The 129121-nt window shown below is 34.6% G+C and overlaps 3 protein-coding genes across 17 annotated transcripts; 2 read left to right on the top strand and 1 right to left on the bottom strand.

Annotated features, from left to right (window-relative positions):
• Positions 1-8012: 8012 nt before the first annotated feature.
• Positions 8013-78432, top strand: eml1 (EMAP like 1). Of its 10 annotated transcripts, XM_051132834.1 has the most exons (26): positions 8026-8177; positions 10632-10699; positions 46447-46629; positions 46911-46964; positions 53211-53337; positions 54871-54912; positions 56798-56929; positions 57054-57082; positions 60197-60223; positions 64871-65000; positions 65541-65690; positions 67918-67987; positions 68208-68318; positions 68788-68883; positions 68975-69109; positions 70915-71014; positions 71344-71495; positions 71614-71739; positions 73519-73650; positions 73848-73915; positions 74202-74290; positions 74420-74517; positions 74817-74904; positions 76463-76558; positions 77032-77162; positions 77262-78430. In XM_051132834.1, exons 3-26 carry the CDS (start codon positions 46473-46475, stop codon positions 77385-77387), a joined length of 2466 nt encoding a protein of 821 aa, XP_050988791.1. In that variant the 5' UTR covers positions 8026-8177; positions 10632-10699; positions 46447-46472; the 3' UTR covers positions 77388-78430. The 10 variants fall into 10 exon arrangements, with proteins under 10 accessions (XP_050988787.1, XP_050988791.1, XP_050988784.1 ...); XM_051132830.1 differs by lacking the exon at positions 10632-10699 and having other exon boundaries at positions 8013-8177; positions 77262-78431; XM_051132827.1 differs by lacking the exons at positions 8026-8177; positions 10632-10699 and adding an exon at positions 23003-23447 and having other exon boundaries at positions 68211-68318; positions 77262-78431.
• Positions 78433-78844: 412 nt separating this feature from the next.
• On the top strand, positions 78845-121311 carry evla (Enah/Vasp-like a). Of its 6 annotated transcripts, none has more exons than XM_051132839.1 (14): positions 78845-79230; positions 102434-102602; positions 102891-103068; positions 111709-111766; positions 112812-112873; positions 114642-115439; positions 117693-117937; positions 118055-118158; positions 118260-118296; positions 118404-118452; positions 119489-119549; positions 120065-120125; positions 120234-120291; positions 120367-121311. In XM_051132839.1, exons 1-14 carry the CDS (start codon positions 79226-79228, stop codon positions 120402-120404), a joined length of 1923 nt encoding a protein of 640 aa, XP_050988796.1. In that variant the 5' UTR covers positions 78845-79225; the 3' UTR covers positions 120405-121311. The 6 variants fall into 6 exon arrangements, with proteins under 6 accessions (XP_050988796.1, XP_050988794.1, XP_050988798.1 ...); XM_051132837.1 differs by lacking the exon at positions 78845-79230 and adding an exon at positions 84764-85023; XM_051132838.1 differs by lacking the exon at positions 78845-79230 and adding an exon at positions 99909-100003.
• Positions 121312-121400: 89 nt separating this feature from the next.
• On the bottom strand, positions 121401-128592 carry degs2 (delta(4)-desaturase, sphingolipid 2). The gene is made up of 3 exons (XM_051132619.1): positions 128342-128592; positions 123952-124694; positions 121401-122158 (listed from the first exon to the last, which is right to left on the bottom strand). The coding sequence occupies exons 1-3, from the start codon at positions 128421-128423 to the stop codon at positions 122015-122017; spliced, it is 969 nt and encodes a 322-aa protein (XP_050988576.1). The 5' UTR covers positions 128424-128592; the 3' UTR covers positions 121401-122014.
• Between the last annotated feature and the right edge of the window lie 529 nt (positions 128593-129121).

Below are 129121 nucleotides of genomic sequence, written 5' to 3'. Positions count from 1 at the left end.
CCTGCTCTTTCCCTGCCATTTTGTTTCCTTAGTTTCCTGTTTCACTCAACTTATTTCTATCACTCTTATTCATGACCTCCATCTGGAAATGATATGTAGCCCAAAAGCAAGCCAGAGCTTGTGGTTTAGAAATATGTTGCATTTGTGTACGTAAAGCCGTAAGGAACTTCAAGAGATTTCTGTGGAGGATTCAGTTCTCTCCTCTGACTTGTGTTTAGATTGACACTGCTAATACAGGATAAGCTTCAGCAGTCCTAGTTTTGAGAGCATAATCAAAGTCCTTTTAAAACAGTTCCCTCCACCATTTCGGTTCTGCCTCCAGGCAGCTATTTTCTAGGTAATAGGTATACAAGTACAGCTCCTGTCGAAGAGGAAAGTCTGAATGGTCAAAACCATGTTTTAATAACATTTGAATCTGAAATAAATGAATGGTATCATTCAGCTTTTTTACGCTTGTAAAAAAACACACACACTTCAATGTGCTCTTGTGTACTTCAAAATCCTAATAGTTAATTTTTTAAACTGTACTTGCAGACAGTGTAATATTAAAAAAAAAAATTCCATGAAACATTTAAGTACACTTTTAATAATACATTTTTTGCTGTTTTTTGAAAAAACTATTTTGATGTGTTGACAAAAGCACATGTTGACGCAGCTTGTAGTTTCTGAATTTGTTTATTCAGCTTAACATTTTAAGTTTTCACTGTCTCAACTAGTTTGTACGTTGACTGAACTAGAGTATTTGCCCTGTCAACATAAAAACAAATGTGTTGAATCTGTTCAATAACAATATTGCCTTCTCAACATAACTTATCGCTATGATTCGTGAAGACCATTGCAGACAGTCAAGTCCACTGTTTTACCACAGAATTGGGCTGCTTCAACACTGTTGCTGCGGGTTGTTTTATGTACTCAGGTTGAAGTGAACCCAATAATGTGATATTTAGATCCTGGAATGCAAATTTTACCAGGGTAACCCTGCCAAACATGTGTATTTTACGATTTTTACCGGGAGACTCCTCCGGAGCAATTCGGCTACTTTTGAGCAGCAATTGACCCTTCGCGAAAACCCACCCTCCTTAGTTACTGCTGCTATGTCTGACAAACAGTGCCACTCTCACACTAGACATCATGCAGTGAAAATTACATCATGGAACAAAGACAAAACTGACAACACACCAACAGACAAGACAGAGCGGGTTACTTCTGGTATAAAACAAGTCTCAGCTTCAAAATGTTGTCATTTTTTAAGAAATTCAAAGGATAAATTCCGCTTTAATGTATCGTGACAGATCACAGTATTAGCTTATTAGAATGACAATCGTATTTTCTTTTTCACTTAAAGCACAAAATAAACATGAATGGATATCAGAATGTATTTTATTTAAACTGCGAAAAGACATCAATACATTTTCAAGTTTAAGTCCACTGAAGTGAATCTACTCTCCTGTCTGATATGTTTGTCGGACATAATGGCGGATTCTGCATTGTGATTGGTCAGATCGCCTGCCAATCAAGCTGTTTGCGAAGGGCAATTAAGCGGGTTTGGTTGTGAAAACCTAGCAACCCTGCCAAAAAGACATTCGTCAGGCATCTTGATGAGCGTCTCCACAAGGTTTGTGTTGAAGTTTATTTACTTCATAATTTAAATGTAACTTTTTAGGTATGTTATAACAAATTATATGTAGTTGAGTAAACTTAAATTTTAAAGTTTACCTCAGTATTTAATCTAAAATGAACAGCAAAACAACATTAGATTAACAAATAATCTTTAATTCATAGAACAAAATATTAGTTGAAACAAGAAAATCACTATCTTTGTAATAACTGAAATGCTTGGTTTCAATGAATAAAAAAATTAAAGGCAACCTACAAATCATTTTTACAGTGTTCTTTACTTCAACTGCACTGTAAAAAAATAAAAAACACAATTTGTTGAGTCAGCTTAAAATAATTTGTTACCCTGCTGCCTTAAAATTTAAGTTCAGTCAACTAAAATAAGTCAACTTGAAATGTTAAGTTGTACTAAGTAACAACTTAGAGATTTGTGTTTGCTAAACTTAACAGATGGGTAAGTAACCCAGCTGCCTTAACATTTTAAGTTGATTCAACTCAAATATCTAAGTTGTCACTTAGTATAATTTAATATTTCAAGCTGAATAAACTCTTTTTGAGTTGACTGAATTTAAAATTTTAAGGCAGCCAGGTTACAAATTATTTTAAGTTGATTCAACAAATTGTTTTTTTACAGTGTAATTGCATTTAATATACATTTAAACTAAAATGCATTTTCTTTTAATCGGAAATAGCATGCAATGTCTTAAAAGTATTATTAAGTATATTCTATTAAAGTATATGATTTCTATCATAAGTACGTTTTTCATGCTGTTTAGGTTAGTGTACCACCATATTAACCGCTTCAAATTCTTGGCATTTATAGCTGTTTCCTCAATGAGATGATCTCATCTGAAGGTCACACAGTGTCATAAAAGCATTCACTGACAGAAAATTCATTCTATACACTGCTAACAGGTAAACCCACTCTCATTCTTATAGTTTGCACCCTCGAGTTTAAGATTTATGTGTTTCAAATTCAGAAACACAGCACAGTCTTGAGATATCTGCTTGTACTCCCACATGAAGCGCTCCATGGGCTTTGTGTTTGAAGTTATAACGCCCCCTCCTCCTCCTCTCTGTCCTCCTCTAATGCCTTTAAGTCGCGCCACAGTTAAGGGTCATCCATCATAGTGGGTCCACCAGGTCTTCTTTCCGCTGTTGTGGACTGACACATAGCTTCTGTAAATCATTCTCGGCCTGGCTGGCCTAAACGCTCTGGGCTGGAGATGCAGACAGAGAGCTGGAGGCTGTGATTCTGGTGCTGGGCCAGCTGGGGAGAAATCAAGGCTTGTAAGCCTTTTGTTTCTGAGGGCCTTCTAACCTTGTGCCTGTTTTACAGTTTCTAGAACATTGTTACTTGATGTCTTTGACATCTACAGAGATTTATTGAAGATAAATCATGTAGAGCTGCTTTTAGTTTAATCTGAGAAAACTACTATTTTACATTTTATAACTAGTATTTATTGATTATTGTTTATTATTATTGGCACTTGTGTAGTTTCTTCAGTCTTACTTCAGACTTACAATCAAAATGTAACTTTTCAAGTTCAATAACAGCTATGACAAAATAAAGATTACATTTTAATAAAGTATTTTAATAAAGGTTTATAAGTTTTACGTAAATCAAAAAGTAGCAGTAGCAGACAATTTTTTTTTTGTCAAATCTTGGTAACACTATAATATGGTTCATTAGTTAATGTTAGTTAATGTGTTAATGTGAATGAACAAACAAGAACACATTTATTACTGTGTTTATTAATGTTTGTTAATGAACAGTCATTCACAATAAGTTCTTGTAAATTCACAATGCATTATCTAATGTTAACAAGCACTACTTTAGTAAATGTTAAAATTAACATTAAGTAAGATTAATAAATGCTAGAAGTATCATTCATTCTAAGTTCATGTTAATTAATGGACCTTATTATAAATGTATATACCAAAATCTTCTATTAAAGTTTAATGAAGTTTTAACCAAATCAAACAGTTTGGTAGCAGCTATGGCAAAAAAATAAATAAAATAAAATAAAATAAAATAAAATAAAATAAAATAAAATAAAATTCAGATGCAGCCATGACAAAATAAATTTCCCGTTCAATAAACTTTTTTAAAGATACATTGATTTTTAACCAAATCAGAAAGTTCAGTGAGAAAATAAAGATTAATTTAAAATATTTTAATTAAATTAAAGTAATTACATTTTTTAATAAATATTAAGTTTTAGCCAAAGCAGAACGAAAAAAAAAATAAAAATAAAATGTAAAATAAAGAAAAAATGTTTATAAAATATTTTAATAAAGATTAATAAAGCTTTAACAAAATAGGTCAATAACAGCCATGACAAAATGAAGATTAATTATTTATAAACACTTTCAGTGAAGATTAATAATGAATTAGATAGCAGAACAAAATAAATATGATTTTTGCTTTATAATAAAGATTAACAAAACTTTAACAGAATTCAAAAGTTCATCAGCCATGCCAAAATAAAAGGAAAAATTCAATTAAATATATGAATTCATATTTACATTTATTTATAAATCACTTCATATATTCCAGCTCTGCGTTATCAAATTGTCACGGATTTACATCTAGCTGTCAAATCAAATACAAGAACTGTTGTTTATTTTAATAAGTAAAAAGTATAAGTAAAACAGTTCAGAAAATCCCAGGTAGTTTATTCAATAATCTCTTTATCACAATTTGCATAAAAAACTTTCAGACACCGATACAATACTGTAATTAGCAGATTGCCCCAATATCCATAAAACAGTTAAGGAATCAGTCAGGAGACTGTTAAACCTGGCATTAGGAGTTCATTAGTCAGAATCATTACAATAGAGCCAGTAAATGTCTTTCAGGAATATTAATTAAATGCAAATCACAGCCAAATGGACTAAAGAGACATTATACTGGCTTTCTGTCATTCCTGTTAGAGAGGTTCTGGCACGCCCTCCAGTTTAAGGCTCAGCTGAGATGAAATGTCCACCTTCTTTTTAAATTACACTTAATATGTAAAGACACGTAGTCTTTGGTGTTGTAAAATCTGTCATGTGTACAAGGGCCTCTTTAAACACTATTTAGCGTGACTCTCAGACTTTTAACGATCAATTTGTGATAATGGGCACCAATTTTGTGTGTTTCAGGAGTACATTAGAGCAATAAAAGTAATTTTCAGCGATTACTCTGAGAAAACAACCAGGACTGATCCCAACTCTGTGGGACTAGATGGGTTGCTGTTGGAAGTGGGGGTTGAGGTTATGTTTGGAGGTTGCTTTTGACATGGGGGTGAAGTTACGTTTGGAGAGAGTGAGCCCCCCACGCTCTTTTGCAAATAGAGATTCAACCATGTGGAGGTCTCAAAGGGTCTCAAGAAGTCCAGCAGAGAATGGGGACAGAGCCAAAGACAACTGATTCAGAGCCATGTGAATGACTTTCTCATGTAGGTTCTTGACATTATATCCTAAACAATACAGAAATACCTTAGAAGTAATCTGGCAACCCTAAAAAGCCCAGTTGAAAACTTACCAAGGTGTTGATGGGGACCTAAGATTGACCTTCAGTGTTTTCAGAGAGACTCCCCCAAAGCAAACATATTTTTGAAAGTCAAACACTTGGCATAGTTTACTGTAACCTGTCGTGAACTCTCTAAAATGCAAAATACACGTGATGTTGATCAGTTAGAGGCAAATCTAAAAATATCAAAACACCTATTAAAAGATTCCAAATGGTAGATTCAAAATGGCATTAAATGTCAATTAATTCAGTGGTTTCTAAACAGGGGTTCATACACACCAGCAGGGACTAAAGCAGGTTCCAAGACGTATTTGGAAAGTACTTTGCTTTGTTAAACTTGTAAAACAGAAACACAGTAGTTTTAAGGAGAGAAAAATTATGTGCAATGGGTGCAAGTTATATATACTACCAGTCAAAAGTTTTTGAACAGTAAGATTTTTAATGTTTTATAAAGAAGTCTTTTCTGCTCTCCAAGCCTGCATTTATTTGATACAACATACAGCAAAAGCATGTAATATTGTGAAATATTTTTACCTTTTAACATAATTGCTTTCTATTTGAAGATTATTTTAAAATGTAATTTATTCCTGTGATCAAAGCTCCTTTAGAAATCATTCTAATATGCTGATTTGCTGTTCACATTTATTATTATTATTATTATTATTAATACTTAAAACAGATGAGTACATTTTTTTCAGGTTTGTTTGATGAATAGAAAGATCCAAAGATTAGCATTTATCTGAAATAAAAAGCTTTCATAACATTATACACTACCATGCAAAAGCTTGGAGTCAGTATATTTTTATTTTTATTTATTTATTGGACAGAAATGAAAGAAAATAATATTTTTATTTAGCAAGGATGCCTAAAAATAAAGACATTTATAATGTTACAAAAGATTTCTATTTCAGATAAATGCTGTTCTTCTGAACTTTCTATTCATCAAAGAAACCTGGAAACAATCTACTTAGCTGTTTTCAACGTAATAATAATAATACATGTTTTTTAGGCAGCAAATCAGAATATTAAAATGATTTCTGAAGGATCATGTGACCGGAGTAATGATGCTGAAAATACAGCTTTGAAATCACAGGAATAAATATCATTTTACAATATATTCCAAGAGTAAACAGTTATTTTTAATACTAAAAATATATTTTAAATGTTTTTAAATGTTAAATGTTTTTGTTGTACTTTGAATTAAATAAATGCAGGCTTGGTGAGTAGAAGTTGGTGAGTTATGTTTTTTTAGTTGACATTAATGCTAATGCTAATGATGTCAGTGTGCTTTTTATGTTAATTAGAAGGTACAGAATAGCCTATTAGTTCTCAGTGTGTTTTCAATTTCAAGCAAAAATCCAGAGCTCAAATGTAATTTTGCTACAACAGTGCCACCTGCTGGTGTGCTTGTAAAGTGTCCCATTACACCCACTTGTATAAATAGGCCACCATAATTTGTCTTATGCAAACAACTAAATCTGTCAAATAAGATTTCTTTATTTCTTATTAAAAAAAAATTTAATTTAAAAATGAATATTCAAAAAACTATTGGTTACCCAGCAGTTGACGGTGGCAATTGACTTCCATAGTATTTTTTTCCATACTATGGAAACTCAATGGATACCGTCAGCTGTTTGGTTACCAGCATTACTTAAAATATGTTCTTTTGTGCTCAACAGAAGTAGGCTAAATGGTCAGAAATGAAAGAACTACTTTTACTTTTTTACATATCTGACTGGTGAATACCACAAGTTACCACAACTTAATTGTAATAATAAAAGTAACTTGTTAATTATTTTGAGTCATGGAGCACATTTTGAATAAATCCTATGTTGAGTTTTACAGTATGTTAAAAAAAAGGAAAGTGGCAGCTAACGTAATAATAATAATAATAATAATAATAAACAGCAACAACGACGATGATGATGCTGGTAGTAAGTCTGTCACACCAGAGAAAAATATGTCATTTACCACATGAAAAAAATAAATAAATAAATAAAAAAACTACCAAGTAAATTAGGTTTTAAAATTTTTGAAAAAAAAAAGAAAAAAAAAGCAGTATTATCTGCTGGGGGCGTATCCACTGGTGATAAGAACAAACACAAATGTTGCCAAGATTCTTGCCCTGGAATTCCTGGTTTAGTTTGGCCAACAACAAACGCTTTTTGTTCCTCAGACCCCTTTTTTTGCACTCTTCTCCTTGATTTGTTCTAACTTTTGAAAGTCTATAGTACTACAAATGTTTTTCCCAGTCCAACCAATTAGTACATCCCAAAACATGACAATAATTGACCATTTTCAGCCTCAATAATCAGCAAAATATGCAAGTTTTGCTAGGTTCAGTGGCTTTGTTTACGCTCAGTGCCACCGATATGAATTGATGATGCTTCGTGAAAACACTCTATTCAGTACTACACAGTTCACAGTCTTTGTAACGTGTTTTCAGTAATACATTTCTAACATTTAGAATGTGTTTAGAAATTTTTACACAGGTTTTAAGTCACAGCTGAAATTCAACAATTCCAACAATATTCACACAATGAAATATTCCCATATAACAGTAGTACACATGTGACATTGATGCAGCAACACAGGCATTACATAAACAATTCTCTTTTGTCTTTGTTTCTATTTTAGAACAAGAAACTAAACTTCAAATAGCTGTCAGTCGTTTGTAGCCACTGGTAAATTTAGGGTTCATCTGGCTTCAAAATAGCTAGAGTGACAGCATTTGTATCCGGTAATGGAGCCTCTCAGTGTAGCAGGCCGGTCAGATTAAATGGATTGCCTCCAGAGGAAAGAGGGAGGGTGTAAACATATTTATCGTCCAATAAGTGGCCGGGGCCATGAGTGCTTGATATGCATTCTTTGCATCCCATGGTTCTCAGCTGGCCAGCGAGGGCAGAAGCAGAGAGGTCGGATGGTGTACGCAATCTCAAAGAGCCGTTTGTTTCATCGTCAGAGTTTTGTTTTGGACACTATCCATTCAGAGAGAGTTTTCCACTTTACTCCATAATGTCAGACTGTGAGGGGCTTCCAATGGGTGAGTATCCGGTGTCAAGGAATTTTGGATTTATCCTGTTTTGGCCTGGCTCCATGCTGACAACTCATCCTGCAAATATGTTCTCATATTCTGCTTGATGAGAGTGCAAAGGTTTTAGCCATATATGGCTGCTCTCAGGCCGACCATCTCTGTCATAGGACATCTTAAGAGAGAGACTATCATTTTACAAAATGTGTTTCAGTGCTCTGGGTGTATCTGTTGCAATGTGTTATAGCCTCCACAAATAATTTATCTGGATCATGCATCACGGCTGAACACCCCTGCTGCTGTTATTTATAACAGTGCTGTGTTGATATGCGCTTTCCGCACGGGTGTCTTCATGGCAATGCATTTATAATATATATAAACATAAAACATGCTTGAAAGGATCATTTCCCTCACATAGACTGGAGTCTAGGAAACTCTGAACATTGGCTGGCTGTCTGCACAGTGAGAATAATCAGATATAAATAGACCTTCTCTCTCCTGGCGTGAGGAACAATACTGTTTACCAGGCATTTTACCTGCTCAAGCATTGTACTAGCCCAGTTAACATTGTTGTCTAAAGAAAAAATGGCTTTATTCTGTTCTGTTATATAGTAAAATCACATTTAAAAAGCATATTAATGCTATTTTGTCAGTGAATTGCAATGAAGTGGTTTGTGACCTTCTATATTGCCATGAATGTCTCCAAGTCTGAAGATTAAGCCATAACAGAATGTTTAACATTTTTGGATTTTTTTATTAGAATGAAGTCAGTGCATTCTCTTCCAAATTTATGTGGGTGTTATCAGTAGTCACATGTAATAACTCAATGCTTTGCCAAGGCCAGCTCTATCTGTTGTTAGGAATCTGGCGTGCATTGATATACACATACATCAGAGTTTGAAAACATAGGTTAAAGAAGTGAGGGTGCCTACAACATTTTTGTATTTAAGTCAATCAATGATTTGATTTCTGTAAAGCTGTTTCTGAGCCATTTGTGTCTTGCTATGTATGTTACATTGCTTGGGAAATTAAGATGAGCGAGTTAATGTCATATTATAACAATAACTTCACTATAAACTAGTCTGTGCTTCTCAGTTTTGTTTTTGAATCTCATGAGAAAAGTTGTGTGGTAATTCCCAGTCATGAGACAGCATATAAACAGATAACCTTGAGCTGTTCACAGAACTAATTAATTAGGCTGCACTTTGGAATCCCTTTCATAATTGTGAAGAACTTCTTTGTTTAATGAAGCTCAGAGTTTAATGAACCCACTTTGTATGATTATTGGGCCTCTGTGTAACAGGGGGCTGTTTGTTTTCCAGTGACTGAATCTTAAAATGTCCCATATTAACTGCAGGCTTTGCATTAAATAAATAATCTGACTGTGAAACGCACACAGTGTGATTGTTATTTCTCAGTCATAATTAAAAGCTGTGTAGTCCAATATGGTATTTCAAACTTGAAAATTAGCACATTTAAAATTAAGTCTCTAAACAAGAGAAAAAAAAAATGTTAAAAAACTATTTATTTAAGTTAAAAAATAATAATAAAAATACACTACTAGTCAAAAGATTATGAACAGTAAGATTTTTAATGTTTTTTTTTTTAAAGAAGTCTCTTTTGCTCACCAAGTTTGCATTTATTTGATCCAAAGTACAGCAAAAACAGTAAAATTAAAAAAAATATTTTTACTGTTTAAAATAACTGCTTTCTATTTGAATATATTTTAAAATGTAAGTATTTATTTCAACTTTCTGAATTTTGCTGAACGCTGAATGCTGAGTTGATTTTGTTTCGATAAATAGAAAGTTTAGAAGAACAGCTTTTATCCGAAATGTAACATTATAAATGTCATCACTTTTGATCAATTTAAAGCATCCTTGCTAAATAAAAGTATTAATTCCTGTAATTAAAAATATACAACATTATTCTGACTCCAGCCTTTTGAATGGTATAGGGTATAATGTTACAAAAGCTTTTTATTTCAGATAAATGCAGATTTTTGGATCTTTCTATTCATCAAAGAATCCTGAAAGAAAATGTACTCTGAAAGAAAATGTATAATAATTAGTGCTGGCGAACGATTAATCGCGATTAATCGTTCGACAGCCCTAATAATAATGGAATAGCAAATTAGCATTGTTTCTGATCATGTGACACTGAAACTCCAGTAATGATGCTGAAAATTTAGTTTTGATCACAGGGATAAATTACATTTTAAAATATATTCAAATAGAAAACAGTTAATTTAAATAGTTAAAAAATAATTAAAGATTTTACTATTTTGCTGTACTTCGGCTCAAATAAATGCAGGCTTGGTGAGCAGATGTGAAAAAAAAAATTAAAAATCTTACTGTTCAAAACTTTTGACTGGTAGTGTAAATACGACTGCCCCTAGTTTTTGCGTAATTTCTACACCCACCTCAAAGTATTTTTCTGTTTGTTTTTTTGTTTTTCCCTCAAAAGCGTCACTGAAGAGCACACTTGAGATAAAACATGACACGGCATATGCAAAAATACGAAGAACAATCAAGGTAAATATTTGTTTTATTTTATTATGTGTCATTTCCAGCCAATGAGCAATTTTGTTCAGTTACACTCTATTAATATTTTTAACTTTACGTACTGTATTTATTTCGGATAAATAAAATGATAGCTATGATATTAGTCTAGCAAGACAGACAACGTGGTCGGTTCATTTTGTTTATAATGTCATTTCCACCACATAATGCTGTCAAACATATAACGAGGTGGAAATGTTGATGGCGTATGCGAAAGGACAGAATTTCTCTGTGAGACCGTATATTCACTGATGCTCATTTTAGTAAACCACCCTGGTGAAAAAAACAGCATATGCTGGTAGGTATGTTTTGATGCTGGTTTAAGCTGGTCCTTTGCTGGTTTTTGCTGGTCATGTTTCTGGTCAAGGACCAGCTTAAACCAGCATCAAAACATACCTACCAGCATATGCTGTTTTTTTCACCAGGGAAACAAGTTAACTAAACGGGGGAAATGCCTGAACGTGCCTGCTCTAAGTAAACCACAAGGTGTCACTGTACAGCCATTTTAAATAGCTATAGTACACAAAGTTACGCCCACCTACTAAAAGGTCAGATCATTCAAAAAAAGAGAGAATTGTATATTGTGGCAGAATGACATTCAGTTCTTTTTATTTTAACTGCATGTCGTGCTAATGCATGACATATACTGTAAGTACCCTCTATGAAGGACACGACTATGGTTTGTGGTCATCTGATCTCATTGGGTGAGTAAGGCTTAGGCCTTAAGAGGACATTTACACTATTTGTGATGTATAATGTCCTTCATGAGTGCTGACAGTTGTGAAGGTGTGACAAACAGCCAGCAGGCTTCATTTATTTATATTTTGGCAGATGAGTGAATAAGCATTTTCCATTGTTTTACTCCCCATCCCTGGCTGTTACAAGGAATAAGAAAAAACAAAACAATCATCTCAGGCATGGACAGTTTCCTAGTAGTGCAGCTTGTGCAGTTATAATTTACATTGCAAACTTCTGTCATGGCATCGTCTGTGTTCGTCTTTGCTGCCTTGTGTTTTGTATTGTTTGAAAAGCATGCTGTATTTTCCATTGCAAGGGTATTTTTATATAATGACTTCACTCATTTGGTCTGGTCTGGGGAGGAGCATCTCCATCCGTAATGCAATTTCAGCCTCTTAGCTGGTGGGCAGAGTTATTCAAGATAGTATATTGATCGACCAAAGTAATCCTGGCAATCAGATTGTTAATGTAAAGTCCTAGTAAATGCAAGTGGTATGTTCACACTGTGGAAAAAAAAACACTCATACTTTTGGTCTATCCCATTAAGATCCCATTAGAGCAATGTGATGGATGAGCCCTGTATTTTGAATGGCCCACTAATTGCTTTGACGAGTGAACTAGTCATGTTATTAGATTTAGAGATTCTGTAACATTATATAACTAAGGTACATAACTCTATAAAATTGTCAGAATAAAGCCTCTTTTCAAAATAACATGACATACACTACCAGTCAAAAGTTTTTAATGTTTTTTTTTATATATATAAAGAAGTCTCTTCTGCTCACCAAGCCTGCATTTATTTGATGCAAAGTCAAAGAGCAAAAGCAGTAAAAGCAGTAATATTGTAAAATATTTTTACTGTTTAGAATAATGTTTCTATTTGAATATATTTTAATGTCATATTTTTAGCAACATTATTCCAGTCTTCCTGAATTGCTGTTCAATTTTTTTTTATTATTATTATTATCAATATTTAAAACAGTTGAGTACATTTTTTTCAGGATTCTTTAATGAATAGAAAGATCCAAAGAAGATCTAAAGATCAGCATTTATCTGAAATAAAAACTTTTGTAACATTATACACAAATTATACAAGAATTTATAGAAATTAAAACCTTTATCTAGCAAGGATGCGTTAAATTGATCAAAAGTGATGATAAAGACATTTATAATGTTACAAAAAATTTCGATGTCAGATAGATGCTGTTCTTCTGAACTTTCTATTCATCAAAGAAACCTGAAAAAACTACTCCGCTGTTTTCAACATAATAATAATAAATGTTTTTGAGCAGCAAATCATAATATTAGAATGATTTCTGATGGATCATGTGACTGGAGTAAAGATGATAAAAATTCAGCTTTGAAACCACAGGAATAAATTACATTTTAAAATGTATTCAAATAGAAAACAGTTATTTTAAATAATAAAAATATTTCAAAATTTTACTGTTTTGCTGTACTTTGGATCAAAAAAATGCAGTCTTGGTGAGCAAAAGAGACTTTTTAAAAAAAACATTAAAAATCTTACTGTTCAAATACTTTTGACTGTTAGTGTATCATAGTATATTGTTACTGTTTATGGGCTATTTGGTCATTTTTTATTTAAAACATAATCCAGTATGTATTGAATATTTATTAGTGCATGCACATTTAGCAGAATTTCCTACCTTTGCAATCATCTAATGCTGATTTTAAGTTAAATCTTAAAACACTCAAAACAAATATATTCATTTTTTTATTTATTATAATGCTGTGATTGCTAAATTTAGCTTGTAGCATTTAAAAATGATTTTAGCTTTTAGTGTTTTTAAAATGTATTAAAATATTTTATTAAAAATTATTAAAATATTTTATTTTATCTTTAAAATAAAATCTAATAGATATAATTAGCAGATTATTATATCTGCCAGACTTTTAATATCAGTTAATTCCTGAAAATAACCTAAAATGTACTTCATGTAGTAACATCTAAAAAAAAAGGTGAAATAATAGTAAAACCATTTGAAGGTCATTTTTAAAGGTCAGACAGGTAGAAAATAGATCCTAAAGGTAACAACTGAACAGTTTTACCTTTTTATAGTGCAGAAGTTATTAATAATGACCTGAAACTAACTGTCTACTACTTTTCAAAGCTTGTCTGGAGCTCATAATTGAGGATATATGTGAAATAAATAAGCTCTGTGTTGTTGTGTAGGTGTATGTAGAGCATTATGTATGTTTTTCCTTATATAGTAACTGGGGGATGGGGGTTTCCATGTATCCAGCAGCAGAAGTCAGATATGATTAATGTTTTCCCTGCTTCACAGGATACAGAGCTGTGCAAGCAGGAGAACATACTCTTATATAATCATCACAGATAAAAAAAAACAAAAACATTTGAATCTCATGTGTCATACAATAATAAGAACAACATCCACATTATCTGTATATATGTAGTTAATTTATAGATGTTTACTTCGTGGCTGGAATATTTGATTCTGTTCGGCCATTCAGCATGAGATATTTCATATTCGGGGGTTGCAGATCATTTGGTGCATTTTAACCATGCTGGCTGGATGCTTGAGTGAGTTTATGAGCACTGATGTAAGATTTAATGACATCATCATCTGAATGGGAACAGTAGGGGGTGTTAGTCAGATGCACTCACGTTCCTGTGTCCATGCTCCCTCTTTCCATTCGCCTGCACGTTGGTCCGTCTTCCCTGGTTAAGATCCACTCTGCAGGGGCCACGGAAGCAGGGGTCGGACCAGGTGGTGGTCCGGGGTTTCTGGAGAATAATGCCTCAGGGGAGACGGCATGGCTGGTTGCCCAGGTCCCCACCCACACCAGCTGTGTCACGGACCTACACGGCCCGGAAGTGTATGGAAAGCTTGTAGAAATTCAGATCACGCCATTGAATGTCGATCGCCTGGCCTTGTGTTTGTTTGTTGCGAGTATGTGGATTTGTGACAGTTATATATGCCAAATAGGCTTTGATTGTAATGGTGCTGGGAAGCTGATTTTATCTGATAAAACAAAACTTTCCTTTTTGCTAATTCTGCTGATCTTTTTCTTTCCACTAATCCGGTACTCTTTCATTGGACAAATTAACTGCAGTTGTGTATGATGTCATTTAAATGATGTCACCGTGGCTTGACCAACATTGTTGGACTCATAATGTTAACTGATTAGATTTAGAGCAGTGGTGATTTGCACTCATATCAAACACACTGTCTGTCTGCAGTTCTGTAATTTGATGTCTGGATTCTCAGTTAATTCTGGATCTGTTTTCACAACCCAGAGGATCATGAGTGCTATTTCAATCTCAAAAGCAGAGGATCTCTGTTCAGGGGCAGATAACTGTAGGATAGAAAGAATGAATGTGAGACAGAATTATGAATCTGAGAGGGAAATGACAGGAGAATTATACATTTGATAGGATAAACAAGAATTACATACCTGTAGTGGTGATATATATATATGAAGAGTTCAGATGCAAAAGCCACTAAATCCATCTGACGTATTTCTTTAAAATGAGCATTTCTTTCTGGCTACTTTGTATAGGTTTCTATGTAAGTACTGGTACTTCTGATTGGGCTGAGGCTGGAATTTAGCAAGTTTGAAGTAAAAGTATTTGATGGACGTATAGTATGTGTCAGGAGCATTCAAGACTTTTTAAAAAAAAAATACATAAAAAACAGTAATATTGTGAAATATTAATTCAATTCAAAATAATGGTTTTCTATTTTAATATACTCTCAAATATAATTTATTTCTGTGATGCAAAGCTGAATTTTCATCAGCCATTACTCCATTCTTCAGTGTCACATGATCCTTCAGAAATCATTCTAATATGCTGAATTATTATCAATTTTGGAAACCGTTGTGCAGCTTAATATTTTTTTGGAACCTGTGATTCTTTTTTCTGAATTCTTTGATTCATTCAAAATAGAAATCTTCTTTACTAGTCTTTACTATCACTTTTATCAATTTAACACTAACTGGAAATATTAAAAAGAAAAAAATTACAGATCCTGAACTTTGAATAGTAGTGTATATTGTTACAAAAGATTTCTATTTTAAATAAATGATGTTCTTTTTAATGTTTTATTCATCAAAGAATCCTGAAAAAAAAATCACACAAAAAAAAAAAACAAACAAAAAAAAACAAACATTAAGCAGCACAACTGATTTCCACACTGATAATAAATCAGCATATCAGAATGATCATGTGACACTGAAGACTGGAGTAATAATGCTGAAAATTCAGCTTTGCATCACAGGAATAATTTCTATTTGAAAGTATTTCAAAATAGAAAACCACTATTTTAAATAGCAATAATATTTCACAACATTACTGTTTTTTCTGTATTTTTAATCAAATAAATGCAGCCTTGTTGAGCAGAAAAGACTTCTTTAAAAACATTACAAATCTTACTGGGTACAAACTTTTGAACCACAGTGTAAATACTGTATATTCACCAAGGTTGCACTTAAATGATACCAAATACAGTAAAAACACTAATATTGTGAAATAACAGTACAAATTAAAAGTCACTTATACATTTTAAAATACAGTTTATTCCTGTGACTGCAAAGCTGAATTTTCAATATAATAATAATACTTAAAATCTCAATATCTCTTCTTTAAATATGGCTAGACCCTTTTTTTTTTTAAACTGAGGGGTATTTTGGTGCCAGTCAAGCTAACTAATGATCTGTTACACATTATAGTGTAAAAAAGTTGGTTAACACAAGTTATTATAAATCATTATCTAATTTTACTGCATGTTATATAACATTTAATAACAGAAGTATGTCTATTTTTGGTGTTAAATGTTCAGACTGATGGCTGTGGGGCCGGTGCTGTTGCTGGGTGGTGACAGTCATAATAAACATGGCTAGCCTAACATGAGATTATATCCACCATCCAAAAGTAGCACAGCTCAGGGTTTTGTTTCAAACAGTAAGAATAGAATTTAGAAATTTTGTAGAGATTTAGAAATTTTAGAGATTTTGATTTTTTTTTTCAATTGTCCTGTGCTTTCATTGTCACTAGGGATTATGTCATCCCTTCATAAAGACTCATTATTCATTCACAGTATGTATGATAATAAATTGTAATATAATAATAAGAAGCTTGCACATGTAAAATCTTTTAACGAGCTGCTTGAGTCTGCGCTTCATGTGAATCTTAATTCACTAATAGGCACTGGAGCAGAGATAGGTGCAGATGCTATTTTAGTCTAAACTTCAGGCACTGGCATGGTCTATTACCCTGAGATTATCAACACAACCTCCTGACATTGCTTATGACATGCCATTAGTGCAGCTGTAGTTCTAGAGGAGGAAAAAATGTCAGCTGATTGCAAACATTAATGCCATTTTTCATCTACAGTAGGCAGATTGTTGTGTATCATTATTATAATATTATTTAACAATAGCTAGCTTGAACTAAATGCCAAAAAAGATGCATATGTAGATCTGCAAGGCCATAGTTTTGTATTTGTAGATTACATAGCAAGTTATTTTCAGGATTTCAGCAAAAAAACATTAAAAAAGTTTGTGTTTTGACTCACTAGTTTAGATGCAATGCTTCCTTAGTTATAAAGTGCTGTGAATATAAGCTTATGTAGACATGCAGGAATGTTAATGTAGTCTTTGGATTATCCTGTATAATTTCTCTTACGAAAGACCAGTGGAATTCTGTTAGGTGCCGACTATAATTGATCTCCAACATGCTCCTTTATTGTGTATGTTTGTGTGTCATTTTGTGTTTGTGTAAGTGTGTGCATATGTGTTTGTGTGAGAAAGGTGCAGGCAGCATAATTGGAGAACAATGGGAGGGTGTAGCACTGTACGGCTGCCACCCGAGGGATCCCTAGACTTACACGGAGATGATGAAGTGCTTCTGCCAGCCTTTCTCCCTTCCCCCAGCTGGTGTCTCTCTCCAGGGGTCTGTGCACTCTCTAATCTCACAGCACCACCACTGGACTATATTTGCCTCTGTTTGCCCTGGGCCTCGATTAACACGCAGGCAGTTAACGCCAAAAATCATCAAAAAGTGCTTGTGCTGTTATATACTATAATGATATAATGGCACCGATAAAAGTCATATTATGGAAGGGAATTTTTAGATTCTCAAAATTTGAGAATCATAGAGTCTCAGTATGAATAGATTTAGTTTCACATTTTTTCCCTGTATTGCTAATGTTTTCTTTATTACTTTTAAATGTTAAGTACATTAGTGCAACATACAATTTTTTCATTGTATCTTTCATTTTTACATTTTTTTTTTCATCATTTTTTTCATGCATGGATGCATCTGATGATTTGATGTTTCATGTGATCACCATATCAGTAGCAGCTGCGACAGCTCAGAATATAAATCACTATTATAGGCAGTTTTATTTTATTTTATTTTATTTTATTTTATTTTATTTTATTTTATTTTATTTTATTTTATTTTATTTTATTTTATTTTATTTTATGCTGTTTTGCACTTGAATAAAAACATGTTTATTATATGAAGCAATTTTTTAGGCAAAATCAAATTAAATCACTGAGTTGGAATTACTTAAGACATGACAATTTTATTATTTTATACATGAGTAAAAACATGTTTACTATTTGAAGCAAACTTTTAGGAATAAATTGATCTTATTATTTTATTTTATTATTTTATTTTATGCTGTTTTGTAATTAAATAAAAACTTGTTTACTATATGAAGCAATTTTTTAGGCAAAACAAAATAAAACAGTCACTGTGAGTTGGAAATGACTGAAGGTAAATAACAAATTCATTTCATTTCATTATTTTATTCTGTTTTGTACTTCAATAAAAACACGTTTACTATATGAAGAAAATGTTTAGCCAGTATAAAATAAATTAAGTTTATTTTTAATGCTGTTTTGTACTTAAATAAAAATTGACTATACAAAGCCATTTTTAGGCAAAATAAAATAACTGAGATGAAAATGACTTAAGGTGAATGACACATTTATTTTATTTTACTTTATTTTATGCTGTTTTGTACTTGAATAAAACATGTTTACTATATGAAGCAAATTTTGCGGCATAATGAAATAAAATTAATTTTATTATTTGATTTTGTATTTTATTTTATGCTGTTTTATACTTAACATGTTTACTATATAAAGCAGTTTTTAGGCAAAATAAATATATTTAGGCAAAATAAATAAATAAAATAAAACAAAATCACTGTGAGTTAAGGTGCATGACAAATTTATTTTATTTTATTTTATTTTATATTTTATTTTATGTTGTATTGTAAACATGTTTACTATATGAAGCATTATTTTTTGGTAAAATAAAATAAAGCACTATTTTTTTGGCAAAATGAAATAATAAAATAAAATAAAACCACTTAGTTGGAAATGACTTAAGGTGAATGACAATTTTATTTTATTTTATTTTATTTTATTTTATTGTATTTTATTTTGTTTTTTGAATGAAAACATGTTTTCTATATGAAGCACATTTTAGGCAACATAACATAGAATAGAATAAAATAAAATATAACCACTGAATTGGAAATGACTTAAGGGGAATGACAAATTTATTTTATTTTATTTTATTTATGCTGTTCTGTTATATAATAAAAATAAAAACCTGTTTTCTATATGAAGCTTGTTTTAGGCAACATAAACTAAACAGAACTAAACTAAACTAAACTAAACTAAAAAAAATAAAATCATTGAGTTGGAAATGACTTAAGATGAATAACAAAAGCTTGAAAGTTCTCCAACAAGGCAGCTAATAAATGTAAACCATTATTGTAGGTTTACCATCATGATTGCACTTTATATTTTTATGCATTGGCTTGTTTCTAACAAAAAATGTAATCAGAAATCCTTCATGAATGTGCTAAACAGTGCCTGTATTTATTACGTTAAAAAATAAAAACTGTGCAAACGGCATTAAAATTGCAAACTGAATATGAAAACAATTAGTTCACATGATCAAAGGTCTCTTTAATACTGATTTCAGAGGAAGAGACATCATGTAAAAAATGCAGGGGAAAAAATGGATGGTTGCCTTCTGGGGCTAATCCTTGATTTGATCTTTAGCAGGACAGACAGAAGTGTCAGTGTCAGCACTGTTAAGGGGCCTAAGAATAAACACTATAGGCTCTCTGATGCCAGATTCAAGTAGCACTGCTGGCCTCGGGACAAGAGAGAGACACCAGTGGGACATGAAAATGTCTCATCATCCACCTCCTGGATCGTTTAATGTTTTTTAGGCTTCTGAGGCAAAGCCATGGCCAAATTGGACACAGAAACCCCAGAAATCCAATTTAACACACAGCTCTCTTCCACTTGCCACCATTTGACGGTGGGGGATGGGGTCAGGAGAATAATCTTTAAAGAGGCTCTTGCAGCCTTTCTGTCCTATTTTTTCATTTGACTGTGTTTTGTCTGTTTGAAGATGTGTAAATATAGGCCACGCCGTCATTCTTATGCATATTCTACCGTATGCGCCTGCCTCCTGAATAATTTAAAGAGGTTTTCCCCTGTGACGACCCACAGTCAAAACTGAGATGCACTCTCATTCTCTTTCTGCCAACCTTGGTTTCTCTTTGATGGTCGTCCAGACTGCTTTGTCTGTCTGGAGGCTGATAAGGGTTGAATAGTCAGTGTTTAGCTCTGATTTTTACTCTAAAAGCCTGTTTGGATTATGGAATAAAGGGTGGAAAGTGAGGTCATGTATTGTGTCTCATATGTAGAAAAGTCCCCAAAAGCCTTCCTCTTCATGTGGGATGCACTGCTTTATTTCTTTACTGTCTGCAATGTTGGGGTAACTTACAAAAAGTTTGAAGTATAGCGTGACAGCAGGTTTTTGAAACAGTGTAGCTGTCTTTTTCCGATTACTTGTGGTGTAGCGTGACAAATCTCTAGAGTATGTCACTATTTTTGTTGCGTTGCATTTGCAGTTGAGTGAACTGGGAAAATAATCCAAAAAATCCACTGAACTCATTTCATATGAAGCATTTGGAAATTGGATTTATGAATTTGTTTAATTAGGTCAATCATTTAAATGAACTGATTAGAAAAAAGATTCCTGTGCTGCATTTTGATGTAGTGAAATATTTTATTTAAATATTGCCATTAATCACTTTGTTCTCACTGTGTTATATAAATTGTGTGTGTTCTTTTTGAACTTTATTGGTTCTTTTAGTGTTCATGTACCTGTTTAAAGGGATAGTTAAATGACTCACCCTCAAGCCATCCTAGGTGTATGTGACTTTCTTCTTTCAGATAAATACAATCAGAGTTATATAAAAAAAATGTCCTGGCTCTTCCAAGCTTTATAATGGCAGTGAATGGGTGTTGAGATTTTGAAGTCCAATAAAGTGCATGCATCCATCATCCATCATCCGCTGGAACACCACTCTTTCATGAACATGTGTCGACAGTTAGCAGTTTTTCTTACACAAACGCACCAATTCACTTCAGAAGGCCTTTATTAATCCCCTGGAGCCGTGTGGAGTACTTTTCATGATGGATGGATGCACTTTATTGGACTTCAAAATCTCAACACCCATTAACTGCCATTATAAGGCTTGAAAGAGCCAGGACATTTTTAATATAACTCTGATTGTATTCATCTGAAATAAGAAAGTAACATACATAGGATGGCTTGAGGGTGAGTAAATCATGGGGTAATTTTCATTTTTGGGTGAACTATCCCTTAAAGGCAGTCATTTTTAGTGGGTTTTTGTACCAGTAAATATAGCTCTGATTGCAAATAAAAAATAATACATCATTTTTTTTTATATACTTCTATATAGCTTCATGTAGTATTTAGATACATTTTGTTAGTAGCTTGTGTGGTTTAAAATATTAATGTTTTTGTGCCTTTTATGTGGTACATGTCTACCTTTGGGGTCATCTATATGCTAATATACTCAAAATTCACTTTACATAATGTACAGTTGAAGTCAAAAGTTTACATACACCTTGTATAATGTGCAAAATGTTAATTATTTTACCAAAATAAGAGGCATCGTACAAAATGCATGTTATTGTTTATTTAGTACTGATCTGAATAATATATTTCACATAAAAGATGTTTACACACAGTCCTCAAGTGAAAATTATAGTTGAATTCATAAAAATTACCCCGTTCAAAAGTGTACATACACTTAATTCTTAATACTGTGTTGTTACCTGAATGATCCACAGCTTTTTTTTGTTGTTGTTGTTGTTTAGTGATAGTTGTTCATGAGTCCCTTGTTTGTCCTGAACAGTTAAACTGCCCGCTGTTTTTTGGAAAAATCCTTCAGGTCTCAAATTCTTTGGTTTTTCAGCATTTTTGTGTATTTGAACCCTTTCCACCAATGACTGTATGATTTTGAGATCCATCTTTTCACACTGAGAGACTCACATGCAACTATTAAAGAAGGTTCAAATGCTCACTGATGCTTCAGAAGGAAACACAATGCATCAAGAGCCAGGGGGTGAAAACTTTTGGAATTTGAAGATCAGGGTAAATTTATCTTATTTTGTCTTCTGAGAAACATGTAAGTATCTTCTGTAGCCTCTGAAGAGCAGTACTAAATGAAAAAAAATATATTTAGGCAAAATAAGAAAAATGTAGACGTCTTTATTTTGTTAAAAAGTTTTCACCCCCTGGTTCTTAATGCATCGTTTTTCCTTCTGAAGCATCAGTGAGTGTTTGAACCTTCTGTAATAGTTGCATATGAATACCTCAATTGTCCTCATTGTGAAAAGATGGATCTCAAAATCATACAGTCATTGATGGAAAGAGTTCAAATACAAAAAATGCTGAAAAACCAAAGAATTTGTGGGACCTGAAGGGTTTTTCTGAAGAACAGCAAACAGTTTAACTGTTCAGAACAAACAAGGGACTCATGAACAACTATCACCAAAAAAAAAAAACACAGCTGTGGATCATTCAGCTAACAACACAGTTGTTATAAATGCTAAAAGTGAATTTTGAGTACACATACACTACAATACAATTTAATATTCATATAAATAACAGTAATTTTAAATGGTAATTATATTTTATAACACTACTATTTTTACTGTATTTTGATCAAATAAATGCATAAGTATAAGAGGCTTATTTCAAAAACATTTTAAAAATCTTACTGACCTCAAACTTTTCAGTAGTAGTGTAGATATGATTGTATTTCATAGTACAGAGTCTTTCCTGCTTCCATGAAACATGGAAGCTTAGATTCAGCCTCACCCACAAACAACACAGTCATAATCCTCTTTACTACACTGGGTGATTTAAGTACAACTACATTTCTGAGTAAAAAACATACACAATTACTCCTAATCAATAGTAGCCAACTCTAAATATCGATTCACAACACCTTGTTTCTATTTTAGGACAACCCTAATGCAGCAAAGTCATCTTTTCTTGCTTAATTTCTCCAGCACTCTTTCCAACAGCATCAGAGTGGAGTCTCAGTCAGCTGGAGGGGGAGGGGTTATGTTTTGAGAGAGGCTCCACCCCCTGCGTTCTGATTGGTCAGTTCCCCACTGTCATACCGGGACTCAGCGGAGAGTCCTCGACATTACACAAACACTCACACACTCCCAACACTCGCACACACTCCTCTGAGAGCTCAAGCCCTGTTCTGGCTTATTTTTCTTCTGGAGATCTCACACAGGCAAAGAACCGGGGAAGAAAAAAAGTGCACAAGAAGACTCGCATTTTATAACTTCAGAAGTATTTTCACTTTCTTTTTTGGAGTCCTATTCAAGGAGAGCGTCTGAGTTAGCGTGACTCGAGCGTTGGGTGAATGGGTTGTCATGGTGACTGACACTGGCAGGCTGACCCTAGAAGAAGACTGGATGTTGAATGGACAGAGAGCTGCAGTGGCCAGCCAGCGAAAGTAACAGGGAGTTATCGGAGAAAGGGAAGAAGGGAGGAAGAGAATGGAGGACGGCTTCTCCAGCTACAGCAGTCTCTATGACACCTCCTCACTGCTGCAGTTCTGCAACGGTAAACTCATCACTTGTTTTCTATCTTTTAGTCTGAGAACTTGTCCGTCTACATCTCCTCACGTTCAGGTAAACATGTTGCCTCAGCTGGACGGTGGTACCTCAGGTCCTGCACTTAACCTTTGTGACCTTCTTCAGTCCATCAACTTTGGCAAAGTTTTTCATTCCTCTTGTTTGTGATGGGTCATTTTGATAGTAGTTCTTACAGGATATACTCCTTAAGCAAGTGTTTCTAGAAGGAAATCCCTCCGATGTCATGTTTTTCAGGTTCTTAAAGCGTTTAGGTGAAGCATATTTGTCATTCCTGAGATTGAATGATGTTGTCTGGTGTTGTTTCCAGACTGACGTGTTCGTTTTGAACGAAACAATGCAGAGAAAAATCTCTTACCCCTTATTACATCAGACCGTTCTCCGCGGAAAATGAAACTCAGGACCTTTCCAACAAGCTAAAGAATGAGGATGTCGTTTTTGATTTGTTGGGTTGTTTGAGGCTGTTTTTGTTGTTCTGCCATCCTGATTGCGATCTGTAGTCATGTGTATGTATGCTGGCTGGCGCTTCAAGGCTTTTGGGTGAGGGCTGATGATAAAAGAGGAAAAGAAGAGAAGAGGTTGGGGTGGTTAGTGAGGGATTTCCTTGTTCCAGGATGAATAGAAGTGCGTGTCGCTGTTCTGTCAAACACCATTAATCTCTCGCATTAAGAAACCTCATATGACATCACAGCGCCAAAGAAAGCCGTCTGAAGTTCTCTCTGCTCTTATGTACACTGGGATGTTGTGCTGTTGCATGAGTTTATACATTATGTGTTTTATTATTCATTACGTGTTATATTGGTGAGGGTTTGTTTCAATCTACACTGAATAAAAAGGTGTAAAAACAGTTTTCACTCAGAAATCGCTAGTAAATTTCACAAAGAAATGGCGAGTAACACAATAACTTTAATATAAAATTTAATAGTAGAAAGACTGAAATAGTATTTTCTTATAAAATATACTCTAATAATCTTTGATTTATGACTTAACAAACTATTTTTATAGTGTACTCAAATTTCTTATTTGCAAAAGTCTACCCTTCTTTTACTGTAAATCAACATTATCTCTTATAATTCTGTTTGTTCTAGACATGCACAATATATTCATATCATATTATAATGGTATCAATTAGAGATTTTATTATTTATCAATGGATGCAGTACAGATTTCTGCTGAAACTGAATTTGATATTTATTTTATGCATGCTTATATCTTTAAAATCACTAATAACTTAAAAACATTTTTAAATGAATAATATTTTAATTTAATGTAATATTTGCATTTAATAATAATAATTATTATTATTGTTCAATGTTAATTTTAAAATAATAATGTAATATTTAGAAAATCATAAAATGAATGCCCATGTTTCACTTGGATAGTTAATGTGCATTTTTAAAATCACTAATAATTTAAAAACATTTTATAATGAATAATAATTGAATGTAATAATATTATTATTTAAATTAATTTTAAAATAATAATGTAATATTTTAAAAATCATAAAATGAGTGTCCATGTTTCAATTGGATACTTAATATGCATTTTTAAAATCACTTATAATTTAAAAACATTTTATAATGAATAATAATTTAATGTAATATTTGCAATATAAATAATATTTTCATTATTATTATTAATAATGATGATGATGATTATTATTAATTATTATTATTATTGTTGTTGTTCAATATTAATTTTATAATAATAATATGATATTTAGAAAATCTTAAAATGAATGTCAGTGTTTCAATTGGATACTTAAAGTGCATGCTTATATACGCTTATATATTAAAATTACTAATAATTCAAAAACATAATATAATGAATAATATTTTTATGTAATTTTGCATTTAATAAAAAATAAATAATATTATTATTTTAATTATTATTATTATATTTGTTGCTGTTCAAGATTCATTTTATAATAATAATGTAATGTTTAGCAAATCTTAACATGAATGTCTATGTTTATGTACATTTTAATGTTATGATGCCTGAATTCACTTTAAAATGCATTTAAAGCATTTAAAATGACTGGTTTCACTTTTTAGTATTTTGTTTTTGTTTATTTTCACAAAATAGTATTTAATATTTAAAATTTTTTAATTTTGACCATTTATCAGTTATCAGCCATAACATGAAAATAACTCAGCTTATCAGTATTGACCAGAATTTTAATACTGGTGTATCCCTAGAGTGTTTACTCCATATTCTCCTTTAAAGTTCATTTTAAAAAATCCAATATTAGAGTGATATTTGTGTCTGGGGTCATGTGGCATAGCTGCATATCTACCATGTGAGCACTTGGGTGGCTAATGAGATCATCATAGGTTACTGACTTTATGATATGATTGTGGGGTTGTGGAGACTCCTTAGAGCATCATGCGATCTTCTCTTTCATCATCTTGGCAGGCATGTAAACTTTAAGAGGTCTTCCATTCAGCATCTAAGAGCCCTCTACTATAGGCCTCATTCACCAATTACACATGTAAACATCTTGTTTTACAAGTTCTTAAATGAAAAAGGACAATCTCTCAGCTTTTCTGCATTCACTGTCTGGTCGGTTGAGTGAGATTGAGAGCTGCTGTGATGGCTGGCCTGTATGCTGCCTTGTCAGGCCAGCGTAGGACTGTGGGTAATTGAATGAGGGTGTGCTGGAGAGCGCTGCGGTGAGGTCATCCGGCAGTACAGTGCTCAGCCAAAGCACTGGATCTGGTATGAAGTCATTTGTTCTTAAATGCTTCACGAGTTACTGATCAGCCGACCACGCTATTGTAGCGATACTGGGTCAGCAAATTAATTTCCCCGGCAGATTTTAGGTATTATACATTCATTTAAAGAGTTGCCAATCTCAGACACATCTGTTTATAGTTTTGTGAGAAGAGAATAGACACATAAAGGGATAGTTCAGCCAAAACTTAGTATCGTAAATACATGAGGTAATTTTGCCTCAATAATCCTTCAGGAAACAACCAAAATCATGATGATCACATTTTGAATGAAATAAGAACAGTTAAAATGAAAATAAAAACAGACTGAATGAAAACAGTCATTTGAAGTCAATTATATATAGATAGATTCTTTAAAAATATAACATATTTTGATAAATGCAAAAGGTTATTTAAAATAAAAGATATCTCAGTATGTCTCAGCAAATGTCAGTAGGGTTGTAGATTGTTTTGCCTCTCTTTGACATTGTATTGACAAAAACTGTTGACATATTCAGAATATCTTGTTTTATGCATTAGTTTATCTATTTTGGATAAACCTTAAAATGAGAGTTTTCATTCAGCCATACATTACCATCATCTTAGTTATTTCCTCAAGGATTCTGGAAAATAACCTCATGTCCCTTCTCAGATTAGGACTTTCTTCTGTGAAACAAACAATAATGATGCGCTGCCATATTGGCGATACTCGGATGCAAACAACAGCATGATTTCATGGTTTATGTTCTGCTGAATACGTTGTTCTGCTAATTTATGCTGTCTAAACCACGGAAACGTGTGGAAGATGCTAAATCAAATAGAGAAGGACTTAGTAAGCAGGAAAATATACAACATTTTGACAAACTAAAGTCAATTGGTGGGAAAGATACGTACAAGTAGTATTAATTATAATATTAGGCTAATATTTCACCTACCTAACAGGAAATGATAAGAACAAACAGGACTGTTGTCAAGATTCTTGCTCTGGAAATCCTGGTTCAGTTTGGCCAACCATAAATGGCTGTTTTTTTTTTTACTCTTCTCCTTAATTTGTTTTTGGCAGTCTATAGTAAAATGTTTTTCCCAGTCCGACAGATTAGTATAGCCCAAAACATGACAATAATTGACCATTTTCAGCAGCCATAATCAGCAAAATATGCAAGTTTGGTTAGTTTCAGAGGCATTGTTTACATTCAGTGCCATCAAAATGACTGATTGAATTTGGAAAGGCATAGAAAAGGAATAACGTGTTTTACGGAACTACTAAAAGAACACGGTTAGCCGCTTGTTAGCGGTAGACTGTTATATCACAGACAGTACGTAAAATTTCACTTACCACATAAACAGAGTAAGGACAGATGACTGATAGGACGATGGCGAATGATTTGCAGATCCTGAGCACCACTGACAAACATCTAATCCTGTAAAATGTGTGGTAAGTACTGCCGCTCCATGCTATAGGCTACACAGAGTCGTGTGAACGCTAATCTCGAAAGTGAAAGTAAAAAGTGACGCTCATTTAAAAGCGATTTCAATGCACCGCATATTAATAGTGGCTTTCTTATGCACACAATTTATATACAGTATAATTACCCAACGATATAAGTGCGAGAGAAAGCACTGAAATATCTTTTTCCTTCAATCTGTTATTTAGGGATTCCATAGTACATGTCATTTCCTTTCCAAACACGGTATTTGGATTCAGGCACATCCCTAGACCCATGACTTCCATTGTATTGGCAAAATCTGTTGAAACATTCGAAACTGCCTTTGTGACTCAGTGATGTCATAAGTTTAATTTTTAAATGAACTAATCCTTTACAGTCGACCTTTACTTGATTGTTTTCATTCAGCCAAAACGTGACCATCATCTTGCTTATTTCCTGAAGGACTCTGAAGAGAAAATAACCTCATGTCCTTAGTCAAATTAAACATTGGCAGTGAGTTCTGGCAAAGGGAGTAATGGGATATCTGGTGTTCTGGCATCTAAACGTCTACCAGACGTCTCAGTCTTTTTGACTGCTGTTGTCTCATTCAGCCACTGCTGCCAGAGAAGTGTTCTTGGCACTCGGCTCTCTCTTCTTATTGGCTGTCCTTTGAGCCACTGATGGATGCATGTGCAACAGGATTAGGATTAAAGACCTGCTTGTGTTACCGACCGAACTAGACAAGAAAACTGAGAGTGAGTAAGAATGAATGTCATGAACAATAGCTTCCACTTGCCTCTACACTTGACCTCTCCACAACCTTAGCAGCAAAAGGTTGAAATTCTAATGCAGTTCGTAAGATCCACAGGTTGAAGACATCATTTATTCATCATTTCTCGTTGACCTTACAAGGCTGTCACTTGAATTTGGAGGTAAATATTGATATACAGGAAATAACTCTTCCAGGGCTGCCAATTCGTTCAAAGCTAGACATCGATTTCCTTTAGTATTATGGCTCTTGTGCTGTTATTTATTGAGCTGTGCTCTCATAAAAAATGCCGACTGAGGGATAAAACTCGTCTTCCTCTAAATGGGTGATATTGACATGGCCGTTGTTTGTCTGTTATGTGGCAGACCCCAGATGACTTGCATTGGCTCTTTATCTGGCACTCTCTTCCATTACGTTACTGATAACAATTCTGAAACCATCAACTGCACTGGCCTTCTATCTGAAAAAGACTGAAGCCATTAGTGCCACTCTCTCTCACATTCTCTCTCTTTCTTTTTTAACATTTAGTTTACATCACGATTGCTTTTTACATTTTCTACTCTGAGGCAGGAACTTGCTTTCATAATTTCCAGACCAATACTCATGAAACTTCATTGTGACTTACCATAAGGTGTTTTTCTGGACATGCTGTGTTTTGCTTTTTATCCATAAGCTGTGCAGCGTTCAAGGTGTCGGTGACATATCTGAAGCACATATGTCCCGCTGAAGGCGTGGTATTGTGCTATTTTTGTACATTAATGCGGTTTTTGGAATATTCCACTCGCTCTTTCACTCTCGAGGGCTTCCAAAACAAAGAGGCCTTTGTGGGGGTGTCAAGCAGACAGGATTATTCAAATTTTGCTTCAAAATATGCTAATGCTTTGCCATGGCAAAACATGGTGCATGTCTTTGATATCTATATATATGTGTTGTGTGGACTGGACCAAAAGGCTTATTGGGATTTTCTACTTGAATTTTTTGGGATTTATTGTTTGAGCGTCCATTATCCAGTGGAAATTGTAGAACTGTAAGCGTACCACTGGGAAATCACAAGTGAGAGTCATGGCAGGCTTTTCCCTTTGTACTTTTGTTCAGAATAGATTATGCATGCAGGCAGAAGCTTGTAAATATCAGGTAAATATTTACATTTTAGTGTTATTGTAGTATTTTTATATACTTTTATAGTATTTATTAATATTTTGAATGAGCTTTTATGTATTTTATTAGATTTTCAGTTTAGTTTTGGTAAGTGCTAGTTTGGTATGTGCTTGTCATTTTATTTATAGTTTTTATTCATTTTAATTTATTAATATATTATTTTTATATTTTCAGTTTTCTTTTCAGTTTAGGTTTTTGTCATTTTGTCATTTTTATTAGTTTTGTTTTTATATTTCTGTTTAGCTTTATTTTATTTAAATTTTAGTTTTAGAAAATGTAATACTTAAACCACAACAACATTCTAATTTTTAGGTTATTTTTTAAGTTTTTCATTTCATTCAATTATTTGCCACTACAACACTTTTTTATTTTAACTTTTTCACCTAATTTTATTTAATTTCATCATTTTTTCAATTAAGGAAAAAGATTTTATGGTTTTTATGTACTACATGTAGTTTTTATTAATATTTTGAATTAATCTATATTTTTATATTTTCAGTTTTTTTATTAGTTTAAGTTTTAGTAATTTTGTTAATGTTATTAGTTTTTGTTTTTTATATTTCTGTCTAGCTTTATTTTATTTCAGTTTTAGTTTTAGAAATGTTAATACTTCAACCACAACAAGAAGTTTTTCATCTAAAATGTGTTTTATTTCATTTCATATTTCAATTAAGGAAACAAAAGATTGTAGTATTTTTTATGTACTACAAGTAGTGTATTAATATTTTGAATTAATCTGTATTTTTATATTTTCAGTTTTTCTAATTGTTTAAGTTTTAGTAATTTAGTAATTTTGTTTTTTTTTATGCATATTTCTATTTAGCTTTATTTTATTTCAGTTTTAGTTTTGGAAATTTTAATACGTCAACCACAACAACATTTCTAATTTCATTAATAAAAAAGGATTTTAGTAGTTTTTTTATGTACTATACTGTAGTTTTTGTTAATATGTAATTAATTTATATTTGTATGTTTTCAGTTGAAGTTTTAGTAAATTTGTTATAATTTTTTAGATTTTGTTTTTAACATTTATATTTAGCTTTATTTTATTTTAGTTTTAGAAATTTTCCACTTGTACTTTTCATTTAGTTGCTAATGCAAACTTTAAATTTTTTAGTTCTAATTTAAGGTTGAAGAAAAATTTTATTTCAGCTTTATTTTAATTACGGAAAAAGATTTAATAGTTTAGTAATTGTTTTAGTAAACAATAGTATCATTGACACACTTTCTCATTCATCAGCTCAGATGTGCTGCGCAGGGGCTTGACATATGATTTTCCGCATGTAACATCCATTTTCATTACTGCACAGCATCCGCAAACCCACCCAAAGAACAACAGCTGAGTTTATTTAAACCACCCACCCACCCACTGTTCTGGGCTGTTTGTTATGTGCGCACAATGCCCTGGGTTCTGAAGGAGAAGAAAGCCCAGGCTTTCACACAGGCTGAAAAGAGCATTGTGTCAGAAGCGGGAAAGCAGAGCCAGCCATGAGTTAATGCTGCCCTACTTTTCTCCTGCTCTGTGACTCAGACCCTCTGCGACTCCTTCAAAATCCTTAGTCTCCTCTCCTGCTTCCCTGCCTCGCTTGCCACCAGAGCTCCCCGCCGTTTGTGCCATTTCTCAGGAGAGCATGAGTCAGCACAACCCGCAGTTTCTGCTCTACTCCAGCGTGCCTTTTCCAGGTCGGTTTTGTCTTCTCATCTCTATGGTGACTGTGCTGGAGTGAGAGGGTCTGCCACTGGGTGGGTCCCATGAACAGAGGCCCTGGCTGATTAAACATGGGGACAGATAAGTGGTTTGTTGTTTGGAGACTTGTGTGTGCTGTTCCTTGCTGCGGTTGACAGTAAGGTCACCTGTGACTGAGCGAGTGGGCTTTTTTCATTGATTAGTCTGTCGAGATGTAGTTCAAGGAGGATGTGGGTGGGGTAAGGAGCATGATATGATGTGTAGCTTCACTTTTGCAGCACTGAGTCCTTTAGAGTGTTCTTTATATTGTCTATAAGTGCGTTTTGTTGTCTGGAAAGGTGTTTAGATGCCATTTAAAGCACTTTTATAAATGATAACTTGTGTCCTTAGTTTACCATTTTTATGCTTTTACCATAAATTATTAAAGGAATAATTTACCACATCTCTGGCCATGTTTAAGTAATATCATTATTTAATCATCCTTGTGTCTTTACAAACTTGTATGATTATTTTATTTAGGGGTTCAAGTGCATAGCACTGAAACGCCAGTGTAATTATTAAGATTTTCAGAGCTCACCATTCGGACCTAAAAGTGATCAGGCAGGCCAAACCGTAAGGTGTAGAAGACCTGAAACTTTGAGGGATAGCAGAACCTCCCCATCTACAACGTCACCAAGGCTCGTCCCGACCGGCCTGACAGGATCAATATAGCCATCAAAAGTATAAAACTGCTCATACCTCCTAAAGCGGGAGTTATGTGAAACTTTGGGTCAAGATGAACAAAACACACATGGTGCATTCGATCACCACCTAGGCTAAAGTTTTGGCCATTTTGGATTTTTTGAAAAACCTACTTTTGCAAACTAGTCCTATGTTTTTTGCTCACCAGTGGAAAAAAAAGTTTTCTGGAGAGTGAATAATTATCAAAAAAAGTTGAGTTTTTGTCTCAGAATCACTAGAGACCAAAACGCTTGAAAGAGACGGGCCACTTTTCCTAAAATGACTATAACTTTTCAACAAAATTAAATATTTTAATAATATACACCAAACTCGATACGTCATATGAGAAAAATTGTGAAATCTGTAGGGCTGTAATAGGACAAAAACTTAAAATTGGCTACATCTATGCACATATGCATGTATCTCGAAAAACATTGCCTAATGAAGCTGACCACCAATTAGACGGGGTTAAAGGAGTCCGATCGGCACAAAATTTGGTGGGCCTGTTCAAGTTATGGCCCTAAAGGTCTTTGAGAAATTTAAAAGAAATCGGCCACTTTGTAAACAGTTGTATATTGTGCAATTTTTCACACGTACACAAGATATTCATATGATTGATCTCATTCTAAACAACTTTGCCTGAGGAACCACAGCTGTCAATCAAATAATTTATTATTCAAGATTACAAAAAAAGTACTTTGCAAACTAGTCCAATTGTTTTTTGCTTCACCTCAAGAAATCCACTGCAGTACAATCCTTTGAACTCTCTAGGTCAATAATTATCAAAAAATGTTGAGTTTTCGACTCACCGTTGCAAAGGGACACCAAAACGCTTGAAAGAGATGGGCCACTTTTTCTTAAAACAGCTATAACTTTTTCAATACGCATATATAAAGCTGCCTTCGTGCCATGTCGTAATTCTGAGATGACAACACGTGACGTTCTAATCTAAATTATGTGTTTTTATGGCAACACTATCAACGTGAACGCCCTCACGTGCTTCTGAACTGGTAATTACAACTTGTAAACTTGTAACTGAGAGTGACGACTTAGACCAGTGACAGCTGTATCACGTGACCGCCACAAGGTTTATTTTGGCTCTACTTAGGCGCTACCTCTGAGTCAGACAACATGAAAAGCTATGAGTAAAATGTCACGTGTGTCATCTTGTGAAGGCAGCATATGACCTCAATCTGAGGTCACACGAGAAAAATTGTGGCCACTGTGTGGCACTATAATAGGACAAAAACATAAAAATGGCTATAACGGTGCATCCGTTAGTCCGAATGACTTGAAAATTCACGTGTCTATGTCTAAAAGTGCCAACTGTCTATGAGCATGTTTGTGTATCTTGAAAAACATGGCCAACCACGGCCAATGACGTTTGGTTAGATATTAGGTTTAGAAAATGAGCCAGGCTAAATATACCCAAAAGCCTATAAATCCTAAACTAAAACTCAAAACTTCATGAAAGTGGGTGAGCACATGCGACAGATGATTCTAAAGAAGCATGCCAACTTTTATAGAGATCAGACTTTAGGTGGCGCTATTACAGTTTTACAGGTAAAAAACAAAACAAAACCAAAAAAAAAAATCTGTCATATTTATAAAGTAAATTACCTGGAATTTAGAAAATTGCTCTTTTTACCGATTAATTTTGTTGATTAGAAGCAATTGCGGGCTTGCTAAATAATACTTAATATCTTTTTTCATATTTGCTTAAATGCCTTAAAGCACCTGAACCCTGGTAATCACTGCTCACAGCTATTTTATATTTATTTTTGCTTCTGTGGGACATAAATGCAGACATTTCGAAGAATGCTCCTGCTGCTCTTGAAAGTTAGTGGTGACCCAGGGAATGTTAAGCTCGAAAAATGACTGATGCCATACAGTAAATGTCAGGGTGAATTGTCCTTTTAATACAAATGTAAAATAAAGTGCAATAATTCAGCACAGATGTATTTTATTTAGTTTAGTTTAGCAACACTACTATTTTCATCATTTATATTGACAAAAATGATTTCTGAAGGATCATGTGATACAGATGACTGGAGTAGTGTCTGCAAAAAATTGAACTTTGCCATCACAGAAATAAATGACATTTTAAAATATATTAAAATAAAACAGTTATTTAGGATTGGAACAAAATTTCACAATATTACTGCATTGTTGGTCAAATACATGCAATGGTGAGCGGAAGAGACCCCCAAAAAAACACATTTGAACAGCAATATATATTAGACTGTGAAAATAATTGATGCATTCATGAAATTTAAATATAAATAATTTATTCTGAGTGAAAGACCAATATCTCGACTAGTCTGATTTTATTAATCAGTCGATGTTTGTCCATGTTCAGTTGACTTATTAATTAAAATGTTTATCTCCTCATGTCATCATTTTCAAATCCTACTGACAGCTTTGGTTAATGACCTTTTTTTTTTTTTTACATTTTGAGTATTTTTGTGTTTTGCTCATTTCTCTTGAATAATGCACAAAAACAGCTATTTAAACTGCTAAACCACTTCTTTTGCCAGAAGTTCATTTGTAGGACAGCAACATTTGGCTGTTTTGATCCCAAAACAACACACAGGCTCTGTTTTCAATAGTCTCATGCACCCATACATCAGAGCGTGTTAAGCCTGTGCACTTTCTCCTGGAGCGTAGGGATAACCACTGATCAGGATCGGCTCAGTATCCCTTTAATCCTCTCTTAGCCCCACCACTTCCTGCATCCCAACAGCGAGGCTTGGGGCTAGAGCACCATCGTTCCTAATATACCCCCCTTGTTGGTTTCTTGCCAGTGAGCGGGGTGGTAGCGGGTGGAGGAAAACACCCTGCCTCTGCGGTTCACACAAAGTTGTTTTCTCTGCCTCCCTGGCTGCCTGGAGGAGATTAACAGGGAACAAAACTGCGGGCATCTCCGCATCACTTGTCACTGACTCGGTCCTGTCTGGAGTCTCTCTGTGGGGATGAAGGCTGGTGTGATTAATGAACACACACGTAAACGCACATATAGCTTCTGCCGCCTGACTTACACGTGTTGGTAAGGTGCTGGCAGCATGCTAACAGCTTTTTTAGTAAGCAGTTTGTGAGAGATAAGGAGAAAGATGCAGATGTGCACTAAAATCCAATCAAGCCATTTGGCGAACCATCTCCTCTATGTCCTCATTTTATAATTCCCAACATATTCTCATTAGTGGTGCCTGCTAGGGGGCTGTTCACATAGGACTCGTTCTTGGATCAGTCTGCATTGTTTTTCAGTTTAAAGTCACAATGTGATTGAAATGGCAACATTGTGGAAGGTCATTATAAGATCAAGTTTCAATGCAAAATAGGGCTGTTACAACTCAATTAAAAAAAAAAAAAATCTGCCTACTTGATTACATTTTGCCGTGTCACGTAACCGGCAAAATCCCGGAATTGGCACATTCCATGGGCGAGAATTCAAAATGCAATAATTAGACTGTTTTCCAAAGCTGCATGATTTATTAAAATGAAGCATGAATTCACAAATGCTATGGTTCATTTAAATAAATATATGTGATTACGTATGTGCGTCCCAGAGATGCTCTTTTCACAGTAAATGCTGCTCCAGACAACACAGTTGTAATTTACATGTGTAGGGCATCTCAAACCCCATCTCTGCATATTGCTGTGAATTTGGGTTTATTGTAAAGCTGCAAAATGATTAGTCGCAATTAATCGATTCAAAATAAAAGTTTATGTTTGCATACTATGTGTGTGTGTACTGTGTATATTTATTATGTATATATAAATACACACACATACATGTACATATTTAAGAAAAATATATTAGTTTATATGTAAAATATTTGTTTATATATAATATAAATTATATACAAGTGTTTACATACAAACACATACAATACACACAAATATTTTTTTTAATATATCCATGCATGTGTGTGTATTTATATACACATAATAAATATACACAGTACACACACATATAGAATGCAAACAAACTTTGAATCAGTTAATCACGAATAATTATTTCGCAGCTTTAGTTTATTGTAATGTTCATCTGGGAACACAATGTGCACCATTTCAGCAGATTTGTAACATAAAAAATGTATAAACCTACGCAAACACAGGAAAATACATTTAATATCTTTCTCAATATGCTAACTGTTCATCACAATTTCAAAATAAAAGCATGTTTTGAAAGAGTTTACACGTTTTGATGTCCAAATATTCAAGTAATTTTTATTGCTGTAGCATTTCTGTCGTAAAGAAATAGCTAAACATTAAAGATTAAGTGGACATTTGAATTAAATGTTGTTTAATATTGATTAAACAAGGATAAGATCTCACTGTAAAATGTAAAAACAGTCGTCAGGCCGTTGCCGCCCTCTTCAGTCATTTGTGATAATTAGCTCTGTTGTTTATAGTACAGTATAGCATTGTAGTATTTTCACAGTTTTGTTCAATAAAACCATATGATTACATGCTTTTGATACTTTATTTGAAGGAATTATTATTGCCTTATTAATATTATATATGTATTTTAAGTCATTTTAAAGGCTATAATTTTTTTATATTTTTATTACTACCAAGAAATGTATTATAATTATCTGATTACTTGATTAATCATCAGATTTAGCAACTGATTAGCGATTACCAGAATAATTGTTAGAGACAGCCCTAATTCAAAATTACATCAAAAACCAAAACAAAAAGAAACATATGCATGGATAAATACTTCACAATAAGATCCAAAACATTCATTAGATAGGCTGAATTTTTTATTTTATGCCATTAAATATGCATATAGATAGACGTCTTGTGACATGTCTTAGTTTTTACCGTCTTGTGCCATTAGTGATATGTTTTTAAATTGGCCATTGGATGCCCATTTTCCACAAGTTGTTATGATTGTTTAGGGTCTTCATAAAATGTGTGCAACATACTTTATTTAAAATTCCTCAATGATCATGTAAAACAACACCGTTTTTACCTTGTCAAAAACAGCTCTGTTCACAGCGACCCATTTTGGTGCATGTCCCTTTAAATGATAGCCCTTCTCTTTCATTTTTTGTGTATTCGATCGTGCCTCAGTGGCTCTGATGTCGGAAGTAAATGAAGACTCGTATTCGCTTTTATATCCAACTACAAAACACCTGCATTGCTTACAAGACATTGTTGTCACTTCAGCTGCTCGAGCATGGAAAAGATGGCGGAGAGTGTACAACTGGCTGAGGGCGGAAATATGTTAATAAGAGACAGTCCGTTCAAACACTGCTAAGACACATTTATATACAAACACCATGTAAACATGAATTTTGGATCCGATGTCCCCTTTAGGATGTTGTCTCAAGTTAAAAGTTTAAAATCTTGATATACTTAAAGCCTATTGTGCTGTGTCTGAATGTTTTTGCCTGTTATGCTGTGTCTAGATGTCTTACGTATATCGGCCCATAGAAACAGCCACTAATAGGGCATCTACCTATACATATTTATGATCTTAGCAACTATAATCTTAAGCAGCCACATAGCTTCTTGCTGGCAACCACCTGCAACACTCTAAATTCATGTTGATAAGGCGAAGCGGCTAAGCTCTAGATACTTACTATTCAGAAAATGTAAGAATCTAATCAATACTGTTAACTCATAAACATTAATCCTCAATTATAAAACCCTAACAAGGGATTTAAAATCAGAATGGAAGAAGACATTGGCTTTAATAGGTTGATTACAGCTTGACCTGAAGGTGGATTTTGCTGATGTAAGGTGGATTGAAACTCTCTCATGGGGACAGGTTGGCTCTGCTCTTCACTTCTTCCCTGCTTTCTCTGTTTCTCCTGTTCTTTCAATGCCAGAGGTCACGGGTAAGTTCTCTGGGATGATCTCATGTGTCTATTTTTACCTCCTAAGTCATATTTACTGAAGGCCATCTTTTTTCTCATTATGTACCTGTAATTTAGCAAATAGCTTGGCAGCACACTGTTCTCTTGCTACAATTGGGACTTTGCTGGATTATATAACAGCCCAGCCACCCTCTCTGAATCAATGACACCTCTAGACAGTCACTGTTTTACTCTCGCCAGAGTTTCCAGATGGGTCCTCAGTGAACTGACCTTGGAGCTGTGACCTTAGGTTGCAAAAACAAAGTGGTTGGAAAAGCAGGCGGTTGTAATCCTCTTAAAGCACACACAAACCTTTTACTCACTTTCTCTCAGAGATCCTCCCTGTGTCTCTCAGCGTGAACTCTTTATGTAAGAGGCCAATCTCAAAGGCCAATTGGTTGACGAGAATTGCTTGTGAAAAGCTCTGGGAGGATTCACTTTGATACTCACTGAGACCAGATGCATTTTGTTTACACAATAGCGGTGTTGCAAAAACTGGTGAACTGCCCCATATGTGTATGTGTATATGTGTATATTTTTTTATTTAAATGTATTTCCACAAACACAATATAGCTACAATATGCAGTGTCATTTTTATTTTATTTACCTCATAATTTTGGCCTAGATTTATTTTGTCCATTTTTTAAAAAAATTCCTATTGAAATTACTGGATTTTCTGCAATGGAATATCTGCCCTCACCTTTAGAAATGTGCAATGTAATTTGCATTGTATGGCAGCTCTATTAAGCATGATATGGGATAGTCTAGATTTGCTATCATTTTATGGGTAGACAAGCCTCTAAAGTGAAGGAACATGATCACATTCACTGTCAGCGTAATGATAATCCTTACAAATCTTAGCGTCCTGCTGCTTTGAGATTCATTTATGGGCAGATACAGGGGTTTGAGTGAGTCAGCTCGTAGGCTCAGACTCTACGAGAGAGACCAGAGATGCATTATTAATCAGCCCCAGCGCTTTGAGGGAGACATTAAAGAGAGTCCGTTTTGCTTTGATAATCCACCAACACTTCCTACCCTGCCCTTGTCTTTTTATGTAGTTTTTATGCTAGCTCATTTTTCAAGGATTTAAAGCATTATTGAGTACAGATATTGTTTTTAAATGTACATTTTTAGTGTAATTTTTAGGTTCTATATTCAGTTTTTATATATTTATTTTTTTAATCAAAATGTTGTTAATTAAACATTAATTAAAACATTTCTGAAACTGTAAAATGTATGCATTTAACGCAATTGCTTAATGTGACAATTTCTTGTTTAATAATTCAATAATTCCAGCATCCTAGGTGTATATGCATTCCTTCTTTCAAATGAACGCAATCGGAGTTATATTAAAAATTGTTCTGGCTCCTTCAAGCTTTATAATGCAGTGGGCGGGTGTTTCTCTTCATCAGTCCAAAACAAGTCCAATAAAGCACATCCATGCATAACAAAATGTGCTCCACGTGGCTCCAGGGGGGTGAATAAAGGCCTCCCCTAGTGAATCGATGCATTTTTGTAAGAAAAATATCCACATTTAAAATGGAAGAATCTAGCTTGCACTAACAGTTGTACATGCAAGCAGCTCCGGGTGGATGATGTGGGACATCAACGTCTCTAAGTCGCATAAAAAACCAACATTTGTTTACAGGAGCAAAGGAAATCCTCTGACCGTTGTTTTACTTTGCTCTCTCTACTTGCACGTTTGCGATTGTCACTTCTGAGTGGCGCATGCGCAACGTTGACGTCCTACGTTATCCGCCCAGAGTTGCTTCCGTGTACAACTCTTAGTGCAAGCTACAGAAAAGTGATTATTGCTTTTTAAATATGGAGATTTTTCTTAGAAAAATGCATTGATTTGCTACAGGAGGCGTTTATTCACCCCCCGGAGCCGTGTGAAGCACTTTTTATTATGGATGGATGCACTTTATTGGACTTGTTTTGGACCGATGAAGAGAAACACCCGCCTATTGCATAATACATTTTGAAGAAGCCAGAACAATTTTTAATATAACTCCAATTGCATTTGTCTGAAAGAACAAAGTCATATACACCTAGGATGCCTTGAGGGTGAGTAAATAATGGGCTAATTTTCTTTGTCTTATTGTTTTATACATATTTTGGTCTATGTGGGGCTCCATTATTTTGATGACGTGAATTGGTTGCATCCGGTGAGCTAATGGCGCAACATTTTTACAGCAACACAACTCAGAAAATAAAATACTGTTACGATGCCACATTGTGCGGCTTTTGGTTGTAGTTTTTAGTCAAAGGGCAACAAGAGAAAGCCCCCAATGTTTTTTTAGCAATAAGAAGAGGAGAAAATAATGGGAATATGCCTGTGGACGAATAAAGCTTCCTAAAGACCCACGTCTTTGTTCTCTCCCCTCCAGCCCTGATGCCTTTGAGACATTTAGTAGACCACTGCTACTGAAAGAGCTTACAAATGACAGAGACAAGAAACGTTAGATGCCATCCTGCCAGGATGTAAACATGCCGACTCCTGTCATAACGCCACAGCCACTGAAGGAGTTTCTCAACAAAGATTTCACTCGATATCCTGGGGGCGTTAACGCCGTACCATCGAATTTTAGGCGAAAATCGATGGTACGGCATTTGGTTGAAGTCTGCGCTTAAGTAGCTGTGGTCGTTGTATCAACATTTTATTTTCAGAGTTGTGATGAAAATAGCAACAGGTAGCGCAGGTACCTCACCGAGTGCAACCATATGACGTCATAGTCATAGCCCCCCCCCCCCCCCCCCATAGTCCAAAATATGTCTAAAATTATGTGGATTTTTTAAAAATAACATATCTTTTATGGGTTTTCTTCTGCATAGGAGACATCATTTATGTTATATTGAGCCATACGAGTGTTAATACCCAGGGTTTTCCTTTAAAACAGCGAATGAATGTCTGGGCTTAGTCAGGCCAGTAGGTCAGGAATTGGACTTCAGTTTCAATCTCATTTTGTGTGCAGTAAGAGCACAGTCTGACTTTTGGTGGCCATGTCTGTCTGTGTGAGATCAGTTCTTTCTCTTTCTTAGGGGAATGGAAAAAACATTCAGTGTTATTAAGATGGACAGGTATTTGACTTCAGTTCAGGCACCGAGGGGCCTAAAGCAGAATGAGATTGAGTCTTTCCTAGTCTTTTCCTAAAACTAACCACTAGATCATCTCCGACTGCACAATCTTGTGCTGCTATTAACACCTTTGAGCCTAAACAATGTTCCTAAAGCCACTTTTTTCTAATACAAATAAAATTTTCAGATTGATTTTGTTGGCTGGATCAACTGATTAATTGAAAATGAATAATCTCTGACATCTCTGTTTTACTCCACTAGGGCAGGTGTGAAGATTCGTTTTTTTTTTGGTGCAATCTTCTGTCTAAACACCAGATAATAGATATGAAAGAGCTGCTCAGTGTTGAGAAGTTCACTAACAGAAGCGAGAAGATCTAGTTAGGATAGCGATTCGCTATCTAACAAACAATAATTTCCAGAGGAACATAAAGCTAGGAAGGGCCGACATCCAGTTCAATCACAATGAAACAGAATGAGATTGAATTCAGAGGAAGTGGGAGAAAGACTGAGATAGAGATAGAGAAAGACAATGGCTAGGGAAGTGCATCCTCAGTCTGAGCAGTTCATTTGATTTCTAAACCACATTAGAAGATATGGACGGCTGCCAATCCTTCTGTTTTAACACTGCGAACAGCGACAAGAATTGCAATTTGTGTCCGTTCATGCTGCACTGATATATTCCCGCTAATGGTTTTTAATGTGGTCGAAGCGCACATTCCCTGATGCTCACCTGCAGTCATGCGTAGCTGAGAAGTTCAATGGAGAGCATTAGCGTTTTAGAAGGAATATAATTAAATGTGTGTTTAAGCGTGTGTTTACATGCTCTATCGCTGACCGTTCAGGTGCGCTTTTGTAGAGTGCGCTACTATTTTGTGCATTTGTCAAATGAACGGGAAGCGCTTTTAGGTTATTGAGCAGATGTGACAGTCATTTATTGTGCTGGTTATTAGCATTATGCCACCAGCGGCTTCAGAACGCTTGAAACTGGGTTTGTGTTTGGAGAAAAGACAGAATAATCTCCCCATGGAGCTTTTGAAAAGATGAATCCGTGGGAAGGCTTCAATCAATGATTAATTTCATCCATCAAAGAGGCAATTTCTATGCAAACAGCATGATTTGCGGTTCTAATTATTAGTAGTCATTTTTTATTAGGTTTGGGTTATGGATGAAGTGTGTGTGTGTGTGTGTGCAGGGATTCACATTGTATGTTCCTTTGTTCATAATGCACTTTGTGGAGTGATTAACAAAGCTTTCAGTGAAACCTTTTGAATGTTGGGATACTGGTTTTCCCAAAACAGGGCTGAGGCCGGTCTGTGCAGGTAAGTATAAATCTAAGGGTTATCTGAACATCCTGACGGGGTGAAATAGTGTTGCATAAAAAGGCTTATCTTCAGGAGGCAATTAATCACCACTGAACATTAATGACTATGATCGTTTTTGCAGGGCGAGCAACTGAATTTTAAGTGGAATGGCTGGAGGCCATTAAATGCGCTGAGTTGATGTGTGTGTGTGTGTGTGTGAGGGTATAATTATACAGCTCAGCTGGGGTAAGGAAACATTGAGTGATTGAATGTTTGCAGTGGAAGGTACTTATCTAAATTTCACTTTCAAAACTATCCATTTTTTATTTTGCCTGAAGCGTCCCATCTGCCAATTATTCAAGCTGATAGGACTCATAGTTGGCATTTTTAGAATTCAGGTCACGCTTGCTATGAATTCATATTTTAAATGGTATTACTGGATGTCAATTTATAAGTAAGAGTTTTTAGTGTAAATTGTTACTAATCAAATACTGGGAACACTTTACAGTAGGGTTCAATTTGTTATCATTAGTTAATGCATTAGATACTAAGAAATTAACAAAGAAAAAACAGTTGCATGTTAATATCTAGATATCTAGATTAATGTTAATTTACAAATGTTGCATTGCTAATTTCAGTTTGTTCAATATGGAAAGCTGTTTTCACCACAGAAAAAAAATTAACAATGTAATTAAGACGTTTTGTCTCACATTTCTGAATTTTTTCTTACAGAAAACAGAATTGCAAAGTATAAACTATAAATTCTGAATTTTCTCCAGCGCAGAGTTTTCATCTAGCAATTCTGACTTTTCTCTGAATTCTGTCTCGTACTGAATAAAAAATAAGGTAATTGCAACTTTTTATCCCACAAGTTTTTCTCACATTTGTTTATATTTCACTATTCAGAATTTTATTTTCAGAATTGTGAGTTTATGTCTTGCAAATGTCTTGTAATTATGTAAAGAAGTAAAAAATAAATTAATAAAAAATAAATCACAATTACTTTATTTATGTTTTATTCCATGGTGGAAACAGGCCTCTGTAGTTCATTATACATTATGGTTAATGTAAAAAAAAATAACATTAACCTAGATTAATAAATAAGAAATGTTCATTGTTAGTTCATAAAATGTAATAACTAATATTAATGAAATGAAAATGAAAGTATTTACATATTTCATGATACCAATCTGACCTAAAACTATACTTTTGAAGTGAGGTTGAAAAAGCCTAGCCTGAAAGTGTTTTTAAAAAAAGTGTTTTAGCATGATTAGCATGGTGCTAGCATGTTTCTGACATGATTACCATGTTGCTACCATGTTGCTAGCATGTTTATGACATAATCAGCACATTTTTAGTATGATTAACATGTTGCTAGCATGTTGTTAATGAGATTAGCATGTTTTTAACATGTTGCTGCCATGTTGCTAGCATGTTATTAACGTGATTTAGCATATTGCTAACATGAATGAAAAAAATCAAGTAAAACCAGCTGATTGAGTAAAAAAAAACAGCTTAAAACCAACAGATTTAGTGAAAACAGCTATAAACCAGCTAAAACCAGCTGATTCAGTAAAATAAAAACAGCTTAAAACCAAAAAATTTGTGAAAAACAGCTAAAACCAGTTAAAACAAGCTAAAACCAACTGATTTACCAAAGAACTAGTTAAAACCAGCTAAAACCAGTTGCTTCAGTACAAAAAGAAAACAGCTGGTTGTCTAATCTTAGCTAGTTTAGGCTGGGTTGGTCTTTTAGCAGGTTTCCTAGCTTAACCAGCTAAGAACGGCCTGACCAGCTAAAAAACACTTTTGGCCACTTTCTGAAGCTAACTTAATAATGTGCAGTGAATAAGATCCCAACAGATGTAACAGAGTAATTTTTACAAAAAAAAAAAAAATAAAAATCTTTAATGACAGACCCAGCTAATTGAATGGCGTCCTTATAAATCTTATTAAAAATGCAGTACCATGTTTTAACCATGTTTTTTTTTATTGCTTTAATTACCAGCTGCTTCCTCTCAGTGTATAATTAATGAAGATGTTATTCTCGGGGAAGGGTTGAAAGCACTAGTTTTCATTAATGTTTCATACCACTGATTTTACAAAGCCGTCTGATCACCTAGCAAACAGTTAACTGCTCTTTTAAATGTGTGTGGGTTGTGCGCTTGAGTGAAAGAGGGAGTAACAGGGTTTCTCTGGGTCAGCAGCTGTTAGGGAAGGGTGCTGCAAAAACCATCAGCATGTTTATATGTGATGAAGAGGGACATGTAAGGCCGTCCCTCACTGACTCTTTCAACAGCACCCTGCTGGATGAGGCTTTTGGCTTACATTTGATTGTCATCTCGGGTGGAAATAAACTAGAATGGACTGGATTATTAAGTGGGATGTGTATCAGGGATCTGCTTTGCTTGACAATTTTAGCTTTTCTTTGACATTCAGACTCGATATGCCAGATTAGCCTGATATGCCATTTGAGAACCTTTTTACTGAATTTGACATAATTACTTTTTATTCTGATTTCTAGAGACTGCAGTATAAAAAAATGTACAGTAAAAACCTGGAAGCTGCAAAATATAATTCCATAAGAAATGTACATATTTCCTAAGAAATATGGTTTATATTTCATTAACTGATATAATGTTAATACACCAAATTACTGAAGTATTAAATCTGTTTTCTGTATAATATACAAGCCACAAGTAATCAAAGCACAAGTAGCTGAAGTAAATACTAATATATAGAAAGCGTGCACAGTGTCATGCACACAAATTCTAAACAGCATCATGTTAATAAACATTGACACTAAAAAATAAATAAACAATAATTAAACAACATAAGGTGTTACATAATCCTTTAATGTACATTACTGATAATAGAAATCTAAGAAGACACATAATTACTTAAATGAAAATCCATGATGAGAATTACTGCAATTGTTTACTGCAAAAGTCTATTAACAGTGATAGATTTATGGTTTATTTTAGATGTATACATCTAACATTAATTTAAATACAACGTAATAGAAATATTTTTAAAATGCGGCTTCAAACAATCCCAAATGCGGTTGTAAATGATCCTAGTCAAAGAGGAAGGGTCTTATCTAGTGAAACGATTGGTTATTTTCTTTAAAAAATACAATTTAAATACTTTTTAATTTCAAACACTCATCTTGTTTTGCTCTGCCTAAACTCTGTGTATTCTGGTTCAAGACAGTTAGGGTATGTCGAAAAACTTCAATCGTATTTTCTCCCTCAACTTCAAAAATCATTTCAAAATCATCCTACATCGCTGCAGAAGTACCGACCCAGTCTTTGCAAAGTAAACATGCAAAAAAGATCAAACACCCTCAACAAAAAAGGTAAAACAACGATATAGGACGATTTCGAAGTTGAGGGAGAACATGAGATGGGAGTTTTTTGACATACACTAACTGTCACGAACCGGAACAAAAACAGTCCAAGCAGAGTAAGACAAGACGAGCATTTGGCATTAAAAAGTATATAAATTGTATTGTTTTTATTAAAATAACCGATCGTTACACTAAATAAGACCCTTCCTTCTTGGCTGGGATCGTTTACAACCACATTTGGGATCATTTGAAGCCGCATTTAAACTGCATTTTGGAAGTTTAAAATCGGGGCACCATAGCAGTCCATTATATGGAGAAAAATGCTAAAACTTTTTCCTCAAAGAACATAATTTGTTTACGAATGAAGAAAGAAAGACACGAACATCTTGAATGACAAGTGGGTGAGTGCTACATCTAAATCTTCGTTTTGACTTCTCCTTTAAGTGATCAGCTGTTAATCTACTGAATGCCAGTGGGCGGGGCTTATGGTGAGAAGATGACTATTCGTCAATGTGTTACTCAGGGGGCAGTGGATGCAAATGTTTGTCCCTGGGTGATGTCACCTTGCACCTCAGAACCAAACAAGCCATTTATGGACTTTGAATAAATAAATGCTTTGTTTGTAATGAGGAGGACGTTTTAAGCCTGCAGGATGTTTTAATGGTACAAAGATCTCTTATATGCCAAAAAATCAAGGCAACTTTGATTTCTCATGTCATGACACCTTTAATAATGGTTCTTTGAGGCACCTATGGTGAACACTTTTGAATAACCCTATTTTGGTACTCAGATTGGTACTAAAACTGTTATGAATTTGGTAGATACACCAAATGAAAAATTTTCCAGTATTATTTACGCATTAGTTTTCCATATACTTGAGCATTTTTTTGTGTCTTATAGATGACAGTGCCTCGGCGGCGAGCAGTATGGAGGTGACGGACCGGATCGCCTCTCTGGAGCAGCGGGTTCAGATGCAGGAGGATGAGATTCAGCTGCTCAAGTCGGCGCTGGCTGACGTGGTGAGGAGACTGAACATCTCAGAAGAGCAGCAGGCCATGCTCAGCAGGAAAGGACCAACCAAAGGTACCACACAGACCCTCTGTCACCTCATCTGCTTTCCACATAGCACTGTTTATTTATTTCAGCTTTGCGTTCGATCTCAGCTGCTTTGCTACAAGTTCAGCATTTTCTTTGAGCCTCACTGAAAAACAAATCTCTACAGAACCACCTGTGTGCCATTTCTTATTTTTCATCTCCATCCAATCCACGCTCCAACCGCAGTTTTCTCTCCTATTGCTATTCATTTCCTTTCTTCTCTACTTTCCTGTCGTCCTCTTGTTCTCTCATACTGTGAGGGTGTTTAGAAGCAGCAATGAGGAGAGACTCTCCCTGCTCTGACAGCGGTGTTGGGAAGCCAGGTAGGCAGTGGGGCTCATGTCTCACTTGTCAGGAGTTACTAACACAAAGAGGACAGTTTAGTCACTTCACTGGAAATGTGTTGTGCCCCATGCATCAGAAATGCATGAACACTGAGGACTGAGATTTATTTGAGTTATGTGTCACTTAGGGATGCACTGATATAGAAATGTTGGCTGATATTTATAATCCATGATCAGTAGGCTTAATTTTAAATGTTAATCAGATTTGGTATTTGCTTGTAACTTGAGCATGTTGATATATTGAGTGTTTATTCATATGCAATTTAATATTAGATTTTAATGCAATGTGTATTTTAGTGCTGTCAAAATTCGCGTTAATGGAGGTGATTAATTTAGAATGTTAAAAATATTTAATGCAGTTAACACAGGGGCGGGGTTAGGGTTGGCCACCCCACACACAAATGCCGCTTCTGTCTTTTTTTAGTGTGTTTATTTAGTCGCAGAATGTCTTTAGTAGTCAAAAACGGAAAAGTTTTTCCCTTTGTGTTTTAATAAGTTTCACGTATACACAACAACATTTTCAAAATGATCCTTTGTCTTTGGAGTGTTACACGCTGTTTTTGCATATATAAGATCTTTAAAAAGCTAGATTAAAGTCCCAGACCCACAGAGATATTTTTTATAAAAGTTAAGACTCAGCCACGCCTTCCTAAAACAGCTCATTCAAATTCAACATGTCGACGCCACAGTGTGGGAAAGTTTGCATAACACAGCCCGAATTTATACTCAAAGAAAGAGGGCGTAACTTTTATTCTCGCTGTAGTATTGTTTAAGCCACCTCCATGTTGTGAAGATGCCGTAGAGTATTGGCCTTCCAAATGAGGACACAACTAAGAAACAGTGGTTAAGTTATATGTACAACAATGTTCCAGAACAGTACAATGCAAATATTCGAGTGTGTGCAGCGCATTTTATTGAGGACTGTTTCCTGGACCTGGGAGAGTAGCCTACAATGCCAGCTGTACACAAAGGCTGTTATAAAGTGGGGCAATTCCAAATTTGCGAGGACAGTCTGGTGCTTCTGACTCACAGCCTGTAAGTACGTTTTTATATTTAAAGGAGAAGTCCACTTCCAGAACAACAATATGCCAATAATTTACTCACCCCCTTGTCATCAACGATGTTCATGTCTTTCATGATGTTCATGGACTGATATGGTACTCCGATTTTGAATTTCCAAAATGCAGTTTAAATGCGGCTTCAAGTGATGCCAAATTCGGTTGTAAACGATCCCAGCCAAGGAAGAAGGGTCTTATCTAGCGTAACGATCGGTTATTTTAATAAAAATAATACAATTGATATACTTTTTAATGCCAAATGCTCGTCTTGTCTTACTCTGCCTGGTCTGTTTTTGTTCCAGTTCATGACAGTTAGGGTATGTCGAAAAACTCCCATCTCATGTTTTCCCTCAACTTCAAAATTGTCCTATATCGCTGTTTTACCTTTTTTGTTAAGGGTGTTTGATCTTTTTTGCATGTTCACTTTGCAAAGACTGGGAGGGAATTTCTGCAGTGATTTAGGATGATTTTGAAATGATTTTTGAAGTTGAGGGAGAAAATACGGTCAATACGGAGTTTTTCGACATACCCTAATACACAGAGTTCAAGGACTGCAAGACAAGACGAGAGTTTGAGATTAAAAAGTATTTCAATTGTATTTTTTTTAATGTAAATAACTGATCGTTTTGCTAGATAAGACCCTTCTTCCTCAGCTGGGATCATTTACAACCGCATTTGGGATTGTTTGAAGCCGTATTTAAACGGCATTTTGGAAGTTCAAAAACAGGGCACCATATCAGTCCATTATATCGGGAAAAATGCAGAAACGTTTTCTTCAAAAAACATAATTTCTTTACGACTGAAGAAAGAAAGACATGAACATTGTGAATGACAAGGGGGTGAGTAAATTATTTGTAAATTGTTGTTCTGGAAGTAGACTTCTCCTTTAAAGAATTTGCTACTGACTATTCAAATGCGAGTTTTGAGCAGCGTAGAGTAGTGCTTGTTTGTTGTTTCTACGATCACAAATGCAGACATAGTGTTATGTTTACGCAGCGCAGCACAATGCAACGCGTAAAAAGAAGTCATTATAATCCATAATTATGTCCTCATTTATAAATGCAACAAATGCCTCATTTATAATGGGTTTTATTGTTTTCCGGGACACGGCATCACAACATGGTAAGGGGCATTACATTTCTGTCACATGCTTGAGGTATTCGGCCAATCACAACGCACCAGATAGCTGGCTAATCAGAGCACACCGCGCTTTTCAGAACGATGAGCTTCTGAAAAGCATTTCAGAAAGGCGGGGCAGAGAGGAGCAACAATAATGTACAGTATGTGGAAATTAATGTGTTTTTTTTAACCACAAACTGTGTAAACACATTGCATTACACCAAATACACAAAATAATGTTCTTTTTAGCAACATCATATGAAGAAAAAAAACGATTTAGAGACATCACCAATATTGGTATCAGTGATACTTACCTTCAAAAATGAACAAATATTAAAAATATACTGTCTTTATGTTGTTTCCACATTAACAAGATTGAATGTGAAATTATTGCAATATATAAGTATATTTAAAAACGTTGATAAATCGTAATTCATTTCTGAAAAAATGTTTGATTAATTAGTTAATTTTTTTAAATCCATTGACAGCAATAGTTTATTTATGTGCTGTTATATAGATGCAGGTATTTAAGCGACTCCGTTTGTTATTAAACGTTCAGCATCGCTAGCATAAATCATGAGTTACGTAACAGGAAATCTGTAAAGAGGTTAATGCTTAATCTACTAGATTTAATTTAGAGAAGCTTAGTTTATCTTATACAAAACTCTTTTCAAATTAGTTCAAATAAAACAATGAATTATTTAATTACTTTAATTTTAATTAACATACTATTTTTTCTGTTATGACTTATAACCAATTTAATGATTATGGTTTACATTTTTATTTTATAATTTAAGGGTTTTTTAAAGACAGCATTCATTTAAAGAGATTCCAAAAAATGTCACCTAATCAAACAGATAAAAAAATGTATACAAATATGCTTTTATGATCATTGATATATTGTGCATCCCTGATTTCATTCGTGTAGTTTTGTCTCACATATGTCTGGTTCTTTTGAGTTTGGTGAGATTAACACTATAAGATGCTTGTTAGTGTGCTTAACAAACACTCTAGTCCTAATTACATTTAATGCTAGACTGACAAGCTCCGTATTGTAATATCTCTCAAAAATGAGAGACCATGAAAAAACTCAAGAATGAGGTTCATTTTGGTCTAACAAACATTGAAAGTACTTTGTCGCCTTAAATATCTAGATTTTTTGTGATTGCTTAACAAAGCTTTGCTAAATCCACACAATCCTTTGAACTGTAGGATAATTAGAGTCGCTTCCTGCTTTCATGTCAGACGCTAATTAGCCAGACTGCATGGATTTGTGCTACCAAATGTCAACCTGGGGTCCAAGAAACATAAAACCAATAAAGAAAGGTTTATTTCATTGTAGTTCAGCTAGCTCATGTTCACTTCATCCGTTCCTCCGCCTGTTTGAAGTGTGTGCGAGATGAGTCATGCTTTACTTCTGCATAATCCTTGACGCTCTGTGCAGGCTGATCTCTTTGAAACAAAAAAAATCCTCTTCTATTTCTCACTTGCGCTTTCGCCTCATTCTTTCTTTTATTTTTTTCTACTGTATTTCTGTCCCGCTGCCTACGCAGTCATAACACATTCAGGCAGCTCTGCTGTGATGAATATTTAATAATGCAGACGCATAGGGTAATGTAAATAAAGAATCTCAAAAATCTTTTCCATCAGCAGTTAGACTGCAGGTGTGGATGCACTATTAAGTACTTGAATTGCACAAAGGGATATTCACATTCCTAGACTTCTGTGAACCACAATTGCATTTTAATGGAGTCCATTCGTGGCTCAACCTATTGCAGGACTGTCGGAGGAAGCAGAAAATCCTGCTCTGGAATTCTGTGGTCACTGCTCTGTTCTAGTTCTTCCTCTTGATTGAATTTGACATCTGGAAATGTTTACTATGCGATGCATTAAATATATACACTACTGTTCATAGGTTTGGGGTCAGTAATATAGCCATAAATGTTGTCAAAAATCACTTTTGTCAGATACACTACCAGTCAAAAGTTTTTGAACAGTAAGATTTTTAATGTTTTTTAAAGAAGTCTCTTCTGCTCACCAAACCTGCATTTATTTGATCCAAAGTACAGCAAAAACAGTAAAAATTTAAAATGTGTTTACTATTTAAAATAACTGTTTTCTATTTGAATATATTTTAAAATGTAATTTATTCCTGTGATTTCAAAGCTGAATTTTGCAGCATTACTCCAGTCACATGGTCCTTCAAAAATCATTCTAATATTCTGATTTGCTGCTCAAAAACATGTTCATTATTATGTTGAAAACAGCTGAGTAGAAATTTTTCAGGTTTCTTTGATGAATAGAAAGTTCAGAATAACAGCATTTATCTGAAATAGAAATCTTTTGTGACATTATAAATGTCTTTATCATCACTTTTGATCAATTTAAAGCATCCTTGCTAACTGAAAGTATTAATTTCTATAATTTCTCAAACAAAAACAAAACAAGTGGTATAGTGTATAATGTTACAAAAGCTTTTTATTTCACATAAATGCTGATTTTAGATCTTTCTATTCATTAAAGAATCCTGAATAAAATGTACACAACTGTTTTAAATGTTGATAATAATAGAAAAATGTTTCTTGAACAGCAAATCAGCATATTAGAATGATTTTTGAAGGATCATGTGACACTGAAGACTGGAGTAATGATGCTGAAAATGTAGCTTTGATCACAGGAATAAATTACATTTTAACATACACTACCGTTCAAACGTTTGGGGTCAGTACATTTTTATTGTTTTTTTTTTTAAGAAATTAATACTTTTATTCACCAAGGATGTATTAAGTTAATAATTAAAAGTTTATTAAAAGTTAATAATAAATAATTTACATTGTTATAAAATATTTATATTTTAAATAAACACTGTACTTTTTAAACTTGTTATTCATGAAAGAATCCTGAAAAAAAAAAAATCACAGGTTCCAAAAAATATTTGGCAGCACAACTGTTGATATTATCCAACATTGATCATTCTAATAATAAATCTGCATATTAGAATGATTTCTGAAGGATCATGTGACACTTAAAACTGGAGTAACAGCTGATATTTTATATTTTATATTGTAAAAACATTTTGCAATATTACTGTTTTTTTTCTATATTTTTTAATCAAATAAATGCAGCCTTGATGGGCATAAGAGACTTCTTTAAAGACTATTACAAGTCTTACTGACCCCAAACTTTTGAACGGTAGTGTATATTCAAATAGAAAACAGTTATTTTAATTTGTAAAAATATTTTAAAATTTTGCTGTATTTTGGATCAAATAAATGCAGGTTTGGTGATCAGAAGAAAGCTCTTTAAAAACATCTTACTGTTCAAAAACTTTTGACTGGTAGTGTATCATGTTACAAACGATTTCTGTTTCTAATGATGTTCTTTTGAGCTTTCTATTCATTCTATTAATTCTGTAAATTTTTTTACAATCAGTTCTACAAATATATTAAGCAGCACAACTGTTTTCAGCATTATAATAAGAAGAAATGTTTTTTTAAATCATAAAGTAAAAAAAAAATTATATGACCCCAACCTTTTGATAGTGTACTTAAAATTAAAATGAGAGTTTTGTGGCTTTTGTCTGTGTGTGTTAGCTTTGAATTCATCTAATTGTTAATATACCCATTAACAAAATAAATTCAGTTTTATCAGATATATGCATTTACAATTTGCTCTTTTTGGACAATGACACAAGAATATTAATGACTCATCCTGCACTACACAGATTTTTGTCCAATCAGATGATCGCTAGAATTACAATGTCTCTCCCCTAAAACCACATTCCACAAAGTATTAAATGATTGTTTTTGACAATGATGTAACAGGCTTTTGGCCATTTAAAAAACAGGGATGAGTTTTAATAGGTAATACATCAAAATATGAAAAAACTGTGCTTGTTAAGTGATTTCATTGAGCCTTAGAGAACGTAAAGCTTGACATAAAGTAGAGCTAGTTTACAAAAAGAACAAAAAGAATGGAAAGAACAGAAAATAAATGTCTGATAGCAGCGCTGTGTGTAATTCTCCCCATGTGTCCTTCCATCTTTCAGCTAGACCGATGATTGCAGCCCTGCCCCTGAGACCCACGGTCAATAACGGTACTGTCCTGCCTAAGAAGGGCGGCACACTGCCATCCCCCTCCAGCTCCAAGAAAGACAACTCACCAGCAACCAAAAGGTAATAGACTAAAGGCTGATTCCACAAAAAAAGCGTGATGTATGATGAGAACAGGCAACGTTTTTAGCTTCAGACTTTGATTTCATCTAGTCTGAGGATATAAAACATTTTGATTTTACAATATGTTTGCATTTGTCATGTCTCTCATATATTTTTGTGAGTTTGTTGTGTTCAAAACGAGTCACAGCTAAGTATGTTAGTGTGTGAGCCTCAGTCGTTTAGTGTATAAAAGTCATGTAGTGTATCCATAATTGACGTAAGTCTTAGTCCTTTTTGTTTTGTAATTAGATTAAATGTTAAAATCATTCTCAGTCAGTCCACTTTAGTAAAGATGAAATTGTGTGCATTCTGTGCTGTGCTGAATCATCTTTCGGTATAATAGATTTCCATCCAGTGCAGGAACACACACAAGATAACAGTGCAAGGTTTTGTCTCATAAAGGTCAGCACACGTCTTTATCAATTCATGATAAGCAACACTAAACCTGAAAGACAGAGGTTCTTAAGTGAGCTGTGTCAGATGTGACGTGGGAAGCAATGCAGTACGCCTAGGTTTTAGATAACTGAGAATAAGCTTTTTGAATTAGGTGGCAGATAAACTTTATTTTCCACAGTGTGGGTTAATTTCTTATAATTGCACCCTAATTTTTCACAATTGACCATGAAGGTTTGGGGTTGTTAAGATTTACATTTTTTTTTAAGAAATCTCTTATGCTCACCAAGACTGCATTTATTCTAGTAAAATATTAAGTAAAAAGTAAAATATTGTGAAATATTGTTATGATTTTAAATAGCTGTTTTCTATTTTAATATATTTTAAAATATGTATTTACTCCAGTCTTCAGTGTCACATGATCCTTCAGAAACCATTTTAATATGCTGTTTTCATGCTTTTTTAAAAAAAGTGATACATTTTCCCTCATGATTCTGTCATTAATAGAAAACTCGAAAGAACAGCATTTATTTGAAATAAAGAATTAAATTTGAAAAAAAGTTTTGTCAGAATATTAGTTATTATTGTCCGCAGTAAAAAATAATTTAATAGATCCTTGCTGAATATAAGTTTTAATTTTATTTAAAAAAAAAGTCTTACTGACCCAAAACGTTTGAGGGGTGGTGCATCTCACTGTGTGACTTTATGCTGTATGTCACATTGCAACTTTATGCTATATTTTCCAGAAATATGTTTTTCTTTAATGTAAAATCTTTATAATGACAGCGGGAAGCCATGAAAATGCTTCTGCAGTTTTATTTTCGTGTCACTATGAAAATCAATGAGAAAAAGCAATGAGGAAAAACAGTCACTCTCATGAATCCTCCAGCTGCGAAGCACCGTGTCTTTGTTTAATAAATGGCCACATCATGCAAATTAATGAATAAACAGAGGTTTATGATTACGAGACACAAACCCATCCGGCATCCCCTGCTTTCCCCTAAGTGTCTTTGTTTGTAAGTGTCAACTGTCTGTCTGTATTTGTGATCCTGTGAGACCTCTCTGTCCCCTTCTCTTCTTCCTATCTGTTACATGTTCTAGTCTGTCTCTTCTGCCCAGGTTTCTTCTAAGGCCACCTTACAGGTGAGAATATTTTTTGCCTACAGGATCTGCAATCTTCTAAAAGTGCTGTGGGCTACTGGTATTTCTAGAGTAAAAATGCTTTAAGGGTCTGTTTTCAAACCATTATTCAACAGCTTAACAGCTGCAGTTTGTTCCATATTCTGTGGAGGCTGTTTGGAGATCTCACAGGAAGTACCACTGCAATGGGAGATAAGCTTTGCTTTGATTCTTGTGAAACTGGGCACTCTTTAGCTTGGACATTTGGGTTTTTTTTTTAGCTTCTCTTCAGGCACTCTTTCATTACAGCCTGTAAAGCTTCTTTTCCCATCATGCCTTGAAGCGAGAGTCTATAGACTAACTCTATACCCGCTTGCTTGTATGCCTGAAGTGCCATTATTGACAAAAAGCCTCACAAAGCATGAAGATCCTGCAGCCTATTTAACACGGGATAACACCATCCGCCAATGCCTGGGCCAAATGAACTTTAGCCCTGCAGTCTGGATTAGACTTGAGCCTGGCAACCAGTGGACTGCTGATGGGGTCTTTTCTTTTGTTGACAAGTTTTAAAGGGCACCCAGTCTCAATTCACCCCTTTCTAGTGCACAGCAAATCAGGGCATGAACATGTCACAGAGAAAATATGCACAAAAAACACATTTCTTCTGGAATATGTAATGGTTGTTTGCTGTGTCTCTTTGGGGAAGGCCAGTGCTGAATGTCTGTTATAATTGGCTGTCACCAGTATTATCTCTACATTGCCATTTCCTTTTTTTCTGTGTGAATGTTTACATTTATGCTTCCTGTTTGAGGATCAGTCTATTGTAGGAAAATTAGGCTGTATGAAAGTTAACTTATATTTGGAGACAGATGCAAGCTGATGCAAATACACAAATGTTTTGTCACTCAGTTCAACTATATACATAAATACTGCAGCTTTAATGTTTTTTTAAAGGGAACTCTGGGTATTAAGACTTGTATGGCTTAATATAACATAAATGATGTCTCTTACTGAAATATGTAGTAGAAAACCCATGAAAGTTTTACGTTATTTAAAAAATCCAGATCGTTTTATACATATTTTGGACTATGGGTGGCGCCATTATTTCAATGACGTGCTATGGTTGCATTTGGTGAGATACTGGCACTACCTGTTGCTGTTTTTTTTTTTTAACACAACACAACTGATGAAATACTGATACGATGCCACATTGTCTGGCTTTTGGTTGTAATTTTCAGTCTCAGGGCAACAACAGAAGCGATGTAAATCTTCGCTGCTTTCCTAGCGATAAGAAGAGAAGAAAAGAATGAGAATGTCTGTGGATGAATAAAACTTCCTAAAGACCTGCGTCTTTGTTCTCTAGACTTTAGCCCTCATGCCTTTGAGGCTTTTAGTAGACCACAGCTACTAAAAGAGCTTACAAACGGCAGAGACAAGAAACGCTAGATGCCATCCTGACTGGATGTAAACATGCAGATGCTTGTCATGAGTTTCTCAGCATGGATTTCACGTTTAGACTCCTTGTGGGGAAAAATCGATGGTACGGCATTTAGTTTAAGCCTATGCTTATATCTATTGCCACCTGTAAGGTCTTTCAGTAGCTGTGATTATCATATCAATATTTTATTTTCCGAATTGTGTTGCAGTAAAAATAGCAACAGGTAGCGCCAGTAGCTCACCAAGTGCAGACATTTCTCGTCATCAAAATAATGTTGCCCCCTGTAGTCCAAAATATGTATAAAACGATGTGAATTTTTAAAATATTGCTAATCTTTGATAGGTTTTCTACTATGTATTTTAGTAAGAAACATCATTTACATTAATTTAAGCCATACAAAGGAAATGAATTACATTGATCAAAAGTGACAGTAAAGACACATATTAATGTCTTGCCTTTTATCATTAATAGCACTGTGAAGAGAACAAGTTCATCCGAGCAAGTCGGCCCCAACAACAGAAAAGACAGTGGTGACTCCAGAAGCAATCGCACACGCGCCGGTTCCACAGGGAGCAACTCCAGTGGCAAGAAAGCCACAGAAAAGTATGTGAATTAATATGTATATATGCTTTTATGCCCATGTGATTGACTGAATAAGAGCAACTCATACACTCGCACGTTACACAAGCACATTTAGATGACTTTCTTCCTTTCTCACCTCCTGCAGCAAACAGAGGGAGCCTGTTTTCAGCGCAGGTAAGAGTCAGGTGTCCTGTCCCCATGTGTTACAGTATGTGTCTCTGAACCAAGACTGGCTCATTCACAAGCAGTAATTATACTATTACTGTTCTTTTTGACCAGACTTTACAGAAAGTACAGACTCTGCTAACTCTTGCCAAATACATGTCCTCAAAATAAATGGCTGACCACCCAGACGTCCTTTTGTTTAGCAGCAGTGCAGCTCAATTAGAGTGTGGACAGATGTTACAATGGGACTGTGGTGAATTAAAGGGGAAGTCCACTTCCAGAACAACAATTCACAAATAATTTACTCACCCCCTTGTCATCCAAGATGTTCATGTCTTTCTGTCTTCAGTCGTAAAGAAATTATGGTTTTTGAGGAAAACATTTCAGGATTTTTCTTCATATAATTGGACTTGATTGGACTTCCAAAATGTAGTTTAAATGCGGCTTCAAAGGGCTCTAAATGATCCCAGCCAAGGAAGAAGTGTCTTATCTAGCGAAACGATCATCATTTGTTTCGGAAAATAAAAATTTGTATACTTTTGTAAGCACAAAAGCTTGTGTAGCACAGGCTCTGGGATGCGCGTTCACGTACTATTGAATCATGTCGAAAGGTCACTCCAGAACTCTGTAGTGTTTACACAGTGAACGCGCAAAGACTACGAAAGTGCAAGTAAGTCAAACGCTATTTACAAACAAAAAGTTACAACAATGTCGGATGATTCTGAAGTTGTAGGAGAAAATAAAAAAGTTTTTCGCCATACTCTACCTTTTTTAGCTGGAGTACACAGACGATGAACTTAGACGTGATTCGTAATAGTGATGGGAAGTTCGGATCATTTTACCGACTTGGACCTTTGAGTCTCGTTCAGCAATATGAATGAATCTCTTTTCGAATCATTTCGTTCATTTCGTTTATTTTAGCAAAATAGAATTAAAATGTTATGCGTTACTTCCCTAACACATCTACTGCTTACACAAACGTTGATCACACTACAAACAAGACAAAACTGTAATGCTATAAAAAACAGAAAAGATTAATTCATTGTTTACCTGGGTCTTTAGTCTATGATTAGCTCACCTCACCTCTTATTTGACAAGTTTTCGGGTTTGAGTTGTTTGTTCATCACGTGACAGCCCCATAAGATGAACGAATGACTCGAAAAACCCAAAGACTCAAAACAGGTGAACTAATTCCAGTACAGAACCTAATAGGATGTTGTGCATGTGCGACTGAAGGAATCACTCCCCGAGACGACTCGTTCTTCCCGAGTCACATTAAAGATCCGTTCAAAATGAAAGAATCGTTCAAGAACGACCCATTACTAATTCATAGCATCGTGAACACGCATCCCAGAGCCTGTGCTACACAAGCTTTTGTGCTTAAAAAGTATACAAACTTTTATTTTTTGAAAAAAAATGACAATCATTTCGCTAGATAAGACACTTCTTCCTCGGCTGGGATCATTTAGAGCCCTTTGAAGCTGCATTTAAATTGCATTTTGGAAGTTCAAAATCGGGGCACCAATCAAGTCCATTATATGAAGAAAAATCCTGAAATGCTTTCCTCAAAAATGCTTTCTTTACGACTGAGAACAGAAAGACATTAACATCTTGGATGACAAGGGGGTGAGTAAATTATTTGTAAATTGTTGTTCTGGAAGTGGACTTCTCCTTTAAGGGAAAGTCATTTAAAGGGATAGTTTACTCAAAAATTAAAATTCTGTCATTATTTTCTCACCCTCACATCATTCCAAACTCACAAGCCCTTTGTTTATATTCAGAACACAAATTAAGATATTTTTGATGAAATCCGAGAGCTTTATGACCCTTCATAGATGGCAACACAACTGACACGTTCAAGGCCTAGAAATGTAATAAGGACATTGTTGAAATAGTCCATGTAACAGATTTTGAATGCATGTTAAAGACTGGCATGGAGGAGAAGAAATTGTTGAAAAAAGTAATAATTTTTGTTTTCTTTGTGCACAAAAAGTATTCTAGTAGCTTCATAAAGTTGTGGTTGAACCACTAATGTCATATGTATTTTTTTAATGTCCTTGCTACCTTTCTGGGCCTTAAATGTGATAGTTGCATTGCTATTTATGCAGCTCTTGGATTTCATCAAAATTATCTTAGGTCAAAAATAACAAAGGTCTTATGGGTTTGGAATGACATGAGGTTGAGTAATTAATGACAGAATTTTCATTTTTGGGTAAACTGTCCCTTTAAGAATATTTCAGAGATTCCTGCTTGTGTGATTTCCAGTCATGGCTCATGGAGGTCATTTTCACTGCATTGGTCTACTGTATATTGTACTGTACAATCTGTTTCAGTTAATTTTACCATTCAGTTATCTGCTATTCTTTTTGTCAGTAACACATCATCTCTTACCAGAAACATTTCCTTTTTTATTTATGAGTTTTTATTTCATTTTACTTATATTCTGTTTAAATGTATAATTTATGCATTTGGTCACAAAGCAAATAAGTTCTGGTAGTATAAAAAAATGAGAATTAATATTTACTATTATTTAAGTATAGTTATTATGCATAGAAAGTCTTTGAAGAATTATGTTAATTACTCTCCCAGTGCAGAAAGCAAGATCTTTCAAAGAAAAAAAGCTTGAAATTTTCAAGGTCCAACAGGCATTTATAGTCATTGTGCATCGGTTCTGGTCAGAAGCTGTGCAGCGCGTTTTATTGAAAGAGATACAAAGGAATTCAGCAGCACGTTGGGAACGTCAGAACAAATTTGATTTGGTGTCAGTGTAAAAGCAGAGCATTCAGTGTGTGCAGCCATATGAGGCGGAATAAAACAAGCTGTTCTGCCTGAAGGCGACATTTGCATGTTTCTTACTGTATGTGACCCAGTTACTGTATTTAACTCTGTGCAAACTCTGATTAATTGAGGTCATCAAACAGCTATTCCAGATGTTAAATATACAGTACACCAAATTAACCAGTGTAGATTTGTAAAATAGAGCACTTGGCGAATGTAACGACTATCCCGGGGGAGCTCGTAGAGTAATTACCCAGACATGGTGAGCTGGGATCTTATGAATAGGGATCTGTCTTTCCATCAGCTGTCTTACGTGATTGTCTTTGTCTCTGTACGTTCACAAAGGGATGCGACGTGTGACGCACTGCAAAGGTAGGCACTGTTTGTCAACTGCCCTTTGCGTGAGCAGCTCTGTGGACACAACTTGATTCCCGAAGCCAGAGGGAAGTCAACAATTACAGATTGAGGACAATTATGACTCCTTGCTTAAAAATGCAAAGAGTTGGGAATTGTAGAGTAGAGTTGGGAATTGTTATTTATAAACTGCCAGATACTGTATGAAGCCTCATTCAATCACCTATTAAAAAGAATTTATTTTTGATTTATTTTAGTATTTGGGACATATTTGATATTACAGGGAAATTACATCATAGAGGGGACACCTGCAGACTCTCATGATTGTGAGTCAAGGCTAAAAATATCAAATAATTTGACCTTTACATGATAAGGCAAGATTAGCGCTGGATGTAAAAAGTTATGTTGTTCACCTCTATTAAAAAATATGGCATTTATTAATTATTAATTGGTAAAAAAAAAAAAAAAAAAAAAAAAGACAAAAACACAACAGGGTTAGTATAGTTAACTGAAGCTAAAACTAAAACCATAAAAAATTTACTTGAAATAAAATAAACATTAACTAAACACACACACACACACACACACACATATATATATATATATATATTTATATATATATATAAATATATATATATATATATATATGTGTGTGTGTGTGTGTGTATGTGTATGTATACATATAAACATTTTCATTAAGTTTAACTTATTTGAACAACTGAATTTGAAAAAACTGAAATAAAATAATATAGTGTACACACACTATATTTCTATTTATATGTATAAATGACAAAAACATACAACAATAATAATAATTAAAAAATAAATTAATCTTAAACTAGAATTAAATTAAAAACAGAAACTAATTCAAAATATTCATAAAACTATAATTTGCACTAAAATAATGCTGTATTATAAACAAATTATGTTATATAAACAAAAAACTATAATATATGCGGTAAACTGCATATATATATATATACAGTGTACCGCATATAATATAGTAAACACATATTATTATACATACACACATATTTATATATATGTATATAAATTACAAAAACAATAATAATAAACAAAAAAATAAAGCTTACACTACAATTAAAATATTAAAATGAAAACAGAAACCTCAAAATATTTATTAATGCTGTTATATACAGTGTAAGGAAAATATTGCTTTTATATATTTTATTACTGTTCGTATTTCAAACTTTTAGTTACTGTAAATATAAACATTTTTTAAAATAATATAGATGTTATTAAAACAAAACATTGGCGTCTGTGTTTTTTTAACTAGACTTTTAAATGATTTTTGCCACCAAACTTTGATTTTATTGGGTCTTAAGGGTTTTCTTACTTCTTTTTTATTATAGTTGCTTCCGCAGTAAGAATCATATAATGTCCCTTTATACAGCTATTCTAGTGATTCCAGATGGGACAGTAATCTAGCAGACTTTGACAGCTCTGGCTTCATATTATGGCAGAATCAGCACACACAGAACTGTCTTGCGTAAGGGTTCGGGTTGATTAGACAAATGCGTGTGTGATAGAAGTTCCCACCCTTCCTCCAGAAATGCCACCCTTCCCAATAAACTAATGCGCACTCTCTGTAACACCCTTCTGAGTGATGCCAACCTGTGGTTGAGATTGCAGTGGTGCTAAAACACAGGCTGTTAACTCTTGAGTGATGCTGTTCTGACAGCTCCTGGGTGTTTTGCTCACTGCTCATGGCACTTGTTTTTCACATGCACCATGGGAACCCAACACTCTCCTGCAGTCACACAGCAGCTCACTGAATGGCTTTTATTCCAGTAGTTTATTGCTGCTTTTTGCTCCACGTTACACGTATTGTTCTTTCAGTCCCGTAAAGGGCATTTATCATCCAGCTTTTCTGTTTTTTGTCTGAAACTGGAATTTGGTGTTTATCAGAAATCTGAAGTTAAATGTCACGCTGGTTTGTGTGCAGTGTGTCACAGTTAGTGGAAGTTATTTCCCCTAAAATGTTGATGCAACAGACGGTGAATGACTCACTATGCCCACTGTGTTTTATAGTCACAAAATCATTGTAAACCAAATAACTAAAAAAAAAACCAAACATCACTTGGGAGGTTGGAGTAATGTTTTGTTCTGAATGCATTTTATTAGTTTATTTCCATTATTCCTGGTTTTCCTCGGTCAGGATAACTTTCAGATTTCCACGTGCCTCCCCTACCCATCAGCACTGCAAAATCTTTTTCATAAGCAGCATTTTTGGCTTTCCAGAAACAATAATAAAATACACTACCAGTCAAAAGTTTTTGAACAGTAAGATTTTTGATGTTTTTCTGCTGTTTTTCTGCTCACCAAGCCTGCATTTATTTGATCCAAAGTACAGCACGCAAACAAGCAACAGTAAAATTTTAAAACATTTCTATTATTAAAATAACTGTTTTCTATTTGAATATAAAATGTAATTTATTCCTGTGATTTCAAAGCTGAATTTTTAGCATCAATCATCCAGTCACATGATCCTTCAGAAATCATTCTAAAAGTCTGATTTGCTGGTCAATTATTGTAATTATTATGTTGAAAACAGATAGATGTTTTTTCAGGTTTCTTTGATGAATAAAAAGTTCAGAAGAACAGCATTTATTTGAAATCTTTTGTAACAGTGTCTTTTGACTGGTAGTGTATATTTAAAACCAGATTTAAAAAAAATATATATTTTATTATTTCTTTGGAAATGATATTGATTCTTACTTCTTATGCATTTTTTTAAAATTCATGTTATTTCTCATTTTAAGCATAAATGTCTCTAATAATAAATATGTTTTTGCTTAAAACTTGAAGAAGGGGAAAAACAAACAAACTGTTTGCCAGAATAGTAAGAAACACAATTTATTTCAAGATATAAATATGTTTCTACACGTATTTTCATCTCAAGTAAATTGCTGTTGCTTTAAAGGGATAGCTCACCCAAAAGTATAAACTCTGTCAGTAATTACACACCCTATTTCAAACCGGTAAGATCTTTATTTTTATAGAAAATACTTTTTGATGAATGTCTTGTCCTTACTACCTTTCTGGGCCTTGAACATGTCAGTTGTATTGTTGTCTATGCAGGCTCAGAAAGCACTCGGATTTCATCAAAAATATCTTAATTTGTGTTCCAAAGTGAACAAAGGTCTTACGGATTTGAAAAAACATGAGGGTGAGTAATTAAAGACAGAATTTTCATTTTTGGGCAAACTATCCCTTTAAAGATATTTTACTGCAAAACAAAAAATACACTACTTGAGAAAAAGATTATTTTGCAGTGTAGTTTCTTAGTCTTGTGGATGCCTTGTCTTCTTGTGATTATGGTGGTATCTAAAGCTATTGGACACTGTCTGATCATGAATATACTTCATCCCACGTCTCCACCCTCTCCCGCACCCATCCTGTCCAATTTGACCACTTTACCTAGTAACCGTGCAGATCTATCTGCACCGACCATCAAAAGGGACCGGATCCACTGAGCACCCCAAATCCACATCAGCCGTGCCCTCGCAGTCCACCAACACCCCGTCAGAGGCCAAGGTTCTGTCTGACAGAGCGGCCCGGCTCGGAAGCCGAAAGGTCCCTCCGTTTACCCTTCCTCTGAGGAAGTGTACTTCTCAGTTAGTCCACTCGCCCCTAGACATGCCGTCTTACAGGAGTCCAATCAAATCTCCCAGCCAGTATTTTCAAATCTGTTACTAGGCTGTAATCTTAAACATAGTCAGGTGGTTTTAGGAATTCTTATGAGTCTTGTTTTGATTGTGTTACTTTGAGTTAGTTTTGTGTGTATGTTAATCTGCATGTTCACACTTTGTCTTCTTGCTTTTGTTTTGTTAAAGTGTATTTTTTCCATTGTGTTTGCATGCATGCCTATATGTGATTTTATTTTGTGTCTATTACTAATTTATCCAACCATGAAACTGCTGCATTCACATGCTTCTGCATTTGATTTTGCTTTGTTTGTTTTGATTTTAAATTGAATGTGTTTCAAATACAGTACTAATAAAATGCATTAAAGCATTTCCTTTAAATCTCACTGACCTGTTGAATTATTTTCAGAACATTTTCTAAACATGGTTGCAATTCCTTCTAATCCTCCTTTTGGAATATCATCATTTCATTTTGTTTTGGATTAACATTTAATCACATCTTAAAACATACTAACATTCATTGGGCTCAGTAGGATTATTTAATGTTATACTGTTCTTATGCATTTAATAAAAAATACAGTGAATATATTATTATTGTGAAATATTATAATATAAAATAATAAAATATTTTTTCCTGTGATGCAAAGCTGAATTTTCAGCAGTTTTCAATGTCACATGATCCTAACATTTCTACTTATTGTCAAATGCTGTTAACAGTTGTGCTGCTGAATATTTTTTAATATTTTTATAAACCATTATACTTTTTTTGAGGATTCTTTGATAAGCAGAGAATTCAAACGAACAGCGTTTATTTGAAATGTCACTTCTGATCAGTTAAATGCATCCTTCCTGAATAGAAGCATTGATTTATTTCACAAAAACAAACAGGTAATAAAAATAAATTGCACTGACCCCAAATATTTAACCAGATGTCACAAGCGATTCTTCACTGACCCGTGTGTTTTCTTGCTCTAAACATCTTTGTTGCTTTTTCTAGATGAAGGGTATGTCAAAATGTATTTGAAGGGACGACCCATCACCATGTACATGCCCAAAGACCTGGTGGACACATACTGCCTGGAAGCAAAGGCTGACTTGCCTCCCAAAAAACTGAAGCTAGACTGGGTGTATCCTTTTACGGCTGCGTGCGGAAAAGAAATGGAACTGAATTTGGATTGATTCTTGTATTGAACGCTCATTGCTGTAAGACTGAATTAGCCGTTGATTTGTTATTGCACAGAAAATGAGCTGGTAAAAATATCATGAGCTAAATGCTGGATATGGTTTCTACGTCCATGTTGTAAGATTATCATGCATAAGTTTAAGATTCTAAAATGTGATGCACTACTTCCATATTCGCATTCCAAGCTGCTGAATTTTGAAGCATGAAGGATGTCTAATCATATACCCTCGTATTCTCTCTGGCTCTGCTGAGCACTGCAGCCTGTCAGAGAGGGATATTTTCTGCATCTGGTACATTGCCTTAAAAGAACTTTGTAAACAGGATTGAGAAATCTAAAGCCCAACGAAGTAAAATATTAAGTGGTCAGCTGGCACTTTTCCAGAAATAAAAATGCAAAAATGTTCACAGAAAAAGCCCTTCATAGCTGAAGTTTGTTCTTAGTTTAGCTCATCGGCAGTAGTTTTTGCTCTTGACTTTGACCCAGCTATGGTTACCGGGGCCGTGACTGTCGATCCAACCTGTACTTGCTCCCGACGGGGGAAACGGTTTACTTCATCGCATCTGTGGTCGTGCTGTATAATGTGGATGAGCAACTACAAAGACACTACACTGGACATACTGATGATATCAAGTGGTAAGACTTTTCAGTTCATGTGATGTCCTCATCTGTTTGTTTATATAGCATACACTGATCTCACTCTCTAGTACATTCAGTCATTTATTACACTGCCATATCCAAAGAAGATACTACAGCTTAAATTATTCAGATATTCTGAAGCATAATTTTTCAAACCCATGCTGAATAAACGATTTCTAAGCAGAGCTGTTTAATTTTCTGCTTTGATGTGCAATACTACAGAACATTTATCATTAGTCGTGTCACTGAAGGTTATTATTCATTCCACTTTCATCCCTCAGCCTGGATTTTGCTTCTGTTTTGCTCCTTATTAGTTTTTTGGGGAGTATAAGAGACCTCAAGGACATTTTAAAAGTTTAGAATTATAGTTAATGCATTACCCCTTTATACATAGAATGTTACATTTGTGAAGTTATGCTTAACAATGAATTTTGAGATATTTATGAGCTTTCCTGTTTGAATATCCTATTTTCTTCTTAACTTTCTCTTAATGACAATATTTCATCTTCATGAAAAGACATTATATATTTTGTAAATTAATACTTTTATAAAGATGTATTAAATTGATCAAAAGTGACAGTAAAGACATTTTTAATGTTACAAGAGATTTTTATTTTAAGTAAACTATTTTTTTATCAAAGAATCCTGAAAAAAGTGTCACGAATGAACAACTTTTTTCAATATTGATAATGACAAGCAATGTATTTTGAGCAGCAAAACAGCATATTAGCATGTGACACTGAAGACTGGAGTAATGATTCTGAAAATTAGCTTTGCCATCACAGGAAAAAAATTACAAGCAGTAATTGTGCAAGCAGTTCTGCCTGGCAGCAAGGGAACTAATGCACTGATTGGTAGATAATTTCAAAATTTCTTTATTTTGTCTGTAAAAGTCTTATATTGCTCAAGATCTCAGCATCTTCACTAACTTTAATTCATACAAAAGTTCTTTTTGAGACTTAAAGGAGAAGTTCACTTCCAGAACGAATATTTCCAGATAATTTACCCACCCCCTTGTCATCCAAGATGTTCATGTCTTTCTTTCTTCAGTCTTTCGTTCTTTCTTCAGTCGTATAGAAATTATGTTTCAGGAATTGAAATTACATTTCAGGAATGTTCTCCATATTGTGGACTTCTATGGGGCCTGCGAGTTTGAACTTCCAAAGTGCAGTTTAAATGCAGCTTCAAAGGACTCTAAACAATCCCAGCTGAGGAAGAAGGGCTGTATCTAGTGAAATGATCAGTTTTTTTTTTTTAAAGTACAATTTATATACATTTTAACCTCAAATTTTCATCTTGTCTAGCTCTGTGATGTGCATGCGTAGTCTGTGTAATCCGGGTCAATACAGTTAGAGTATGTTGAAGAACTCCCATCTCATTTTCTCCTTCAACTTCAAAATTGTCCTACATCGCTGCAGAAGTACCTACACAGTGTTTACAAAGTAAACATGCAAAGAAGGTCAAACGCCCTTTACAAAAAAGTGACATTGTAAAATTGTAGGACAATTTTGAAGTTGGATGAGAAAATGAGACCCCGCTTTTCACCCTCCCTAACTGTATTGACCCTTCTTTCTCGGCTGGGATGCCTTTGAAGCTGCATTTAAGATGCATTTTGGAAGTTCAGACTCAGGTGCCCCATAGAGGTCCACTATATGGAGAACATTCCTGAAATGTTTTCCTTAAGAAACAAGAAATATCTTTACGACTGAAGAAATTTCTCCTTTAACAGAGGTTTAGATGTTAATGTTTTAGTGAAAAGTATTACGTTTATTGAAAGTTTATCTTACCGACCACAGTATATATCAATGGCCCTCCCAAAAAAATCAAGTTAGCAGAACATTAGACTTATTAAAATGACATTAAAGTCCTCTTGACCACCAGCCTCCAGTTGAGACAAAAACACACAGGTAAACACAAATGATCACGAATGTCTGTGTACTGAGTAAAACCACATATTTTTTAATCTCTATAGGAATTTGCTGAATGTCAAAGCTGTTCATTGTAAGTCAAAGGCCTTGAGCTAGAAAAGCATAAACAGAAACAAATAACCTGTGATTAAGACGTTCATGATCGGCCCTGTGACTCATAACGCTCAAAGTCACTGTGTTGTGAAGGCATTGACTCACAGAGGCATAAATGTGCGATGTCCTCTCACTGCTGTGTCATCGGCTCTTCAACAGTCCCAGCTGCCTACATCTTTCACCTCTTTTCTCTTCCCCTACAGCCTCGCTGTCCATCCTGATAAAATCACCATAGCAACAGGACAAGTGGCTGGCACATCCTCAGATGGAAAAGTAAGATCAGTTATTCAGCTAAACTGCTATCAATCAGAAACATTAATAGCGTAATGCTACTATAATAGGCTTAATCCAGCCAAAATCAATCTCCTAATTATTGCATGTGCCTCAAGGCTGTGTCATAACAAATGTGGAGGATCAAGATCCCAAATCCACATGCTTCAAATAGCAGTTTAATTACTCTAAGGTGCTGAGTACATCTCTCTGTGTCTGGCAGCAGTTGGCTCCTCACGTGCGAGTGTGGGACTCTGTGAGTTTGAACACGTTGCACATCCTTGGAACTGGTTTCTTTGATCGAGCCCTGGTTTGCCTCTCTTTCTCAAAGTCGGTAAGAGCAAGTCACTCTGTATTATGTTAGGAAACAAACGTTCTCATGCGAAAACCGCAAAATACAGCCTGTAGTTCTATGAATCATCAAACAAACCTTTCTTTATTATGAGTACCGGATGGTATTTTCCGTAACCTGGTCAGCTTAAAGGGATAGTTCACCAAAAAATGAAAATTTTGTCATCATTTACTCACCCTCTAGTTGTTTCAAATTGAAGATATCCTGGTAACCATCAGCACTGGCTTCCGTAATATAGAAATAAATACTAAGGGAGTCAATGGGTACCGTCAACTGTTTGGTTACCAACATTCTTCAAAATATCTTCTATGTGTTCAGCAGAAACGCTTACAGGTTTGGAACAACTTGAAGGAGAGTAAATTATCTAACTTTCGTTTTTAGGTAGCTGTCTCTTTAAATACATCTGTCATAGGCACTTCTGAGTGATAAAAATGTCTTTCAAAACTTTCAGAACGGAGGAAGCTGGTTGTGTGTTGTGGATGACTCCAATGACCACATTCTCTCTGTGTGGGACTGGCAGAGGGAGGAAAGACTTGCTGAAGTCAAGGTGAGTGCTGTTCAGGATAAATATTGACAGATATATAAGCAATGAGGCATGCAGAAATATTTGTATGACTTTTCTTTCTCTGCTCTCACAGTGCTCCAATGAGTCAGTCTTTGCTGCTGATTTCCACCCGACAGATGCTAATATAATTGTAACCTGTGGGAAATCACACCTTTATTTCTGGTCGTTAGAAAAAGGAACTCTTGTGAAAAAACAGGGTCTTTTTGAGGTAATCTCTCATAAGCCTTTGTGGTCGAAGCTTTTTACTTTTTTATTGAATCAGATTCCATTTTTTAATAGATGGTAGTGTGATGCATGTTTAGAAATGGTAAAACATGTGCATGTACATCATGTACACTAGCAGTCAAAGGTTTAGACGCATCTACTCTTAATACTACTTTTAAGAATAATAGTCAAATCAAAACTATGATATAACACAAATGGAAGTATATGAATTAGATGTGACCCTGAATCACAAAACCAGTCATAAGTAGCATGGGTGTATTTGTAGCAATAGATAAAAATACATTGTATGGATCAAAATTATTGATTTTTCTTTTATGCCAAAAATCATTGGGGTATTAAGTAAAAATCATGTTCCATGAAGATATGTTGTAAATTTCCTACTGTAGATATATTAAAACTTGATTTTTGATTAGTAATATGTATTGCTTAGAACTTCATTTGGACAACTTAAAAGGTGATTTTCTCAATATTTTTTTTTTTTTTTTTTTTTTTTTTTTTGCATCCTCAGATTCAAGTTTTTTAAATAGCTGTATCTTGGCCAGATGTTGTCCTAACAAACCATACATCAATAGAAAGCTTATTTATGCAGCTTTCAGATGATGTATAAATATTAATTTAAATATGACTACCTATGAATACCTATGACTGGTTTTGTGGTACGGGGTCAAATGTGTACCTTAATGTTTGTGGTTGATAAGATTTTGTAATGTTTTTGAAAGAGGCCTCTTATGGTCACCAGGGCTGCGCTTTATTTAAATTAAAAAATAAGGTAAAAACAGGAAAAAGTGAAAAATTATTGCAATTTAAAATGCTGTTTTCTATTTTAATATATTTGAAAAAGTGAAATATTATTGCAATTTAAAATGCTGTTTTCTATTTCAATATATTTTAAAATATTTTATTTTGTATAAATTTAATTAAGTTTTTTATGTAATGTTATTTATTTCTGTGGTGACAAAGATGAATTTTCAGCAGCCAGTATTCCATTGTTTTTACTTATTAGCAATGTTGAAAATAAATGTGCTGCTTAATATTTTTGTGACCATGATGCATTTTTTCAGAATTATCTAATGACTATAAAGTTCAAAATAACAGCATTTACATTAAATGTAAATGTCTGCCTTGTCAACTTTTGGTCAATTTAATTCAATTTTAAACTTTAATTTAAGTCAATTTTAAACTTTAATTTTTTGGTCAATTTTAATTTAATTCAATTTGGGGTTCTAATGCCTAAATATTAACAACTTTAAAGAAAAAAAAGCTTATGTTTGTCTACAAAACTAATTTCCCAACTTTAAGCTTAAAGGGATTGTTCACCCAAAAAATTAAAATTTTGTCATTAATTACTCACCCTCATGACGTTTCAAACCCATAAGACCTTTGTTCATCCTCGGAACACAGATTAAGATCTTTTTGATGAAATCCGACAGCTTTCTGACCCTGCTTAGAGACCCAAAAATGTAGTACGGACATCGTTAAAAAAGTTCATGTGATATCAGTGCTTCAAGCTACAAGAATAGTCTTTGTGCGCAAAGAAAACAAAAATAACAACCTTATTCAACAATTTCTTCTCTTCTGTGTCAGTAATAGGTACGTTGCTGTCTATGGAGGGTCAGAAAGCACTCAGATTTTGTCAAAATATCTTAATTTATGTTAGTTAGATGTGTCAACATTTCACTGGTAGTGTAGTTGTAGATTATATAAAACGCATGTATTATTTCTGTTTTTGTGTCATACATCTGTTGCATTTCTGCTTTAAAAATAAAGTCATATTTATGTTTCTTGCAGAAACAAGAGAAGCCCAAGTTTGTATTGTGTGTGACTTTTTCAGAAAATGGCGACGCCATCACTGGAGACTCGAGTGGAAATATACTTGTGTGGGGCAAAGGTAAAAGAATAAAAGGTTTATTATTAGTTTCTGAAAGTTTTGTGAAAACCAACTTCCGCTGAACTGTGTGAAATATCATCTTAATGAAATACAATTATGAATGCTGTACAGCATAACAGCTGTGTGTTATTTAAGGGTGACCCTGCTTCCAACAAAAGATTCTTTATTAATGATAATAAAAGAGAGATTGTGCTCCATTTATACTCAAATCAATAAGACTCTTTTCATGTAGCCTGTGAACACCTTTGATTGTCTGATATACTGATGATGGTTTCCAGTTTTGCAACAGCTGCTTTATATAATGCTTGTTTTCTGGTCACGGTTCACAGGATCTAATCGTATTAGCTTGGCCATTCAGGGAGCACATGAGGCGAGCGTCTTTGCACTTTGCATGTTGAGAAATGGGACGCTGGTCTCAGGTGGGAAAGACCGTAAACTCATCTCCTGGGATGAAAATTATCAAAAGATTCAAACGGTGGAGGTAAGGCATATACATAGATATCATTTTGCAGTGTGCAGTATGCATTTGTATGCTTGAATAGTGGCACCGATCAAGCAGGTAGCCATAATTGACCAGCAATTTTGTATGTTACTCTCAGGTGCCTGAGTTATATGGCCCTATTCGGACTGTGGCTGAAGGACGGGGAGAAACGGTTCTTATTGGCACTACCAAAAACTATGTCCTGCAAGGCAGTCTGGATGGGGAGTTCATACCCATCACCCAGGTAAAATATGCATGAGTAACCAGTATTTTCTGTGGCCTGCCAGGGTCTGTTGAGAAGATACTGTACATAATATACATAAACAGATTTATCTTTAATTTCAGTGCAGAATTTGTGCTGGTTGATATTGTATAAATATTGGCTATTGATTATGCTTATTTCTTTGCATTTTTACATTTGGATGAGACTTTTCTTATCATCCAACACTCAAAGTTAATCTTTGCAATAATAGTTTTAAAATAGAATATTTTTATAATTTAAAATAAAACAAAGTTTTTAGTATATTTTTAGTATATAATATTCAGTATATAATTAATATTTAATATCAAATATTTAATAACATATGAAGAGTTAATTTGCAAAAACAAATAACTTTTTCATTGTACTCACCAATCCAATCAAACTGCAGTTGGGTTATTCTAATATAAAGTAAAAATAACTAAAAAATACAACTAACTAACACAATAATACACAATAAAAACATGTTTTTGAAAATAAAAAAGTTAGCTGTTTTTGCAAATAAACCCTTCATATATATATAATTTAATTAAATGATGTATATACTAATTTAAAATGAAACAATACAAATTTGAATAATTTTAGTATTTACTCTTCAGCATATAATTTTGTGTATATATGTGTATATATATATATATATATATATATATATATACATTTTTTATTGCCAACAATTATACTATTTACAGGTGATAAATCAAATACAAAAGGTCAACATAGCATACATGACAGCCAACATGATTTGTGTGGGTGTGTAAGTGGTGTCGAGGTTGGAAGTATATAAACATGTAGAAAAGTACAACAGACATAATAATAGAAAACAATAATACATACAATAGTATTAATAGTAACAAAAATTGGAGGCTGCAGGGTGTGGATGGTAATCATAATAGAAATAGTAGTAGCAATAATTTACATATATTTTTAAATAAATAATATTATTATAATATAATATTATAATATTATTAATTAATTGTTAAGTATTTCAGTAAATACTTTTAAGCTGTTAAATGTTAAATCTTAAAATGTCAATTTGTCATACTGAACATTTTAATGTAGTGATCAATTTCACATTTTGTTTTACATTTTTAATGTTTTACTTTTAAAATTAAATGTAGTGTTTTTAAAATTATATTTAACATTTTTTATTTAATTATTTAGAAAGTAATTATTAGAAAAGAACTGATCTTTACTGGTAAATTATGGATATATATTAGATATTTATTATGCTTCTTTCTCCCTATTTTTACATTTATATGTTCAATAATAAGTGCAATAATAATTACATTTATATGTTCAGTTTTCAATAATAAATTATTAATAATTTAATTACACTTAAATCTAATATTTTGCAAATCTCAAAATGAATATCTATTTTTGTACTGTTCATTATAATGTTGTGATGCCTAAATCCACTTCATTGATTTTAGTTTTTGATGTTTTATGTTCATTCAATTATTAAGACAAAGTATTATATAAAATAACATGAAATAATTATTACCTTACGGCATCAGCCAGAATATAAATAAGCCATAGGTTTATAAGTGTCACCAACAAAAACTCTGAGTGGGGGGTCTGAAGTTGAAAAAGTTGAAAAGTTTATTTCCTTATGCTAAAACAAAATAAATCTTTTTAGGGTGAAAGGGTCATTTAATTTGTGGTTCTAAAACACAACATATTTGATGTTTTAAACTTTCTTTAAAACTCAAATTCAAACCAAATTAATGCCACTCACACTGATGTTCAAGTGTGTTTGTTTGTCAGGGCCACACAGATGAGTTATGGGGTCTGACTGTACATCCAGTGAAGCATCAGTTCCTGACCTGTGGTCATGACAAGCATGTCTGCCTGTGGGACTCTGCCTCTCATCAGCCCATCTGGACCAAAACATTGGAGGTGAGCAGCCCACCTCAGTAGGTTTCCCTTACATTACTGTAGCGTCATCTCGCACATCAGTCTGTTGTAATTGAAACCCGTGTCACTACTGCAACTGTAATGAAATGAGCTCAGCTGTTCCTTAGGCTGAGATGTAACCGTATTTGTGTTGACAGGATGTTTGATTGAGCATGTATGTGTGTTTCCCTCACGGACAGGACGCCACACAGTCGGCCGGCTTCCACCCTTCTGGGGCAACGGTTGCTATAGGAACGCAGACGGGCAGGTGAGGCGATTTCTTTTCATCAACGGGGTCCCTGACACATCATTACAATTCAGAAAAGGGGTCTAATAGAGTGTTACATGGAAGACCCAAACACTTATTATTATGCTAATGCAACACAGGAACACAATACCATCCCAGCGGCATTGTTCAGCTGTCTTGACTTCTTTTTTTCCCCTAAGAATCCTTGGATGAAGATCTCATCTAAGAGTCTAGCAGTCATTATGTTTCAGGTTTTTTTAGGCCTTTGTGTTTGTATTGTTCTTTTACTCATGATCAATCCGTGCAGGTGGCTTGTGCTCGATACCGAATCGAAGGATCTGGTGACGGTGCACACGGACGGGAACGAACAGCTGTCGGTTATGCGCTTTTCTCCAGGTTAGAGTTAATTCTCCCAGCAGTCTTTTCACTGCTTGCTGGGAAAACATTAGGATGTTAGCCAAATACTAGCACTCATTAAAGTCTCTGCAATTGATTAAGCTGAAAACTCTTGGTTATTCTTTCCAGATGGTAATTTCCTTGCAATCGGGTCACATGACAACTACATCTACATTTATGCTGTGGCAGAAAATGGCAAGAAATACAGCAGAGTTGGAAAGTGCTCAGTAAGTATGGGTGTTTATGCAGAAATATGATTTATTTACCACATCATGGTTTTGTTGTAGTATTTATATTTATAATATGTTAAATTAGCTTTTATTTTATATTGTCTGTTTTACTTTTAATTTGTAGATTTTTAAAAAAACTCTTTATTTTAATTACTGTAAATGATATTCAATAGTTTTAGTTAACAATAAACACTGCCACATTATTTTTTCTCTTCACATGCACACTAACACATATCTGTCTCCTCAAATTAATGTTGTTTTTTATGTTTGTACCCACTGTCTGTTCTTGCTCACAGGGTCATTCTAGTTTCATCACTCATCTGGATTGGTCTGTGGATTCTCAGTACTTGGTATCCAACTCAGGGGACTATGAGATTCTTTACTGTAAGTATCTAAATATACTGTCTATACTATGAAGACAATAAGCAGAGTGAAATAGTCAGTTGCACTGACAGTTCATTTGTAATTCAATCAGTGCATTTGAATAAACAAAGTATGGTTGAATTTAACTCAGTTACATGAAAATACTGTGGTTCCCCCACTGTCCACTGCTATATTCAATGGCCACATCATCTAGGTTAGTATGTTTGTTTTGTGTCCGTATATTAAAATAAGAAATTTAAAATTATTACAATTTAAATAAGTTTCAGAATTCCACGTTTTTTTTAGAATTCGTAAGTTTTAAGAACGTGATCCTTCAGGAATCCCGATGAATCTACATGACTTGTCCAATTGTGATTTACTGATTTTTTTTTTTTTTTACAGAAAATTTTTACTCACAATTTCTATCCTATAAAATATTACAGCTTAGAAAATTGTGTATTTATGTAAATATTTGTTACAAAAATATAAAACTATAAACTATAAAAAAGTATTATAAAAATGCTTATGCTTATGCTTCCAGTTCTAGAAATTGCACTTTTAAAACCAGACTCTCTCATACACTACAAGTCAGAAGTTTTTGAACAGTAAGATTTTTAATGTTTTTTTTAAAGAGGTCTCTTCTGCTCACCAAGCCTGCATTTATTTGATCCAAAATGCAGCAAAAGCAGTAATATATTGTGAAATATTTTTACTGTTTAAAATTAAAAAAAATTATGTGAATATATTTTAAAATGTAATTTTCAAAGCTGAATTTTCAGCATCATTACTCTGGTCTTCATTGTCACATGATCCTTCAGAAATCATTCTAATATGCTGATTTGCTGTTTAAGAAACATTATTAATAAACATTATTATTATTATCATCAATATTTAAAACATTTGAGTACATTTTTTCCAGGATTCTTTTATGAATAGGAAGATCCAAAGATCAGCAATTATCTGAAATAAAATGCTTTTGTAACATTATACACTATATCATAGCTTTAAATTGATCAAAAGATTTCTATTTAAGATAAATGCTGTTCTTCTGAAGTTTTCAACATAATAATCAAAAAAAAAAAATGTTTTTGAGCAGCAAATCAGAATATTAGAATGATTTCTGAAGGATCATGTGACTGGAGTAATGATGCTAAAAAATCAGCTTTGAAATCGCAGGAATAAATTACATTTTAAAATATATTCAAATAAAAAACAGTTATTTTAAATAGTAAAAAATATTTCACTGTTTTTGCTGCATGGATTGGATTTGGATCAAATAAATCCAGGCTTGGTGAGCAGAAGAGACTTCTTTAAAAAACATTAAATATCTTACTGTTCAAAAACTTTTGACTGGCAGTGTATCCAGGTTTTTTAAAGACGGTAAAAAAACCTGTTGTTGAGAGGGTGAATTAAAATAAGTAATATCATTAGCCTTTTATTTTAATGATTATTTTTTTCTTATTTTAAAACATTTCAGGTCATCCTGAGGCCCCCTAGTGGACTCGACCTCCAGTTTGCCAACCACTGAGTTCAATCTGTACTATAAATTCCGTAACTGATACACATTATTGTCTTTCAGGGATTCCTTCTGTGTGCAAGCAAGTAGTGAGTGTGGAGACCACCCGGGATATTGAATGGGCCACTTTCACCTGTACTCTGGGCTTCCATGTTTTTGGTAAGGTTAATGTTTCATGTACCTGAATGCAGTGTGAAATAATAATACATTTCTTTAACACCAGTGTTTTTGTATGACAATAAATAAATACAGCTAAACTTGACAAATCACAGCCTATATATCCATAACTGCATAAGAGTGTTATTTTTGTAGTGTTATCTTTTATAAATGTACTATAGGTGTACAGCAGGGTCAGAAATTGCCTGCCACCAAAATGATCAAGACAAAGCAGCAAAAAATGGCCCTGCACAATTAAACAATGTATCACGGCTGTTGTGATTAAAATGAAATGTGAAAATGAATGAATATTGGCAACAGTTTAAAATATTCATTAAAGTAATGTGGTAAATGTAAGTATTTGACATTAAAGACAACATAGTATAGTGATTATAATAATAATGTTATTATAAAAATTACCCTCAAATCAGTTCCAGGGGGCAAATATTGTGTATTCTGTCTGTGTTTGTCTTCAGGACTGTGGCCTGATGGCTCAGATGGTACTGACATCAACGCAGTGTGCAGTTCAAATGCAAAGAGACTGCTCGTCACCGGAGACGACTTTGGCAAAGTTCACCTCTTCTCATTCCCTTGCTCTCAGTCCCGAGTAAGAAACAGCACTAAATCTTAAAACATCAGAAAGTGTTCATTTTAGCACCAAATAATGCTAATATATGGTATTATTTCTCTCTATCTACCTCTGCAGGCTCCTGGTCACATCTACGGTGGACACAGCAGCCACGTCACCAATGTTAACTTCTTATATGACGACAGCCACTTAATCTCTACAGGAGGGAAGGACATGAGCGTAATGCAGTGGCGTGTGGTGTAAAACCACCAATGTCACACTGAGCTTCCTTATTTTTTAGGATCAAGTGGCTTGGGAAAGCAAAAGTGGGGCCAGCGACAAAGAGCAAAGTGGAGTCTGAATTTTATTTGCCTTTAAATTTATCTCAGGACACCGATATTTGAAGTGACTCTCTGGTTTGACTGTCTCACACGTTCCCTAGACTACGAAAGAGATGTTTTGTGACGGAAACCCATCTCTTGAGCTTTGAATAACAATCTAAAGAATCTGCTCTACAGGACAAAGTTAAATGTGATGCCAAAGCACATCGGGAATGAATAATCCAGCCCAGTTTATATTAGACCAATACATGTGATCAAAACACTGAGCAATCATAACACTATCGTATCATTTAGAGTCTTAAAAATAACATCAGTTATACTCTATCACACTGACTGTGTTTTGATTAACTGCACGTTAACTATCATTTTTTACTAAATTTGCCTCCACAATGATCTTTTTAACTTTTGCTGCCACCGTATGGTACGTAGCGGTATTGCAACCACCTTCCAAATAGTAAAATTTGTTTTATCCTCTGCTGTAGTTAAGTGTTTCATGGATTTAAAATGTAATACAAGTTAAAAAAAATCAATCAGCCATCAAAATCCCTTCAAGGATGAAGAAGCATGAGTTTGGGAAACAAAGTGACTTCAATGGCCTTCAATGACTTTGACTTGCTACATCACTACAGCCATCAATCACTGATTTAGTTTAATCCTCCGTCTGACATCAAATCTGTTTTGTGCATCAACTAGCTTAACTAAATTTCATCATGTAGTGCAGTAGAGTTAAGCTCCATTTTCATAACCTCCGCTTGAGAAAAAAGATTGAACAGTTACAGTCAAATGACTGTAGTATTAATAAAACTAAGCATGCACAAGCTTGTAACTGTCTAACCTATTTTCCATATTCATTGTCAGATATATGGCATAGCCATGAAAATAAAGAAAAACATGTTAGTTCTTCTGTGAAATGTGAGAAAGCTGTTTTTTTTACCAAATAGGTTTGTTGGATCAAGGTTGGAGTGATGTTTTGAAGGATCATGTCTACAACCACACGACAATACTGCAATACATGAATGTATAATAAAATGGGAAAATCATATTTTGTAATACTGTCCTCCAAACAGCAACAACATTTCAGAAACAACCACCCGAATGAAAAACGTTGGTTTCTCCTTGTTTGTTTAACCTTTACCCTCCACACTGTGATGCCCTGACCAGCAGCAGACGTTGTCATAAACATCATTTATCATCCAACAAAAGTAATTTGTTTATGCATGTTTATACAACACAACCAAATGAGCATGAATAACAGGAAGAGGAGGAATAACTGTAACCCAAGGAGGCAGGGCTCAGAGGAAGTTGCAATGCGGCATGGTGGCCAGCAGTGGTCGCTGTTCTGCGTGTTTGTTTTACACTATCCCAATAAGCTCCTTTCTCATTGTCATAACACGGTGGAGGAAAATGGCAACTCCAGTGCACGTTTGCAGTCCGCAATTCAGATCGATGTTGTAGGCGCGACCATGAGCTGAACATGGGATATGTTTTATTCAGCTGTGGTGACAGAGAGCGACATGCTGTAGATCTTTCGAGACATCTGCATTGCTTCTGATCCAAGGACTGGCTGTGCATCGCTGGATGAGCATATACATTCAAGCTGACCATTGTTTTATGGAATAGTACACGTGTTGTATTTATACTCATTAAAATACATATTTATGCGCCGATACAGCAGCTCGCCTGTGTGGCTTTGCTAAGTTTCTTTTTTCACCTTTTGAATTATTTATTGCATACATATATTCGTGAGGATATCATCAGAAAATGAGGTAAGCAGCCCAATGTGTTGACACCGCATGTAAATATTCATTTATACATCAAAATGCATTGGTGTATATAAATACATCAACTGCTATATATACATTTATGTGTTATATAGCACTGACACTGTTAATCAGCCATTGGGTGTGTTTCAAACCTTGTCAGCTACCTACCTAGACAGCATTCTGGGGCTGGGGATTTTGATTTATTCCAGTGATTTGAATCTTTTGAATCGGTTCATTAAAAAGACTCGTTCACTCATTTGGTCACTGACTCTTTTTGAAAGTTTCACCGTTGCGCCAGTAGGTGGCGACAAGCCAATGGCTTTTTAATGTGTAATCAAATCGTTCGCTTGACCAATACATTAAAAAAGCAGATGTTCGAGATTGAAATAAGTCTTGTTAGCCTTTATTACCAGTTGTAGGATACAAATCTGCCGATTATGGGCCAGATTTACGAAACAGGGCAAAATAGCATCAGAGCATAATTTTGCGTATGACTAACAATGCGCATATTAAAGAGCACAAACACAGCCAGATCATTACCATAATGAACAACTCAGTCTACCAAGAGCTGTGCAAATTACTGCCTGCTTAAGAAGCTTTTTAAGGCATTAAATAGTAGTAAACTTATGTTGCGCAATTAATTTTAATACTTTACTCCCATAAATGTTGCGTTTGAAAGGGAACCTCATACAAATGCATATTCAATAAGCTCAGGCACAAAAATAACTGTCCACACATTTTCATCTTTAGTAAATCCTGACAATATTTTAACGCCAAAAGCTGTTAGTAAATCCAGCCCTAAAACTCTAGAAATAGCGTTCAAGAATGACAACTATAACGATAAATATATTAGCATGTTATTTTATCTGCCACTTTAAATTCTCAGAGGCAGCTGGAAAAATACTTCTGAAAGTGATTCCAGCCATATTGTCTATATCATTATTGTTTTAGATGTGATGTGGAGTTACATAGTTATTCTTATCATTCTTGGTGTGAACCTTCAGGTTAGGTTTAGCATCCTAACAATTTTCCTGACGAACAACAACAAAGCAGATCCATCTGTTAGTCAACGTCATATCAGTTCTTGTCCGAAATTAGATTCAAACAATGACTCATTTAATGCAAAAAATATTGCTATTCCATCAGAAAGGCAAGACTTCCAGTTCAATAGCCGCAACTAATAACTAGAAGAATAACAACGTGCAGTAAACACTAAAAACCAGTGTGTTCATAATTAAGATAACACATTAAAATAACATAAAAATAATGTATTCCAATTTGCAATATCAAGCAGCAGAAGGAGCTGTTTTATCCAGCTTAAAATAGCTGGACGCTGATGAGACCGGAAGCCTTGCACATATAATTTACAAATGGCCGCGTCCGCTCTTAAGGTGAAAAATGAGGTGGATAGGCCGATTTGCGTTTGAAATACAAGTAAACTAGAGCGATTCGTTAATTAAACGATTCATTTGAATCATTGATTCATTCACTAACACTTAGAACACGCCTAGAACTGGATCCCCGGAACGCTTTCTGAGTAGTCAGCTCATAAAATCTGGCACACAGCCACTGAAAGCTCGCGTTGAGGTCATTTATGAGTGAGCAGATTCTTCACCTGTTTTCTGTTCTGCTGACACCAGCGGTTAGAGGCACTGTTTGGGGTGTGTACGCTTATGCCGTGCACCGAGATGCGGAGCAGTGATGCCGATGGCCATGACAAGTTTAACTAAACTGTCCGCGGGAATTAACGTGACCACACACAGTATTTTATTCAAATGCTAAACTGATGGAGCAGAATATGCACATGTCTCCACCCGTGCAGTGAATATTCACTGGGTGTGTTCTGTCAGTAATGACGATTTTTGTATTCGTGCTTAATTGTGATTTAGAAACAAATGTGACCCTGGATCACAGAACAAGTCGTAAGGGTCACTTTTTCAAAACTGAGATTTCTACATCATATGAAAACTAAATAAATAAGCTTTTCATTGATGTATAGTTCGTTAGGATAGGACAATATTTGGCAGAGATACAACTAAAATATTGAGAAAATCACCTTTAAAGTTCTTCAAATAATGTTCTTAACAATGTATATTACTAATCAAAAATTAAGTTTTCATACATTTATAGTAGGAATTTTACAAAATATCTTAATGGAACATGATCTTTACTTAATATCCTAATGATTTTTGCCATAAAAGAAAAATCAATAATTTTGACCCATACAATGTATTTTTGGCTATTGCTACAAATAAACCCCAGCGACTTAAGACTGGTTTTGTGGTCCAGGGTCACAAATGTGTATCAGATGTCAGTGAGCATGATATTACCACTTTGTAGTTCTAATGCTCAAGATGAAGAAAATGTTAAATGAAAATATATTTTAAGCGAAGTGCATAGTGCTAATTGTTGGTTAGGTAAAGTATTATAGGGAAATTGTTTGGTAAAAGTGATTTATCAGAGATGTTTTAAATGAAAAAAATGATATTTCTGCACCTGACTATAAATAATTATTAGGAAATCACAAACTTGTGTACAAATAGGCTATTAAACATTTTGAGCTCCATTTAAGTGCATAGAGAGTAGCCTATATCAACACCAACATGTACATAAGTTTGTGTATTTATTCTAGGCTCTCTAAGGTCTTCTGCATGTGTCCGCTTTCGCTTTCCTTTATTGTCTCTCTGTCTGGACTAGAAGGAAGTCTTAAATTGTGCTGGACCCGGTTGCATTCTTGCCAACAGGAAACTGAGGAACTGGTTCAGTGGAATGATTTATTCAACCCTTGACTCTCTGAGCAAAAGTCTTTAGTTCACAATGTAGGCTATTTTTAGCAGTAGAGGTCCATTATGGTAAGGTTAAAGCATTCACTCCCATGTTGGCAGGAAGCAGGGAGTGTATGAAATGAGCTGTTTATACAATAGGTATGAGATCAGTTGATTATGTTAATTGCACAGCCACTGAGACACATTGATTGCGTTCGTTTGCACGTCTATGAGTTCATTTGTGTCAACAGTATATAGAAGATGTTTCAGGTTGAAACACTTCTGTCAGACCTACTAGTTGTCAGTTATCTGTGTGAATGTTTTGTCATTTTTTGACTTGTCGAGCTAAAGCAAATGTGTTTTCTTAGTGTGTCCTCTTGCGCAATTTATCTGAGACCCCGAAGATGTATCAGATCCAGCTGTCATGATTCATGCCCTCGTTTCCCATGAACCAAGAGCCTTAACTGCCAGTACAAACACATTTTTACTACAGTGTGGCACTACATTTTATTGAGCCACAGTGTATATGTGGTTCTTAAAGGTGTCATTATCAGCTTTATTTTACCAATACTGGTAAAATAAATGCTGGAGGTTTTTATAGTTTGAGCACTTCTAGATGAGAAGTTAAAACAATCACTCGTTCCTTGTGGAGATTTTGTTAAGATGCAACCATTGTAGACAGATCAACAAAAAAATGAATCTCATGAAAGGAGCCTTGCACATCGATGACAAAAGATATTATGGTCATGAATTTAGAACTTGTTAATTCAGAACTTATTACATTATTAGGGCCTTTTGATTTTCACGATGCGAAAAACATGAATGGAATCGCTGAATCTAGTCATAAAAATGTAATTTACTGTATAATGTAATTTTGGATGAATAAGTCAAAAATAGGTTAGTACGCTTACAATGTGCATGTCTGTGAATATTACGCCGCAAAAATACTATTTAAATATGAATCCAGCATGTTCTGTGTGTATTTCGTTTTCTATGTACATACTGAAGCATGTGTGGCACTTAAAATATTTTCAGCATCTGCCGCCTCAAACTTTGAGTACATAAACACATAAACATAAACTCAAGAACTGCTCTCAGAGTCATTTCATGAGCATTTTACCATTTTTTTTTTTTTTTTAGAAAAACTATCATATACATCCAGAATATGTCATATCATATACAAACAAACTAAAGGTCTTCACAGCAACCTGTCAAAATAAAAGTTTGGTTTAACTTGAAGAAACTGTGACAGTAATATATTACTTATTGTAATGATAGTGCTACTACTAATAATAAAATATGTATTAAAACATTATTCTTTAAGGAATATTTACCATTTATTTAACAGAAAAATGTAAATGCACAACATAGTATTTCTGAAAATAAAATAAATAAATAAGCAAACAAATAAAACAATAAATAATTTTTTAAATAAAATCAATTAATTGGAGATGCTTTTAATGATTAAAATTTAATGAAACCTAATGGAAAATTAATGGAAAACAGAATTTGCTCAAATAAATTGCTTGTTAAATTGTGTTTTTTTTTTTCCAATTTCTTTTAATTAGACATGCCTTTTGATTAATATTTTTTTAATTTAACCATTAAAACAGAGTCTAGAAAAATGAAAACGGAAAAAACTGAATCCAGAACAATTAGAAAACAATTAAAAAAAAAAGGATTTCATAGGGCCTACTTTATTCCCTGGTTTTAGGTAAATTGTGGCTACAGTTAAAGTATATGAAAACAGGAAATATATATATATATATATATATATATATTAAAAAATGGCCATGACATACCTAAAACAAGGTAACAAATTAATCAAATGTTGCCACAATTTCAACCAAAGCTTGTAAACGAATTAATAAATCGTGGCTGTAATGTATCGGTCAAATAGACTTTCAGAATTATTATTTGAATCGTTTTAATGAATCATTCAATTTCAATTTGTGAGGGCATCTATATATATGGCAAATCCATTTCATACTTTTTTTTAAATACAGTTTCCTGGTTATTTCTGTGTACATGGTTAAATGGTTAGTTCACCCAAAATTGGAAATTCTGTCATTAATTACTCACCCCCATGTTGTCCCAAACCCATAAGACCTTTGTTCATCTTCAGAACACAAATTATGATATTTTTGATGAAATCTGGGAGTTCTCTGATGGCGGACTGTCCCGGGAGAGAAAAAAATAGTTGAATGAAGTCGTTAATCCTTTTTTTTATATATCTCATACCTTCATAAAATTATGGTTAAATCACTGATGTCACATGGACTGTTTTAATGACGTCCTTACTACATTTCTGTGCCATGACTGTGGTAGAGCCCTTGCTGTCTGTGGAGGGTCAGAAAACTGTCCGATTTCATCAAAAATATCTTAATTTGTGTTCTGAAGATGACCGAAAGTCTTACAGGTTTGGAACGGCATGAGGGTGAGTAATTAATGACACAATTTTCATGTTTGAGTGAACTAACCCTTTAATTAAGCTTGTTGAACTAAACTGAGTCATTTAACCTAAGCAAGACAAACATCTTTTTTTTTTCCAATGAATACCAGCAGCCTTCTTGTTTCTTCTGGAAAGCTGCATGAATGAGCATATGTGTGTGTCTTAAGGATCATGTGGCTGTTTCTTGGCTGTATTTCTGTTGTGGAGAGAGAGACTCCTTTAAGGCACAGACCGCCTTCCAATCCTTTGAGTGGATAAGAATGGATGTGAGCAGGACAAGGTGACTGGTCCATCTCTGTCACATGCTCTCCTTGCTCTCTCTCTCATTCCTTCACCCTCTTTTCTCTCTCACACACTCTCTGTTCATGCATTATTGTACATCAGAAATGAGTGCGCTCTGTGTTTTACCTAGCTGAGAGGATGAGGGATGAACTAGTAGGCACAGTTTTCTTTTTTCTCTCTGATCCCCCCTCCTATTCCCTGTTTTCTTTTTGTTTCATCCGGCTGTGAGGAATTTTCTTTCTCCTTGGTGTCTACGGAGCGTCAACGTCCCGATATGTATTCTTTTGATGACTATGGGTAAGAATCTGACCTGTGTGGTTTTTGTTATTAGCTTGGTTTTCTCTGAGGATTACCGGACTTTAGGTTTAAAAAAAAGCTTGTGTTTACTTCATCATGGTTTCGAACAATCCGTGTGGCTTTTAGTGTGTTAACTTGGTGATTTTTTTCCCTACCAGCTGTTCCCTCAGTGGAATGAGCTTATTAATCTACATAAACATGCTGGGGTTCAATAGCTACAGAGCAGGAGTCCCAAACCCACTCCATGTTTTACTGTTGAGTCATTTAGCATTTTGAAAAAAACATGGGTTTAAATAAGAAACCAGGACACTGGGAGTTTTCAGGCTACACTTTTATAGCATTGTGAGTTTTTATCCTGTTTCTTGCAGACTGTTTTAGGGCAAGATGATGTGGATGTGCGTGTGGTAGAGATGTTCGTTGAAATGTGAGCCAGAATATTTTCAGATTTCTTGGCTTAATGGAGACTTAAAACCAGAAAAGAAACAAGTTAGGCAAGAAAGTTTACAGGAAATGAGAATGTGATGTCCCACAACTGGGAAGAGCTCCAGGCAGTCAACATCAGCTGGAGCCGTGTGCCATGTAGGGACAAAATTGTGGTTGAGCATGAATTTGGGATCTCTTGCATATGATCCAAAGCAGAGCCAAACTCTTTCACTTAAGCTTGTTATTTTGCTTCAGAGACAAGAAGTTGGAAAGTACTGACAGTGACAAGTCATGGTATTAGGCGTTGTAAACATGGTAACCTATTAGTAACCCTTGACGGCAATGCAATCCTTAAATATTTGCTGAAACTAGACTGACTACTCAGCTCCTTCCTCTTTCTTTCTCCCTCTGGCTGTTTTCTTTCTATATTTGTCTTTTTAAAAGAGTGTAACCTAGTACAGGCCTATTTTTGCTGCTGATTGCTAGCACACTAGTAATTCAAAGTATTATAAGGATTAGTTAAGAGTGTCCTGCACCTGGTATACAGTGACCAGAATGTGGGGGAAGGGTGTGCTTGTCCACTTTTCTCATCACCAAGGAAACTGTTTCCTCAATATCAAGATCTAGGCTTATTCTAGTGAACTGCATGTGTCTCTCTCGCTTTTAGAAATTGTCAGTTGTGATAAAAGCCCGCAGGGGCCGTATTCACCAAAATCTTAAAGCTAAAAGTTGCTCCTAATGTGGAAATCTAGCCACTCTTGAAATTTACAAGCGTGTCGCTCCTAATTTAAGCACTTGTAAATTTTTTTATTTAAGAGTTCACTAAACCTTAAAATAGAGCTAAAAGTAGCTCCAACTTAGTGGTTATCAGTCATCAAATTAAAAAATCAACGTCTACAGCTATAAAAAATATACTTATTTTGATAATGTGTTTAAAATATGTCTGTTTTATGTTTCTTAGTTTTTCGATTGTTCACAGTTACCGGTCCTCCAGAGTCTTAATAATTTATCTTTCCATTATGGCCGTTTCCAGTTCTCTTCTGGGTTAATTCAATACAGCACTTTCCATATCTCATATGATCTCAGATGATTTGTGTCATTATTTAAAGTGAACAACCAGCTTCTAGTGCTGAACCTTCTCATTTTGTCAGTTCTTTGAAAGCCACGCTTGTGTGAAGAAATGCTGACCTAAGTATGGTTACTGTGGGCTCTGGTTTCTCTTTAAATGTGTGTCGCTGACAGCCTGACTGACCGTCCTTTTTGTGACCTGCTGCACACATTTCTAATAAGAAGTAAATGTAAAGCTGTCATCTTGAGCAGTAAATTCACAAAACGGTTTTATAATAGTGATTTACTCTATTAAAGCAAAATTGGTTTTGTTTAGATTAATATTAAATTAACTAATTACATTTATTTAATAATCAACATTCAAGACTATAACATCTCTAATAGTCTATAAACATTTATAATGCAGTTTTAATGCCAACTTTTTAGTGATATTTATGTTCCTACTCTAATTCATTATTAAAATATAAACATTCAAATGGTGGCTGTTATAATAACATAATGAAAGATATATTTAAACATACATTAAAGGGATCCCAGCAGGCACACGACATCATAAGATGTTGATATTTGGTTAAATTTTGCTTGCGTCGTCGGGTGACAAAAATTCAATGTCAGTTCAACGATCAGATGCCCATTTTCCAGAAGTTGATATGATTTCTTTAGGGTCTTAATGAGAAGTCTATAATATACTTTGGTTAAAAATTCTCAATGGTTGTGTGAAACAACACCCTTTTTACCTTGCCAAAGTCAGCTCTACAAAAATCATCCCATTCTGGTCGAGGCTGCTTTAAATGCAAATGAGCTCTGCTCGCCCCGCCCCTCTCTTCTCTCTGTGGAGTGACGAGCCTGTCTACTTTAGCCGTGTTTAGCTGCTAAACTTGCTAACTAGCACATTTTTAGGAAAGGCGATTGCAAATATTAATAAAAAACCCTTATACTCACTTCTGCTGTAAGTGAAGCTGGGTCTCGAATGATCATAAATAATGAATCATTATTTACTCACCCTCATGTCATTCCAAATCTGTGTGACTTTTTTTTTTTTTTTAACTCTGTTGAACACATAAGTTATTTTGAAGAATTTTGGTAACCAAACATTGACCTCCATAGTACCTTTTTCCATATTATGGAAGTCAATGGTTACCGTCAACTGTTTGGTTACCAAAATTCTTTATTTAATTGGAAGAATTTGAAATCTCTGATTTTGTTTCATATCAAAAGTAACAAAGCACAAAGCTTATTGTGATTATTAGATGGTAGGTGTAATGTTTACTTAAAAAAAAACTATTATGTCCCTTTTTTTACAATATGTAGTATAAGTCTCAGGTGTCCCTAGAATGTGTCTGTGAAGTTTCAGCTCAAAATACCCCACAGAACATTTATTATATCTTTTTGAAAATGGCTATTTTGAGTGGAAGCAGAAACACACTGTTTTTGTCTCTTTAAATGCAAATGAGCTGCTGCTCCCCACCCCCTTTTCCAGAACAGGGTTGTGCCTTTACAGCTCGTACTTCAGATACTCTGCCAAAAAAACAACTGTTTAGTTTTGATTATAATGTCTATCACACTGAAATCATGTTTTTATACCATATTAGTTTAAACTTATGATATAGAGTTTTCTGAGCACACACAGAAATATGGTGAGTACTAAACTGAGTAAGACACTTCTCTTTCATGTGTTATTGCGCTTAAACGGTCAAAAACACACATGTTTATGTTAAAAACACACGAGTTACCAAAACAGTCGGTTATGTCTGTGAAGGTAAACAGATAGGAAAGAAATTGCATGTTTATATTAGACCTATGTGGCAGTAGTAGTAGTAATATACAGGCTTACCAAAAAAAAAAATAACTGGGTTGTTTAGGGCCCACAATGTGGAAAACGTGGGTGGAATCACGGAATACAGTCATAAAAACAGAATTTACTGAATAACACGGAATGTCACGGAATTTGTCAAGTTTGAATGAATTAATCAAAAGTAGGTCATTACACTTAAATCAAACCACAATATGGACTAGTATCTGTAAATATTACGCCACAAAAATACAATTTAAATGTGAATCCTGCATGTTCTACGTGTCTCTGTTTTAATGAATGGAGCAGACGAGCGGTTTTGTTTACTACACACACTGAAGCGTGCGTGACGCTTACGGTCATTTCAGAATTTGACCATTCCATTTTAGGAAAACTAGCTTCATATCATATACACACAGAAATGTAAAGGTAGACACGGCAACCCATCAAAATAAAGGTTTCACTTGACGACATTGTGCCAGAAATATATACTATTACCACTACTACTACTACTACTACTAAAATGAAACAAACATTATTTTTTAGGGTATAATCATTTCTTCCATGTTTAAATTTTAATAGTAAATTCCCCTTTGTTTGCGAAAAAAAAAGGTTTGCTTAATTTTTAATAATTAAAAGATTAATAAAATTAATATTTTATGCCTTCATTTGATAACCAGAACATTTTAAATACAAAAGACAGAATTTCTGAGGGTAAAAAAAAAAATCTTTCATAAGGCTATTTTAAGAATAAATGTGAATAAATTAACTATGCATTCAATCAATTAGACATGCTAAAACACAGAATTTGCCCTAAACATGTCATTTTTGTTAAACCTTTATTAAATTGATGTGAAATTGTTTCATGATTTTAATCAATTAGACATGCTCTTTGATTAATAAAATTTTATTTACTATTAATAAGGAGTTGAGAAAAATTTTATTTTGTAAAAAATTTGTACAAAAAATAAAACGGAATTTGGGAAAAAATAAAACGGATTTCATAGGGCCCTTAGTTGTTCCTTTTCACATTTTCTGGGTTGGTAGATGCACTTGGGACTTAATTTTAGCTCTTAAACATGGAAAAAAGCTGTATTTTCATGATATGTCACCTTTAAGTGTGTTTAACTGAAAACAGCAGAGACTAAAAGGATCATCAAAATGAAGATCGAAACAATATTGTCAACCCAGCAATAGTGTCCTAGACACTGCACAGTCAGTCAAAACTTGCCATCGGAGAAGCGCTAATTAAATGTCACCACATCAGTCAATGATTTCGACCATCCAAAACATTTCGGTCAATGATTTCGCCCAAATATTGTCAGTCGCCAAACTAGTTTTTAAATATATGCAGTATTTGCTACAAATAGTAAATGAAATATGTGTGCCGGCAGTATAGCATTAGAATGCAGTGTCTCGTTTTCAATTCCTCTGTCACAGCTGGGTGGGGGGTTGGGCGTTATGAGGTAATCCCCCTCAGGGTTAGACAAAACAACACACATCCACAGCCAGGCCGTCCCCTCACAGGGGAAAACCTGATGCTGTGATACCCTAGTGTTAGTTAGTGAGACCCTACAGTTGACCACTCACTCAGTTAAACCTGCTTCTATTTCTTGTTTTTACTTTCTCTTCACAGTTGAGGTCATACAAAGTTATGGATTGTCATTTGCGGTTTTTTGAGGATATGATGGGATTATGACGTTTGAAAATGCTTATTTAATCTTGGAACGGCTCCCTAGATGATATAAAGCTTGTTTTGTTGGAAGTACGCATCTGTTGTGCTGTACTACATCAGGTCTATTTTACCTTTGTGTTTGAGATAAATTAAAGCAGGTTTGGTTAGAGGTCCAGAAGTGCAGTTCAGATCTGTTTTGTGGATGTGTTTGAGAGAATGGATGCTCATTCTGTCCAGTTCTGCCTACCACAGAGCCACAGTGACTCTGGGCTTCATATGACTGGATGCAAAATCAGGTCAGTGTGATATTCTGTTCACATCAGCAACCTAATGCAAGGTGTAAACGCATTTAAATGTTTGAAGAACATGTCTGAAGATGTTTCTTTTGGCATAAATGTCATCATTTGGATACTGTTTGCTTATGTTTAGACGCTAGCATAAATCTGGAATGAACTAAATTAAATTAATTTATAATCACTTTTTTTATAAAAAACATGTTTTTTTAAAATGTCAAATGCTTAAATGTACCCAGTTACTTTAATAAATATTTTACTTTAATTCTTTAATTTGATATTTTTATATACATTTTTATGATAACAATAGACTGTTTAAAATTGTATCTAAATTATACATTTAAAAACAGAAGCTCATAGGGCAAATATTATAAAATAATGGTAGATTATTGCTCTTTATATTGTAATAATGATCATTAATGTCAATATAGAAAACTATGTAAAACGTTTTTTGTTTTGTTTTGGGCATGTTACATTTTGGCTATGTCAGTCCATGACTATAGCCAGTTCTAGCACAAGTTGTGCAAAAATTCCAGTTATAATCACTAGAGGTCGACCGATATCGGATTTACCGATACCGATAACTAGGTTGGACCACACTGGCTGATACCGATTAATCGGCCGATGGTTTTTAAAATGGATACCAAACGGAAAATAAATAGTGCTCTACTATTTAAATAAAGTAGCCTACTGAACCATACTTTGTAAATGAATAAAAATATTATTATTAATTATATATTGATCATTACAGTTAGTTCATTGTTCATTAATGTTAACAAAAGCCACTCAATTTTTTTTTTAAATATATCAGTAAATGCTGAAATTAACACACTCTAACAAGGAACAATACTTCTATTCTACAGCTTTTATCAATCTTAATGTTACAAATGGTCTCGTATTGTAAAGTGTTACTATTTCTTAAAAAATCAAGCTAAAGATGGCCATCTTTAAATATCTACACAAAGGCCACAGTATTGAAATTGCATACATATGGACATTGTGTACTTTCACAATGTAACTGCTTCTATTCTAGAACATTTGTGGTTATCTAATCAAAATATTAAAAATACGTTAGTCTACAACGGGCAAAAGTGCAGTGCCACGTCTAGAAGAACTCGCAACTACTGCTGTCTTTTCTTCATTAATGCAGCATCTAGTCAACAAATTCATGGCTGAGTAATGACATGAAGACATGCACTACAGTATACTGTACACACTGTTTCGTTGTCAATGATTTAAATCCGCCTTTGAAGTGTCCTGCTCTGTGCAGCGCAGTGTCACGTGTCTAAACAAACGGCACGTGCTGTCAGTGATTTCCACCACTAGAAGCCGTATAACAAAGTGCTGTATAACAAAGACTATAGGGACTTTGATGTACAATGACGACCTCCTCAGCTGCTCCAGCAACGAACCCAACCTAGAAAAAACTATCGGCATGGATTTTTGCCGATAACCGTTTCGCCAATCCACTATCGGTGCCGATTAATCGGCAAAACCTACATACATCCTACGATACATCGGTTGACTTCTAATAATCACTGAGGCTAAGAAATTAATCTGCACTGTGTTGTTTATGAAGAGGGAATTTGCGAGCGTTCACACTCATCAACAGCACCAGTGTTTTCATCTCTAATCTAAATGGCTCTGATTGGCTAATGCATTCCTAAATTCAACAGAAACGCGTTTGATTGGTTATAAGTGGCACACAAGACGGTGCATAAAAGAAACCTGATGGAGTGAGAGCGAATCTAAATGTAATTCCATGAATTAACACTTTTCATTAATTTTCACATTTAATTTTCACGACAGTCATAATACATTGTTTCATTGTGCAGGGACATTTTTGTCTTGCATTTATAGGGCATTTTTGTTCATTTTGGTGGCATTTTTGCCACAAGCCCTCGTTAATTTCTGATATATATATCGGATATATATGTATATTATTTATTAGAACTTATTGTCATTTTTAGAACAAACGTGTAACTAATTTTGTGTTTCTTGCCACCAGTTGGGAGCAAGTGTGAACTGTTTTCAAGTGATTGCAGAACTAGTGATGCAAACTGATAAATTATTATGAAGGGTTGGTTTATATGGAAGCTCTGTGAAGATGTTCTGTGAGGGTCCATGTTTAATTTATGCCGTTATTAAAGAAAGAGATGCTTTAGGGGAGATGTTCGCTTTCGGTCCAGTGGCTCTCTTGAAAAGATGTGGTGAGTGTTTCTGTTATACCTCCAGCAGTAAAACACAAGACATGCATAAGCTCTCGGTCTAGCCTTATCTAGCTTTATTGAGAACATTCTTTAGACATTATCTTCCTCTGTCAAAACCTCATATGACAAAATTAGCAAGATTTAACTATTATATCTCTTTAAGAATGGTTGAATGTGAGCTTTATGGAAGCGTGCAGCTTAGAGAATGACAAATAATGCCACAGTCAACGTTCAGGATAAATCTAGCATTATAAACCTAGCAGCCCTGCCTGAAACATTTAGCTGAGCACTTAAGCACATTAATTCAGAGGCAAAAAAAGACATTAGGCCATCAGCACTGCTTTCTACCAATGTAGCTGTAGCCGAGCCTGTGTGTGTGTATGGATGTGGATTTTGGGGGGAGGGTAAATTCGACATACAATATTGAAGTTAAGTGATGTGCTTTAGGAGCTGACACACATTTGTATTTGTAGTGTGTGGATGCACAGACAATGCTGTCATTATTTTGCAAATTTCACTGAATAAATCACATTTAAAGTGTAATTTGCATTTAATAGTATCATCATTATGGCCCAGCAGCGATTTTTATAATAGGACAATTATTGTGTTTTTATTTATTCATGTTTTTATAATAATGTTTGATATTGTGGGGGGAAAAAAAACACTAAACAGTGCACAAAGAATCATTACATTAAGATAGCATAAATTGTGGCACTAGCTGCTGACTCTAGTAAGAGTGGTATGGTATGCTATTCAGAAATCGGACGCTATTATGCTTGCCTCATTTTGAACTTTTTTTAATAAGCTTGGAACAGTGCGTTCTGGGATTGCTTTCATTGCAATGGATATGTGTGTTGTTTCTTATGGTTTACTAGTTTGTGACTTGGATTATAAATCTTAGACTAAGATTTTGTTAAATACATCAACTCAGCAAGGGTGTGTTAAATTGATCAAAAGTGACTGTAAAGCAGGGGTGGACAATATATCGGTGGACATGATTAAGCGGTGGAAATTTGTCAACCGCTAGAGATTTTCAACTATCGTCTCTATTGCGGTTACATGCTCACGAGACGTCGTTGTGCTACGTGGTCACGAAACTATGTTTGCATGTGTTTTTAACATACATATAGTTACCGTGAAATAAAACGACTCATATCATGATATACAATTTTGGTCATATCGCCCATCCTGACAGTAAAGTCTTAATGTTAATGTTACAAAAGATTTTGATTTATAATAAATACTGTTCTTTTAAACTGTCTGTTTATCAAAAATTATTACTGTTTTTAAAAAAAATATTAGGCAGCACTGACAATACTAAAAGAAAGGTTACTTGAGCACTACTCGGCTACTACTACTCAGATCAGCATTACAGTAATAAACTACATTTAAAAAAATATATGTTAAAGTGCCCCTATTAAGGATTTTTGAAAATGACTTTTTATGCAGTGTGCATTACAACTCTTAATAAATGAAAACATCCTGCAAAGTTTTAAAGTGCAATGTGTATAAAGTTATTGTCTCTCAAAAGAAAAAAATCGATTCTGAATCAGTCAAATGAGTCATTTTTAAAATCCCAAGCATTGTGAGGGTAAATCTGTTAAGGTACAGTTAGGATATGTCTAAAAACTCCCAACCCATTTTACTCCTCCAACTTCAAAATCATCCTACATCGCTGCAGAAGTACTGGCCCAGTGTTTACAAAGTGAATGTCCAAGGAGGGTCAAACACCCTCCCAGAAAAAAGGTTGAACAGCGATGTAGGAAGAATTTGAAGTTGGAGGAGAAAATGAGATGGTAGTTTTTCAACATACCCTAATTGCCTTGAATTGGAGTGCAAAGGATAAGCATGCGCATCACAAAGCTAGACAAGATAAGCATTTGTGGTTAAAAGTGTATAAATATAATTTTTTTAAGAAAATGACCAATCGTTTCGCCAGATAAGACCTTTATTTCCCAGCTGGGATCGTTTAGAGCCCTTTGAAGCTGCATCGAAACTACATTTTTAACCTTCAACCCATTGGCTCCCATTGAAGTCCACTATATGGAAAAAATTCCTGAAATGTTTTCCTCAAAAAACAACAAAAAAAAGTATTTCTTCGCGACTGAATAAATAAAGACATGAACATCTTGGATGACATGGGGGTGACTAATTATGATGAAATTTTTATTCTGAAAGTGGAGTAATCCTTTAAAAACTTTTAAAAACTCATGTACTCTGTAGCATGCAAAATACGTATTTAGTTGTGTGTGTTGTGTTTGCTCTGCGCAGCTTGTAGGACTCGGCTAACTGGCTAATAGGAATATCTGTTCGCTCGCAATTGTCTAGAAATGTATCAGTAAATAGTGAATGTTTGTCATTGTTATGATAAAAAATAGAGCAATGCGTTGGTGTACAAACTGCAGTGCTTTATCAATACATTTCTGCATCAGGCTAATGCATATACCGTGGCAGTTTGAGTGTTTAATGCAATGGTGATGGGCGTTCTGTTTCCTGACACTTCACGCAGTAGACCAATCACAACAGACTGGGTCATTGAACCAATCACCGCAGATTAACGTCATGCAAATGAGGGATGAATTGTTGAGCAAATAAGGTAAAAATTAATGCATATTATAAGACAATGAAAGTGTTTTCAAGTGACCTTGCATGTATGTCAACCTATTGTTTGGGACTCCTAAAACCAAAAATATGTACCTTTCATAATCCATAATGGGGCACTTTAAAATATAAAAATTCTAAAAAGTCTTTAGTATCTTAAATTGTAAATATATTTTACACTTTAATTACAATATTTGTGATCACATAAATGCAGCATTAGTAAGCATACAAGGCTTCTTTCAGAAACTTTTTGAAAAATCTTATAGACTTTTTGAACAGAAGTGATGATGGCTGCCACAATTTTACTGAATCAAAAGAGTCTTCATAGTCAAGCTTGGCTAAATAAAATGTTTGGTTGATAAAATAAGCTAATATGTTTCTATTTTTATGCAGTGTAGTTTGGTCTTTTATTGTTATCATCAATCTATGCCAGGAAATAACGGACAATTGACAATTAGCTTGATTATACAGAGGCTGATTATGCTCCTGGCTAAAATCTCCTCAGTGCTTTGTGGCGTTCACTTCCTCGATGTTGAGATTACTGTGTTGCAGGAGACGCTAAATCCTCAGTAATTTAGATTGCGGCCTAGAAGTCCAGATCTTACTGGAAGTCAGCCTGTAATCCAGCGTCTTAGGCCTCAGAAGCTCCCCGTGAGTGGGAAGTGTCTCTCATAGGCAGAGATTTAGCTTGGTTCCCACCCTTCCCAAAATGATTACTGGGTTACAAGCTAAAAAATGCCGCCCCGTTTCCTACAAACTCTCATTTGATTCGACTCCATCCTCCCACACTCTAATAACAGGGGACTTCCATATTTTACTTGCTTTAGAAACTTTTACAGGGTTCATTTTGTGTAGCATTTTTGCTATAGGCTAAAAATAACCCCAGCTATAATTTTAAGCACTGCTGTTGAGTCTCAGTGTGTCAGTCCCTCAAAAATGTCTCACAGTAAATAGTTTTGCGTCCAATATTTGCTTCTTATTCACTAACCAGGTGCTATGTGCGCTAAAGTAGCACAGGCATTTGAGTATTCAAATTAATTCATTGTCATTTGTGTCAAATTCACCTTAGTTCTATGTAAATTCGGCTTAGATTGCGTCTTACAGAATTCGCTTTGCGCTTGGTGTAATTAATGCTGTGCTATTATCACCAGCAGAAAATAATTGAATTTAAAAGAGATGTGTATGTACATCTATTATTAATCATGGCAACAGTTTGTCACTAAATGATGTTCAAATGATGGTGAAGAGTGTTACAACCAGGCATATATCCAGATGCAGCAGACTCCGTCGGCTTACAGCCAATTCAGCCACATTCTGTTATTTTCCACTGAAATCTGGCCAAACGAGGCAGTGAAGATCTTGTGACCAGACATAAGCAGAGTTAGACCTTGTGTTTGGCCTTGAGCTGAGACAAAATGTTTTTTACATGAGATTAAAAGGAGCCTAGGCCTGTCAAGCTCTCTCACTCTCTCTTTATCTCTTGGTTATTGAGACAGAGTTTGGGTGAGTGGAGACCAGGTTCACTCAGGGTGTGATGATGGCGGAAGCCAAATGGGAAATGCCAGGCTTTTCACAGCTTTTATTAATTATGGCAGCTTATCAACTGGGAGTCTAAGGCCGATAACAGCTTTTCTCTGCCTTCTCTTATACCGTCTTGAATGAACTCAAAGGATCTTGGCTTGGAATTTGTAAAACAATTTATTTTCAACATTCACTAGTTAATGTGTCGCCTGGATTTTAGTCGACTGATAACTTGTCTTAAAGGGATAGTTCACCCTATTTTTTTTTTTTTATTTTCTATTATGGACTAAAAATATTAAGAAACATTTTGAAGGTATGATAAATATGTAATAATTCAATTGTATTAAAATAATTACAAAATATATGTATACAAATCTTTTAATGTAGTATTGTTAAATAACATAGTTAAAGAATTAAAAATGTGTATATATTAAAAAAAATTATATAATATATTTGATTTAATAGAAACAATCTAGATAAATTAGTTGACCGTTTACAGTCCAGCTATACTATGCAGTTTCACTTCAGCTGAATTGTTTGTTTTTGCAGTTTGCTTTTAAAATATTTATTAAAATATTTAGATTTTAATATACATACACTGGAAACATATATACACTACCAGTCAAAAGTTTTTGAACAGTGAGGATTTTAATCTTTTTTAAAGAATTATCTTCTGCTCATCAAGCCTGCATTTATTTGATCTGAAGTACAGCAGAAATAGTAAAATTTTGAAATATTTTTACTATTTAAAATAACTGCTTTCTGTTTGAATATATTTTAAAATGTAATTTATTCCTGTGATCAAAGCTAAATTTTCAGTGTCATTACTCCAGTCTTCAGTGTCACATGATCCTTCAGATTTCATTCTAATCATTCTGATCTAATCATATGTTTTTTTGTAATATTATACACCATACCATTCTATTCATCAAAGAAACCTGAAAAAAATTGAATATTAGAATGATTTCTGAAGGGTCATGTGACTGGAGTAATGATGCTGAAAGTTCAGCTTTAAAATCACAGGAATAAATAAAACTTTTAAAAGACGGAAAAAAAATTAAAAGACGATAACTTTTCTATCCGCAATAAAGATGACAGAATATCCATCGGTTGACACATTTTTACTGGTCAATCGAGTTCTATTTTATATCGCCCACCACTCTCTCTTTCTCTCTCTCTCTACATGACACTAATATACTAGTCACTGTTTAAATCACATGTAATCACATATAACTAAAACTGCTCAGACTTGCACAGGTGTGCAGAACAGTCTAGAGCTTAACAAACAATTTCATAATAACAGGCAAATAATACTCATTATGCAACAAAGTGCTGTCCAATGGACAAATGGTGGCGTCTGGCCTGTTCCAGCACGTTCAGCAGAACTGATCACACCGATCTGCCAGGCAACAATGGCTTTAACCATGCCATCGCTTAGCAACACTCATCTCTTCCAAACTAGGGTCTTTCCTATGGCAACTGTGAGCCATCAGAAAACATTTTTACATTATATTGTGCCTGTGACATGTGAGAACTAGCATGCATTCAGCAGGAATTCCCATGCCAATCATGTAGTGTCCTTACACACTAAGGTCCATGTGGCCCTCTCCATCACACATACGCTGACAAATACACATTTACTTACTCTCATCCACATTCGAGAGCATTCAGCTAATGGGGTCATAGCTGGAAGGCCCAGGAGATCCCGTCCCATAGTGGTGCTTTATGGAGTAAAAGCATTAGATCTGTCAAGCATTCAGACGCTCAGCGTGGCCTCCTTTCAGCCACTTGCCTGTTGGGCACCGTAGCAGATTTACTTAAAGTTATATAACTTAAAGCAAAATGTAAAGTTTAGTGCCATTTTTAGGCAAAACTGTTCAAACAGTTATCAAATGACTGTCCTTTTATGTGTTATTATGATTTTTAAATGGGTTTAATATGTGGAATGCACCACTTCCGGTATTTTGTTGACACTGCCAAAATGCAATCGAGGATTTTTAAAAATCGAACACTCGAACGGAATTGAGGAATCACTGTAGCCCTACGTTATTTTTATTTTCTTTGCACGCAAAAAGTATTCTCATAGCTTTATAACATTACGGTTGAACCACTGATGTCACATGGACTGTTTTAAAGATACACTTAGTCTTAGAATAAATAAATAGTGAATAAATATGTAAATCGTCTCAGAGTACTTTAGAAATGTTCTGAAGTTTCACATTTTGAACATCAAAGCTCTTCTCAGTTGTTTGTCTTTTTATTTCTGTTACAGACTTTAAAGCTTTCTAAGTTTTAAATGTCCCTGACACTGATATTTATAGCTTTCTGTTACAAGACGTGTTGGTCTCTGACCCTTTAGAAGTGCAGGTTTTTTTTTAAAGTCTTGGCATACAGATTCTATTTGATAATGAATATTCTTGTTCCAACTGAGACAACACTGGCAAGTTTTTCCATGTTTTGTGAGAGAGAGAGGCCTTTCGTAATGTGTTTTTAGAAGAAGTAAACTGAGATAGTCCAGCGTCTAAATATATTGGTTGTTTATGGAAGCAAAGGGCCGTCAGGATGTAATTTATGACGACTAAGCATCATCGTGGAGGAGAGACTGTGTACTTTATTTCAGACTTGCTCTAGGGGGGGAGAAATGAAACCGGGAGGACAGGGAAGAAGCTGCCGTGCCACCCTCTAACCCCAGATGGATGCCAGAAATAGGCTCTGTCGTAAGGCAAGCATGAAAGACCAGAAAATGAAGAACTGAGAGTAGTGAATGACAGAAGATGTTGTTGCGAAAACATGAAATGTGCAAATTTGCTGTTTCAATCATTAAAAAGCAACATTATTTCAAGGTGGCTGACGCAGTATTATTGCATCAACATCAGGTTTTAGGTTTAAAATATATTATAAATGCATTAAAAAAATAAACGATATTTAGGGGTAATTTGAGTCATTTATATTGGTTACCTAATGTGTTTTTCACAACTTTTAATCACCTTTTTCCTCTTTGCTAGTTAATTTTAAATGGTTATACATTGTGACAAATACATTTTTAATTTTGAATTGATATGCAGTTAATACAAGCTTATTAAAGCTGCTTGAATAATGCAAATGTGCTTTGTGCCATTTATCCATTACTTAGAAAAAATATACAACTAAATTTCAAAAATCCAGTATGTGCAGATATAAAAGTATATTTAATTGAGCTGAGTTTGTACGAACACGTCATTTAAAAAAATTGTCTCGCTTCTTTCACTTCTCATAAATGCTTGTTTCTTTATGATGGGTTCTTTCTCCTCAGTAGTCCAGCCCCCACTGCACCACTTTTCATATGATCCATTTATGCACCACTTTTCTCAGAGTTCAGAGTGTTAATTTTCTGTTTTGGCATAATGTCACAAAAACGGTGAGTCTGATTCTTACTTTTATCCTTGGGTGTATTGTTTCAGTTGGCTGTTGGTTTTGAATTTAGTAAGAGCTGTTTTGGTCATGTGCCACTGCTCTTCTAGTTATACAGGCGGGTGTGAGGAGTGTATGTGGCTGGATTTGGGTGTTTCTGTGGGAGCTGGGTGTGGTGGTTCAGTATGTTTTAGGGTATATAGGAGTCAGAGTGGAAATCTGCCTAGCTTAAGTTAGCACACCAACAGGAAACCCAATCTTCTTTGTGTGAAAAAAAATCAGTGCTTGAGTGTTTTACTTCATTTTACTGAACATCTGCAGACTCTTAAGATGTTTGGAGTTTGTGAAAGGCTTGAATGTAAGCTGAGTTGTGCTAATCACAGTGCTTCAGTCTAGTGTGCACAAAATGCAAAAAAGACCCAAGTTTGAATCAGTCCTGTGGATCCCAATGGATCCTTTACTGAATGAACTCACTGAATCAGTTTGAATCTGACTCACTGAACCACAAATCTTGTCTTTAAAATAAAACAAGAACTGATTTTGTATACTTGTGAAACTTGAATTCTGATTTTTTTTCTCAGAATTGCGTGACATTAATCGAGATGTTATGTTGTTAAAATGACAATTATCTTGTTAAAATGAAGTTTTCCTGTAATAACAAGATGTTTTCTTATTAAAACGACATCTTTTCTTGTAAGAACGAGATGTTATGTTGTTGAAACGGCATAATTATGACATTAAAACATCTTTTCTCGTAATATGAGGTGTTTTATTGTTAAAACGGCATCTTTTTTTACCCACGACCAAAAAATACGAAAAATCTAGCTTCATTTTCGTTTGTCCATTTTTTAAACAAAACAAAATAATAATAATAATAATAAAATTGACACAACATCTCGTTTTTTTACGAGAAAAGATGTCATTTTAATGAGAAAACATTTTGTTATTACAAGAAAAGATGTCGTTTAACAAGATAATTGTCATTTTAACAGCATCTCGTTTTTACGAAAAACTAGTTGTTTTAAAGAGAAAACATCTAGTTATTATGAGAAAAGATTTTGTTTTAATGAGAATTGTCATTTTAACAACATAACATCTAGTTTTTGTGAGAACACATGTTGTTTTAATATGAAAACTATACGAGAAAATTAAAACATAACATCTCGTTATTACGACAATTGGGTAGAGAAAAATAATATGCGTGGAATAATATAATATAAACTCACATTTCTGACTTTTTTTCTCAGAATTGTGAGTTTATATCTCACAATTCTGTGAAAAAAAAGTCAGAATTGCAAGATACATACTTGCATTTGCAAGAAAAAAGTCAGAATTGTGAGTCTGTATAACACAGTTCTGAGGAAAAAAGTCAGATTTGTGAAATAAAAAGTCACAAAAACCACTTTTTTATCTAATTTATCTAATGAATTAATGAACACAGTTAATTACATCTTTACAATATTTTTTCATTATAACTCTTTTTATACAAAAAGGCTTTTTATATATGGGATTATGGTAAAACTTAACGTCTCATTTGTTAACATTAGTTTATGCACTAACTAACATTTTTACAGCATTAATTAACCTTCCGTGTTAGTTCACAGTGCATCTAGTAATGTTAACAGATAACAGATAATAATGTATTAATTAGTACATGCTGAACTATGATTGATATAAAAGAATATATAAATTACACAAATTAACAATAACAAATTAACCAAAAACCTATATAAAACAAATGAATACATTATTATATTAAAAAATAATTAGACATTGTATTAAATCATTTAATTAGAAGCACTAAGGAACAAAAGCTAGCAAGGTAAATGAATGCTGATCATACACACAATTTCTGCTCCTCTTTATGTTAATTGTTCCCCCTGACAACCGAAGATTTCTATTTAAAGAAGTGAAGAACCTCATGTCTTTAATTAAACCATGGCCTCATATCAAGCAGTCCACACGGTTACATTCCTGCCTCACTCGTTAGCTGCCTATTACACTATATAATTAGTACAGATAACAAACCCGCCCCTTGCTGAGTGTCTTCAAACAAATTCAGTGGGGCAATTACTGTGCTGTAATACCACAGTAGTGGCAAATGGCATGGTTTTTTATGGGTTTGGCTCTTTTAGTCTTCTTGGAATAAACACTCTTTTATAGAATTTCTACACAATCTTTAATTTCATAACTTGTAACTAACTGACAGAAAAAAATCGTAACTAATGTCATTGACTGTTTTAGAATATCTTTCACTGAATATGCACAGCTAAATATTACATTCAAATACACTCACAGAAAATGTTGCAGAATCAGGTTGCAGCATTATACGAGTCTAAAATCTGTTTTTAATTTTCCCATATTGTAATTTATCCTTGTGGTTTTTGGTGTTGAACAGAGTGAATCTTTAACTAGTGTTCCTGTTTCTTCCTCACAGTGAACAGAGTATATGTCAAGCCCGAGCCTCTGTGATGATCTATGATGACACCAGCAAAAAATGGGTGCCAGTCAAACCAGGTCAGCAGGGCTTCAGCCGCATCAACATCTACCACAACACTGTCAACAACAGCTTCCGTGTGGTGGGAGTCAAACTGCAGGACCAGCAGGTGAGATACGAACCTGGTACAACAAACAGAGAGAAGACACTGTGTGATATGATCTTACTGTACACAGTGTGCTTTAGTTTCACAGATTCATCCAATGAACATTCAGTTCTGTGTTATTTTATATGTTAAAATCAGAAATGCTTCTGTTTTGTGGTTTCCAAAAATACCATTTATTTGAATGCATAATTGACCTGAGAAAGTTTTTATATGAAGAGAATTTGAAATAGTTTGATTACAGGGAAAATATTACAGATGCAGATACATAACCACATGTCAACATTCTTCCAGGTCGTTATAAACTACTCTATTGTGAAAGGTCTGAAATACAACCAAGCCACGCCAACTTTCCACCAATGGCGTGATGCTCGACAAGTTTACGGGCTGAACTTTGCCAGCAAAGAGGAGGCCACCACCTTTTCCACTGCCATGCTGTTTGCGCTCAATGTCCTGAGCTCTCAGGATGCAGGTAACAACATAAATTGTATTTCTTTTTAAATCTCTGTGCCATCCTCCTATTGTATGTTGTTGTTTTGGTTGGGTGTAACCTAGATTATTTCTGGAATTTGAGAAGTTATATTTCAGATTTATTGCTTTGTGAGCATGGGTTTCAAAGTCTTTGGTATTAATTAAAGGGATAGTTCACCCAAAAATGAAAATGACCTCATGATTTACTCACCCTCAAACCATCCTAGGTTATATGACTCTCTTCTTTCAGACGAAGACAATTGGAGTTATATAAAAAATGTATGGGCTCTTTTGAGCTTTATAATGGCAGTGAATGGCTGTTGAGATTCTGAAGTCCTCTCGCAAATGCACATAGTTATCTGATGCTAGAGATTACGGTTTGTAAAATTTTAAATATGGATATTTTTCATACACAAACGCATAAATTCACTTCCGAAGGCCTTTATTAACCCCCCAGAGTCATGTGGAGTTCTTTTTATGATGGATGGATGCACTTTATTTGACTTGGACGAGCCAGGACATTTTTTTTTTATATAACTCCAATTGTATTCGTATGAAAGAAGAAAGTCATAAAAACCTAGGATTGTTCAAGGGTGAGTAAATCATAGGGTAATTTTCATTTTTGGGTGAACTATCCCTTTAATTGTGAAGACAACAGTATATGCTTATACAGTGTTATACAGTATGGGCTTAAAACTCAACATTTTTATTTATCTGATCAAACTGATCAAAAGGTGGCACTAAATACATTCATAAATTATTAAATAAATGCTCTTCTTTTGAACTCTTCATCAAAGAATCCTGAAAAAAATGCTCACAGTTTTCATAAAAATATTAAGCAGCACAACTGTTTTCAACATTGATAATAATAAGCAATGTTTCTTGAGCACAAATCAGTATATTAGAATGATTTCTGAAGGATCATGTGACACTGAAGACTGGAGTAATGGCTGCTGAAAATTCTGCTTTGCCATCACAGGAATAAAAACATTTTAATATATATTAAAGTAGAATGTTATTTTAAATTGTAATAATATTTCACAAGTTGCTGTTTTGTTGTATTTTTGATCAAATAAATGCATCTTTGGTGAGCTTAAGTGACATCTTTCAAAAACATTTCAATATTTTGAAGTAGTGTAGTTTAAATACAATATTCATACTTTCTGTTTAATTCATTATTTGTTTTTTATTATAATTCTGGTCTACTGATAAATTATGTCTTTAAGTAAAAATGTAAAAAAATGATGTTGCATATCACATCATGCAAAATATAATGTATAAACAATGATTTGCAATTTTTATCTCTTAAATATAGATATATAAATGTGAGTTTAAAAGAGATGAGGATAATGCAAACACTTCTACATTACAGTCATAGCAGTATTGTTAGCTGTGTTACTATATACAATCATTTAACTGTAATTCATTGTAAAAGTGCTAATGCAAAAACGGTAATTTCACACTGAAAATATTGTTGTTTGGGTCTTGTACGTGGGACTGTTAAGTGTAGTGTAACTCTTATTTAAGAACAGTACACGGGCCTCTCTGGTTTCAGGCTGCTGCTACTTATAAGATGTATGTGGGGGGGTCTTCTGCCATTGGTGCTCAGCCCTGGTTAAAATATCCATGGAGCCAAACAGTCTCAGGCCACGGGTGTTGCATGTTTCTTGCTTTTTGGGGCGGGCAGATTAGAAAGGTTGTTAGAAGTGCTGTTCGCACCTCAGCATGCAGAGAAGAGAGAAGCTGCTGTTCACCTGCCTCAACTCACCTGTACGGAGTCCTGACTGTTATTACCAGTTTCCACCTGGTAGTGGAGCTCAAACTGCACCATTATAGATATTTGTGAAGGCACCTGAGAGGGCCGTGGAGCCATGCTTGGACCGGAGTTTTCCCCGGGGCCAATCCGCCGGATCAGCTCCACAGTAATAAAGCTCAGCAGTAAGTAGTGTTAAGGGCTGGGGGATTCAGTCGCATGTTTTAATAATGTGATGCGATGCCTCGGATGGGTCATTGTGGTGTCTTTGATGGAGGATGTGGTTGTGGAAGCTGCTCAGTGGTTTTTGGCACAGTGCCTGTCAGAAGCTCGTGACGAGGCATGTGCGGGTTTGGGAGGAATAGTGTGTTCGGCGTGACTATTTCTGAACAGTTATCATTAGTGCTTCACTGATGTGGCTGTATGGATTTAGATTTTTATGGAAACATAACACAATAATAACAGGACTTAATAAATTAATTATAATTATCTGATTACTTGATTAATCATCAGCATAATCGACAGATTACTTGATTACCAAAATAATCATTAGTGACAACCCTAATTGACTTGCATTTGGCATAAATGCATTTTTTTTATTAATAAAAAATTGGTAACACTTTACATTGTGTCATTTGTTAACATCAGTTTATGTATTAAATAACATGAATGAACAACATGAATGTTAGTCAATAAAAATACAGTCGTTCTTTGTTTGTTCATGTTAGTTGACAGTGCATTGACTGATGTTAACAAACTCAACTTGTGATTTTATTAATGCATTAATAAATGCTAAAATTAAGATTAACTAAGATTAATAAATGCTGTAGAAGTATTGTTAGTTCATGTTCACAAATGTAGTTTTTAACCTTATTGCAAAGTGTTAGCAAAAAATTAAATAAATTATGTTTCATTGTAATTGCCACGCTATTGCAAACACACATACACACACAACAACCAAAATTTTAAGTTTAAAACAAGAGCAGCACCTAAAAGCACCTAATTATGTAAAGAAAGTAAAAGAAGAAAAAGTGAACAATTATTGGAGAAAATATTATAAAAATGTATAAATGTTTATTTGTATAATCTATTAAATGAATTGAATTGGAAGACATAAAATAAAATATAAACTAAGTGAAATTAATGAATGAATAAATAATAATAATAAAAACAAAAACAATATTAATAGTACAGATTAAGAAGTTCTAATTATTATTGTTGTTGTTACCATTAATAAATATGATTTTTAAATAATAATAATAATTTTGACAGCTGGCATAAATATTGTTTCATTAAATATATTGTCTAGATATTGCTAAAACAGTAAAAAGTCTTCTGAAAATAAAATAAAATATTCTTTCATATCTGGTATGCATTATTAAATTTCATGAAAGATGCTTCTGTTTGAAGTTATTTGAATTATTTGTTCAATTCAAGTAAATTAATTTTTTATGCTTAGGCCTAATGCACTAACAGTTAAAAAAAAAAAAAAAAAAAAAACAAATGACAATCTGTGTACTATCATACTATCATACAGCATACTTGATCTAATGCTTAAATTTTGTTAAAAAAAAAAGTTTTTTTTAAGGTTAACAAAAAGGTTTTTTTAAGGTTAACATTTTCTGACTGTAAAATACAGTACAGATTTATATGTGACCCTTTACCACAAAACCAGTCATAAGGGTCCATTTTTTGAGATATATACATCATATAATAAATAAGCTTTCCGTTGATGTATGTTTTGTTAGGATATGACAATATTTGGCCGAGATAATCTGGAAAATCTGGATAATCTGGAAAATCTGATATCTGAGGGTGCAAAAAAATAAAAATATTGAGAAAATCGCCTTTAAAATTGTCCAAATGAAGTTCTTAGCAATGCATATTACTAATCAAAAATTAAGTTTTGATATATTTATGCTAGGAAATTTACAAAATATCTTCATGGAACATGATCTTCACTTAATATCCTAATGATTTTTGGCATAAAAGAAAAATTGATTATTTTGACCCATACAATGTATTGTTGGCTATTGCTACCCATGCCACCTATGACTTGTTTTGTGATCCAGGGTCACATATTATGCAAGTGGTGTGTCATAAAGGAAAATGGCAGGGTTTATCAAACAAATGACCAATGGGTCCCATCATCCAATCAGATTGTATCTTTGTTTCCACTTCTTGTTATCTCAGTGGACATCATCATTTCAGCTCAGTGATCACCAGGGTATGTATATTTGGTACAAAGGGACTCTGCTGCTGCACGCAACCACCAAATGATACGGTATGTGCGTCACAAAACACTGTCAATATTGACTGCACATTACTTCAAAAGCTTATCCAAAGCGAATTAATTGTAATATTTAGTTAGCGTTTCCCCTCCGAGGCTTTTTAGGTATTTAACCATAAATCACAATAACATCCAGAGCTCCAGATTTGACTCTTGAGAGGCACTTAAAAGTACGAATCCATCAACTTTATTCACCAACCAATTTAATACACTCCAACTGCAGCCATTTATCAGCATGTTGCTATAGCAAGGGATTTATGAAATAAATCACAGACCTGCAGTAGAGATGGATATGTGAGTAATATCATTGCTTTTTATGCTGTCTGGTTACAAAGTGCACAGCTTAATTGATATCAAGCATTAAGGTTGAATCCAGAGCATACATAATTACAGTTGGTTAGCAAAGTCTTCATAAGATGATGCACTGGTCTAAAATCCTAGTGGAAAGATACTTGCCGCATTGTCTCGCTTCACCAGTGGAGCAAATAGCATTCATGCATTACCCAGAATGCTCAGCAGCGTTTGGATTAATGGTTTATGGTCTGCAAATTGACATTTCATAAATGATGGTGAGTTCTGTTGAATTTCCGTTGGAAAATTTTCCCCTTTTTCCCTGACTGTTTTAGCCAGATCATGAGAATACCACGTTTTTATTGAACTGATAGCATCACATGCTTTAAGACCATAAACACTGTCAGTAAAATGATATTGTATATCTGTTTTATTCTAAGTAAGTTTGATCCTTTGATTTTTATGCTGCTCTGTTTATACTGATTGACTGATTTATCTCCAGTATATGTAACCTGAGGTTTTTCATGTAGTGTGAAACATATATGATGTGTCTTCAAGAGTTTCAGTAGTTGTATGGTGCCTGTTATAATAGGGGCAGATGATTTGGGACCATCTGCTGCAGACAGGACCTCAGGTGGATTGCATGTTTGCGACACTGTGTGAAATGCTGCTTTCACGTGACGTATGAACATATTCCCATTCCTGTTGCTTGAGGGACTTGATATTCATTCCTGCTGAAATTATTCAGATTTTTTGTGCCAGTCTGTTTTCCCACTTAGATGTTGAAACAGCATGAGCACATACTGTAATACAGCTTTTCCTTTTTGTATATAGGCCTAGTTTTATTACGCTGTGAGTTATGACAGGAATGTGGATCTTGTGATGAATTGAATGATGTTCCTGGTTGTTTTTTTGGAAGCCATTAGGAGTATTTTAGGATGTGACGCTGCATACTGGCATTAAATTCAGTGAGACTGCCGCTCCCGTAATCACCTTGAGGACACGGATTGTTTAATCATTAAATGTGGAAGCAGAATCCCACCTGTCATCTGCTTCATCTGCAGCTTGTTTAGATCCAGAGCTTGCTGACAACTGCTAATGCAAAGGTCTTTGAGCTCATTCATTTATCATGCATACTCACTTAATCTGCAATAACTGTTCAAAGAAACTGCATACGTTACTCCTGGACTTATTAATAAGGCAGAACTTTATTTAGTATTTATTATATAACAAGAAATCCTTGAACTGTGGAGGAGTTTGTGCAGTTCTGCAGTGCTGCCTGAAGTTTCCTGTTTTAAATGTCTGGCTTCTTTCAAGTCTCATCAGGTCTAGTATAAAACATAAACTGCCTCTGTGATCAGTGTGTTTTGTGTTATTTCAGGACATCCGCTGGTGCTTTTTATTGCTTATTATTGTTTGTTTTGTCTCAGCCGGAAGATGACCAACCTTCAGCATTGAAAGTGTTTGAAATAATGTCAGTTGTTTTTCAGTGTAGAAGTAACATTGAGATAGCATGTTTAATGCTAAATGGATATAAAACGATTAACAAAATGCTTAGAAATCAACATTAAGATTTTAAGATCTGTACAAAAACACTGCAAATATGAAATTACATTCAATATTTTCTAAGGTGTTATTAAGAAGATACTGTTAATACATGCCAAGTTCTGTCTTGAAACTCTGGATGGCACAGGCTGATGATATTTACAGTGTTAAACTACTTGGTGCAAGCTGATTGGTTCATGTTGCATATGCAGACAATGAGCTTGCTGGTTTATATTTAAATGGCTGGTTAGCATTCACTAGAGCATTTCGCAGCACACTTACAGTTACTGTGAAACCCTCCACCTCCCCAGCTCCACCTGTATAAATCTGCTATGGGTTATGCATGTTAATGTTTTGTTCCTTAAAAGTGTGTTGCCATTTTAAATGCATGTTTAAATACTTAAGCTCTTTAAAGGTGGATTATTTTTGACTGTCAATATTTGTATCATTTATCAGTTGGAAAAAAGTCATTCTGAATGTTGAATACTTCTGAAACTACACTACCAGTCAAAAGTTTTTGAACAGTAAGATTTTTAATGTTTTTTTAAAGGTCTCTTCTTCAAAAACAGTAACATTTTGAAATGTTTTTACTATTTAAAATAGCTGTTTTCTATTTGAAAATATTTTAAAATGTGATTTATTCCTGTGATTTTAAAGCTGAATTTTTAGCATCATTACTAAAATTCTAATTTGCTGCTTAAAAATCACTTATTATTATTTTGTTGCAAAAGCTTTTTATTTCAGATAAATGCTGATCTTTGGATCTTTCTGTTTTTTTAAAGAATCCTGAAAGAAATCTACTCTGCTGTTTTAAATATTGATAATAATAGCTTTGATCACAGGAATAAATCACATTTTAGAATATATTCAAAAAGAAAGCAGTTATTTTAAATAGTAAAAACTCATATTACTGCTTTTGCTGTTTTTTGGATCAAATAAATGCAGGCTTGGTGAGCTAAAGACAGTTCTTTAAAAAACATTACAGATCTTAAAAGTTAAAAAATATAGTCTATATCGTTCCTTTGTGTCGTCATAGTTGTGATGTGTACTTCCCTATTCTCCAAAAAAAAACTAGAACAATTATTACAACTCTAACTTTAAACCTTTTATAGTTCATTGTCCTTGGTGTGACCTTGGTGGGCCTTTAGAAGACAATAAAAGTTTTTGCAACCGCCACCATTCTGTCTAGCTGTGTGAGCAGCTCATTATTTTGCCACCTTAAATTTCACAGTAGATAGATTTTGACGTTCTAAACTCAATTATGTTTGATGGTGCCTAGCAACCAAAGATTATCAACCACATTAGATATGCCCACGCTAAGGGTCTTTCTCTAAACAGAAGGGCCTTCCTCCCTCCCTTGAGCTTTAATGCCCCATACTGAGTCCCTGAATGTCATATGACGTAAATAGTCATCATCTCAGTAACCGGAGAGCCATGTTTACCATTATTAGCAGAGCTCCTTCACACCCTATAACAGGTTCAACAGAATGATTATGGTGGCTTACGAATAAGTGTGCTAAGTCTACCAGTAATGAGGTGTTGGGTATGAGGTGATTGTGATGTTACATTATTGGGAAAATATGTTTGCTGGATTTATTGGGCTGTAATGGTTTAAAAATAAGGTGCCTTAGTTTGGCAGAAGAAAACACTTTGTCTATCTATAGTTGTTGTTGTCAAAGGCCATTTGTCCAATCCAACTCATTCATCTGTTAGTAGAAGCACTGAAACAAATCCAGTTTAGAACTTCTGTATTACTAAAGTCTGCCATAAGGTGCCAGAATATATAAAAAGGATTAGTTCACTTCCGGAATATAAATTACCTGAGAATTTGCTCACCCACATGTCATCCAAGATGTTCATGTCTTTCTTTCTTCATTTGCAAAGAAATTAAGGTTTTTGAGAAAAACATTCCAGGATTTTTCTCCATGTAGTGGACTTCAGTGGGGATCAACGGGTTGAAGGTCCAAATCGCAGTTTCAATGCAGCTTCAAAGGGCTCTACACGATCCCACCTGAGGAATAAGGGTTTTATCTAGTGAAACAATCCTGTCAAATTGGTTTTCTTAAAAAAATAAAAGTGTATATACTTTTTAAAAACAAATGCTCATATTGCACTCAGCTTAACAAGGCATTACAGTGTCATGTTGGAAAGGTCACACTTCATGTAGGTGGAAATACCGACCCAGTGTTTACAAAGCAAGCATGCAAAGAAAGTCAAAGGGCCTTTACAAAAAAAGGTAAAACAACAATGTTGGACGATTTTGAAATTGAAAATGAGATGGAGTTTTTCACCCTAGCCTACCTTTTTGAACCGGAGTACACAGATAAAGAACTAAACGCGTGTGACCTTTCCAATATGACTACATAATACATGAGGTCGAGCTAGTGCAAGACAAGCATTTGTGGTTAAAAAGTATATATATATATATATATATGTATGTATGTTATGTATTTTTTTTTTAGAAAATGACTGATCATTTTGCTAGATAAGACTTTTATTCCTCGGCTGGGATTGTGTAGAGCCCTTTGAAGCTCTACTCACTGAAACTGCAATTTGGACCTTCAACCCTTTGATCACCATTGAAGTCCACTATATGGAGAAAAATGCTGGAATTAATTTCTTTGAAGACAGAAAGACATAGAAGATCATATGGAGTGAGAAACTAATTCTTTAAAGTAATCAAACACACATTTAACAGTTTCTGAGAGACAATTAAATAAAATATTTAAATTACGAGGTGCAATTATTTTCTTTTTCTTCAGGTCCAGGAGCACTTCGTCAGAACGGACCGGTGACAGATGATGGCGAGGCTCAGAGGAGGTGCGAAATGTCTCTAATGACACTTACTCTTTCTGAGACATCTGTCAAATGTTCAAGCTTTTAAACACTGAACAGTGGCCTAAATTGCAGCATATGCTTTCTTTTCAAGTAAAATCAGTTATTCTGATTCCCCTGAAAGGTGTAAACACTTTTCCTCTGTGGTATTTTTGAAATAATAGTCCTGTTTAAGCGTCCCACAGCAACAGAGATTCAACCAATGGCATAAGTTTGGAGACGGGACAGATGGTGTTTGGGAAGTCAGTTCAAAAACTAAATTCCTAATTTTTAACATCACAGGTTAGAAAGTGTAGTATTCAGTGTATTACTGTTGCAGAAATTACTAATCAAATCATTGATTTTAAACACTTTAGTTTTTTTCACACTCATTTTTAATCACTTCACATATTTGTTGTCATGAAGACTGAGAAAACTTTTTAAAGGATAGTTTTCCCAAAAAATTCTGTCGTTAATTACTCACCCTCATGTCGTTTCAAACCTGTAAGACCTTTGTTCGTCTTTGGAAATCAAATTAAGATATTTTTGATGAACATCAGCACAAAAGGTATTCCTGTAGCTACGTAACATTACGGTTGAACCACTGATGTCACATGGACTATTTTGTTGATGTTCTTGGTACCTTTCTGGACCTTGAATTTGGTTGGAAGCTTGCTCTGTATGGAGGGTCAGAGAGCTCTCAAATTTCATCAAAAATGTCTTCATTTGTGTTCTGAAGATGAACGAAGGTCTTATGAGGCGGAGTAATTAATGACAGAATTTTCATTTTTAGGGGAACTATACCTTTAACTGCTGTCATAATGTAAGTTTAGATTAAGTTCTGCCCTCTAGTGGACAGATAAAAGCTGCACTGATGCATGAACCTTAATTGCACTGTTCAGCCTAGCATTTATAAAACCCACCGAGCTGAATAGAACAATGTGAGAACACACATCATTTATTTACTCTCCAGTGAGCTTGTCTTTGTGTCACTTCATACGGTGGATTGAGGCCCAACATTATTTTTAAGCGAGTTAACATTTGTTTCTAGGCAAATGATGGACCAGCATCAGGTGCAGATGGAAAGGGAACGACGAACATCTGGCTCTGCAGGTAGACTAAAGATGCCACACCTCTGTGGAATACGATATGAGACTGCACACCGCGCAATTAAAAGATACACAAACACACACTCATTAAACCACCCACAGAGTAACCCTGCAGACTTCATTGTCTGCTTGGAGAAGTGTTAACACGGAGGAATATCAAATTCCCTGGCCACAGAACAGATCCCTAGTCCAAACAGCACATGCAGCCCATCCTCTCTCATACACACACATGCTCACTTTCTGTTTCCGCCCCCGCTTCAGCCAAGACAGTTGTCTTTCATAATGCCATAAACAGCATTTGTGAGTTTTGTTTTGGTGAATCTCATGAAACATGTGAAGAGCATGTTGAAATCTCATTTCATCCCCAAACTAAAAAAAAAGAAAAAGACATGATGTTTTGCTTAAAAAAACTAAGCCTGTTTTCAGGAAAATTAAGATTTTTTTACTTGTACATGTTAATTAATCTGTTTTGTCATTACTGTTATTCTGCAATGCAAAATAATAATAAAAATAATAATTTTAATACAAACTTTATTATTTAAATGGTCAAAAAATAACAAATTAAATAGTATTTATTAATTTTTATATATATAGGTCAAAAGTTTGCATCCCCCTTTCAGAATAATAAAAAATGTTAATTATTTTACCAAAATAAGAGGGATCATACAAAACGTTATTGTTTATTTAGTACTGACCTGAATAAGATATTTCACAGAAAAGACGTTTACACATACTCCACAAGAGAAATTAATAGTTGAATTTATAAAAATTACCCAGTGCAGAAGTTTACATCCCCTCGATTCTTATACTGTGTTCTTACCTGAATGATCCACGGCTGTGTTTATCTGTTTAGTGATAGTTGTTCATGTTGTTAAAGTTAAACTGCCTGCTGTTCTTCAGAAAAATCCTTCAGGTCACAACAAAGTCTTTGGTTTGCCAGCATTTTTGTGTATTTGAACCCTACAACAATGACTGCATGATTTTGAAATCCATCCAAAGGCTTTAAATATACAAAAATGCCCAAAAGCCAAATAATTTGTGGGACCTGAAGGATTTTTCTGAAGAATAGCAGGCAGTTCAACTTTTCAGGACAAATATGAACATGAACAGCTATCATTAAAAAAAATATATCATTCAGGTAAGAGCACAGTATAAGAATCAAGGGGATGTAAACTTCTGAAACCGGTAATTTTTATAAATTCAACTATTATTTACTCTTGTGGACTATATGTAAACGTCTTTTATGTGAAATATCTTATTCAGGTCAGCACTAAATAAACAATAACATGGATTTGGTATGATCCCTGTTATTTTGGTAAAATAATTTACATTCTTAATGATTCTGAAAGGGAGTGAAAACTTTTGACCTCAACTGTATTTATGTATAAACGCATATCATGTATCTGTTTTTTCATTTACATTTGGATTTAAAAAAAATAAAAAATCAGTTTAATTCAAAAATTTCAACGTGATTATCACAGTAATTTGAATTTAATTTTTTTTTTTTTAAATCTCAAACATACAAAAATCTTGTTCATAACATATGGCTAATTTTCTGTCTCCATTTCTGTCTTTCTGAAATCTGACCTGATGTGATGTTTTTGTGAGATTCACCTGTTTGCAAGGCACATAACATGCTTTAAAAATCTTATATTTTGCTCACATTTCATCATTTTAAGTTTCTTCGTACGTGTTGATGCTTGATTTTTATCACTGTCACGTTTCTCTCTTTTCGTTTGTCATTTGTGTTTGTCTTTTTCTCTGTTTCTCAGTCTCCACCCTTCAGTTTAAAGTATCAGCATCCGCCTCTCAGTCCGAAACCACTCTGCATGACCTCAGACAGTATCGGGCTAACACTCTTCCCCCTTCCTATGCTCACCTTAACCCCGCACAACCTTCCTCCCACACCTCCTCTTCCTCCTCCCAGGAACGGGAGTGCGGCTACCGCACTGTGGACTCCCCTCAAAAAAAGGCACAGCAGCTTTCCCAGCTTTCCACCTCTCTGGCTTCTGCTTTCTCCCCCGTGCAGCCGGGTATCACCCCTCCACCTCGCAACATCAAGCAAATCCCTCTTTCCCCTCCAACGGCCCATCAGGACCCCAAACACACCACATGGTCCTCAACCCATATGTACGCCCCATTACCCACAGCATCGCCACCCGTTATAATGGCAGTGCCACTCAAACAACCTCCTCTGCCTGTTGCCCTCCCTTTGCCACCCCTAAACAACGGCCCCAAAGCTCCCGCTAACACATCCCACTTGGAGCCTGTAACACACCACCAACAGTCGTCCAGTGGCCCAGCAGAGGAGTACTGCCTGTACCAAAACCCTCCTACACAGGTTACCTCTGGAGCTCCATTGCACCCACACTATCCCATCCAAGAATCGACTTGCCCCCTGCCCCCTTTCATTGGCCAGCCTGTCCAAGGCCCCGCCCTCCACCAGCAGCAGCTATACCAGGCCACGCCCCCATTCAACACCACACCCAACGCTCACTCTACTTTGTGCGAGGGGGCAACGCCCAAGACGTCTCCCTCGCCTGTTTATCAGAACGCCACAGCATCCAGCAGTAAGTATTCCCAGCTGCCCCCTCTGTAGTTTCTTGCCCACCTCCAAAAGACTTGTGGAAGACAGAGCTAATTACATTTTGATCTCAAAAGCTGTCTAAAGGCAACAGTACGGTCTTTGTACTGAAACCATATGCAAATACCGGCCCGACAGTATTGTCAGTGAGGCTGTTGACTTTTGTCTGTGTTGTACAACAAAATCACAGCAGCTCATTTGAACAAATGGCAGCTGCCTCACCTTCTTTGTTATAGAGGAAGAAAGATTTAAGATTATAAAGTAAACATTCATACATCGCAGTGATGTTCATGTGTGTTTGCTCAAAGGTGATTTGTCATAGCTTAAACTTACCCCTATGTTACATTTTTGTGTTTGCTCTTTGCAGATCACATTTTTGGTTCTTTTGTTTTGTCTCACGTGATTATGTAGTAGCAACTGTAAGCAGGGCTCAATATTAAGGGTGGTCTGCTGACCCAGGACCAGTGCTAGAGAGTTTCGGACCACTTGATAGACCAGTGTCACTTGTCCTTTTTGTCGCTCTATTGAACGTTCATTGATCTTGTACATCTACTTTGCAAATTTAAACACTTGGTTTTCTGTGATGTTTTATCATGCAAATTCTGCTGATTTGACTCAGAGATAGTATTATCTAGCTGGCTGACATGGATGAGGTTTTGTCAAATTTGCAAACACACCTCAGAGGCATCAATAAGAATGTGCTGCAAACCAAACGTGCAAAAGTGTTTTTGTTTTCTTGTATAGAAAAAAATACAATACCATGCAAATGTTTGGGGTTGGTAAGATTTTTATCAAATAGTCATTTTAAAAGAAGTCTCTAAAACAGTTGTGCTGCATAATATTTTTGTGGAAAATGTACTTTTTTTTTCCTTAAAAATGACTTTATTGTGACCTCAATTTAATGCATCCGTACTGAATAAAAGTATTACTAAGCCCTTGCTCAGTGTATACCAAATAAACACACTGATAAAGAAAATGCATTATTTATGAAAAATGTAAAATATGAAAAATGCCAATATCATTTATAATAAATCTAAAAAAAAAAAAGTTAGTGCTTTCTTTTGGAACAATAAATTCAAAAGTATAGCCCGAATGGGCCAGCAGAAAAAAAATCCTTACGTACTACTGAGACTATATGTAGGTATATAGTATGATTTTCCCTATTTGCAGTTTTGCTCATTTCAATTTTGCTAGTGATGCGAAACTTCACCTTTAAGTCGACACAAATGTATGGCAGCTTGTTTCCACCACAGAAAAAAAAAAGGTAATTGCAACTTTTTATATTACATGTGTGACATTTTAATCAGAATTGCAAGTTAGGAGGTCAGAATTGCAGGATATAAGATTGCAATTGCGAGAAATAAAGTCAGAACTGCAAGATATAAACTCAGTTTTGACTTTATAACTTGCAATTGCAAAGTTCACACAAAAATATCAACCAATTCTAAAAAAGTTGGAATTGTAAGATGTAAACTTGCAATTGTGAGAAAAAAAAAGTCAGAATTGTAAGATAAAAAGTCACAATTAGCTTTTTAATTTTTTATTCAGTGGCAGAAACAAGCTTCCATACAAATGTTTGCCATTGCGGTGTATTTCATTTCAGTGCATTTATAACTAAAGCGATAGTTCACCCAAAAATGAAAATTCTGTCTTTAATTACTCAACCTCATGTTGTTCCGAACCCATAAGATCTTTGTTCATCTTCACAACACAAATCAAGATATTTTTGATTTAATCCGATAGGTTTCTGGCCCTGCATAGACAGCAATGCAACTGACACATTCAAGGCCCAAAAAGGTAGTAAGGACATCAATAAAATAGTCCATGTGACATCAGTGATTTAACCTTAATTTTATGATGCTTTCTTCTCTTCCGTGTAGGTCTCCGTGTTCATAGCATTATCGCTTATACGTGAAAAGACTGACACGGAAGAGAAGAAATCGTTGAATAAAGTCGTTATTTTTGTTTTCTTAGCGCACAAAAAGTATTCTCGTAACTTCATAAAATGACGGTTGAACCACTGATGTCACATGGCGTTGCTGTCTATGCAGGGTCAACAAGCTCTCGGATTTCATCAAAAATATCTTAATTTGTGTTCTAAAGATAAACAAAGGTCTTACAGGTTTGAAATGATATGAGGGTGAGTAATTAATGACAGAATTTTCATTTTTGGGTGAACTATCCCTTTAAGCATTCAGTCTAGAATACAACAGTGATTCTGTTTTTTTTCTTCCAAAAGGTCCTCCTGTTCCACCGGGTCATCCCTCCATGCTCTCATCCACTCCTCCCATTCACCCCCCTACCTCAGCAGCCATGGCGGGTCCGCCGGCCCCGCCGCCCCCTCCTGGGCCTCCCCCACCAGGGCCGCCACCACCCGCCACAGGGCCCCCTCCTACCCCGCCTCCACTGCCGGCTGGTGGAGGTCCTGCTCCGGCAGGTCTGGCTGCAGCTCTAGCTGGTGCCAAGCTGCGAAAAGTGCAGCGAGTGAGTGGCACTTATCTTTCTCAAACCACAACATGTTTCACATATTTCTTTTTTTAATGCAAAAAGTTCAATAATAGTATCTTGCTGCCTGATTATTTCATGTTTTATCTTTTCTAGCCAGAGGAAAGCAGTAGCAAGAACGATGCCAATCGCTCTAGTGGAGGCAGTGGAGGTGGTGGAGAGGGTCTCATGCAGGAGATGAATGCCCTTTTAGCAAGGAGGTCAGAACCATTTCCATTCGCTGTCTTTTTGTTTTCCATAACTAATGATTCATGACTTGTGGTAGTACAAACTTTGATTGTTAAATATGATCATTCTGTAGGAGGAAGGCCTCAGAGAAACCAGAAGACAGTCAAAATGTATGACTTTTGTACTCCATTTGTCAAAACACACATGTTGATTGTGTATTTCTGTCAGTTCTTTTCATTGTATCATATCAAATCAGTTTGATATCGCTTTCTTGCAGGAGGAGTCTAATGGATCCCCTTCATCATCTGCTCGTGGACAAAACTCAGGTGTTTTTTTAATTACAATTTTTATTTTATTTTTACTTAATTTACTATGGATGTCCATTTGTGACACTGAATAAAAGATTTAAAAAAGGTAATTACAACTTCTTTTTTTTTTTTTTCACAATTCTGACTTTTTTTCCTCACAACTGAGTTCACATTTTGCAGTTTGGACTTTTGTTCTCAAATATATCAAATGAGATATAAACTCACAACTGAGTTATAAAGACAGAATTGCGTGAAATAAATTTGTGATTCTAAGAGAAAAAAAAATTGGAAGTCTGAAGTGCACAATTCTAAGAAAAAAAAATATTTCTGAGTTTTTTTTTTTTTAATTTCTGGCTCTATAAACTCGCAAATCTGAGAAAAAAGTCTTATATCTTGCAATTCTGACTTTACAAACTTGCAATTGTCAGAAATCTCGAGAAAAAACGTCAGATTCGTCAGATCAAGCATGTGATGCAATACTGAGAAAAAAAAAGTCAGAATTGCATGATATAAACAATTCTGAGAAAAAAAAAGCAGATTTGCAAGTTTATATCTTGCAGTTTTGACTTCATAAACTCGTAATTGCGAGAAATATCACACAATTCTGAGAAAAAAGTCAGAATTGTGAGTTGCAATTATTTATTTATTTTTTTTTAATTACCATTCTAAATTTTGAGGTTGGTAAGATTTTTTTTATATTTCTATAAGAAGTCTTTAATGCTTACCAATACTGTTTTAATATACAGTGAAAACAATAATATTGTAAAAATAATTGTTTTCTACATTAATATATTTCCAGTTGTAATTTTTTTTTTTGTAATTTATGATGGCAAAGCTGAATTTTTAGCAGCCATTACATTCTAATTTGCTGTTCAAGAAACATTCCGTAAAACAGCTTTCCGGCTTAATATTTGTGTGCAAACCGTAATGTTTTTTTTTCTTCAGGATTTTTAAAAAACTGAAAACTACTAAAAACGTTTTAGTAAAAATATATTAATTTGATGATCAAATTAATTAAGGTAAATTAAGAGGTGTATTTAAACATTTTTCTCAGATCCTGTGAAGAAGCCATGGGAACGAGCAAACTCTGCAGACAAGTCTTCAGCTGTGTCAAGGTATGTTTTCAGCAGGTTTACTGTGCAGTTCCTCACTCTGTACAATGAGAGCTTTGTCTTATGACTTGTTTCTTGTCATTTTAAAACATTTGGTTCCTTTAAATCTGACATTTGTTGAGGCATTCCATCATAGAGTTTGCATATGTGAGTAAACGTCCATTGCTCGGTTGCCAATACAAATGGTCATGTTAAGGAAGTAAAGCCCTGGGCAACATGAGCCTGTAATGACCTAAATGCAAACAAAGCCGGTTCTGCTCGCTTTCTGACAACTAGAAAATGTAGTTTTTATGTTTTGTGTAAGCTTGCATTGAATGTTTGTGTAAACACACAGAAAATGACTTCTTTGAACTCTGAAAATGAACCGGTTGTGAAAACTGAGATTACATCAGAAAGCAATATTAATATTTAATACATCTACACATGCTTTTGTAAGAGCAAAATGTGACTTGCAGGTACATCTATGATCATTCATTTAAATGATCTGCATTTTAATATTTATGCTGAACATTATACAGGGCAAAACCAATCGGAAGCACCAGTGATGCTGAGTCATTTGACTTTGACAGAATGAAACAGGTTAGTTCAGAATATCTTTTTTAAAATGACATATTGCGTTGTGTATTGTGCAAAAAAATGAGGAAAAACTGGCCTGCTGATAATGATAAAATCTGTTGCGTTCAAAAGGAGATCTTGGAGGAAGTTGTGCGGGAATTGCAGAAAGTAAAAGAAGAAATTATTGATGGTAAGTTTAAGGATTTAGGATTTTACGCACGTTTTCAGTTCTTGAGAATATTTACATTTTTCTCTTTCTCTTTAGCCATTAGAAGGGAACTGCTGAGAATTGGCTCCACATAGTCTTAAGAAAAGTCAACGACGACGACTGATAATGACTGAAGGTTCGGGGAAGTACAGGAAAGCGCACGTGAAAACGTTCTCGCAGCATGTCTGCAATTCAGTTGCAGAAATGTTGTGCAGACACAAGGCATTATTGAGAAGGACAAGGGAAAGCTGAGGAACGGATAGAAGTGGAGCGAGTGATTGTGTGATTGGATGAGTGAATGAACGAGCAGATGGAAAATAGACCTTCACACTGAATTTTCTATTTCCTCCAGTATGAACGTTGAGACAGTCCACTGTGCAGCTTGCTGCTCTCGCTCTTTCAAGTCTTAAAGTCAACAAGTGGGAAATTAATGAAGATATTTTTGTTTTCTAAGTTTATATTGTTTCATTGGTCATTGTTATTATTGTTAAGAATTGTATTATATTAAATGAGAGAGATACGATGTTGCACGACAGTTATTGTCAGCCTTTTATATTTTATATTACTGCTCTTATTTCTTTGGTTTTAAAAAGTACAAACTGCACGTTTGTGCGAAACCGTCAGCAAACTACTATAGTTGAGACATTTTGGTTTTTCTCTTTTGTTTCGTTGGCCAATGCAGAAGTTCTGTAGAACTTTGTTTTAAATTGATCTGGAGGTATGAGGTTAAATATAGACGCTCTTTTAATGAGCTCAAGAGATGGACATGGAAATATATATATATACACGTATATATATACACACAACGTGAGATGAATTATTGAAAGTGGCTTAAAGTATTGGGTGAATTGTTTGAACGTACAATGTATCCTGGTTTAATTAGGTTGATCCTGATTTTAAAAGTTGATGTTGATATTTCACAGAAATTAGTTAAATTAAACATGTTGAGAGTGTGAGATTGATGGAATAAAAAGAACTTTAAAAGCTTTTCCCCCTTTTAAACTCGTCTCGTGTTTCTGTTTTAAAAAATGTCTTATTGTTGAACATCACAAACGACCTCTTACAAAATCTCACTTCAGATTCATCATGTATATGGAAATTTATTGAAATACATTGTGCTGAACAAATATATTCCACACAGCTTTAACACAATGGTGTTCAGAGTTAAACCGTCACAGTGCAAACGACAGAACATGTCAAACAATATTTAAAGACTTCTAGTTACACAACAGTGCACAACACAATTAAATATTCAGTTTTCAAAAAGGCCTCACTGATGAAACACAAACACATTTCATCTCAGCACTTCCATCCTTAGGTACATCTTAACTGACATGGGTTAAGTTGAGAAAGTGACGATGGCAAAGATAAACACAAATAACTGCATTGATAATGAAAATGGATACCGTAAGAACAACAGGTCAGGTCTAATGAAGTTTCACGTTTTAGTTAGGAACGAGCTGGGCTTTGATACACCCAAACAGTAAATCACAAATCAAGTCAAGCGCAGGGAATGTGCGGTTATTGTTCAAACATTGTACACATGGATCTATGATGAAATGCTGTGACAGAGGTTTGCAGTTTTGTGGTTGAAAGGGTTTGTTCCTTTTTAACTAACAACCTGCAAGTGCCTCACAGATTTGTGTAGTACTTTGTGTAAATACCTTGTAGCGTGTTTGGTTAGATCAGTAGTCTAACACCCATTTCATTCCTTTTTGCCAAGTTTGTATTGTCTCTTGATTCTAGCATAGGGGCCGATTGTGTCCTCGAAAACGAAGTCCCAGAGCACACGCATCCAGGAAGTGTGTTGAGGCAGTGAGTCGTAGTACTCTGCTGCAATCCTCTTGACCTGCAAAATAGGAAAGCTCTGTAGATGATCAAACATTATACAGCTAGAGTGTAAAACATAGGTAGGGCAATGGACAGTTTCCTGTCATTAATAATACTTTACGGTTAAATATTAACAGATACAGCGCATTGCATAAATAATCAGTTTACAGACACGCCTTGGGGTTCTTTCACATTGATGTCGTGATGTCTATAAGCTATAAACAGAATTAACTTGTTTTATGAACACTGATGAAGCATAAAAAAAAAAGGTTAGCAAACATTCGTCCTTCTAGTTAGTCACGACACTAAATGTCACATTCTTCCTCTTAATCACTAACAGTGTCAAAATCAATAGAGGGCATTACATTACCACGACATTTCCACTTGAGCTCTAGTCGGAAAAGTAAACTTCCTGAGAAGTATTAAAAATCTGGGCTGGATTCACTAAAAGTTAATGTTTCTTAAGAAAATAAAATGTTCTTAAGAAAATGTTTGAGAATTACTAAAGTTTCTTTTTTCGGGGGAGTTTATCTTTTTGGAATTTATCTTAAAGGGATAGTTCACCCAAAAATGTACGCTGTTGAGATAAAACAGTCTTCATGAACATGTTTGAAGATTTCGACAGACAGGATGACTTGCAATTTTTTGACCAGCCTTACTTATTTGAACCAGAATATACAGTAGGTGACTTAAGAGAGATTGACGTTCTACATCAGAACACAGCGTTGTGATATTGCGTTGAAGACTAACACAGAAGAGAAGAAATTATTGAATAAAGTCATTATTTTTGTTTTCTTTGCACACAAAATGGTCTCATAGCTTCATAAAATTAAGGTGGAACCACTGATTTCACAGATTATTTTAACAATGTCCTATTGTGTGGGTAGTCCTGGGTAGAAATCAGTGTTTCCTATTATTAACTTACTGATAAATCTAAAATACTTTACACTTCCCATTAGGGATGTGTCCGAATGTGATCACACCATCAATCGAGATTCGCGATCAGTGAGTCTAGACAGTGAGTCTACTTACCACATATTTTACAAGATTAGATGTTTGTCAGTGGTGCTCAGGATCTGCAAATCATTTGCCATTGTCCTATTAGTCATCTCTTCTTACTCTGTTTATGTGGTAAGTGAAATATGTATTATGTAACGTTACTCTAATGTAACAAGCTACCGCTAGCCATGTCCCTTTAGTGGCTCCGTAGAACGCGTTGTTCGTTTTCCATCCCTTCCCGAATACTTCCCATAATAACAAAAGATCAATAATTAATATAACATTTTTCCAAACGCGTGCCCTCGTTGAAAATGGGGCAAAATGTATTTGTTTTTCCTCCTCCATTGCTGTTGCTGTTTTGTTCCGATCATGCTATTCTTCTTCTTATTATTATTATTAACTAGAAAATAGATTTTTGAAATTTGTGAATAGATGCGAATCGCTAAAAGACTGAATCGCAATTCAAATGTGAATCGATTTTTCCCCCACCCCTCTTACTACCTTAACGGGCCTTGAACGTGTCTCTATTCAGGGTCAGAAAATGCTTGGATTTCATTCAAAATATCTTTTTCAAAGATGAACGAAGGTCTTACGGGTTTGAAATAACATGAGAGTAAGTAATTGGACAGAATTTTCATTTTTGGGTGAACTCTCCCATCTTCACTTGTAGTGTGTAAAAGTGACTCAAACTAAAAAGTGACTAACAAAATGGAGCATAATTTTAATCTCTGGCATAATTATCGTCTTATCGTATCAGTCAGAATATGAATACCATGCATTCCTAAAAACACCGTAATATAGCTAAACTCATACCTCAGGTAGTTTGCTCCCAGGAATGCTGGGGAAGTCATGGTGCTCCATATGGTATCCCACGTTGAAGGTTATTAAGTTGAGAGGGCCGTAATAAGAGTAGGTTTCATGACCTTTCATAAACATGTAGTGCTCAGCGATGAAGTGTCCAGAGATGGGATGCAGGCCCATACATAATATAGAGCCAGCGATGAGGTAGACTATGGGCTTCAAACCCCAAAAATAGTAGATGATAATGTCTACCACAAACTGGACAACTGCATTAAGCATTTCCAGCCTGGTCACGGGCTTGGGGTTCACCACCAACGGACGGAGCGCGTAAAACAAAGGCTGGAGAAAGAGCCAGAGCACTTTTCTGGCTGGGGTGCAGAAGAACCAACCCTCAATGTCAGTAGGAATATCCACGTCCAATCCATCTCCTCCGAGATAACGATGGTGGTCGATGTGGTACTTCTTAAAGGATGCTGAATAAGGCAAGCCAATTGGGAGATTGGCGAACATGGCGAACCAGCGGTTCCAGCGTGCTCTTTTGGTGCCGAAGGCCACGTTGTGTGAAATGTCATGGATGGCTAGGGTTAAAGAGTGGTTGATGCATCCACCGAACGCATACGCCCAAAACAACACCCACTTCCAGGAGAGCTCGTGGACCATGTAACACGCCAGGAGCTGGGTGAGTACCATCCCTGACACGACCCATTTCAGCTGGGGGTCATGACCCATCAAAGACTTGATTTCAGGATACTTTGCTGAAAAAAAGAGAATAAATGTCATAAACGTTAGATTATACAGTTCGAAGAATAAATATACATGTACATGCAAAAAAAAAAAAAAAAAAAAAAAAAAAAAGTAGTATTTTTTCAAACGTTTGATGACAAATCTCTTTTGCTCACCAGGCCTGCATTTATTTGATCCAAAGTACAGCAAAAACAGTAACATTTTGATTTTTTTACCATTTAAAATAATTGTTTTCTATTTGAATATATTTTAAAATGTAATTTATTCCTGTGATTTCAAAGCTGAATTTTTAGCATCATAACTCCAGTCACATAATCCTTCAGAAATAATTCTAATATTGATTTGCTGCTCAAAATAACTTCTACGAATTCTCTCCTCCCAAAAAATGACTCTCTGCTTTTAAATGATATAGTGTATAATGTTACAAAAGCTTTTTATTTCAGATAAATGCAAAAAAATGTACTCAACTGTGTTAAATATTGATGATGATGATGATGATAATAATAATAATAATAATAATAATAAATGTTTCTTGAACAGCAGATCAGTATATTAGAATGCTTTCTGAAGGATCATGTGACACTGAAGACTGGAGTATTGATGCTGAAATTTTAGCTTTGATCACAGGAATAAATGATCATTTAAAATATATTTAAATAGAAAGCAGTTATTTAAATAGTAAAAATATTTCACAATATTACTGATTTTGTTGTATTTTGGATCAAATAAATGCAGGCTTGGTGAGCAGAAGAGACTTTTTTGTTCAAAAACTTTTGACTGGTAGTGTATTTAGATTTTTAATTTGTATTTTTTTATCATCCAAAAGAGATCCGAGGGAAAAAAGTACAGTATGTACAGTATTTCTATAGTACAGTGCATTCTGCAGTAGAGAAATAATCCTTCATTAAGGAAAGCACTACACTAGAACTACTGTGTGGGCTCTTGAAATTAGTTTCTTGTAATAGGGATTGTCATATATCTTTATTTGAGTCTGGTTCATGTTCAAGGATTTGTCATACATCCATTTAAAGACAGACTGTTCTTGAAATTAACATCTCAATTAAATTAAGCAGCACTCACAATAATTATGCTTGTATCACAGTTTTTATTATTATTATTATTATTATTATTATTATTATTATTTATTAAGGTTATCACTTTATTGCTGTTGCTAATGGTAACCTATTAAACATGTTAATTCACTATATTGTGTAGGTAGGGAACCAGTTACTAATTCTCCCCACAAGGGACAGACGCTCCCCTGGCAGTGTGCCTTTTTAATTAGCAGATTTGTTTGCCCTGCTAATGTTCTGTTGACATCATTCACTGCTTTATACAAGTTCCACAAAGCTCTTTTTCACAGGGCTCACTTTCACCTGTTCGATTACAGGTGACTTGCATGCAAATCTGCCATAACACTGCAGTTTGCATAATGTCTATATGCAAACTGTTCATATTGCCAGGTTTTCTACTGGTTTATGCATAAGTGTATGGTCGCATGTGTGTCATATTTTTTTTTTTTCGTCAAGGGTTATTCACAGTAGGGCAGGTGAAATGAGCATGTCAGTCATCATTAAAAGAGAAAACGTCCCTGGTTCAGTTTCATGTCAAATTATCAGTGCATTTGTTTGGCCTTTACATTTTACATATCAGTCAAACAAATAGCCCTCACAAAACAAGCACAGCTGCGGCTGCCAGCAACACTATAGGGCTTCATGTGCAATGATGTTCTTGTACACACGTAGGTGGAGATTGGATGCCTCTTTTTCTGCCCCATGAGTCTCCTTTACTCTGAACAAGATCACACCTGTCACCTAGCTTAATGTCACGGAAACACAAAAACAGGTTTATTTTTTAAACAATGTTTTTCTGTTTCAGCTTCTGGAAGTCATATTTAAGCCTAAAATATTACATCATGCATGCAGTTTCTGAATAAGGGAGTTCACCTCGGTAATGAGTAACCAAATGCCATAAAGTGTGTAAATAAAATGACCACAAAATCCATTCAGACGCTAGTGGTGATGCTAGTGGTGTATGAAAGAAAATTAATGACAAATGTCTTTGAAACAAAAAAGCATGTTGACTTGCACTAACTGAAAAAATAATGCACTGAATTAACAATACTTGCATTTTAATCCCTTTTATTTTTTTCAGGGCTTGCATTTTTAGGTACTGAAATTGAACATAGTTGTTTATTTAAGCTGTGAATATTTCAATTCAAAATTTTCACCCACATTTTTATAACTAAAAATTCAAACATTCATATTCACCTTTTAGAATTTACTTCCCAAATATTCAATGAGTATGAGCTTGAAAAAATAATTTACTGTATGATTTTTCTTTTGACAAAAAGTGAAAATGGCTCCCACAGACCCAAACACCATACAAGCGTTAAACCAGTTTTAGATTGCAAAGAAACCAATGACTTGACAATGATCCAGGATTTCTGTGTTACTTAATATATAAAATATTTAATGCAATATTTTTCTTATGTTTTGTATATAATATTATAAATAATTGTAACATTTGATATATATTTTGTTACTTAAAATATGAAACAGCAACAGTTTGTATATAATATTGGCATGCGTATCCCTTCTGGAATAGTCTGGAGACCATAGAAGAATACATTATTAATATTTAAAGAGCTTGAGGTGTAAAACTACCCATGCAACTTCACAATATCATATCAATATCAAAAGGTGTTTTTCAGTATAATGGAGAATTGCAGTAAAGGGGCAGTTCTTCCAGTTCAATGTGATCTGTCAAAAGAGTTTTAGCTTTTTACATTCCTTATTTCTGTACACAAAGGGAAAAAAAAACACTCTGACCTCCAACCCTGTGACATTTGTGACGAAATCCATAAGCTGCTCATAAATGTGTTTTATGGGGGAACTGAGCGTGTGACATGATATCTTTACAGTTATGGTCATAAGACTAGAATGTTGTCACCAAGCAAAACCCACTGCTATTGTGCAGATAATGCATGGAATCAGTTTACACAAATTATCATCCCCTGAAGCCATTGTCTAACATGTGAGGCAGGTAAAACACATCTATGTTTCACCTGTCTACACTAGTTACGAGTCAAACTACATTACACCAAACATATGGCAACGTACGTTTGGTCTCAAATACTTACAAGCAGGATGAGTTAATGAGTTGAGCTCATATTTAGCATATATAACACACTACTAAGTTACAGAGTATGTAAAAGAAAAACATTTAAAAAAAAAACTTTGTGCCTTCTTCACGCATACGTAGGCTACGTTCATACGCTCACCGGCACGCACACACTCTTCCGGCGAAGGATGGCAGTAATGTATATAATTAAGTAGTATGAACTTATATTGAATTTTAAATTAGATATGCACTAGGATTAAATGTCAATGTAAATACCTGTATAATCAGTGATAAGAGTTATGCCGTGACAGGCACTGGTGAGGAGATAAAGTGCTTTTAGCATACAGATGAGTTATGTATATCTTAACCAACACAAAATAAACAACCAGATAGCAAAATCTAACACGCTCCCAAATGGTTAAGTGGATATTTTAATTCAAATCAAGTCAGTCGACTAACCGAAATCACGTGTAAGTATGTTTCAACGAATTCTGCTGACTTAAATATGTCTTTCTGTCTTTTAATTTAAACTTACCTAATATTTCTTTTCTTCTCCATGTGTGCGGTTGTTCATTATAGACCCATTCAAAGTCCCAGCGTCCAACTGCTTTGCCCATTTTTACACCTGTGTGCTGCTGGTGTAATGAGCTCAGGTGATTCCTCGCTTACTAGACTCGTTTCGTACACGCCCTCTTAGATAAGAGAGGTAGAAGGTGTGCCTGAGAGTGAGTCTATGCCAACGGTAACTAACTTCAACCGAAACCCTAACGAAGTAACGAAGTCAAGTTGGTCAGAGTGCAGCCTAGCCCATACAGTTTGATTCGTCCCACTAGGAAAACGGCGCCTTTCCTCAGGTGACCGTTGATTGGAATGTTGGGCAATGAGATTTGAATAGTACGCCCGGCAATATACAGCAAATACTATTGTATTTATTTATTTATTTATTTATTACTAATTAATTTTATTTTGTTAATGTTATATATTTTTCTCATTTACTTTGCCAGTTTTCAAGATCAAATTCCTGTAATTCTGGTCTAGACAGGTTTGCGTCGCCTTACCGCGAGAGGGCGTTTTTTTGCACATCAGGAGTTATATCAGTTGACACTTATTGTGATACTTATGTCACGTGTGATTCAATGTAATATAATGCCTAATGAGATAAATGAAAAAAAAAAAGCAAAAAGAAAATATACATATAATAAATTAATATAATGAAACATTTTATATTAGTTAAATAATTTAAGACATAAAATCATTACGCCATAAATCCTGTATAATAAAATAAAAAAAAAATAGTAAAACAGTGCCATTTCAC

This window comes from Labeo rohita, chromosome 17 (assembly GCF_022985175.1).
Source record: "Labeo rohita strain BAU-BD-2019 chromosome 17, IGBB_LRoh.1.0, whole genome shotgun sequence".
Taxonomy (NCBI): Eukaryota; Metazoa; Chordata; class Actinopteri; order Cypriniformes; family Cyprinidae; genus Labeo; species Labeo rohita.
This window is presented reverse-complemented; position numbering and strand designations above follow the sequence as displayed.

Excerpts from the sequence above, each read along its gene's own strand:
- eml1 (XM_051132826.1), top strand. The coding sequence starts at position 23,381 with ATGGAGGACGGCTTCTCCAGCTACAGCAGTCTCTATGACACCTCCTCA. Across the intron at positions 56,930-57,053 it reads GGCAAGAAAGCCACAGAAAA|CAAACAGAGGGAGCCTGTTT; the intron begins GTATGTGAATTA and ends CACCTCCTGCAG. Across the intron at positions 68,319-68,787 it reads GCCTCTCTTTCTCAAAGTCG|AACGGAGGAAGCTGGTTGTG; the intron begins GTAAGAGCAAGT and ends CAAAACTTTCAG.
- evla (XM_051132837.1), top strand. The coding sequence starts at position 85,001 with ATGTATTCTTTTGATGACTATGG. Across the intron at positions 112,874-114,641 it reads ACGAACATCTGGCTCTGCAG|TCTCCACCCTTCAGTTTAAA; the intron begins GTAGACTAAAGA and ends TCTGTTTCTCAG. Across the intron at positions 119,550-120,064 it reads AAGTCTTCAGCTGTGTCAAG|GGCAAAACCAATCGGAAGCA; the intron begins GTATGTTTTCAG and ends AACATTATACAG.
- degs2 (XM_051132619.1), bottom strand. The coding sequence starts at position 128,423 with ATGGGCAAAGCAGTTGGACGCTGGGACTTTGAATGGGTCTATAATGAA. Across the intron at positions 124,695-128,341 it reads GAGAAGAAAAGAAATATTAG|CAAAGTATCCTGAAATCAAG; the intron begins GTAAGTTTAAAT and ends TCTTTTTTTCAG. Across the intron at positions 122,159-123,951 it reads CTGGGAGCAAACTACCTGAG|GTCAAGAGGATTGCAGCAGA; the intron begins GTATGAGTTTAG and ends CCTATTTTGCAG.